Raw genomic sequence first — 143,196 nt, 5'->3', positions numbered from 1 at the left:
GTGCAGAAGCTTGTTAGTTTGATGTAAATGTTAGAAATGCATTAATTTAAAAACCATAAGAGTAACCTTTGATGAGCCAAGCAAATCACATCGTTTGCTGGATGTGGCGCAATAGCACCTCTGAGCAAGGAGAGCAGGAAGCGGAGAGATGATCTGGAGGTGAAGGAGGAGGGAAGAAGCCAGTCCCCAGGAGCCAGAAGTCGTGGCCTGAAGGCCTACCAGCAGGTGAGGCAGCACCCACGGGCAGTTGGAGGCGGGGGGATAGGAGAAGGTAGAGATGCCAACACCGAGGAGTACAGCCGAAAGGCAAGAGCTGTGAGGCAGAGACTGCCAGAGGTCCATTACTGCTCCTGTATCCTGGGGGCTCACTGCCACTTGGAATAAAAGACCATCTTCCGTTCTCTCCTATAGGGAAGTATGGCCACTGAGATGGCAGGGCAAGTGTGTAGGGTTCCCAGGAAGCCTCCTTAAGCGTTCAGGGGCACGTCCTCCTTCCTCCTGTCCTTCTGGCGCTTAGCGTATGGACACAATGGCCGTGCACAGGCAGCCGCCTCGGATCACGAGGGGGTGGACTGAGGACAGTGGAACATCGGGATAGAAGGGCTCTGGGTCCCTGATAAGCACGGAGTTACCAGAGCAGTCCTGGACCCCCTGGCTCAGGCTTCTTGTTAGTGCAAGAGAAAACTCCACTTCGGTATTGCTCGAGCCACTGATGTGTAGAGGGGTTTGGGTTGCATGCACCTTGCGCAAGGAGTGAGGAAAGGTCCTTTAGTGTGAGACGATGCAGACGGCAAGTTCCAGCTGGGATGAAATCAGTGTTGCTCAAAGTGCTCCTTCTTCCCAGACATCAAGGTCGCTGTGGGGACCATGCGGACCCCAGGGGACCAGCCCTCAGTGGTGTCACGCACGTTACATAACACCCTGCGATCTAAAGGAAAGGAGGAATGTACAGGCTGGGGAGAAAGGAGGGAGAGGTCGGACCATTTATCTAAACCCAGTTTGCCTGAGGGACGGTTGTTCTGTGACGCCCTCCTTGTAGGAGAGTGAGACATCGCTGCCCTGGGGAACTCAGGCAACGCAGAGGGATTTCTCCCATCAATCAAATGGGAGCCACAGGGACATGCACCACTTCTCAGCAGAACCCTTGCTGCCAGCAATGTGTTCCTGTTAGAGGCGGAAGTAGAACATTAGAGATTAACTACGATTATAGGAATATCAGTCCTGCTCTGTGAACGGTGGTGCTTCTGTTCTGATTAGAGAAAGCACACTCTCACCTCGCTGGGAGTCATGCGCCCTGGGACATGGGGCTCACTTCCAAATGCAGTCCGTCCTCCTTCCCAGAACTGCCTCTCATTGTGGAAAGATTTACAACCTCGCTGCGCCTAGTCCTGGAGGCACCTGCTCTTCACTCCCCCACCCCCTATTACCTGTAATCAGGTCCCGGGGTGCCCGTCTCTGTGACGCCTCCCAGCCCGCCGTGACTTACAGCCTGGAGTGATTATCCCATGCCCACTTTCCCTTGCCTGTAATTCCTACTGCCCCACACAGTCTTGTCTGTCTAACCATATAAGCAGCCGGCTCATGGTGGGGGCAGAGCAGATGTCTGTGGGTGACCTGCTGCCCTCCCACGCTGCCGGCAGGATTGGAATAAAGCTCATATGATTCAACCCTGTCCCTGCTTAATTGGCTCAAGTATGGCAGGCAGCCCGGACCCCTTGGTTGTCCGGTTTCATTACTACGTCTCAGTAGTGCTCCACGCAGAGGCTGTGCACCAGCCTGGTCCTGGCTGTGGAGAGCAGTTAGGATGACCAAGTCCGATTTGTGTTTGAATCCGATGATCTGAACACACAGACGTCTGGGCCGGCAGCCACGTCCGGGGCTTCCAGCAAAAGGGCGCAACTCACGGGCCAAGCGATACCGATGGCTACGCATCTCCGAGGACATGGCCACATGTTCTGATGTGGACCTCCAGGGCGGAGCTCGGAGACCACAGCTGATCTACCACGTGCAGCTGACAGGAGACACTCCGCAAGGAGGGTAGGAGTGACAGTAAGGACAGCGACACTTGCTGCTCGCCCTCCTGCACGTGAGCTGCGCCGACCGCTCGGGCCTGGCTTGGTGGCCCTTCATTATCCCGGGCCGTGCTGTCCCCAGCTGGGTCAGCAGTTGTCCTCACAAGACGTGGACCCTGGACACCGAGGCTTCTGGGACTCGGACTGACCAGTAATCACTGCTCTGCTAATGGCCTGGACCGGAGGACAGTGGAGACCCTTGGGCTTTCAGCTCGTCAACCCCCAATACTAGCGTGTGTGTGTGCTGATGTGTCTGTAGTTTGGACTGGCCCTGCTAAGTTCACAGCATAACCTCCGGTGTCGGCTCACTGTTGTTACTTGGTGTCGGGAACCTAGAGGGCCGCGTGACCCCCTGGGGTCCTGGCCTCGACGGGCACCCCTGATATTATATGGGGGTCAGGACATCGAGTGACCTATAGGAGAGACTAGACAGAGCGCTCAGGACACTGGTGTGAAGGAACCGTGGGGAGAGCCTCACGCATCCTGTGCTGGCGTGTGGGGTGAGTGAGAAGCAACCTTTGCACGTTAAGCCTGAGCTTTGAAGGTCGTTACCATCGCAGAAGCTGACCTTGCTGATGGTACCAGCTGATTATCTGCTGTAGCTCACCCAGCTGCCGTGCGCATACACAACCACCAGGGTATTTTCTTCTTTGCCTAAGGGAATTTTTTACTTCATTTAATTTTTTGAAACATTTTCTAAATGTGTGCCATTTTCATTCTTGTGTCTTTTTTCTCTCCTTTCTGCTGAGTAACCTTTCTTTAATGTGTATGTTTCTCCCAATAAGTATTTTCAGACCGGCAGCATTTTGTACAGGATTCACCAAGCTCATCCCTTTTGATTATTTCTGTGTCTGGATGTTTGTTTGCACTGTGGCTGCTGAGTATACATGAGCCCAACCAAATTAGCATGTAGCCCGCGTCCTCTCCTGTCTAAGAAAGCACTGGCATTTTGACAGGAAGGAGGAGGCTCAGAATTGTATTGAATTCCACTCTATTTTATTTTTCAAGATACTTAATTCATAAAGGTATTCTGGGATTGTGAGACACATTGATACATTACTACCAGACATATTTATTAGTAAATTATAAAAATTTGCAGAAAAGATTTCTAGACAAGCGGGCACAGTCATTGAAGTGTTTGAACATTCATTCATTCAACAACTGTTTATCGAGCGCCTCCTCCTCCAGGGGACAGTGGGAATGGCGGTCTGCCCACCAAGAGGGCTCACTGCAGTGCTTAGAGGCGGGGTAGGCCGTGGCGTGCCCGAGCGCGTGCCTTCACCCCTCCGCGGAGGCCCCTGTAAAATGCAGATGATCCCAGTCCCATGGTTAAGTGAGAAATGAATGGCTCACGCACACGCAGGGACACAAGCTGGCGACAGCAAGTGCACAGGGCGGTCGCCTTGCTGGGCTTAGGCCACGCCCTAGAGTGAGGACGCAGGGCCTGTGAGCAGAGGTGCTGTTTTGAAGAACGGTGTGGCAGTGAGAAGGGAGAGGCGGCGGCGCTGGGGGGAGGGTGGTCTGTGCAGGGGGGACCCTCGGTGTGCTCACCGGCAGCGGGGCGTGGGGAGCACTGACGGCTACAGAGGGCGGGACACGGGTGGAGCTCGGCCTGGAAGCCCGGCTGTCAGACCCAACCGGAGAGGTGTGTGCTTCTCCCCAGGCAGCGCTGGAGGCAGCGAGGGGTCCCCCAAACTCCCGAGGGAGAGGCGGGGTGAGCAGCTCAGCGGGAGGCGCGGAAAGGAGGGGACGCTGACGCGGCAGCTGGAAGCGCTGGAAAGCCGGGCAGACAGGGCAGCTCGGCCTGGACCTTCCTGCTGTCCTGCCCAGGGCTCAGCGAGACCCATGGGTGGCGCTGGGCACCAACATCCTCTCCTTCCCACGCCTCTAAAAAAGACGAAGAATGCAGAAGATTTCTAATGGGAGAAGCATCATTATTTGCCCCGGCTTCCCGGGCTGTCACTGTGCTCAGGACCTGTGAGCGGGAGAATCGGGTCGGGTCCCGACCCTGAGTCCCCGGAGGCTTGTCACCTGCGCTTTGCTGGAGAGGCGCCGAGCGAGCACCCTGGCTTCCAGGCCTGTAGGACCTGCCCGCCGGGCCTCACCGCGGTCCTCTCCGCAGGCACCGCGCCCGTGAGAGGCCACACAGGTCAGAGGGGCGGGGAAGCTGACCGCTTTGCCGAGGCGGCGACCACCCCCTTGTCCATCTCAAAGAATGCAGGGGCTGGGGGAGGACAGAAAGCACGGAAGCCAACGCTGTCGATGGCGCCGGCCACCCTGGCTGTGCCTGAGCTCCCGCTGCGTCTCCCGCCCTCTGTCCCTCCCCTGGAACAGAGGAGCTTCTCATCCTCAGACCTGACCGCAGGCCCTCCCTCCCGCGCTGCCCTCCCTCGCTCCACCCCGGGAGGTCTGTCTCCCCCACGGACTGTGGGTGCCTGTGCCCAGCCCCGTTCCCTGCTCCTGGCACAGACCAGAAGTCATGGTGTCTGTGCAGTAGGCACCACGTGAGTGAGTGAGTGAATGAATGAATGAATGAACGAATGAAGTCAGGGGGCCCAAAAGAAGCAGTGACCAAGTCTACCTGCAGGTGGCGGTGGCTGACCAGGCGGCCAGGAGCGGGGTGGGCTGGAGGGGCCGCCAGACCTGGGAAGGAAGCAGCCGAGCTGGTGGGCAGCCTGAAGGCCTTCCTCAGGCGGCGGCCTTTACCTCCTGCTGCAAAGCCTCGTGCGCATGTGCGTGTACTCACGCTACCGGCCCGGGTGATGGCCTCTCCTCCTCGACATGTGTGTGTCCTGAGTTTCAGTGCGGGCTTCGCTGCTTACCAGCTTTCAAATTCATTTGAGGAAGTCGCTTGCTTAACTGCCCCTCAGCCGGAGAAACGGTGTGAAGATCATCGTAGCCGCCCCCCCCCCCCCCCCCGCCCCCAAAGGTGCTGCAGAGGGGGCAGGGAAGCGGCGCTAAGGGGCCTGCACAGGGATGAGTTGCAGGTGGTCTTTGTGAACAGGCTTACATAGAAGATGGAGGCATCTTGCTCCGGTCTGCACACCTGGGGCCTGGGGGCGCTCCCCAGGCCGGAGCAGCTGGCTCCTGAAACGTCTGGGAAGGTGAGGAGGGAGTAGAGGTTCTGGGGTTTGCAGCCTGATTGGGGGCTGGAAAGGGGGCTCCAGGGCTGGCGGGCCCTTGGCTTCCGCTGCTTCTCTCCGCGCCCCCCCCCCCCCTGCCCCACACCCCCTGTGAAAGCAGCGCTGTGACTCACGGAGTGGCCCTTTAAAAATGGATTTTGCAGTGGCCAAAAGGCTCCTGGCGGAAGGGCGGGCAGGCGGCAGGGCCCCTCCTGTGACCTCTGAGCACGAGGTAAACTGCAGCTCTGGGCAGAGGCAGCTGTGGAGAGCAGCGATCAATAGAGAGCCCTCCCTTGCGCTGCTGGGGCCCAGCCGTGGGGCGGGCGGTGCGGGGAGTGTGTCAGGCCGAGACGGTCTGCACTGCTGGACGGGCAGGCAGGGCACCCAGACCACGCCGCATCGTCCCACAGGGGCTGCAGCCCTTGGTCCCAGGAGTCCTGGAGGCTGCGGGGGGTGTGTCGGGTGGGGCTGGCAGCGAGGGAGTGGATCCAGGGTCTGAAGAGAGGCTGTGGCCCACGCAGCCCCCATTGACCCCCTCCCTGCCCGGTGTCCAGTTTGGTGGCCGTCATGATAAGAGAGCAATTGCCAGCATCAGCCCTGGACTCAACAAGCGAGGCGTGTGATTCAAGCTTTGCCTCATACTAACTGTGACTTTGGGGAAATGACTTATTTGGCCTCAGTTTCCTCACCTGCAAAATGGAATTGCTGAAGTAGCTTCCTCAAGTTGATGTGTTCTCACGGGTTTGGTTTATTCAGTTCACTCCCAGCCTGCTGTGGCTGAATGCTTGTGCCCCTCTCAAACTCCCCCAACCCCAATCCACATGTCCATACCTAATGTCCAATGTGATGACATTAGGAGGAGGGGCCTTTGGGGGGTGCTTAGGCCATGAGGGTGGGGCCCTGATGAATGGGATTAGTGCCCTTTTAGGGACCCCAGAGAGTTCTCTCTTGCCTTTCTGCCCCACAAGGACACAGTGAGAAGAGGGCGGTCTCTAAACCACGAAGCAGACCTTCACCAACGTCCTTACCGGACACCAAATCTGCTGGTGCCGGGACCTTGGACCTCCCAGCTTCCAGAACTACGAGAAAGAATTGTTTGTAAGTCACCCCGTTTATGAGTTTTTACTAGTAGAGCAGCTGAAGGACTAAAACACAGTCCCACAGCCTCACAGACATGACTAATCAATGGCAGTGTCTCCTGCAGAGAGCCTGGCTGTTGCCTCAAGTGTCGGCCATTAGGGCTGGTGTCAGGATGCAGTCCACAGGTGGCCACTGGCCCGCTGCCTTGCCAGACCCAGGGCTTCAAGCTGCATCACAATGACACCCTTTCCATCTCACTTCAGACCGAATAACCTGCCACATTGCAGGTGCGCACATCCCAGCATCCATTGCACTAGAGAAGTTTGCATCGGCCAATATGTTTAAGAATCAATGTGCACCCTCCCCAGCCATTATTTAGAGGAAGATGCTATATCTGGGGACACACTCTGGTGAATCATTACCTGTTAGGACCTATGATGATGATGCGATAGCTCATCCGGTTTTGACAATTAGATGAACTAATTAATGTGTGTAAAGTACTTGGCACAGGACCTAGACATGGCATTGCTCAAGTCAGTGGCCACTGCAGTAAGATGGCAGTGACTGCAGCCCGTGGGGTGGGGGCGGGGCGTGAGTCATTGTTTAGTTAGGATTAGGTTTTGCTGCATAAACAGAAACTACTCTGGTTGATGGCCTGCCCATGCTTTACCCCCCCTGCCCAGGCCTACCTTCCTGGGAGCACGTCTAATAAGTGGCTTTCACGGGAATTCTTGTTTCGAGGCCAGCTTCCGGGGACCCAGTTTGGGACAACTGCCATCACCGATATTAGGCCTGGCCAGATTTCAGAACAGTTCAGCCAATCAGAACTCAGCAGGACCCTTACCCCAGTGGCCTTCTCACATGACCAGTAGCTAACACTTGTGCTGGGCTGGATTCACTGACTCATCCTCACAGTAACTCTGTGAAGGAGCTCCTCCTGCCCCTCCACTCCCGATGAGGAAGCAGACCAGAGAGGTCAGCGATGTGCCCACGGTCTCCCAGCTAGGCAGTGGCAGAGCCTGAATTCAAACCTAGGCAATGTGGCTCTCAGCCTTGGGTCTTAATGCTCGGCAGCCGGTCATACAAAGCCCCCAGGGAGCCTCAGTGACTAAATGGCAGGGGTTGTTGATATAAGCAGCACCTCAGGTGGGAAGTGAATTATCGATGGATAATAAAATAATTTGGTTGGAAAGGGAACCAAAATGCTCATGAGAAGAAATTTTGAATAAGGCTAGGCAAAATAAATTTTAAATAGTGAGTAATTTTTGAAAAAAATACGAGTTTTGTGTATAATGTTTCCTGGGCCCTTGCTGATCTTTGATTGGGGTCACTTCTGGCTCTGGGGTCCTCTAACAGCTCCTGGAGGGCCCTCTGCCTAAAGGTCTAGGTGGCAGGTGAGTGCCATGTAACGCACCCCCACCCCACACCTGCAGGCTGGAGGTGTCATCTCTTTATTAATTAATTAAGTAATTTTTATTGAATTTATTGGGGTGGAATTGGTTCACAAAACCATACAAGTTTCAAGTGTACAACTCAGCAAATCATCATCTGCAGGCTGCACCGTGTGCCCACTGCCCCGAGCAAAGTCTCCTTCTGTCCCCATTCATCCCCCCTTTGCCCAGCTCCACCCACCACCCACTCCCTGCCACACACACACACACACACACACACACACACACACACACACATATCACACACACATATATATCACACACACACATCACACACACACATATATATCATACACACATATCACACACACACACACATATATATCTCACACACATATCACACACACACACACATATATCCCTTCACCTTCTTTCATCCAGCCCCCAACCCCCTCCCCTCTGACAGCAGTCTGTCTGTTCCATTTATCCATGCCTCCATTTCTATTTTGCTCTTTATATTCCACATATAAATGAGGTCATATGATATTTGTCTTTCTCTGACTGGCTTACTTAACTTAGCATAATAATCTCAAGGCTATCCATGCTGTCACAAAAGGTAAGGTTTCTTTCTTTCTTTTTTTTATGTCCAAGTAGTATTCCATTTATCCACTAACCTACTGATGGGCACTTGGGCTGTTTCTAGATCTCGGGTATTGAAAATAATGCTGCAATGAACATAAGGGTGCATATATTCTTCCAAATTAGTGTTTCAGGTTTCTTAGGAAATATTTCCAGAGTGGGATCAAATGGCAGTTCCATATTTAATTTTTTGAGGAAACTCCACACTGTTCTCCACAGTGGCTGCACCAGTCTGCATTTCCACCAGCAGTACACTAGGGTTCCCTTATCTCTACATCCTCACCAGCACTTGTCATTTGTTGATTTATTGATGATAAATTCTGACAGGCATGAGGTGATATCTTATTGTGGTTTTAATTTGCATCTCTCTGATGATCAGTGACGTTGAGCATTTTTTCATATGTCTATTGGCCGTCTGTCCTCTTTGGAGAAGTGTCTATTCAAGTCCTTTGCCCATTTTTAAAATGGGTTGTCTGTCTCCTTTTTTAAAATAATAATAATAGCTATTATTATTATTATTATTATTATTATTGAGAGAGAGAGGAAGGGAGAGGTAGACAGACTGAGAAACTTCAATGTGAGAGTGAAACACTGATCAGTTACCTCCTGCACACCTCCAACTGGGGATCCAGCCCACAACCCGGGCATGTGCCTTGACCAGGAATTGAACCGGCAACCTTTTGGTGCATGGGATGATGCCAAACCAAGTGAGCCACACTGGACAAGATGGGTAACTTGTCTTCTTGGCATTGAGTTATATAAATTCTTCATATATTTTGGAAATTAACTCCTTATCAGATGCATCATTGGAAAAATATGTTCTCCCATTCAGTGAGTTCCTTTTTCGTTTTATTGATGGTTTCTTTTGCTGTGCAGAAGCTTTTTAGTTTGATGTAGTCCCATTTGCTTATTTATCCCCTTTGCCCCAGGAGATGTATCAGTACACATATTGCTAAGAGAAATGTCTGAGATTTTACTGCCTATATTTTCTTCTAGGATTTCTATGGGTTCACAACTTGCATTTAAGTCTTTTTTCCATTTTGAGTTTATTTTTCTGTATAGTGTAAATTGGTGGTCTAGTTTCATATTTTTGCATGCATCTGTCCAATTTTCCCAACACTATTTATTGAATAGACTGTCTTTACCCCATTGTATATTCTTGCCTCCTTTGTCAAATATTAATTGACCATAAAGGTGTGGGTTTATTTCTGTGCTCTCTATTCTGTTTCATTGATCTATATGACTGTTCTTGTGCCAGTACCAGGCTGTTTTTTGTGGTGTGTGTTTTTGTTAGTCCTCACCCGAGGATATTTTTTTCCATTGATTCTTTTAGAGAGAGTGGAGGGGGGCAGGGAAAGAGAGAGAAACACCAGTGTGAGAGATACACATTGATTGTTATCCTCCTGCACAGGCCGGGAATTGAACTTGCAACCCAGGCACATTCCATTGACCAGGAATCAAACCCATGAACCTTCAGTGCGAGGGCTGATGCTCTAACACCAGCCAGGGCACCATACGTTTTGGGTACCACGGCCTTGTAGTATAGTTTCATATCAGGTAGTGTGATACCTTCAACTTGGTTTTTATTTCTCAAAATTGCTGAGGTTATTCAGGTCTTTTATGGTTCCATATAAATACTTTTTGGAGTATTTGTTCTGTATCTGTGAGATCTACCATTGGTATTTTAGTAGAAATTGCATTAAATATGTAGATTGCTTTGGGTAGTATGGACATTTTAATGATGTTAATTTTTCGTATTGATGAACACAGTATTTGTATCTTCCTCAGTTTTTTTCTTCAGTATTTTGTAATTTTCCAAGTACAGGTCTTTTACCTCCTTGGTTAAATTTATTCCTAGGTACCTTATTTTTTTTTTTTGTTGCAATAGTAACATTGCTATGTTGAATAACAGTGGTGAAAGCAGACATCCCTATCTTGTTCCTGATCTTAAGGGCAACACTTTTAGTTTTTGCCCATTGAATATGATGTTGGCTGTAGGTTTGTCATATATGGCCTCTATTATGTTGAGGTATGATCTGTCTATTCCCACTTTGCTGAGAGTTTTTATCAAAAATGGGTGCTGGATTTTATCAAATGCTTTTTCTGCATCTATTGATATGACCATGTGATTTTTATCTTTCCTTTAGTTTATGTGATTATCGCATTAATTGATTTGTGAATATTGCACCAGCTTTACATCCCTGGAATAAATCCCACTTGATTATGGTGTATGACCTTTTTATGTATTGTTGGACCTGTTGGCGGTATCATTGTAAGAAAAGTAAAAAGGCCCAAGTGGCTCCCGTGAAGTCCATGCTGTCCAGATGCCTCCGCACAGAAGCGGGGGTCATCTCATCAAGGTGATGTCCAAGAGGGATGGTGCTGGGGTGGTCACTGGAAGCTGAGGTGAGGGAGGCACAGAATGTACAGCAGGGCACTGGAATGTTCAACATGGCGTCTTCATTCACATGCTGGCTGGATGCTGGCCAGCAAACCCCCCGCCCCAGTTCTCTCTCTTTTCATGTGACCTCTCCTCATGGCTGGCTTGGACTTCCTCACAGCATGGAAGCTTCAGGGTAGCCGGACTTGCGATATCATGGCAGGCTGCGCACCTCTTAAAGGCCAGGCCTAGACCTGCCACAGTGTCACTTCTTCCAAACTCCACTGGCCAACCCAGCTTTGAGGGAAGGGAAAAAGACAGTACTTTCAGGTGAAGGATTGGCCAAGATTTACTCTGCCACCGACTATATGACAAGCAAAATATCAAGTTTTATTGTTAAGCACTAGGAAGCTGGTGTGTTTGTTACAGCAGCTGGCCCATCCTGACAAATACACCCTGTCATAACTCACGTGGGGGGCTCAACGCACCTTCCCTCGAAAGGACTACCTTCCACAAGAGCATCTGGTAGACGAAGCAAAAGTGAGACGGAATGGAAGGCATTGTACAGAGAACAACCTCTGGCTCTTAGAACGATCTCACTTTTCTGATTTTCGAATTCTTTTTGCATTAAAGGAAAATAAGTTCGAGCAAGATATATATGAACTCATTTTGTTCAAAGAACATCTGTTACTAGGGAAATCAAACTGGTGGTAAAAATGGACCATCTTGGAAGTAAGCATCCCATCACAGGCTGGTGTCAATGGGATGTTGGATGAGGATTCCATTTATCATCACTTCCATCCCAAGCAGGCATACCAAGCAGGCAACTAGGGAGCATGAATATTCATCTTTCTAGAATGATCCATTCTGCACACTTGAGCCTGAAAGATCATTTTGATATGACTCATGTGCTTGCCTGATTAAAACTCTCCTCGTGGCCCTTGGAACACAGTTAGAATTCCTGCTATGACTAGTGGCTCCGTAGGTCTGGCCCTTTCCTGTCTTTTGACTTCAGCTCCAGCCCTCTTGTCCTTGCGACTCATGCTCGGCCACACTGGCACACCCAGCTCTACCCCACTGCTTCTCCCTCTGCGCGCACGCTGTTCCTCCCATCATCTTGTCATTCTTATCTCCACTCAAGATCGCCTCATTAGGGGACCTTCCCTGGTCAGCCTATGTAAAACAGAGACCCCATAAATCACCCTGCTGTATTACATTTTCTGTCATCAATTTATTTGCTTACTTGTTTATCTTTATGTCTTTCCCTATAACGTGTTATTTCTACTTTATAGCTCTCTTGGCTATCTCCCCTCTGCTGTTGTGTCGATAGAGCCCGGAACAGTGCCTGGCACAGAACAAGCATTCGAGAAGATCAGTGAAGCAGGGGGAATGAACGGATACTTGGAGCTCTCCCAGGCTCTGGTGCAGAGCAGGCAACCACTGACTTTGTGGAGTGACTGAATGGATGCCAAGATTGGCTATGGCTTCACATTGTCACTTACATCATGGGTACCCTCAGGATGGTGATTTTATCCTTCAGAGGGTCGCTGAAATTCAAGAGAGAATTTTGTGGGAACTACAGGATGGGGACAGCCAATGAGGGATCCTGCTCAGCCCTATCCTGCGCTCCCGAAAACTTTCCATCTCCCTCCTCCCTCACACACTCCAGCATGACAGCTGATCCAGCGAGAAGCAGGTAGGCAAGTGAGTATCTTCCAGGTCTGGTTCAACAGATCATCTGAGTGTATAGGTGTGCTCCTGAAAGGACAGGCCAGGGGCGGGTTTAACATGTAGGCAGACTATTTTAAAGGCTAGTGTTCAGATAGTATTATGAAATGTTAATTTGTACTTTTCCCCTTTTTCTTCTCCCGTGCAGGCAGGTGGCAGGTTTGGTGTTGGATTGCCTCAGGGGAGGAATGTGTCGGGGATGAAGACAGAACTATTCCCTGAGATTTCTCTTGTTGCTAAAAACCTCAAGATATTGAGGGTAGGTTTGTGGGAGGAGCAGAGGGGGTTGGTTGGAAGGTGAGGGAGGTGCTTCTCTCAAACTCAGAAAAAGACATACCCCCGGGGTTGGGGAGAAGGACAGAGGCTAGCGGGTCCCCGGAACAGCGGGAAGGCAGAACCACCCCAGGGAGAAATGGGTGCATGATGTGCCCACAGACAGAGACTGTAGGGACTGTGTGCCCAGCCTGGCCGCATAGCCCTGTAGCCCCGTGGCGCACAGAGGTGGAAGCAGCAGAGAGAACTCAGAGCTGAAGACAGTACTCAGATGGGAGGGCAGGACTCTCAGGGGAAGCTGATGACTGAAGATCCTGGGCCCCAGGCCTTGGCTGTGTAAGACCCTTCACACCGTAGCCTGGGTTGAGTGGCGGGAGGCCTTGAGTAACTAAGGTGGAGGTTCCTGCTAGCACCAGGCGGCTCAGAATGGAAAATTAGGTTGTCTATGGAAAATAAAGAGATGGACCTTTTTAAAAATTTAAATAATTTTTATATTTTTCAATTACAGTAATAACCAATTTGTACTTCTTAATTCCTTCACCTTTATCTTCCCAAACCCCCTCCCATCTGGCAACCATCATAATGTTCTCTGTATCTATCAGTCTGTTTCTGTTCTACTTCTTCTTCCTTTTTGTTTAGATTCAATTGTTGATAAATATGTATTTATTGCCATTTTGGTTTTCATATTTTTATCTCCCCCACCCCACCCTCTTCTTAAAGAAGACACCTTAACATTTCATGTAATACTGATTTGGTGGTGATGGGCTCTTTTAGCTTTTTCTTGTCTGGGAAGCTTTTTATCTGTCTTTTGATTCTAAATGATAGCATTGCTGGGTAGCGTAATCTTGATTGTAGGCTTTTGCTATTCATCACTTTGAATATTTATTGCTAATGTCTCTGACCTGCAAAGTTTCTGTTGAGAAATCAGCTGACAGTCTCATGGGAACTCCCTTATAGGTAACTAGCAGCTTTTCTCTTGCTGCTTTTAAGATTCACTCTTTGTCTTAACATTTGGCATTTTAATTATAATGTGTCTTGATGTGGGCCTCTTTGGGGTCATTTTGTTTGGGACTCTGTGCTTCCTGGACTTATATGTCTATTTCCCTCACCAGGTAGGGGAAGTTTCCTGTCATTATTTTTTTCAAATAGGTTTTCAATTTCTTGCTCTCTCTTCTCCTTCTGGCACCCCCATAATGCAGATGTTGGTACACTTGAAGTTGTCCCAGAGGCTCCTTACACTGTCTCTATTGTTTTGGATTCTTTTTTCTTTTTTTGCTTTTCTGATTGGGTGTTTTCTGCTTCTTTATACTCCAAATCACTGATTTGAGTCTCTGTTTCATCTACTATACTGTTGATTAGCTGTACATTATTAATTTCAGTTAGTGTATCCTTTATTTCTGACAGGTTCTTTCTATGGTTTTGTTTTCTGTCCTTTTTTATGCTGTGGAAGTTCTCTCTAAGTTCAACTACTCTTCCCCCAAGTTCATTGAGCATCCTTATAAACAGCTTTTAACTCTGCCTCTAGTAGTTTGCTTGTCTCCATTTTGTTTAGTTCTTTTACTGGAGTTTTGTTCTTTCTTTTTCATTTGGACATGTTTCTTTGTCTCCTCATTTTGGCAGCCTTCCTGTGTTTTTCTCCCCTATGTTTTAGGAAGAGTTGCTATGTCCCCTGGACTTGGTAGAGCGGCCTAATGTACTAGGTGGTCTGTAGGGTCCAGTGGCACAGCCTCCCCTATCACCCAAGCTGGGCACTCCATTTGTGCCCCTCACCCCATGTGGGCTGTGTACACCCTCCTGTTGTACTTGAAACGTGATTGCTGTTGGCATGTCAGTGGGAGGGATTTATCCCCAACCTGATTGGCTGCAAGGGCTGGCTGAGACCACTGACAACCATGAAGGATCAGCTGTGCAGGGGTCTGCCCTATAGAGCAGGACTTACTTCAGGGGGCTCTGGTCCCTGCTGACTCTGCACCCTTACGTGTGTCACTGGAGGTGTTAGGTATTGTTTCGATGTGGTCTGAACCTGTCCACTGAGTGTGCTGGCTCTGGTCCTCCCAGGAGGTGCAGGGCAAGGTGAGCCACAGCCTGTGTTCTGCTCAGGGCCACTTGGACTGAGCTACAGAGCAATCAATAAAGATGAATAAGTAGCTTCTTGCTACTGGTGCTGGGCTTGGAGGTGCCCTGGAGGGGCCAAGCTGTGAACCAAGGCCTCTCCCACTAGTGTTCAGTCTGGGGACACTTAACAAGAGGTACAGGGCATGCCACGGCCAGATGCTGCTTGTTTGAGAGATTTTAGGGAAGTCTGAAGTGTGAGCTGAGATGTGACTATTCTTAACTTTTGAAAAGGGATTCATATCCACTCTATATTTATTTTTGGTGGGCTAAGAACTGAGTGAGAGAGGATTCCAAGATAGTGGTTAATTAAGTAGAAGCTTCAGTGACACTCTACCAAGACCAATCTGGAATTACAACTAAAAGCCATCCTGAATAATCAACATAAGACTAGCTGGAGAGAACCCTGAAAACCAAGGATGGAAAGTGGAGACTGCACAGACACTGGTAGTGTGGAGGTGCGAGAGGGCTGGCCGAGCTCCCATGAGCAGCAGCTGAAATTCTGGAGGGATATATCAGCTGTTGGAGGTTTCCATTAAGAACTTTGAGGTCTAAACCCCAAGCTAGGCTCCCCAGAGAGAGAAAATATATAGAATCTATGAAAAATGACCAGTCAGAAACGAAGAATGACATAGCAGCAATAAAGAATACATTGGAAGGAATAAAAAGCAGATTAGAGGAGTCTGAGGATAGGATCAGCAAATGAGAAGACAGGGTAGAAAAAAATCACTACCCTGAGCACCAAAACTGATAAAGGTGCCACATAACATCTGATTGTGAAAAGCAGCAGGGTTGCTGTCTGTCAGGGAGAGATGGCTAGAAATGTAGGCACCCTCTTAAAGGGCCAACACACAAAATTTAGTGCAGACACTCACCTTGGGCTCTGGCAGAGTGGACTAGAGCTGTGTGAGGAGAATCCAGGGAAGGGGGCTCTCGGGATAGAGCTCAGAGAGCAGTCACCAGAATTCATGTGTTAAGACATTCTCCCATACTTCCAAGGACATCTTTTTCAGGCAGACCTTAACCATCAGACAGCTTTTGCCAGGGATTGGGGGTGGGGGTGGGGTGGGGAAGCAATTGCCCCACCGTGTTAGAAAGCCTCTCATCCCATCTTATCTAATAAAGAGGGAATATGCTAATTGACTGCCATGCCCTCAAAGATGGTGGCGCCCACAGCCACAAGATGGCAGCGCCCAGTCCCCTCAGCCCTGCCAGGACGGCAGGAGTGCGGCATGGCCAGGCCCACCCCCAGGCGGGTCCAGCCACTCTGTGAGCCTGCCTCCAGAGTCCCCCAGACCCCTCAGCCCTCCAGCCCCCCAGGGCTGGCCCAAGGCCAGGCAAGCCTCGGATGTTAGCTGCCTAGCCGACGCCCGAGGTGCAGGCAAGCCTTGGATGGTGGCTGCCCAGCAGGGCTGCCCGAGGCTCAGGTAACCAGGGCCGGCCGAGGCTTGCGCTGCCGGCAGTGGCAGCAGCAGAGGTGTGATGGGGGCATCGCCTTCCCCTGATCGCCGGTCGCCTCCCGCCCCTGAAGGCTCCTGGACTGTGAGAGGCACTAGAGGCACAGGCCCTCTAGTCTATAATAATAAAAGTGTAATATGCTAATTAGACTGGACGGCTGAACGACCTTCCAGACAACCTTCTGGACAAAGCCGCGGCAGCGATAGCTGCTGCTGCTGTGAGGGCCGAGCCCCTTGCACGAATTTCATGCATTAGGCCTCTAGTACATTATAAACCTACAACCAACATCATACTGCATGGGCAAAAATAAAATCAGAACAGGAACAAAACAGGGATGTCCACTTTCACCACTGTTATTCAACATATTAGTGGAAGTCTTAATCACAGTGATCAAATAAGAACGGAGGACGTAAAAGTCTCATTCTTTGCAGATAACATGATATTGTACATGGAAAACCTTAAAGATACCACCAAAAACGACTAGATTTAATAAAAGAATTTGGCAAGTTAGCAGGATATAAAATAAAACCTAGAAATCAATGGCATTTTCATACACCAATAATGAATTCTCAGAAAGAGAAACTGAAAAAACAATCCTATTTACCATTGCAACAAAAAAAATTAAGATACTTAGGAATAAACTTAACCAAGGTGGTAAAAGACCTGTAGTTGGAAAACTACAGGACATTGAAAAAAGTGATAGAGGAAGATATAAACAAGTGGAAGAATATACCATGTGATTCAAAGAATCAACATAATTAAAATGTCTATATTACCCAATTCAATGCAATTCCTATTAAAATACCAACAGCATATTTCACACCTAGAACAAACACTCCAAAAATTTATATGGAACCCCAAAAGACCCCAAATAGCTGCAGCAATCTTGAGAAAGAAGAACAAAGTTATTCTATATATATTCTAGATACCAAGTTATACTACAAAGCCACTGTGCCCCAAACAGCCTGGTACTGGCATAAGAACAGGCATATAGATCAATGGAACAGAACAGAGAACCCAGAAATCAATCCAAGCCACTATGTTCAATTAATATTTCACAAAGGAGGCAAGAGCATACATTAGAACAGAGACAGTCTCTTCAATAAATGGTGCTGGGAAAATTGGACAGGTACATGAAAACAAAAACTGAAACTAGATCACCAACTTACACCATACACAAGGATAAACTCAAAATGGATAAAAGACTTAAGTGTAAGATGTGAAACCATAAAAGTCCTAGAAGAAACCATAGGCACTAAAATCTCAGACATCTCTCGTAGCAATATGTTTACTGATGCATACACCTCCTAAGAAGATGGAAACTAAGGAGAAAATAAACAAATAGGAGGACATTGAAATAACAAGCTTCTGCTCAGCAAAGGAAACCAGGAACAAAGTAACAAGAGCGTTTCCTCAAAATATTAAATATGGAACTGCCATTTGACCCAGTGATCCCACTTCTAGGAATATATCCTAAGAAACCTGAAACACTATTCAGAAAGGATGGATGCACACCTATGTTCATAGCAGCGCATTTTACAATAGCTAAGATCTGGAAACAGCCCAAATGCCCATCAGTAGATGAGTGGATAAAAAGCTGTGGTACATCTACACAATGGAATACTATGCAGCAGTGAAAAAGGAGGATCTCTTATCCTTTGAGACAGCATGGAGGGACCTGGTGAGTATTATGCTAAGTGACATAAGCCAGTCAGAGAAAGACAAGCTTCACGTGATCTCAGTCATATGTGGAATCTAATGAAAAAATAAGCTGATGAACAAAATAGATCCATAGACATAGAAGCATGGAACAGATTGATGAATCTCAGAGGGAAGGCGGGGGAGGGTGGGTGGGGAGAGGTTAACCAAAGAACTTTGTATAACCCATGGACACAGACAATAGTGTGGTGAAGGCCGGGGGGGGAGGGATGGTGAAGGGTGAGGGGGTCACTGGGGGAAAAGGGAGGACATCTGTAACACTTTCAACAATAAAGATAAATTTAAAGATAAAGTTGGCTTTATGGTAAAAAAGAAATATCTGAGTGAGAGAGACGATTGAGGGTGCGATGGCTGTGCTTCTGGTTGACCAGGTGGTGGCAGAGCCTGTCCTTGGTCCCAGGATGCCTTTGAGGAGCTCCAGAGAAGTGGCTTTGCCTTAGCTTCCCCGCTCACAGCTCAGGAGTAACCCATGCCTAATGGCGCCATAAGCACCGTCACACCTTCCTTTGTGTAAACATGTCTGGTGAAAACTAGGTGTGAGCAGGATGTTGCAAAGAACACCGCTGTTCAAATGCTCTCCTCTCCACACCATCGACCTTCCCCATTCCAGCCATTCCAGCCATTCCAGCCATTCCAGCCATTCCAGCCACTCCAGCAGAGCGTGGGGTCACATTCGCTTCCTGCCAGCTGCTGTTTCCTCATCTCAGTTCTGAGGGAGGCCCCTCCGTGCCTCTCCAGGACCACCCTCTCCCCATGGCAACGGCTTCCGCGTGGCTCGGGAGTAAGCACAGAAAATGCTTCTTTCCTTCTCCCAGGACGTGGCCCAGATGCTTCTTTGCCAACTGAGACTGTTCCCTGAGCTGCTGGGGTAGAAGCCTGCGAGGTGAGGGGCAGATCCCGAGAAGAGGGCACTAGAGGACTTGGAGTGGGAGGATGCTTCTTGCCTTGAAGCGAGGACGTAGGATGTGGGAATAACTAATACAAAGACTGCAGTGACTTCTACGGGGGCCGGTGACAGACTAATTCTGACACTAACATTAATACTAATAGCAGGACTGGTTGTTCATCTTTATTGAGTTACTTGCAATGTATTGAACACTGTACTAAGAACAGAAATGCATCATCCATTTAATCTCTCCCCAGCCCCACGAGGTAGGTCTTGAGTCGGCGGTATTGATCAGAGGGGCATTTACCTAGAGAAGGAGATAGATATTGTGGCTGCTGAAGAGAAGGAAAGTGAATTATGGGAGTACATTCGGAAGGAGCCATGAAGGTCAGCTAAGTCTAGTCTGGAGAAAGACAAAGTGAGGAACTAAGGCATGTGGAACTGTGGGATGATTTTTGTCCTTTGACCCCAAGGGTGGATTTTAACCAAGGGGAACTTAGATGTCAGTAGGCACTGAACCTGCAAGGCATTATGTCTGATGGCCTGAGTAATAGGACTTCCACGTTAGGATGATAACATTATAATGAGAAAATGCAAATGGAATGAACAGTAACTAGAAGATGAGCTGTATGTGGCTGTTGGAACTGCATTGAGGGAAGGGAGATAGCAGATGAGGGCAGAGGGGAAAACACACGTGTCATGTACAAGAACTACCTTGAGTGAACTCAGCATGGCATGTACCGTGGTTTTCCCCCAGACTTTGGTAAAAAATGGATGGTGAATGAATCGTGCAGTTGCTTATCCATATTGACTTCCCTTTTTACCGCTGGCAGAGCTGCCTGGAGAAACGTTTTCCTGGGAAATGGTGAAAGACCACCTCCTGGTGCCCCATGGTTTTTTACTTGGCTTTGAACTCTGGGGTGTCCCAGGTCATGGCTGATGTGGGGATCTGAGGTGGACAGCCTTGCCTCTGTAGGTGGGTAGGCTTAGGGCCAACACCAGTGATTTCGACAATCTGCTGCTTAGGTGTTTCTTCCTGTGCTTACTATCGGGGGTTGGGCATGTCCCAAAGGAGTAATGGGAACAGGCCAAGGCGTCACTTGTCCTACTATTGACATCACGGTATAGATAGGAAATCGGGGTCCAGGAAGGCTAAGCTACACTAGAGCTGACATTAGAACCCAGTGTTTCTCTCCTCAGTCCAAGCTTAGCGTTCCTTCCAGCCTCTTATGATACCCTCTTAAAACCAAAGAGCCTGAAGGGGGAGGACAAAGAAGGTACAATGAATTGATTACAGAAAGCGGTCACAATCCTTCTCTTCTCTGAATCCTTTTCTCTTGCAAGGTGACTCTGAAGTTCTTATCAAGAGGCACTTCATCCTGGAACCTGAGCTGTTTCTGTCTCTCTCTCTCTCTCTTTCTCTCGGTGTGTCCGGTCTGAGCCCATACCTCACAGGCTGTTGTAGCTTTCTATTCACCCCTTTAAACCTGTCACCGCCATGGGAAGTAGCCCAGGTTGGCCGGCTGGAGCATGAAAACCCCCTGGAGCAGAGCTGATGACCCCGCTGACTGCAGATTCACAAGATGGCCCAGATCAGCAGAACAGCTCAGCCAATCCAGGACCGATGAGCAACAATCACTGTTTATTGTTGTACAACCTCGGTGTTCTATGCTTGTCTGTCACACAGTTCTGTTGTGGAAATAGATAACTGATACAGAAAGCGCTGCAAAGATGCGCTATAGGATATTGGGCAGTAGGCTGGCCACACGGACTCCAGGAATCTGAAACCCTCTGAGGATTCTGCACTCAGAGATGGATAGAAAACATAGGTATTATCTAATAGCATCCTCAGAGATGTTGCCCTCAGAGAAAGAAAAAGGAAAGCAACATTCTGTGCCAAGTAGCTGAGGCTCAGTGTTCTGTTTTCTCCTCACAGCTACGCTGTGGACACCATTCCACAGCTGAGGTGAGGCGAGGGGAGAGATGTGCTCAAGGTCACACAGCTAAGAAGGGGCAGAGCAGGGATCCTCACCCAGGTCTGATGGACTCCAAAGATCACCTTCTTCTAACTTGACTCGTGTTCCCCGTCTAGTCACGGAGTGAGCACTAATTATGCTGGGACCTGTGTCAACCTTGGGGTTTCCTGGTTGAATGGAAGACAGTCTCTTTCCCCAGAGAATGGGAGGGCCATGTTAAATAAGGTGTTCAGGGCTGTTATCAGACAAGTCTATTCAGAGTTTAGTTTCCTTCTAGTAGAGAAATACCAGGTCAGAGGGTTCTGGATTTAAATAATGAATAATTTTGGTTGATGGTTTCCAACAACTTGATGCCTTTGACTCCCACCTTATTCCTTATCTTGACATGGGCTTGGGACTTGAGCCCTGGTTATGGATTTTAGGCAAGACTGAATTCAGAGCTACTATTCCAGAGTCCTGGATTTGGCCGTGTTCTAGAATGGGTTATGGAGAGGGCTCCAGGGTTAGACTTGGGTTAGACTCTGGCTTGTCTGAGTTCCTTGGGAGTTGTTGGCTCCTTGCCTCGCTGAGTTCTCCTGTCTCCATTAGGTTCCACACTTGGCTTTGGACACTAGGGTCTTGGCTGAGCTAAGATCTGAGATGATAAGGCAGGTGGGCTCAGGACCACCGCCTTTGAGACATCCCTCTTCGACTATCCTTTCCTTCTCTTGCTCAGCCAGCTCCTAACATCGCATCTCCTAGGAGGTCTTTCTCACTTTCATTAGAAGAGGCCATACTTTCTCTTTCACCCAGGAGTGGACATATAAAGGCATGCTTGGCATGTGCCTCAATCTATTTGCCACTTCCCCAAATAACTATATCACTTCCCTGACACAAGGACTCCTATATTAATTTATGCCCAAGAATCTGGAGCAGGAGAACTCCAAGGACAGATTCTGACTGTAAACTGCTACGATAGTCCTTGCCAAGAGCCTGTAGCCAGTGGGTTGAAGAAAACCCGCTGTAACCTTCTGAACGGACTGAGTTTGTCAGGCCAAATGCTATGGGGTTCAGTTTGTGCAAAGTGAGCTGAGCAAACCTAGGGACCTGGGATGCTTTCGTAGCTGTATTTTTTTTGGGGGGGGGGGTTCTCTATCATTAAAGTTGGTAGCTGCCCTATTTCTCCAGGGTCCAGGCCAGTGGGTGGCTGTCTACCCATGCTCAATAAAGAGTTATAGACCAGAAATAGGTTTACAGAAGCAAATGCCTGGATTCTAGGCTGGAGAAGATAGTATTGGCAGAGATGGGGCCACAGCTGGAAGCCACACTGAGAAGCTAGAGGAGCGAGGAGATGGGGAATTTAATCATCCAATTAAAACATTAAACACCAGGCTCCAGTGGTTGGCGCTTTTCATCTACTGAGATGCACAACACTTGACATCCAATTATAATTGTGGTTTCCTATAAAACAGCCCGTTAACGGCAGCTATAAATTGTCATTGCTTCTCTGGAGTAGCTGCTGGCTGAGTAGCTGACGCCGAGGATGACAGAAAGCACTAACAAGCAGCAGTGTCTCTCCGAGCCCTCTGCTCCGGGGAAGGTGTGTGCACCCTGGAGGAATGAGGGTAGTCCAGGGAGTCCGGAACTATCTGTCCTGCCAGCTGCCTTTGTATTGAGGGAGGGAGGGCTCCGTTCTCCAGTGCTCCGCACACGTCCATCTGGTCACCCTCCACAGACAGAAGCTACAAGGCTGTTGTGCCCGAGGACTTGGAACACACACACACACACACACACACACACACACACACACACACACACTGTGAAACTCCTGCCAACTGCTCCTACCTTCTGAAGGAAAAACCAACACACACCATGGACTCAAGGAAACATTTGAAAAATTCTTGAAGAGCTTATTCCATCCTTGATCAGTCCCTGAGTAAGCAGCTTCCGCTCTCTATTCCTCCGCCAGCAGCACTGGGAGGGGAGAGCCATAAGGACTCCTTACCCCCACCCGACCCCGCAGAGCTGCGTGCTCAGCCTCTTGGAGTTTTCTGTCCGTCTGTCTGTATCCATGTCCCATCTCCCAGGAGTTCCCCAGAGTTCTGCATCTATTGGTCATAGCTTTCTCTCTCTTCTGCGTTACAAAGGATTTTTCTTTTTATCATCTCAGTGGTATTTGGAGAGAGAATAGAGGTAAACATGTAGGCTAAATTCACCCTCAGGAAGCCAGAAGCTGTGCATTTCATTTTTAAATTTGGTAAGTTTTTTCCTTTTTTAAACACTCAAAAAGAATACGTTAATTAGTGACTGCTTTGCCCAACACTTGGCATCTATCATCTCAGTCATCTTCTCGAGAATGTTGTGCCGGGACCTGCCATTACCAGCCCCGTACAGATGGAAGCCGGCAGAGAGGTCCAGCTCACACCACTCACAATAGCACAGTCAGATCTGAGCTGGGTTGTCCAAACCCGAGCCTGTCCCATTAACCACCCTGGAGCCTTTTGGCTAAAGATAGCATTTCTTAATTCCTGTTTTTTTTGTGTGTGTGTGTTTTTTTTTTTTTTATAAAAGGTAATGTGTTTTCAAATCTCAAGAAAACATGAAATAGGAATTATTACCAAACACTTTTCCACTTTTCTCGCCTTAAGTCTAAGAAGGACCCTCTCGCACAACCTTTCTTTAAATTTCTGAATCTTCTCTCAGTGCCCCCTTCCCGCCCGCCCCCCCCATCATTTCTCTCTCCTTGGGCATCTTCACAGAGGGGGACCCCCTTGTCCATCCCTGGGTTTAACAAATAGGTCAGAGATCCTGTGGGTCCTGGTTCAGGCTCTTTGTCTCGGACAAAAGGGACATGGGAACACTTACACTTTTGTAGTTTTCTTCGGCTGGATTGCTGGGCATTGGTTACCTGCTGTGAGTAGGGAGCGTTTCCAGGGGAGTCAGCCTTGCATGGGAGGCATTCCTGCTGGCAAAGCAGTTTTCTCCCAAAGCTTCCAGGGCCCTGCCCTCTCCTCTCAGTGCCCTGTCATCAGGCGCTCGCTGCAGAGGTGCTCTGCGTGGCTTGGCACACGTCCGGGATGCGCCAGGGTTGGGAACCTTCACCCTCCTCAGGGGGAACCTTTGCAGCTGAGAGATCCCTCTGGATCCTCAGCCACCCCAGGTGGGTGTGGGGCAGCCCTTTTCACTCCCTGCCCTTCCGAACAGTTTCGACGTGGCTTCTTCTGTAAATCCTTGGTTGTAAGACTTCCCTTCAGCTTGTCTCAGTTGGTTATTCAGGGTGATTGTTCTATAATTCAGTTGTAGTTCCCTTGGACCTGGGAGGAGGCGAGTGCGACTCCCACCTGCTGCCATTGTGGATGCCCCACTGTCCTGGTTTTGAAATCTAAATATCATGCTGCTCCTGGAGAAAACATTTGGTCCCCGGAATGCTTTAGATTTTGGTCTCAGTTTTTACTGCCCCAATATCACAAAATATTATCAGTAACTCTTTATATAGAATCCAACAGGGTAAACTCAAAATATAATTTATTCTAGCTAGAAAAAAGATAAAGTTCTACAACTTCCCAAATCATTATCCAATACTAGAGGCCTGGTGCATGAAATTCGTGCACAGGTAGGGTCCCTAGGCCTGGCCGATAATCAGGGCCAATTGAGGCCCTCCAGCTGCCGGATGGGGCCTCCCTTCCCCAGCTGCCGGCTGCCAGCTGGGGCCTTCCTTCATTCCGCGCCGCCTCCTGGTGGTCAGTGCACATCATAGCGAGCGGTCAAACTCCCGGTCTCCCAGTTGAACTCCTGAGGGCACAATTTACATATTAGGCTTTTATATATATAGATTTCAAAATGGGAGGAATGTCTCATTCTTGGTACTGAGAAGATTTTAGGTAGCATATTGATGATTAAAAGAATTTTTTTTTCATATTTGTTAGGATTTGAAGGACCCAATAAAGTACTATTATTCTTTCCCTCTGAATTCTGAACTAACTGAGAAAAAGACAAAAGTATAGGAAGATGGGAGATTGCACTGGCCTTCTTATTATGATAAAGTCTAGGATGAGGCCTGGCTTTGTTTGTGTCAAGGGGCCCTACTGATGCCCTCCCCACCTCGTTCCATCCCTGGCACTGTGGGCAGCCCACCTGAGGGGATATGTGAGTGTGAGGAATAAACCCTTTTACCTACATCACTGCCTGACTCCAGTCTGGGTGGAGAGAGGAAGAGAAAGAGACAAAAACTAGGATTTTTGATAAATTAGCTCTAGCCAATCAGGAGCTAATTTTGATAAATAAGCTCTAGCCAAATGTGGACCAATGACTGCACTCACCAACCAGGTAAATTCTTGCCAGACTAGGAAGAGGAGAGATGGTAGACAAAAATCTTGGATTGTTTGTGAAAACCTCTTCTCTTGGAAACTGAAGGAATGGGGCAAAGACACCCCCTCATAGGAATAGTTAGGTGTCTGTATTTTAATTAATCAGGGTTAGTGAGACTGGTTTTCCATGTATGATCTAGATATATAAAATCCTAAATGACCAGTTGCTATGACACACAATGACCACCAGGGGCAGATGCACACTGGTGGTCAGTGTGCTCCCACAGCCAACCTCCTGCGGTCCCTCCCCACAGTTGGTTGGCCTGATCAGCCCCAATTGGGACTGGGTGAGACAGCCCCCATCAGCCTCGATCGCTGGCCAGGCCCAGGGACCCCACCCGTGCACAAATTTGTGCACTAGGCTGCTAGTACAAACATAAGGTTTCCATTCAAAATAAATAGAAAGGGGTTGATGAAAAGAGTAAGGTAGTAATAGCACAGGTGGAATGTGGATATGACCAAAATTGTAAAGATGATGCTCAAATGTCTAAAGTTTGGGCAACACTGGTCCAGTGAATAGTCCCTGAAATCTCCATGCCACATCTAATCTTCGCAAACATTAGGGTCTCTCGTTCTCACGCTCTCCGTGAGGACAGCAACTTTGGTTCACTTATCTGACCATTGATCATGGCTTGACTCTATTTCACTCAATAGAGAGCGGTTAGAGCGAATAACCTAAGACCCTCGATATGTTATTGGCTTGGATTTCATATATTTAAATCATTCATGGCTCCAGTCATCTGATCTTAATCATATTGATCCAAGGCTTTTAATTCCCTCTCTCTCCTCATTTTTCTAGATTCCCTGCAAGAATCAGAGTGGGTAGAAAAGAAAGTTTTATTATTTTTAAATGGCATAACATGAGACTGTGCCTTTCGACAATTTGATGCTGTTTCTAGATGAAGTGGAAACGTGTTCTTTCGCCACAGCCGACGGGTAGACCAGTGTTCTCTTATCCACCGGATCTCAAGGTTGTAGTCTCAGGTTCCAGGAGACAACATGAAGCAGCAAACCTGCTGGCTAAATGGTGCAGGTAGAATTAGCCAAATGCGAATTATGCCAAAAAGAAAACCTGCATTTTGGGGAAAAACCTTACCCTCCAAATGGGAAACATTAAGTTATCCTACTCAAAAGGTTCATTCACTCGGTTACCTGGGAGCCATTTTGCTGCCAATTTTTTCCAAAAGGTTAATGGCTGTGCACTTGGGCTTAAAATCGAAAAGTTGTCTCCAAATATGCATTTATAAGATCTGACAGCTCCCCCGTGCCCCCCGCCCGAGAAAATGTCCCTCAGAAAAGGTAGCATCTTATATTTGAGTCTTTATAAAGGCTCTGTATTAAAGAACAGTCTCTACATTACTTTACTTTGATCCATGGAGGACTGTTGGGAGCAGACTCAGCACTCATTTGGGACGTTGATGTAGGTCGCCGGTTGGACTTGGTGACAGAGAAATGGAACACGAATGCAGTCCTTGTTCTGCGCGATGTGAGTTCACCGTGCACGCGTTGGATGCAGACACGCCATTGGAAGTTCATCGTAGGTGAGATGTAAAGTGACTCTGTGGCTGCATGGCGACTCCACCCTTCCCAACCAACGACCAGAAAGCTCAGCTGCCCTCATGTGCTGGGACGGGGACAGGGAACTGGGAGCCAGCATGGCAGAGAGCTGTCAGATTAGTTCACAACAAGACCCCAGGGTTTCCTGGGAACATGATGATCAAGGATGCATCATGTCGACCGTCAGGTCTTAGGAAGGAGCCTCCTCAGAAACTGGTTCTCCCTCCGAGCTCACATGCTTGGGTCCCACGAGGCACACTACTCACTCACTTTTGAGAGACTCAGAGCTGTGTCCGGACTCAGTGACCTGGAAACCTTTGTCACATACATTTCTTGACAACGTCTGTCTCCGTCTTGAAGATTTAACTTCGCTCTGGAGTTTTATGTTGATCTGCTCTCCTCATGGCAGTGTGATTTCTGAGACATGCGAGGGTCAAGCCTCACCCCTCTCTTTGCCACAAACAAAGCAATCGGGTTTATGCCCAATTTCTTCTTATCTCCATTTCTCAGATATTAATATCTGGGACTAAAAGACATGCATATCTGGTCTTCATTTCTAGGCCTAACAACCTTCATTGATGTCAAATTCTTCCCAAAAGAACTTAAATTTTAGTTTCTTCCTTATGAATACAAGGAATTTGGAATTAGAAGTTATAGATTTGAGTCCTGGCATTGTTACCTTTGACAAGTGAATTTTATAAAAATCTCTGGGTTTCAATTTCTTCCCTCTGCAAAATGGGAATAAGAATTCTAGTTATTACCAAGAGCAAGTGATGTAAAGTCATGTAATCATTACTGGAAGTCAGGAGAAAGACTGGAGTCCTGTGTCAATACTTTTGTCTCCTGAATACTTTGCCTCTGCCAGTTTATCACTGTGGCTGTGTCACCCAGAGACCCCTCACTCTGCCTCTGCCCATGGCTGCCCCGCCGCAGCCTCTGGATGGAGGGTTCTGGACTCTGATGGTGGCATGAGATGCCTTTAAAGCTGCTCTGAGGAATCTAGAACTGACCCCATGAAAACTGGGTTCATCTGGTAGACAGAACTGCGGAGTCCATACTGGGCTCCAGGGAGCCAAATACCTAGCATGGAAGGAAGGCCAGAGGCGAGGAGCAGCTGGGGCTGAGGAGCAGCTGGGGCTGAGGAGCAGCTGGGGCTGAGGAGCAGCTGGGGCTGAGGAGCAGCTGGGGCCAAGCTACAAATGCACCCTTTGCTCCAGGCCTAGAGAGGAACAGAGCCCCTTCCCAGAAGCCCGAGAGCAGGGCTGCAGACCCAGCAGCAGGGGGCAAGATGCCAGTCCCACTGCAGGACGGGCATGTGCCCATCAGACTGATACTCCTCAGACAAGTTCCACACTGAGGGTCTGGGTTGGCCGTTCCCACAAGGCCACAGTCAGGCGGCCTAGTCACATGTGGTCAATTATGTTCTGGCCAGATGTGGATCAGCCAGACACGTGTCAGCCACACAGGCTCCACAGGGGAGTAAAAGGAAAGCCAGTCACACACATGCATTTCCAGAGAGCTCTGAGGGACGGGGCTTCGACCAGGGCCCACGGAAGCACGCAGGCCAAGGAGGGCTCAGGAATTAAGAGGCTGCTGGAAGCCCTTACACCCTCCCCTTCCTTTTTCTTGCCACTTTCCACTCGTGGTCTGTCCCTTCTGCTGCATTCTGAGTTGGGGGGGGGGGGGGAGACATGCAGATGCCACATGATGGGGGCAAAGAAAGTGGACTTGCCTCTCACTCAGAGACCGGGCTGTAAAGTCAACAGGCCCCATGGGAAAGGTAGAATCGCCTGAGAAATCTGGATCCAACGCGCCCCTTCACCTGCCGTGTGTTTACTGACCGGCTGGCCCTGAGGAAGGAGTTCGCCTGCACTTAGAGGCCAGGAGTGTGTACAATAAGTGACAATCAACATCAGGATCACAATCTTTGAAGCAAAATGCTCGCACTGCGACGAGCAGCAGGGATGGAGGGGACAAAGGTCTGTGGTGTCTTGTCATGGGTGTACGTTCCTGGGGAATATGTCCCGGGGGCAAGGTGTCACGTGGTTTGGGCCTCCTCTCTCCTCTCTCTAACAGAATATAATTGCCTTTAGGTGAATTAAACGCTCAGAACACGACCCTCCACGTCAGCAGGTGAGATGAGTCTGACGCGCTGTGGAGGTGTGCGCTGCTCTGGGTCCCAGGCCCCGAGCGCAGGTCCATTCCAGCCCCAGGCCTCTGACCCAGGCTCTCGGACACGTGCGGCTCGGGGAGCAGGGAGGTGGGAGGTGACGCAGGGTGTGCGGAGCCGGCTCCCCCGACTCCTGAGAGCTGGCTGTGCAGCCTCTGGGGAGAGCGTTCAGGCCTCCGCTCCGGGCCGTCCCACTGGGGCAGCTGGGCATTGCCCACACCCACAGGTGCGCGGGGAGAACCTGACGCCGGGGCGTCTGTTGTGAAGTCAAGTGGAAGGGGTAGGAGACAAGCTGGGGGGCTCCCAGGTGGGAGGTCTCAGAGCCGCTTGGAAGACCGGGTGCGAGGTGTTGGTGATCTAAGAGGCAGCTTTTTCAAACTGCTGGAGCTTCATTGTAACAGAGACCGTTAATCGTCTTCCCAACGTCCACTCTCTCCTTCTTCCTCAGCATCGAAGTCCTGGGCTGTCGGGGAGACAGTGTGTCCAGCTAAGAGACTATATTGCTGGCCTCCCTTTCAGGTAGAGGTGGTCAATGAGATGGAAGCGTAAAGGACTGGGTAGAATTTGTGGGAAATCTCCTCAAATGGGTTGACTTGGCCAAGAGGAATAGTTTCCTGTCTTCTGTCTGTCCCTCTTTTTTCTGACTGAAACATAATGTGGCGGCTGGAGCAGCAGCATCTGTCCTGGGCCATGAGGGCGAGAGCCGGGGACTAAGGATGACGGGCAGAAAGACAAAAGGGCCCGAGTCCCTGACAGCACAGCAATGGCGCGACCATCGCACCAGGCCTGCGCTGTCCCGCTCCGCGCTTCTTTCATTGACCGCTTTCATTTGAGACAATGAACCCCTAATTTGTTTAAGGCACAATTATCGGTAAAAAGCAGTTAGGGGTACAGTCCCTAAATGGCACATTCGTATTTCATTTTTCACTAGAAAAATGGAGTAAAATTTGTTCTAAGTTTGATTTGGGAGTGGAGGTATATACGCTTTCTTTTTTTAAATGATAAGAGCAATATGTCCTTATTTATCAGGAAGCCAAGTTCAGCAAGAGCCAGGCTCACTGTCACAGTGTGAGGAGCCCACGGGCACCTGCTCATCCACCTGACTTGGTTTCTCGGCTCTCCAGTCTACGAGCTACGATGTGGGGTGAGAGAGACTCTCGGGGCGTCTGCGTTGACTGTGGCTCACCTTACCCTGGAGAGTGAGTCTCCATTTCTGTCCATAGTACCAGGCAGGCAGGTGTGAGGTCCCCTCTGAATTTGGGGTAAAACTGGGTGTGGTGTAGATGGGCCCAGTGACCAGAATTTAGCCCAGTGCCCTTAATCCTCGCTCCCAGTTGACCCCACCTAGCGAAACCACGCCCCAGGGCATTTCAGACTGGCATGTGCCACGCTCTCCTGAAGAGGAGCTCCTACTCATCGTCAGGCACGGCTCCCCGCCACTTCCTCCAGAGAAGTCCCAGCTCCCTTCCCGGGGCCCTCAGGTGGTTTCGGCTTGTCACATTATAGAGGAAGCAGGGTGTGGCTCTCCTCCTCATTGGTCCGGGAGCAGGGATGAGGACTAACGCGGTCATGCATCCCAGCTTCCCTTGCAACTAACGCAACCAGGTAACTGCGTTCTGCCCCGGGGGATATGAGCCAAAGCGACCCCACACCCTGCCCACACCTAGGAGGCACATTCGCAGCACGAAGAAGCCGTGAGAAGGGAGGGTGCTGCGAGCTCAGATGGAAGAGGCTGGCTCTGCCCGAGCCCACTTGCTCTGAAGAGCCTGGGTGCCGGAATGGACAACAGTGAGACCAAATCTGACAGCAGGACCGGCCGGCCGCCTCTGCAGCCGCTGGCCCGAATGGTCAGGCCGTGGTCCATGACGCCAGCATTCCCATTTTTATGTATCGGCCTCCAGCTCAGGACCAGCCAGAGGAGGTCATATATGCCTGCCAACAAGCACACGGGATGTCCTGCCTCTAATTAGCCCGCCGCCAGCTTGCCCTGCCACGCCTCCCTCAGGGCACACCAGAGGTCTCACCACGGGCTCCTGGCCATCGCAGCTCTGAGTCCGCAGGCGCTCCGGCGCTCCTTTGGGTGGTCTCCGTCCGTTTCTGCACTCCCTCCTGCTGAGCGCAAGGCAGGGAGCCGAGCACCGGGAGGGAGGGAGCCAGCATCGCTGCTGTTGTGGAAGCACCAGGCACCCTGACTGGTAGTGAGAGAAACACACTCTCACTGCACACACGCATACACACACGCATGCACGCACACACGGACACACGGATAGTTGGAACTTGTGCAAGTTTGCCCTGGGGAGGCCTGGGCGAAAGGGTACATTTGTACTGGAATAAGAATCAGATTTTGCTGAGCAGATTCATGTACACCAGGTACCACTGATTTAAACTGGGATTTCCGAGGTACTCGAGCATCTTTCATTGGCATACGATGATCCCTATGCTGATTACAGTAGACTCTGACCTACTCACTCATGTAGGGGCTGCTCAGTCTGAGAACGCTTGTAATGCAAAGGAATGAGCTCCTGTGTGCACACAAAACTCGGGATTTTCATCTGACTGGATTCTCCCCAATCAGGATAAACAAGCAAATCTCCCCAACTCTTTCTTGGGGGTTTTCTTTGTGTCCCCATGTCATTCTGTCTTCCTTTGGACATAGCTTTGGCCCCCAGGTGGACCAGGATCACAGGACACCAATACCTTGGAAGGAGGAATGTAAGGGCAACTCATTGATGTCCACGTACAACCCGTCCTTCAGGCCACCGAAGCTCAGGGCCCCAGCTCCAGGGAGGCAGCGGCTCGCACGGGCCTCGCTGTCCCTTCGCCAGGCCTGCGGGGATGCGCAGAGGGGCCAGGCTCCCAGGACTGGCTTCTGGTACCTGGTCACAGTTATGTGCCTCCTGTGATATGCCTGGGGCAGGAAGAGGGGCCGAGACACAGACTGATGTCTTTTGTCTCCTACAGCCCTTTAAGCCAGCCTCTCATTTTCAGGGAACTTGCATGATGCCCGATGGAGCAGACAAACCAAAGTGGCCCTGGGGGTCCAGCACTTTCCTGGCCACCGTGGGCACTGTGGAGCTAGCTGGGAAGTGTCCCGAGTGCAGGTCCTTGGGACACTCCTGTCCATGCCTCCAGGCCCCCCACATCCATCCACCCGCTCACACATCCATCCATCCCACATTTGCTGTGTGCCTACTACGTCTTAGCCGGCTACCAGCTTTACCCTGGGAACAGTCATGTGGACAAACAGTGATGATCTCATCTGATAGAAGCTGTGACGGAGATGTGTACAAGCTACCAAGTGCACACTGAAGAGCGGGCAGAGAACTCAGCGTGGTCGGGGACGGTCCCACAAATGCCCAGCAAGGGACACGAGTGCAGTCTTATGGGAGCAGGGGGTTTCCATTATCTGGAGACATGGGGTGGGGCACAGGCCAGCCAAAGGCATGAGAGAGTCAGGAAAAGGCCCAGAGGTCTGTGCGGCGGAGCAGAGGTGAGGGAGGAGAAGCAGGAGATGACCCAGAAACTGTCACCTGGGCTACCTTGGCGCCACTTGAACTTTACTCTTAGGTCGCCCACAGCTGGGCTGGTACCCGGGCCGGGGGCCAGGCTGAGGATTGAATCGTGGGGAGGACCAGGTGGGGACCGGAGGGCCGGCAGCAGCCCTTTGCTGCCGCGCGGGCGTGCAGGCTCTGTGTAGTAAGCTTCCGTTAAAAATAAATCCGACACCGGATTTTTATACGAACCCTCCCAATTTTTAAATGTTAGAAACTTTTCCAAAATACCCTGCTGGCCCAGCAAATGCGTATCTGATGTCCTCTCAGCCCCTGGGCCGCCAGGGATGTCAGGCCTCAGCGGAGTGATACAGTCAGACTCCTGCCTCAGCTGATGGCCCCACAGCCCCGGGTGACGTTTCCGCCCCAGCTCCCCAGCAAGGGCTTCCTTTCCCGTCTCCTCACCCTCCCTGGTCCCCCTGCGCCTCTCCCTCCCTCCCAGCCCGCCCCGGGCCAGCCCACCCTGCCTGGACGCCCTGAATGAACGAGCTGTGCTCCTGCCCACCTTACAGAGAAGGGCCAGTGTCCGGGACACGAGGGAGCCATATTTATTTCACATGGACAAGCATGTTCTGTTGCATGCTGAACATGAAAGCTCGCGTGAGGCAAGTACCCGTAACAGCAGAATTATGTGCTTTTGTCCACAGGGAGCAGGGAGAGTCACCAGGTGTTCTTCAAAGACTGCCACCTTCAAGCAGGGCTGAGGCCGCAGCCTTAGAAAGCTCCGGTTTATCCCATCACCAACGGGCCCGTCTCCTCGCAGTGGCCAGGGGCCGCGGCCGCTCGGCGTCTCCTGATGAGCTGCTGAGGGCGGGAGGGCGAGGATGGTGTCCCGTGCCACCAGCCGGGGAGAGGAAAGCTCACAGGGAAGTACATGACACTTGGAATTAGCAAGCTCACTCTGGGGGGGACAGCGACAGGGACAGACCGCTGTGCTCACAGCAACAGAGCCATCACCACGGGTGACAGCGAACACAACGGGGAGAGCCACCCTTCCGGAAGCAGCTTCCCCGGGCAGCCTGCGGGCCGGAGGGAAGAGATTCGGAATCGGCTGGACGTGCCGGAAGCGGGTCAGCGCTGCCTGGGCAGACGGGGCAGGGCCCCCCACTCTTCGCCCGGGCTGGGCTCCCTGGTCCCAGGCTGATGGAGTCCCAGCTGGGGAAGGCGCTGGAGCCCGGCTCTGCGGGGGGAGGGGGCCACAGGCCCCAAGCACAAACCCGAGGCAGAGACCCACGGAGACCTGGCCTGTCGGAGGCCTATTCCCACCGGAAGTCCTGCCCGACGGTCTCATAGAACCTAATGTTGTGAGGTCTGTAGAACTCCCGCAGCTGGTCGATGACCTCGGGGTCGATCTGCACGTGAGCCCTGCCCTTGGACTTGCCCAGACACCGGGGCAGGAGGCTGGCCTCTGTCCTTCTCAGGCACGGGAAGCCCTTGGTCTTGTTGAAGTAGAAGTGCTTGTCGGTGAGGAAGCGGCGGATGCCCAGGAAGTCCTGCACCCGCCCCATCTCGCCCGCGGGGTCGGTGATGAGCCGCTCGCCGCTCACGAAGTGGATCTGCGCGCGGGGGAAGTAGCGCAGCCAGCCCTCCAGGTGCAGCGCGTACAGGCCGATGCGGATGGCGTTCCAGGACACGTCCACCAGGCCCAGCGTGCGGTTCCGGAAGGACAGGCCCTCGAAGGTGGGGATGTCGGGCTTCTTGGACAGCGTCTGGGTGTAGTCGGAGATGGCGCGGGTCACCGGGTTCCGCACCACCACGATCAGCTTGGTGTCCCGCGACATGTTGAAGATGCGCCGCGGGGCCTCCTGGGTGACGAAGTAGCTGGGCGTCTTCTCCAGGGTGATCTGGCTCTCCAGCGTCCGGGGCATGAGGCTCCTGCGGGCAGAGCGGCGGGTCAGACAGGCTGCGGGCGGGGGGCGGGTCAGCCCCCTGCCCCCAGGTCCCTAGTGGGGGCGCCTCTCTCCTCTGTGCCTCTGAGGCTCACTGCTCTCCCCTGGCGAGGAATCCACTTTTCCACTTGTTGGTTTTTTTAGTCTTTAACCAGTTTGCTTCCAGACAGGGAGTGTCTGTCAGCATGGGTTAAATAAATGCTGGAATAGCCAGCTAACACAGTAGGCAGAGCTATGTGCACCAACACAGAGTGATTTCCAGCATGCAGCATTAAATGGAAACAGGCGAGGCAGCATCTAGGGAAACTGACAAACGCAGTGGATTCTGGGGAGAGCCAGGGAGGGGTCAGGGATGAAAGAGAGTGACTTTTATTGTATAACCTTGTACACTGCTTGAAATTGTTAACATGGCTATTACCTATTCAAAAGTTACAGAGGAGCCCTGGCCGGTTTGGCTCAGTGGATAGAGCATCGGTCTGTGCCCAAAGGGTGTGGGTTCCATTCCAGTCAAGGGCACGTCCCTGGGCTGCAGGCTCCTCCCCTCCTGGTCAGCTCGTGCAGGAGGCAACCAATCGCTGTGTCTCTCTCACATTGCTGTTTCTCTCTGTCTTTCCCTCTCTCTTCTACTCTCCCCCCCCCCCCCCACAAAAAAAAAAAAGAAAAAGAAAAAATATCCTTGGAAAGAATTACAAAAAAAAAAAAAAAAAAAAGATACAGAGGAAGGCACCGAATATTGTTCTGGCAAAAGAGACTTCTCCAAATACGTTAGAAAATCTGTTTGGGGGAAAAGGCTGGTTTTGTAGGTAGAGCAAGTATTTTAGAAATGAGTTCTAACCACTATGTTACACACCTGAAACTAATATAAAATAATATTGAGCATCAACTGTAATTGAAATAAATAAGTAAATAAAATAAAGTAACCCTCATCACTAAATTAACTGGGAACAAAACAAAGTCTCAGCACTTTCTGTTTGAAAGGAGAAGAAAGAAAGCGTTCTTTTCCTTTCCCTGCTGCACGTCCTCCCTGGGAGGAGCTGAGGCAGCGCCGAAGCCAGCGGGTCTCGCAGGCGGCACCACGCCTCTCACTGCCCCGCTTTACTCTCCTGGCTCTGCCTGAGGGTCCCAGAGATGCTGATGGACCTCCTCCCCAGCTGTGTCTCTTTCAGACCTTGATGGAGGGGACTCCCTGGCTCCGTGTCGTGACTTCTGTCTGGACGTCATGTGTTACCTTAAACTCGTTTTTCTAATGCTGGCTACACATTAGACTCCAAGGGATTAAAAAACATACGGATGTCTGGGCCCCTCCGGGACCAGCTGGTTAAAGCTCCTCAGATGGTTCCAATAGAGGGTTCTCACTCCTAACACTATGACTGACCAACCCTCAAAGCATTCGTCTTCACATTCCTCTGGAATATAGACTCCTGGTTCCTAGTCTTCTTCATCCCAGACCCCATCAGCATCCCTACTCAATGACCTGGCTTCAGAGTCCTTGGACTAACTGTCTCCATTTTCTCTTCTCCTTTAGCAATTCTCACTCCTGGCCATTCCTTGGATCCTGTCAAGAAATGCCAAAGAAACGAATAGACTGCAACCTCATTTCTTTATGCATTTACCACAGTATCAACACATTACACCCGACCTTCAAATTCATCTATGATCTTTTTGATTTCACTTTCTTGCATACCTTCTCTGGACACAACGAACAATCATTTCAGTTTCTTCTTCCTCCCCCCATTCCTCTTCCTCCTCCTCTTCCTCCTCCTCCTCCTCCTCCTCCATTTCCTGTACTACTTGCTCTTCCAGTCCCTAATAATGCATCCTCCCAGCCTTTCATCATTTCTAATTCTGTCTCTGGGTTGCCCAACAGCAGGAGAGAAAACTGCTGACCCTGACAACTGGATCCTTCCTGGTTACTAATTCTATCTTCACTTGAGCCTCACACTGCTCAGTAATTTGGTATATTTGTTTTACAGCCCCTTATTGTTCTTCAGAGTAGGTGTTCCAAATTCTCACCACAAGCACCCACCCTTAACACACAACCAGTCTCCCACTGCACGAGGAAGACATAAGCCGTCATACCTTCAACTTTTCTCTCCTCTATCCTGCAACTATTGTCCACACCGACCCTGCACCCTCCACTGCCTTCCCTGCAAGCCTGCCTTTTAGCCCCTTGAACTTTCAGTCACTGCACAATAGATAGGCAGATATAATTGATATTTTGCTTCCAGGCCCAGGGTTTATAATGAACCCATGTGAGCTGAAAGTCTCCATAGTATTTATTAACACCGAGAAGACCACTTTTTAATCGGCTATCGTTATTAGCTAACAATCACATACACTTGAATAGAATCTTCTGGCCAGCTTTTCTTATACATCTGGCTATGTTAGATTATGACCCTGGAATACATTGTAATTACACGTTGGCCTTTATGATGAAAGTAGGCAGAATTACATGAATGTGAGAGTACATTTAAACTTAAGGACTTTCAAACTCCATGTGGGTTATTGATATAAAGGCAATCCCCCGAACACAAATAAGTCGACTTGACAAGCCATGAAACAGATTTCCCTTGAAAACACTAAAGAATACCCGAGAGGAAGTGGGGACACAGCATTTCCCTAGCTTATGAGACTAACTAGAGGCCCAGTGCACAAAATTCGTGCATGGGGAGTGGGGTGTCCCTCAGCCCAGCCTGCAACCCTTGAGGGATGTCCGAACACCCATTTAAGCCTGATCCCAACATCCCTCTCACAATCCAGGACTGCTGGCTCCCAACCACTCACCTGCCTCTGCCTGATTGCCCCTAACTGCTTCTGCCTGCCAGCCTGATCACCCTCTAACCACTCCCCTGCCAGCCTGATCGACGCCTAACTGCTCCCCGGCTGGCCCGATTGCCCCTAACTGCCCTCCCCTGCCATCCTGGTCACCCCTCACTTCCCTCCCCTGCCAGTCTGGTCACCCCTAACTGCCCTCCCCTGCCAGTCTGGTCACCCCTAACTGTCCTCCCCTACAGGCCTGGGTCCCCCCCTCAACTGTCCTCCCCTGCAGGCCTGGTTCCCCCCGCCAACTGCCCTCCCCTGCAGACCTGGATCCCCCCCAACTGCCCTCCCCTGCAGGCCTGGTTCCCCCAACTCCCCTCCCCTACAGGCCTGGGTCTCCCCCAACTGCCCCCCCCCCGCAGGCCTGGATCCCTCCCAACTGTCCCTCCCAATTGCCCTCCCCTGCAGGCCCGGGTCCCCCCCAACTGTCCTTCACTACAGGACTAGTCCCCCCCTCCCCAACTTCCCCCCTAATGCAGGCCTGGTCCCCCCTCAACTGCCATCCCCTGTAGGCCTGGTCCCCCCAACTGCTCTCCCCTGCAGGCCTGCCCCCCCCAACTGCCCTCCCCTGCTGACCTGGTCTCCCCCAACTGCCCTCCTCTGCTGGCCCGGTCACTCCTAACTGCCCTCCCTGCTTTCCTGATTGCCCACAACTGCCCTCCCCTGCAGGCCTGGGTCCCCCCAACTGCCCTCCTCTGCCGGCCTGGTCACCTCTAACTGCCCACAATTGCCCTCCCCTGCAGGCCATCTTATGGCGGCCATCTTGTGTCCACACAGGGCAGCCATCTTTGACCACATGGGGGCAGCCATCTTGTGTTTTGGAGTGACGGTCAATTTGCATATTACTTTAATTAGATAGGATGGGCGATGAACTTTGCTAGGAGCACTGTTGCCATTGGGGACATTCCGACCAGTCCCAGGGGTCTGCAGAGCATCACACCGTCCCCGGGTTCTGAACTGCAGTGAAGCTCCCTGTCTCCAGTTCCTAATGGCACGTCAGCTGCAGTGTCTCCCTCCCTCAAACACGAGGGAGCTCAGACACCAGACTGCAAGCAGCACCACTCATGTCGCCGTGCCAGGGCCAAACGGCTCCTGTGCGCCTCAAATGTTCTCTCTCCCCGGGAACACCCTCACATGGTATGTCTGTGCGGCACTGGCACAGAGCGCCGAGCCTGTGGGAGGGGAGCGCGCAGAGCCTGGCTGTGCGGCTCCCTGCTCGCACATGTGGGCCGGGGCGTACACTTTTCCTTAAGGCTCATTTTTCCTCTTCAAGTCATTGTTTAAATTCCGCTTACTTGCTTCCAGCTGCTAACACAGCTGAATTTTTCTCTCACCCTATAACCTTCTTAAGCTTCAGCCTCCTTTATTCTCTATGTAGCTTTGCAAAAATTACTGTAATGGTCTGACACTCATCCTTTGGACTTACCTCCCACTTGTTATTTTAACCTGCTCAGCAACGATTTCTCTACATCTGATATGAGCCCCCTGATTTTTATTTGAGGAACCACCATTCCTGCTTTGGATAAAATCTTGATGGGCCAAGAGGTGGGTGCATGAATGAAGTTAGGCCAATCAGTGCCAATCCTATATAATAAAGAGAGAATATGCAAATTGACCGTCACACCATCACAAAGATGGTGGCACACAGTCCCCTCAGCCCCGCCGGAGTCCCCCAGTCCTTTCAGCCCTGCGGGGGTGGGGGGAGGGGCAGGCGCATGGTAGGGCTGGACCTGCCCCCAGCCACCCAGGGCTGACCTGAGGCACAGGCAAGCCTCGGATGTCGGCTGCCCAGCCACCCAGGGCCGCCCAAGGCTGTGCTGCCAGCAGTGGCAGCAGCAGAGGTGTGATGGGGTGTTGCCTTCCCCTGATCACCAGGTTGCCTCCCACCCCTGAGGGCTCCCAAACTGTGAGAGGGAGCAGGCCGGGCTGAGGAACCCCCCTCCAGTGCATGAATTTTATGCACCGGGCCTCTAGTTATGTCATAAAGACTAATAATGGGCCATCAAGACTGAAATGTTTGGACTGAACCTTCCCACCAGGTATAGGGGCCTGGAAAAGCTTCATCATCAGCTTCTCTTAGCAAATCCCTGCATCGATCTTAGTTCTGGCCCTGGTTCTTCCACTTTCGTCTGCATTCTATGAGTTATGACACCTCCTTCCAAAAAGGTATTTGCTACTTTATGTTAGTCATAGTTGGTAGCTGTTGCTTGCAACCCAAGAACCTAACTTACCCTGGCTTCCTCCAGGTGGGAGCTATGCTCACCCCACTGAACGTGAACTCCACGAGGGCAGGGTGCACCTTCCCTACACCTATCTCTCCAGGGTCTACCATAGTCCATGACACAATAAGGTCTCCATCGATATTGTTGAGATTACAATGAAACCAACAACCAGTCTAATCCAGTTATGCGTTGAGGCCCTCCCTCCCTTTTCAAGTTCTCCACACGCTCAGGCCATTCTGGTCCTGCCCACAGGTGTGTTCCCACCTCCCGCCTTATATGTGACCTTCCTGGAGGGGCTCATTCCTTCCGGGCCTCCCACCACCGCCTGCGAGATGCCGACTCGTGTGTCTGCAGCAGCAGCTCCAGCCTCCCCCTGCTCTGGGCTGGAATGCCCGGCCGTCTGTGGACTGGTTCCCTGCCTCAGCAACCGAACTTGCCTTTTTCCTCCCCAACTCAGTTCTCTCCTTTGCCGGTTTCTACAGATGCCATCACCCTAAATCCACTCAGAGAGCAGAGACACCTGCGTCACTCTGACTCCATCTCACATCCGTCTCTCATTCTCAGAGGCTTTACCTCCCCAACTTTTTTCCATTTTCCCCCTCAGGCTCTTGTCATCTCCTCCTCCGACAAGAGCTTCCTCTCTGGCCTCCATGCTTTCATCCTCTCCTCCCTGTTAACCCATCCGTACTCTGTGTCCACAGGGAAATCTTTCTAAAGCAAACCCAATCTTGTCAGCTATCAATTCTTCTTTTGAATCAAGTCCGGGTTCTCCGACTTGGTCTGAAGGCCAGCGCCTACCTTTCCAGAATTAATCTCTTGCTATTTCCTGGCAACCCAATGCCCATGCCACGCGGAACACGAAGTCTCGCTCTTTCATGTGGTTTGCACTTGCCGAGGTTTTTGTTTTTATCCTCTAAGCCTCGGGATCATCTTTCTCGTCTCCCTCACTGGGGTGAGCCTTGACTTACCTTTCCAAGTCTAACCCGGAAGTCACATCCTCTGTGAGCCCTTCCGTTAGTGTCATGGCCCTCTGTGCCTCCAGCTGCGAGGACCCCATCCCAGTGTGTGGAACCATTAGCTATGCATCCATTTATATCAACAGATCCTCAGCAACTGGGCGTGTGTCTTATTCATTTTTGCCCTCCTGGCATAATGCCTGGCACACCATAGGTGCTCAGCCAATTGATCAGAGACTCAGTGTCAAAGGCATTGGGCGGTCATCCTGAGGCCTCAGAAACTGGCGTGTTAGTTACGGCGCCCAGCCTTTTCCTGACCTTCTGACCTTGGGGCAGAGGAAGAGTTCAGCAGAGAGTCCCAGGAGGGAGGGGGCGTCTATGTGCCAGTGCTCAGATTTCACCGTGGCCCCGGGTGCTCAGGCTCACAGACTGAGGGGCGTCCACGCTCCAAATATAAGAAGGTCAAGTGAGATGTCCCAGAACAGGTCCTGTGCCATTTCTGCCTTGCTATCTGCACACGGCCCTTTGGCCACGGCTCCCCCTGGTGTTCAGGACGGGCTGCGGTCCCTCTGCCTGTGGCTGCGAGGGGAGGTGGTGGGCAAGCCAGGCTGCCCACTGGGGCCACCTGGAGGGCTTGAAGATATGTAAGTGCCGGGATGCGCCAGACTCATTAATCAGAAACTCGGGCTGGACACGCGGACTGGGCACCCGCAGTTTTAAAGCGCCCAGCGCTCCGAGGGGGCCACGGAGCGAAGAACCTGGGCTGCACACCGAGTGCTCCTTCAGCCACTCAGCCTTTAAAGCAGCTGTCTGAGTACCACCCGGCCTGCCCTAGAGAAAGAGTCCCAGGCCCCTCCCTGTACATTCTGGTCCAAGGGCTTCGGGGTGCAGGCCGGGACCCTCCATTTTTACTCCCCCCCACCATGATTCTTAGGATCAGAGAAGCTTGGGAAGCACAGCCGTGTGAGGTGCACTCAGTAACACGACGGTACTCTTTACTGTCTATCAAAGTCCGTTTGTGTGTTTCTCTCTGCCCAGACCTGCCCTGGCCGTAGACTAAGAGCTCCAGGAGAATAGGGTTGGTCTGTCTTAGACACGGCTGTGCTCTCAGCTCCAAGGAGATGACGGGCACTTAGTAGGGCTGCAGTAAATACCTGTTGAAGGGAAAACACAAGGGCAAGCCTTCGTCTGGCACAGAGAAGCAGCAGCACGTTGGTGTGCACCGGGGAGACGTGTGCCCGACCCCGTGCCACAAAGCCTGCAGCCCGTCTTCCCGAGGAAGTCACAGGCTGCCTGCGGCCCCGCCCATGAAAGAAAACCCCTCCCTACGTCCTTGTCAGCGTGGAAGTGACAGCTCTGACCCACCCAGCGGGGCAGAGACAGCCCCCGTGGCCACCCCTCCGCACAGGGACACACTGCGTGTGTGTGAGCCCTGGGCCGGCGCGGGCAGGTCTCCCGGGAGCCTGCGGGGCGGGCACACCTGAGCGTGATGGAAGGATTCTCGGGAAGATGGTATTTTCTGCTAAATCTGCTCACCCCGCGGATGTGTTCGGGAAGACCCGGCTGCCTGGGGGCTCTTTAGTGACTCATTAGCTCCTGACTGGGCAGCAGCCTCCTTGAGAACCATCGCAGTCTCCAGAGGGGCAATTAGGAGCAGAGAGGAGGGAAAAGGCTTTATTGCAAGAAACAGGTTCTGAAAACCAACCTGCTCACCCCCCACACGCTGAGGCGGATGCAGCCCCTCTCTCCTCCTCAGCCCCACATCCTACACTGGCCTGACCCAGGAGCAAACACGCGTCCCAGCGTGAGCACAGCCGTAATCCTTCGCTGCTCACAGGAAAGGCCTCTGGGATTTACGCGGCTCTCCTGACTCTGCCCATGGTCGCCGGGCTCTGGCCACACGGGACTATCCAGAACTCCCCAATTCTGCATTTTTCATGCTAAGAGACTTTTGACCTATTGTGTGTTTTGGGTGAAGCCCTTTGTAGCCTGTTAGGCAAAACTTCTCCCAGCTCTCAGCTCATCATCACCTCCACCAGGAAGCCTTTCCTGACTGCATCTTATTGACCGACCCCTTCCCCGGAGAGTCAGGCATCTGTTACCCCTGTGGTTCCACGGTGCCCACACAGACATCGCCCGTGTTTCACACATTACCTCATCTACTGTCACCTGGAGTGTAAGGTCACAGAAGGCAGGGACCATGACGGTCCCACCTCCATGCTGACAGGGCCTGGCTTGGGCCTGGCATGCGCTCACTGAACACACATTTGTGAGGATGGAACCATACGCCGGTGTAGCCTCTGTTCTCAGGGAGCCAATGGCACGTGAGCCACAGCGGCCTGGGCCCTTTCCCGGCGTGAGCAGCAGCTGCGCCCAGCTCCCACAGGGGGCCCTCCCTCTGGCCGTAGGGGTGCGCTGTGCCCAGCTCCCACAGGGGGCCCTCCCTCTGGCCGTAGGGGTGCGCTGTGCCCAGCTCCCACAGGGGGGCCCTCCCTCTGGCCGTAGGGGTGCGCCCAGCTCCCAGCTCCCACAGGGGGCCCTCCCTCTGGCCGTAGGGGTGCGCTGCGCCCAGCTCCCACAGGGGGACCCTCCCTCCCTCCCTCTGGCCGTAGGGGTGCGCTGTGCCCAGCTCCCACAGGGGGGGCCCTCCCTCTGGCCGTAGGGGTGCGCCGTGCCCAGCTCTCACAGGGGGGCCCTCCCTCCCCTCTGGCCGTAGGGGTGCGCTGTGCCCAGCTCTCACAGGGGGGCCCTCCCTCCCCTCTGGCCGTAGGGGTGCGCTGCGCCCAGCTCCCACAGGGGGGCCCTCCCTCCCTCCCTCTGGCCGTAGGGGTGCGCTGTGCCCAGCTCCCACAGGGGGCCCTCCCTCTGGCCGTAGGGGTGCGCTGTGCCCAGCTCCCACAGGGGGGCCCTCCCTCTGGCCGTAGGAGTGCGCTGTGCCCAGCTCCCACAGGGGGCCCTCCCTCTGGCCGTAGGGGTGCGCTGTGCCCAGCTCCCACAGGGGGGCCCTCCCTCTGGCCGTAGGGGTGCGCTGTGCCCAGCTCCCACAGGGGGGCCCTCCCTCTGGCCATAGGGGTGCGCTGTGCCCAGCTCCCACAGGGGGCCCTCCCTCTGGCCGTAGGGGTGCGCTGTGCCTGTGCGGGCAGGTGCCCAGGTCCCCGTGCTGGAAGCTGGCTTTCCCAGAGAACTGGAAACAGCGGCCCCGCGCCCAGCCTGCCTGTCCCTGTCGTTCGGTCTCCCCTCCTGGCGAGGCTGCTCAGCCCTGTGGTGTGCGGGAGCTGACGGAGGTGTGAGGGCAGAGTCCCTTCCCTGCGGTGCCCAGCCGTTTGTCCAGCCCCGGCACGTCCCTGGCGGTGATGGTGGGAAGGGAGTGCCCGCGCCTGCCTGTGCTACCGAGGCCCGGCTTGCCCGTTCCCTCCCGAGCGCCCATTGCCTCCTCCCACGCCTGCGCGGTGGGGTTTGTCCTGAGCCGGTCTGGTGACGGACGGAGACTAGAAAGGGATCCTCCTTGCATGGCAGAGGCACACAGAGGCGGCGGGGGGAGTGGGCCACTTCAGGGCCGGGGGTGAGCAAGGGACTTAGAATCCGAGAGGCCTGAGTTTGAGTTCTGTTGCTCAGTAACCAGAGAAATGGCACAGCTTACTGCCCGAACACGGCGTCACCCACGCTGTCTGTCACAAATGGCAGGAGCCAGACACAGGAGGGCACATACCACATGATCTCACCTACAGGTGCAATCCATGTGTCACGTCAGAGCTAGAGAGTAGTTCAGGGGCTGAGGCGCTGGGGAAAGGGGGCGATGCTGGTCAAAGGGTACAAACTCTGCTATAAGATGAGGAATCTTATACCTGGGCTCTAACGTACGGCACGAGTGGCTGTCATCAAGAATACTGTGTTCTATGCTCGAAAGTTGCTAAGAGACTAGATCTTCACAGGGGTAACTCTGTGAGGTGATGAATACGTTACTTAACTTGATTTGGCAATTGTTTTGCAAGGTGGTAGTACATTACATCATGATGGTGTATACCTTTAAAGAGCGGGCGCACAGCATCGATCAGCCACCGCCTAGTCGCTATGGCCGAATGCTCGTGTTCCTGCACATCATGTCGATGCCCTAGCCCCCAGGTGATGGTATTTGGGGAGCCATGCGGGTGGAGCCCTCAGGAATGGGCTTCGTGCCCTTCTAGGAAGAAACATGAGAGCGATGAGCGATGAGCTCTGCCCTCTGCCGTGTGCGGGCGCAGCAGGAAGGCAGCCGCTGCACCAGGAACCGAATCGGCCGGCATTTTGGTCTCAGACTTGCAGCCTCCAGACTGGGAGAAATAAACTTGTCTTGTTCGAGCCGCTCAGTCTGCGGCGATTTTGTTGCAGCAGCCCACGCCGACTGAGGCCTGGCATGGTGCCCTGGACACAAACAAGCTACATCTGTGCAGCGGCTGTCAGCTCCGCCGCGAGCCACCTTGCTCAGTCTCACGCGGACTCAGTGAAGCCGGCACTGTCCCCGGGCCCAACTGTGGGCTCGGGAGCTGGGACACGCAGAACGACAGCCAGTCCCCAAAGCAACACAGCAAGTCGCAAAACCTGGATTCGAGTGTGACTGTCCCAGTAGACGGTAACGTGAGAATGTGAACTCAGTCTTGGGACAAGGACAGCCGTTCCAAGCAGGAGACAAAATCATGGGGAAAAAGACAGATTACAGAGCAAACGTGAGTGTCTGGGATGGAAAAATATGGTAAGTAAAAATAAAAGAAAATGACTAGCTGGAAAAGTATTTGAGAAACAAAGAATAATTTCAATTATATTTTTTCAAAGTTCTTGCAAATCAGTAAGAAAAGGAGAAACAGCCGGGGGACTAGGAACGCAGGCTGAGAAGATTAATAGAAAAAGAGCTGCGAGTGGAAAGAAATGTATGAAAGGTACTCCATCTCTCTTAAAACTAGAGAAATGCGAATTAATCATGAATAATATTATTCACCTATAATAATGGAAAATATATTTTGAAATATAGGGTGTCCCAAAAATGTATACACACACATTGAATAATTATAAAGGCTGTGTTTATTGAAATACATTTCATTTTCAAAACTGAGCTCTCAGCTGTGAAAGCGTGTGCATGTTTGGGACACCCTGTATTATAACAGTTATTGCTGGCAAGCGTGTGTAGAACTTACTCTTCAATATTGGTAGCAGCATAACTCAACGCAGTGTTGAGGAGGGAAATTCGATATCATCTACCCAAATGTAAAATGCACGTACCCTTTAACCCAGCAATTCCACTTCCGGGAATTTATCTGTGCAGGCACATAAAGACTGTGTGTGAGGCAGCATTTGTGGCAGAGATGGGGAGGTGTCCACCAAACATTCCTGCTCTTCCCTGCCAGGTGCAGCTCTGCTTCTAGAAGGCAGCTGCCCAGCCAAGGACTACATTTCCCAGCAACCCCCACATCCAGGTGAGGTGATGCGGCTGGCTGGTGCCATGGACAGTGGGTAGTACAGTCCTGTTACCTCCAGGCCAAGTTGCTCACAAAGTAGGTGTGCCCCCTCCACTATCTTTTCTGCCCACTAGCTCAGCGATTTTCAACCTTTTCCACCTCATGGCACATAGGATAGTAAACTAAATACTCAAATTCTGTGGCATATACAAAATATATTTTTTGCTGAGCTGACAAAATATAGGTATAATTTTGATTCATTCATACCAGACAACTGTTGTGTTGGCTGTTGTCATGTTTTCACTTGACAATCGAAGGGAAGGGAGGTCAGTGCCCCGACTAGATAGTCAGGTATCGCAGGTGTTGAAGGTTCTGCGGCCACGGGTGGAGATCGCGGCACTAGCTGAAGGCAGGGCGCTCTGTGGCCCTGGAAGGGGCAGGTCCAAAAAGCAGAGGGGCACGGAAGACCACGTACAACCAGGAGACACCCTCTGAACTGGGTGAGCAAGAAATATACTTCGATCTCGGAGTCTGTTTGTTATGTTACCGGGAGACCCCCATGGGCTCGGGCTGCCTGTCGCTGTGTCCAATAACGAAGGCGGGGTTGAATCCCATAAGGCGTTTATTGGGAAGGCCAGCAAGAAGACAGGGCGCTTCAAGCATCAAATCCTGCCTTCCAGCAGGTGCAGGGACCAGGGTCATACAGGGGACGGGGCTGGGGTGAGGCTGGGAACGGAGTGCAGCTACGCGCAGCTCTGGGGGTCCGCAGACGTCAGCTATTGTCCTCTAGTCCTCAGGGGATGAGATGATGTGGGTGAGATGATGTTTTGACTCCTGTTGGGTCGGTCTGAGCCTGCTTATCGGTTCTGCTTGCTGGATTCATAGCTGAGTCACCTCCTCAATTGCTTAACACAGGCCTTGAAAAGGAAACTTAAGAAAAACTTAACTCACTATTCACATATGAGAAACTTACCCCCTATTCATATAAGTATAGGTGCTCTAAGATTTAAAATAATATGATTGTTTTTCAGCTTAGTTCAGGTGCTCTATCTATCAGGTTGTAAGTCCCCCTATCGGTTACAGCAGCTGTCTTTAACCTAACTACTGAAACAATGTTTGTAGCAGAGAGACCAGCAATAACCCACATGTCTGTTCCTATGGTTAAATAAACTATAGCGAGGCCAGACAGATTATTTTGTTGCTGTTAAAAAATGAGGTGGACCTACAGATACTGACACAGAAAGGAACCCTAGATGGAGTAATTAGTGAAAAAAGCAAGTTGCATGACCCCGAGTTCCGTGTGTGCCATTTACCTTCAAAATATACACACACGTGCCAGTGCAGACGGGCACAAACCTCCCCTCAGGACGCACAGCACACCGCCACCTGGGCTCCCCTCTGGGGTGTGGCCCCGGGGCCTGGTGGGCTGCAGGGCGGAGTGGAGCTCAATTCCCACCTTCACCTCCTGCACTCACTAGATTCCCGCCACGAGCATGTAGTCTTTATAGTTTAAAAAAACGAGCTGATGAAAAACCACGTTTAGTGGTCTCCATTGACACTGGGGAGAAGACAGGCGGTATGGAAGCAGTTGTGTGGAGTGAGGGGGAGGGACCATGTCTCGGGGGGCTGCGGTGTGGGTGGGAGGTGCGCTGTGGGAGACAGAACACAGCTCCTTTCTCAGCAAGCTGGGCTCAGGGAGGGGGGGGGGGAGGAGAGGCGGCCGTGGGTGTGGAGCAGCGGTTTTGCTGCTGATGAACAGCGGATAAGTTCCCAGGCACTGGGCCTCAGTTTCTCAGGCACCACCTGCAGCTATCCCGGCCTGACGTGGGGCCTCCCAGGATAGCTTCTGGGGTAACAGGACCACTCCCCTTCCTCCCCCACACGTAAGCCCGCCTCGCTTCCTCTGGAGCCGCCCCTCGGTCACCCTTCACACGGGACAGCACTCCACGGCCTGGGCTGTTTGCAGTGCAGGTTCTGTGCCCGAGGCGCCGCCCTTCTCGCAGGCTCCCCCTGAGGGGCCGTTGGTCCGTGGCCACACCGCGAGAAGCAGGCCTTGGGGCAGTGAGTTGTGGACGATTTGAACTCAGAAAACCCAGACTGAGTCTCGCTTCTCCACTTCCTGGCCTGTGGCTTCCGTAGCAGCTGCCTCACTGCACGCGTGGATGGTGCTCACGCAGACTCCACCGGCTGCCTGCGGTCTGAGCTGGCAAACCTGTGAGTCCCGTGCGAGCCGAAGGCACCGTACCAGCCACTCATGGGTTCCTCTTTCTCAACGTAATTTAGTTTATTTACCTATTTATTAAGAATTGACATATAACATTAGTTTCAGGTGTGTAGTGTAATTTGATATTTGAATATATTGCAAAATAATCACCACAATAAGTGGAGGTAACATCCATCACCACAGTTACATTTTTTTTCCTTGTGATCAGAACTTTGAAGGTCTCTCCTAGCAACTTTCAAATATCCTATATAATAAAAGGCTAATATGCAAATCAACCCAACTGTGGAATGACTGGTCACTATGATGCACACTGACCACCAGGGGGCAGACACTCAACGCAGGAGCTGCCCCCTGGTGGTCAGTGCGCTCCCACAAGGGGAGCACCGCTCAGCCAGAAGCCGGGCTCACAGCTGGTGAGCGCAGCGACAGTGGCAGGAGCCTCTCCCTCCTCTGTGGCAGCGCTAAGGATGTCTGACTGCTGGCTTAGGCCCTCTCCCCAGCAGGCCTAAGCCATCAGTCGGACATCCCCTGAGGGCTCCTGAACTGCAAGAAGGCACAGGCCAGGCTGAGGGGCCTCCCCACCCCCCGAGGCATGAATTTTGTGCACCGGCCTCTAGTATAATATAGTGTCATTGACGACAGTTAGAATGCTGTACAGTTGAGGTCTCTTTGATTTTTCAAAAAGCCACTCATCCTTCCCTTCACCCTCTCCTGCTACAGCCCTGTATACCTCATTTTCTTCCCAAAGTTCTTGAAATAAAGCTCAAAGCCTCCACTTACTCTCCTCACATTCCTCCTCAGTGTGCCTGCCACCCATGCCCTCGGCAGCAGCTCTGAGTAAGTGCCCCCTACTGGGAGGTGACCCAAGTGCAGCTATCGCCTCCCTGGGAGGAATTAGCCAGACAGGAGTTTCCTTTGTGTCTCCCGCAGGTGCAAGTGCATCAGGATAGTTAAACTTCGTGCGTGCAAAGGGTCAGCAGGAGCGGCTGATCATGCAGGGAGCCAGAAGAGCAGTGGGCAGTGCTGCTGGCAAAGCACTGGGAAGTCAGCTGCTCACACCGCCCAGGCCTCCAAAGCTGCATGCATGGCTGTTGAGTAACAATATTTCTTCAGGCCCAAGGCCCACTACCCTACACCTGGGCTCCTGTCGGGGCTGCGACGTGGGGCGGCCCAGCTCTGCGTTTCAGCCCTGAAGGCATCCAGGACTCCCACAAGATGAGCAGACACTCTGGAGTCCTCCAGCCCTGTCCTTTCTGTCTTCAGGCCTTTGCCCGTCTCTCTGCCTGAAAATTTTCCCCTGGCTCTTCCCACAGCCCAGTCCCTCTCATCCTCAGTCTCTTCAAATGTCACCACTCGAATGTCACCCTCTAAACCCCGCGGGTTAGTCCCCCATAGCTCTAAGCACAATCTGTGCTTGTCTTGCATATCTGTTCATTGCAGTGGCTCTCCCCGGTAGCCTCCACACCCCATCAGGAGGAAGGGTGTCTTCCTTGCTGACTGTGCCATCTTCGGTCCTTGTCACTGCCATCCCGTCAGGGCGGCCCGAAGGACTGACGCGGGAAGGAGCAGAGCCTCACACCGGAGGACCTGGGCTCCTCCCGGAAACGCAGCCGCCGGCTCTTCACAAAGGTCCCCAGTGCGGCCACGGGGCACCGGAGGGGTGCAGTGAGTCGTGGATGAAATTTACATGTTTTCCAGTTACGTGATTATGTGAATGCATTTTAGAAATGGGAACTAGGACATCACCTTTATTTGCAGATTTTGTTGCTTAGGGTGTGAACTGCTCTAAAGACAAACGTCTAGTAAACAATGGTGCCTACGCACACGGATGTGGTAAAAAGGCGATGCTTCGGTGATGAAAGTTTGGGAACCTCTGGCTCAAAACAATGTGGGTACAGCCAAAGGGAATCCAGGCTAGAGTAACGTGGACAGGCATTCATTCAGCAAACAATGACTGAGCACCCCCTGTTCGCCAGGCACTGTGCCAGGGCTGAAGTCGTGTCTCTAAATAGAGGAGATGAGCACTCGCCCTCATAGAGCCTCTCGCCTGGGAGACGACACAATGGACAAATAAATAAACATACACTTACAACTTGGGGTGGAGGAGGAAGAGAGCAGGTAAAAGGAGAGCCGAGAGCTCAGAGAAACAGCAGAGGGGCCAATGAGCAGCAGCTAGGGGCTGAGCAGACAACAGGGTGAACAGACACAGGAGGAGACACGGCCAGGTGTGGACGAGGTCAGATGCTGCTGCAGAGAGTCTGAAGTTGCGTTAGCAAACTGCCCTGAGAGCAGTGAAGGGAAGAACCTGATGCAGAAAACAACCATCAGAAAACCTGAGCCTGACCTTGGGCTCCTCACATGAAGGTCTCCGAGACCGAACTGATGGCAGAGAAGGTGACATGGAGGACGGAGTGGCCACGGGCAACATGCCGTGTGCAGTGTCATTGAAGAAGAAACCTGAGACCAATTGGACAGAGCTATTGGCAAAGCTTTCATTAAAAAGACATTTCCAGGGATAAAACAGACAGCTTAATCTGAACAAAATAAAACCCACATCCATGAACCCATCCACCCACCCATCTGTCTACCCATCATCTATCTCTACCAACACGCATCAGGCAAACATTTTATATTATACATGAAATGCAGAGGTTCTGTAAGTATTATATAGCTACCAGGATGGATAAAGCAAACAAAATATTTTTTCTACAAATACACGCCAGATGAGGAGCTTATAGCATAACTAAATGTTAGAAAAAATGCAGATTGTCTACAGTTTTGGAGGAAAGTTTGTGACTTCCAATATTTAGCCCTTAGCTGACTTGCTTGTGAAGATAAAAGCAAAGCATTGCAGGACACGCCACAGCTTGTACGCTCGCCACTTCCTCTCCACAGCGTCCCTGCAAAGCAAACGCGAGGCCGGAACGGGCGGCGGGCTCAGAGACGGCGTGCTGTGCGTGAAAGGGTCGTGACTGGGATCGGAGGAAGCTCTGAGTCTGATACCTGATACATTTAGTTCTAACATCAGGACTTTCCTGTAAAAAGAAGATAAAAACTGATAATTTACACCTCAATAAAGTTGAAAAAATCAATAATCTGATCAATTAAATCCAGACTCCCAGGCTGACTTAGCAAAGACAGGTCGGCAGCAGAGAAACAAGGGAGGGATGGGGCAGAGAGAAGTACACGAGACTTTTTACCAAAAGGGACGCATTTCCTCTGCCGGGGAAACGTAACATTCAGAACTAAAAGCAGGACACGTACCTTCCAAAACACTGGAAAACAAAAGCAAAGAAAATGCAGCTCGTGTAACAAGAGAGACAGGGAAAGAAAGTTAGAAAAGAAATAGCAAAAAACTGTAGAAACAGTGGGGCTGATGGTGTTAATATCAAAAATGATTGGAAATAGGCCAAGCACCATCAACAAAAATTTCTCATTCTAACATAAACGCGGTCACGTCTGTGTTTACAGGACCACCCAGGGCCCGGACGGCAGGAACAGGCCTGGAGGCGCCGCGCTCTGCACCCGGAGAAGCAGAGGAGAAGCAGAGGAGAAGGAGAGAAGCAGAGGAGAAGCAGAGGAGAAGCAGAGAAGCAGAGGAGAAGCAGAGGAGAAGCAGAGAAACAGAGGAGAAGCAGAGGAGAAGCAGAGGAGAAGCAGAGGAGAAGCAGAGGAGAAGGAGAGAAACAGAGGAGAAGCAGAGGAGAAGCAGAGGAGAAGCAGAGGAGAAGGAGAGAAACAGAGGAGAAGCAGAGGAGAAGCAGAGAAGCAGAGGAGAAGCAGAGGAGAAGCAGAGAAGCAGAGGAGACCTGAGCGAACGCGGGGACTGACAGGGCCGGCTCAGGCAGGGCTTCCCAGGACAGGGCGGGCGCTGCTCACGGCACTCCCCCTGGGTCATTTAATGGACAAAAAGTGTTCAGTCAAAATGCCGAGAGGAAGTGTGAGAGCGGGCGGCAGGCACCACACGGAGGCGCATTTTGGAGAGGGGAGGTGACACATGAAGCGTGTTGGGCTTGGAAGGATGGTTCAGGGGCTGCGGGGAGCAGGGGTGACACTAATGAAAGGAAGGGGATTCCTGCCACGGAATGTTCCTGTAGCTCTGGAGCTGCAGCGCCAGGGACCCGGAGGGGAGGGGTGCGGAGAAGCTGATGGCGGAGGCCTCCATTAGGCGGCTAGATGGGCAGAGCTGCCACGGTGCTCCTGTCCGCCAGGAGGAGCGGCGATGCGTGGCAGCCAGGAGCCGGGGCAGGACACCGCAGGCCAGCGCGGGCAGGCGGATCCGCAAGAGAAACTGACCCGTCAAGATGCCGAGCGATACCTACCAAAGCGCAGTTTATGGAAAGAGAAGCTGCAGGCCCCACGGAAATCCGCTTCATCGCATCTAACACAGGGCCATCCTTCAGCACAGAAACGGGGCAGAGGAGAACGGTCGTTCTCAACAGATTCCGAAAAGGCGCTCAATAATTCCACATTCAGCGCTAGTAAAGCAACAACCTTAGAGCCCCCGGGAGCCGCGTGGCAGCAGCCGGCACGGGGGAGATGCTGAGGTTGGTCTCACTCCACGGAAGGAGTTGGGCACAGAAGTACCCGCCCAGGGGCCCCGGGGCCGGCCGGGAGCCAGGCCGGGAGCCGCTGGTTTGACTGCAGCGCCTGAGCGGGTCAACGCCCGGCGGAGTCTCGTTCAAGTTCGCCCAGACAAAGATGCCTGCTAACACGATTAATATTTAATATTGTTCCATAATTTATAGACAGTTCAATTAAAACTTTAATAAATGGGGGATGGAAAGTGTCGTAATATTAGAAAGACATCCATTCTCCTCGAATTAATCTATAAATCAAATGTAATTCCAACTCAACCCCAAGAGGATTTAAACATTGAATTTGACATTACAATGACAAAGTTTCTTTGGGATGTATACATTAAAGATAAGATTGTGTTAGAAGGAAGAATCCTGGGTAGGAAAGGGCGATGCAGTGGTTTAAAGGGGAAGAGGCAAATGGATTAATACAACAGAATCTGAAACCAGAGAAAAGCACAGCTATCAACAACACGCATAACAAAGGTGGCATTTCCACCGGCGAGGAAACTGGATCAGCGGACGTTACTGGGCAATCAGCAGTCAGCTGGGAGAGATGCAGTCGGGCTTCCTCAGTCACACCCAGCCAGGGTCAGCTCAGGTTAAGATTCCTTCCCGTGGTGGGAACACAGCGGAGGGGAGACTGAGTGTGAGGACACGTGTGTGCACTCTTGAGAACGGGGAGGTTTATGACCACGACGCCAAAGGCGGGAAGCAAAGATGCACCTGTGACCACAGAAACATTTCAGAGTTTGGGAAGACAAATCACGTGGGAGGTAAAATGCTAAAACCCCACGACTCTGTTCCACATACAATAGTCTATTCAATATCTTCAATACGTAGAGACTTACAAATCAATAAGAATAACCCAGCAATAGAAAACTGAGGAAAAGACCTAATTCCTGAAAGAAGATACGGAATTGTCAACATGCCCACATCCACTACATTTCAAAGACGCACAATTAACTCCAATGAGAGCATTCTGGCCTCTCACGAGGCCATCAGTCTTGTTCTCCATGGCACAGGGCACACACTCTCTATGGCACAGGGCACACACTCTCTATGGCACAGGGCACACGCTCTCCATGGCACAGGGCACACACTCTCCATGGCACAGGGCACACACTCTCCACGGCACAGGGCACACACTCTCTATGGCACAGGGCACACACTCTCCGTGGCACAGGGCACACACTCTCCATGGCACAGGGCACACACTCTCTATGGCACAGGGCACACACTCTCCATGGCACAGGACACACACCCTCCATGGCACAGGGCACACACTCTCCATGGCACAGGGCACACACTCTCTACGGCACAGGGCACACACTCTCCATGGCACAGGACACACACTCTCCATGGCACAGGACACACACTCTCCATGGCACAGAGCACAGAGCACACACTCTCCATGGCACAGGGCACACACTCTCTATGGCACAGGGCACACACTCTCCATGGCACAGGGCACACACTCTCCATGGCACAGGGCACACACTCTCCATGGCACAGGACACACACTCTCCATGGCACAGAGCACAGAGCACACACTCTCCATGGCACAGGACACACACTCTCCATGGCACAGAGCACAGAGCACACACTCTCCATGGCACAGGGCACACACTCTCTATGGCACAGGGCACACACTCTCCATGGCACAGAGCACAGAGCACACACTCTCCATGGCACAGGGCACACACTCTTCACGGCACAGGGCACAGAGCACACACTCTCCATGGCACAGGGCACACACTCACCATGGCACAGTGAACAGGGCACACACTCTCCATGGCACAGGGCACAGGGCACACACTCTCCATGGCACAGGGCACACACTCTCCATGAACAGAGCACACACTCTTCATGGCACAGGGCACACACTCTCCATGGCATAGGGCACAGGGCACAAACTCTCCATGGCACAGGGCACACACTCTCCATGGCACAGGGCACAGGGCACACACTCTCCGTGGCACAGGGCACAGAGCACACACTCTCCATGCACAGAGCACACACTCTCTATGGCACAGGGCACACACTCTCCATGGCACAAAGCACAGAGCACACATTCTCCATGGCACAGGGCACACACTCCCCATGTCACAGGGCACACACTCTCCGTGGCACAGGGCACACACTCTCCGTGGCACAGGGCACACACTCTCCATGGCACAGGGCACAGGGCACACACTCTCCATGGCACAGGGCACACACTCTCCACGGCACAGGGCACACACTCTCTACGGCACAGGGCACACACTCTCCGTGGCACAGGGCACACACTCTCCATGGCACAGGGCACACACTCCGTGGCACAGAGCACACACTCTCCATGGCACAGGGCACGCATGGATTGCTAAGAAGTTTCAGTTTATTCTGTCAAAATGTTAAGATATTTGCAGAAAGCTATACATATTGTGAAAGGATGCCCCACAGAGTATTATTCACTTAAAGCAGTGAACAGAAAATCCCATGTAGGCAGAAAGTACTATGCAGGCATGCTGACTGGTCTCCGTGTGTGTGCCATGTGCCTGTGCCCAGAGCCAACAGGAAGCTGCCCTATGCTATTCTGGTATCTTCTCACTCTCCCTACAGTACAGGGTGGGCAAAAGTGGGTTTACAGTTGTTCCTGTGGGAAATAACACAATAACTAACAGATACTAATACAAGCATAAACTCTGCTGCGTGTACGCACGACTGTAAGCCCACCCTGCACCCTGCTTGCGTGGCGGCTTTCCCTGAAAGCGTGGAGCAGCCTGGGCTTCCTTGGTAGCCCGCAAAGCCCTCCCCGCTTTGCTCCTAAGGCATCACAAATCCCAATAGGAAACCTCCGTACAGAGCCTGTGCCCGCTGCAGCCAAACAACCGACCACCGCAGCCTCAGAGAAGAAACAAGGGGAGACACACGGAACCCCGCGGACACACGGAAGGACGCAGCGGTGAGCCTAGGGCAGGAGTCGGGGCGGGCTGGGGAAACACACTCTCCACTGCAGAGCCTTTTAGTATCCATGGACTTCTTTTATTTATTTTTTAAAATTGTCTTTATTGTTGAAAGAATTACCAGTATCTCCCCCAGCTCCCCTTTTTCCCCATTGAGCCCCTCCTCCCCGCTCCCGCCGCCTCCTCAGGCCTTCCTAGCACTATTGTCTGTGTCCATGGGTTATGTATATACTAGTGGCCCAGTGCACGAAATTCATGCACGGGGGGAGGGGGGGCGGGCATCCCTCAGCCTGGCCTGCACCCTCTCCAGTCTGGGACCCCTTGGAGGATGCCCGACTGCTGGTTTAGGCCTGATCCCTGTCGGGCCTCAACCGGCAGTCGGACATCCTTCTTGCAATCTGGGACCACTGGCTCCTAACTGCTCACCTGCCTGCCTGCCTGATCACCCCTAACCACTCTGCTGCCAGCCTGCTTGCCCCCAACTCTCCCCCCTTGCTGGCCTGATCGCCCCCAACTGCCGCTCCCTGCCAGCCTGATCACCCCCAACTGTTCTCCCGTCCTGGCCTGATTGCCCCTAACCGCCTCTGCCTCTGCCCTGCCACCATGGCTTTGTCTGGAAGGACATCTGGAAGGTCTCCCGGTCTAATTAGCATATTACTCTTTTATTAGTATAGATGTATATAAGTTCTTTGGTTAACCTTTTCCCACCTCTCCCCCATTCTCTCTGAGATTCAACAGTCTATTGCATGCTTCCATGTCTCTATTTTGTTCATCAATTTATTTTGTTCATTAGATTCCACATATGAGTGAGACCATGTGATAATTGTCTCTCTCTGCCTGGCTATTTCACTTAGCATGATACTCTTTAGGTCCCTCCATTCTGTCTCAAAGGATAAGACATCCTTTTTTATAGCTGCATAGTATTCCATGGCATAAATGTACCACTGTTTTTTAGTCCATTCATCTACTGATGGGCACTTGGGCTGTTTCCAGATCTTAGCTATTGTAAATAACACTGCTATGAACATATATCCTTTCTGATTGGTGTTTCTGATTCTTGGAATATATTACTAGAAGTGAGACACTGGGCTGAATGGCAGTTCCCTTTTTAATTTTTTGAGGAAACTCCATACTGTTCTCCACAGTGGCTGCACCAGTCTGCATTCCCACCAGCAGTGCACGAGGGTTCCTTTTTCTCTGCATCCTCTCCAGCACTTGTCGTTTGTTGATTTGTTGATGATTGCCATTCTAACAGGTGTGAGGGGGTACCGCACTGTAGTTTTGATTTCATCTCTCGGATGATTAGTGACTTTGAGCATGTTTTCATATGTCTCTCCACCTTCTGTATGTTCTCTTAGGGTAGCTGAATCGATACAAAAACATGACCCAACTATATGCTGTCTACAAGAGACCCACCTCAGAACAAAAGACTCACACAGGGTGAAAGTGAAGGGATAGAAAAAATGTTCCAGGCCAATGGAAAAGAAAAAGAGCTGGAGTAGCAATACTCATATCTGACAAAATAGACTTCAAAGCAAAGGCCATGCAAGAGACAACAAAGGTCACTACATAATACTAAAGGGATCGATCCAACAAGAGAACATAACCCTGGTGAACACACATGCACCCATATAGGAGGAGCACCAAACATATAAAAAAACAAACTTTTGGAGGACTTTAAGGGAGAGAGTAACAGCAATACAGTCATAGTAGGGGACTTTAACACCCACTGACTTCACTGGTAGATCTTCCAGACAAAAACCAACAAGGCAACAGCGGCCTTAAACTAAGGTGACCAGATTTTAACATTGGTAAAGCGGGACACCATTGACGGGTGTGTGTGTGTGTGTGTGTGTGTGTGTGTGTGTGTGTGTGTCTTTTTTAAAAAAATATATTTTATTGATTTTTTACAGAGAGGAAGAGAGAGGGATAGAGAGTTAGAAACATCAATGAGAGAGAAAAATCGATCAGCTGCCTCTTGCACACCTCCTACTGGGGATGTGCCCGCAACCAAGGTACATGCCCTTGACCGGAATCGAACCTGGGACCCTTGAGTCCGCAGGCCGACGCTCTATCCACTGAGCCAAACCGGTTTCGGCCCAGAGGGGTGGTTCTTGATTAAAAATTTGTTCTATATTGTAATCGCTTTTGGTTTTTTTTAATAAAAGGAAATTCACTTCTTAGATCATTGTTGAATTTGCATCCTCTTTTCTTACTCATTATGTTAAAAATCTAAAAAAAAATTTTAAATTATATTATAAATTATTATATAAATATTGCTTAAAAACACAGTAAGTAGGTACATAATTACATAAACATATTTTATTGTTAGTTTATAAATTAAATTAATTTGATTGTTATAAATTAACTATATTTTAAAAATTATTTTAATCCTATATTTCTTTCTAAATAATAACAATACTAACTTGTATTATTTTTCCTCTGAATTTGCCGTAACGTAAGTCGTAAGTGTCACTTTCAAGGCCGGCGCTAGACTTTTTGCTGCCACTATAAAATATAAATAATACGAGTACTGTCTTAAATTCAAGAAAATGTATATATTTATGAAATAAATAAATAAGTTATTTACCTAAATTATCTGAATAGCTGATTTGTAATGACATCACTTGTTTAACTAGCTTACTAGCACGCAGTACGATGTGTATCGTCTGAGAGACAGTTACAAAATGTTTTCGTCGTTGCCAATCCCAAAAAATGCCATTGTTCATTACGTCCAAACAATGGTGGTCGAATTCTAACAACTGATCAACAATGCGAACTTTGATAAGCAGTTCTCGATAATCAGTTCTCAACAATTATTTGTTATTATTAAAGTTTAACATTATAAAATTAACAAAAATAATATAAAACTCATATCCTGGCTAAATAGCCACATGGCCGCCGAAAACCGTATATTCCCTTCCCGTTCTCCTGCCGTTCCCTAGCTTGTCGTGCATTCTTTCCAAAAATCGGGACTTTTTTAAAACGCTGAGGGACGCGGGACAAATTGTTAAAAATCAGGACTGCCCCGCCAAAAGCGGGACGTCTGGTCACCTTACCTTAAATGGCAGATTGGATACCTGGATTTGGTTTGTCAAGTGCACTTTCTTCTAATGGGAGTGCGGAAGAGGGAAAAATACAGGCTGTGGGGCCTGGCACGTCTACGTTTGAACCCTGTGTTGTCATCAGTGTGGCTTTGCGGAAGCCACTACCCTGTCTCTGAGCCTCTGTTTCTGTGTTCAAGGGAGACAACGAACGTGGGAAGCATGAGATGAAGCATGGACCAGGCCCAGGGCGGGCTGGTGCGCAGTAGGCGCTGGTGGGCCTGTGATGGCGAGGGGCCGGAGCTGCCTGCCTGCGGCTGGCGCAGAACGCAGGGGCCCTTGCTGGGGCACAGCCAGGAGAGCCGCGTCTTGCAGAACACGCCGCCGATGCTCAGCCAGGATGGGTGAGCACGCACAGCTTTCCCCAGGGCGTGGGGAGTAAAATGCATTTCCGCGGCACATCTGCTCGTTTTTAGAAATTCCACAACTAATTAACCATCAGCAATCTCCATGCGATTAACCTGTCAGCAGACCCGGCCCTCTCCCGCCAAACAGCGATTTCTTCCACCCCGAGAGCCGCTGGCAGGATCCTAGATGCCTGGGGAATTGACCAGCAAAGTCTCAGTTCACTTAAGCCCCTGGAAGGCTTTGCTCAGGCCTCAGGCCAGTGTGGTAGCTCTTTAAGTGAACAAGACACCATAAACTCAGTGATTGAACCCACAAGCTCTGGAGTCGGCCTGGCCTGGCTTCTAGTTCGAATTGATCCCGTTAACTGAGAAGTCAGGGGCAAGTTATTTAACCACCAGAAACCTCAGTTTTCTCATCTGTTAAATGGGACCAATTATGGTGCATATGTCACATAATGGTTGTAATAACTCGGGGGGAGGGTAAGGATGAGAATTAAATGTCCTTTGCACAGTGTCTCATGCTCCCCAAGGCCTCAAGCAACTGTAACCAAACAAAGACGCGCTTTTCATTGGGAGATGCAAAGGGAAGACGGCGTCTCCTTGAAGGTGTGGAGCGCTCACTTGCTGCAGAAACACGTGTGTGGCCGAACCCTGTAGCGACCAGAAGAAAAGAGTGGCAAAGTACACGCACACGCCCTCTGAGGCAGGCTTACAATTTGCTTATTAAATATCCCCAAAAGGAAAATAGGTGGAAATCTGTTTAAAGGTATGATCCAATTATGGTGAAAAAATTCCAATGATTAAAAAAAAATAAAAATGCAGCAATGCTCCTTATTCTCCAAGAACGGTGGCGTGGCAGAAGGGAGACACTACTGCACTGCTCTGTCTGAAACCAAACCTAAGACCAGCCACTGCTCCAAGGCGGCTCTGCAGTCTGCGTTACTGATATTGGTAAGGAAATATTCTTGTACCACATCTTCTTTGCCCAAACGCCTGTCCTAGGACACTGGTGGTTTCCACGTCTTGGCCACCGTGAATAATGCTGCAGTGAACATAGGGGCACATATGTCTTTTTGAATAAATTTTTTTGATTTTTTTCTGGTAAATACAGATGGACTACTACTCAGCCCTAAGAAAAGACGAAATACTGTGATTTGAGACAAAATGGATGGATCTTGAGAATATCATGCTAAGCCAAATAAGAGACAGAAAAAGCTGGGGCGGTATGATTCCACTCACATGTGGGACGTGAAATTGAAGGCAGCAAATGAACAAACTAGAAAAGCAAACAAAAAGTCATAGACACCGACAACAGCGTGGTGGTGGCCAGAGGGGAGGGCTGGGAGGCAGGGAAGGAAAAGGGGGTCAGACAGGTGGTGATGGGAGAAGACTGCGCTGTGGGTGCCGGGCAGCCCGTGCAAGATCCAGATCACGTATCATAGAAATGGACACTTGAGACCGATAGAATATTATTAACCAATGCCGCCCTAATAAATGTAACTAAAATGTTCTAAAAAGAGAAATCTTTTTGTCAAAAGCTCAGTATTTCCCAGAAAGAAGGGTTACAAGCAATCCCCCGAATCTCAGGGCTTACCCCCCACCCCCCAGCTGTGGTAAAGGCCTGCGGGTGTGTGAAGCTCAACCCACAAAGCACTGTCCCAGGGCAGGGCACTCAGGCCCGGGGGTCCGGCGGAGGGGGTCACCCTGCTCTCTGAGTCAGTTTCCATGCATACACTTTGGATAAAGTGACATATTTCTGCAATGGAAAACTTTTATCTGCACCCAAGGGCATGCAGAGAGAGAGAGAGAGAGAGAGAGAGAGAGAGAGAGAGAGAGAGAAGCCTGCAACCGTTTGGTGTATGGGACAGCGCTCCAACCGCCTGAGCCATCGGCCGGGTGCGGTGGGTAATTTTGTGTTAACCTGGCTCACGAGGGATGCGGTGGCTGTGGAACATCACTCCGGGCGTGTCTGTGAAGGCGCTTTGGGGAGGGATGAGCCTGCGGGCGGGTTGACTGAGTAAAGAGGATCCTTCACCCCCTTGGGGGCATCATCCCATCCACTGAGACCCCCAGGGAGCAACAGGCAAAGGAAGGGTGAACTCGCTCTTCTTGAGCTGGGACGTCCACCTTTTCTGCCCCCGGTGCCCGGGCTCCTGGAACTTGCACCGTGGGCTCCCCTGGTGCTCAGGCCTCAGACTTGGGCTGAGTTCCCCTCCGGCTCCCCCTGCCTCCCGACCCCCAGCTTCCAGCTCCCAGGGCCGGGCGCTCCGGGTCTCAGCTTGCGGACCTTGGGCCGCGTGACCTCTGGGCCTCCGTGACTTCGGGGCCTCCGTGACCTTGGGGCCTCCGTGACCTCGGGGCCTCCGTGACCTCTGGGCCTCCGTGACCTGTGGGCCTCCGTGACCTCTGGGCCTCCGTGACCTCGGGGCCTCCGTGACCTCGGGGCCTCCGTAACCACACCAGCCAGCAGCGCCCGCCCGGCTCCCTCGCAGGCGCCTCTCCAGTGGCCTCCTGGTTGGTGTCTCGGGAGAACCTCGAACACAGCCTCGCAGGGGCCTCTGAGAGGGTGAGATAACCTGCACGACCAGGTGCGAGCAGGCCCCTCAGGAGCCAGGGAGGAGCTGGGGCGCAGCACCTACTTCCAGGTCTCGGGGCCCCAGGGCGGGGTGCGAGGGCTGTGACCGCCGGACGTGAGGGAGGACACAGCCCGGCACAGACATTCACTCAGATGCTGGGCTCGGGGAGGCTTGTGACTCATAATCCCACGTGGACGCACCTCTAAATGCGCTCTGGCACCGGAGCGGGGCCCGTGTCCCCTCGGGCCGCTGGTTTGTCTTGTGTTTTGAAACCGGGACAAACAGGTGCCCTGTGGGCAGCGCACACCCCGCTTCAGGCGCATTGGGAGTCCTCGCGTGCCCGGCCAAGGGAGAGTGGGTGCCGCCCTGTCTCCCCCTGGTTTGCCAGGCCGTCTCCCACGCGGCGGGGTGACGAGGAGCAGCACCCGAGTCTCTTTCGCAGAAGGTGGGAGTGGCCCTGGGCCTGTACAAGGAGCCCCTTTACCGGAGTTTGGGCCGAACAAGGGCCTCCGACGCTGGGTCCCCCGAGCTGAGTGCAGGGTAACGCCAAGGCGCTCTTAGCTGCCAGCACCCCGTCCCCTGCCGGCCTCGGGGGGCAGGGACAGCGATAGTTCAGTGTGCTCGCTGCGCTGAAGCACCGGGGCCTGGCTGTTCGCTGGGAGACCGTATCTCTGTGCACCAGCGGCCGCTCTGGGTGTGACTGTGCCGCCAGCTCGAGCCGCACCGCGGAGCCCCTCGGCCCGGAGGTTCTGAGGGAGGAGCGAGCGCGCCCCCAGGCCCTTTGCTTACAGATACTCTCTCCCCTCTCAGCCAGGCACCCGCAGAGCTCGGTCTTGGGGTGTGAGGAAGCCCGGCTCCCACACGAGCCAGAGGACCAAGCCTGGTTTCCGATGACCTGACCCTCAGAGGCAGCCAGGCCGGGCCAGGATGGCCCATCGGAACCTCTGACGCCCAGCCTTCGCCCACCGGGGACCAGAGGGCTGACCTGGCCGCCGCGCTGTCCCCAGGCCTCATTTCCCTGACGCCACGGTGAGCAGGTGCTGCTCCTCTAGGGAAGGCTCCCCCTTGACCCCGGAAGAGGGGCAGCTCCGGGTAGAGCTGGCGTCTGGGGGCCTGTCCCGAATGGGAGGTTTGGGAGAACAAGGGTGGGCGGCCTTCCTCTCCCAGGCCGCCTCTCCGGACCCTCAAAGAGACACACCCGGGCGGTGCGCGTATGGGAGTGAAGACCCTGGCGCAGGGCGGATGGAGTGCGGGGCCAAAGGGAGGGAGGTGGGTGTCGCAGGGGGATCAGCCTGTGGCCTCCTTTCCCAGCGGGGAGAACGGCCCCATGTTACCCAGCCACCCAGTCGGCAGAGGTTTAACGCGGCTCCAGCTGCCCCAGCCTGCGTGTGGGGGAGCGGTGCTGTGGGCCCCCCCCCCCCCCCCGGGCCAGGACACAGGATGTGAAGCTGCTATTGTGACGTCCTGTGTCAGGGCCACCGAGCTCCTGCCAGAGTCCCCGAGGGAGGCTTCTGCCTGCCTGCCCTCTGCGTGGGGAGCCCCGTGCCCGCCGCGTGGGGAGCTCCCATTTGGAGGTAGATGAGCCTGGTTTGAAGCTCAGCTCAACCCTTAACCAGCGTGTCCTCAGCCAGTTTTTCATCTATAAATGGAGACAGTACTAGTCGTGCCCCATAGGTTGGTACAGGGTTGAACAAGGTGACACAGTGACACGGATCGCGTGACGCCTGTAGAACAGTCCCGCCGTGCTCTGTGAGAGCTCGGAAGGGACACTGATGTGGTGACATCTGGGTCACGTGGCTCAGCTTCTTTCTTCACCCTCATGCCTCCCCCCACCCCCCCTGTCTCCAGCGGCCTAGAAATGGAGCCCTATCCTCTAGGGCAGGGGCCAGCCCTCCTGGTCCCTGGAGGCGGGTCTGGACGTCACCCCGGCTTTTCTCCACCAGACCAACACGGGCTAAGGCAGGCGCGAGCCTCTCTGTGGCTGGCTGGCTGGGCACCCGACTTCCCCTGCGGGCTGGCCCGAAGGTCAGGTGTCAGGATGGTGGTCGGTTGCCTGCTCTTGGTCTGGCCAGGAGTGCAAATCGAAATTCATGTTCATTTCCATGGCGTCTACGCTTTTATCTTTTGGAACGAGGCAGTGAGGAGGGTGTGATTAATTGCTAACTTCAAATCACAACAGACGGAAGTGTACAGCTCAGCCAGCACTAATATTTTATTGTCAAGCCAAAAAGCAAAACAAAAATACAACCCCCCGCCCCCCAACCAGTGAAGCGGCTGTGCCAGCCACTCTGATGACGTCCCAGGCAGCCCCCTCACTTTCTCGGTCGCGCTCCCTGCGTCTCCGTGAACTCCCCTCCATCTCCCACAGCACGGTGGGCCTGCTATGCACTGGCCTCAGGTAACAGCTTTTCAAACGCTTCTGTCTTAGAACGCTGTTGTCCAGGCAAAGTGGCTGGTCTTCCTTCAGTTCTTGCCCATCGCACCATCTCTCTGCCGCTCCACTTCCTGGCTCACTCTCAGAGGGGGGCCCGGGCGGCGGGGCTGCTGCTGGGCCAGCACCTGGCCGGCACCCGGCTGGAAACGGGCCTGCACCTCCCTGTCTCCTCTCATCGCGCGACGCAGAGCGGGGAGCACACAGGGCACGTGCTTGGGAGCGGCATCTGTCACGGAGGAGAGCGCTCCGCCAGCGCCGGACCGCGGTCTGCACTGCCCACGCGGAGCATCTGGCCGCCAGCGCTGGGACCTGAGCGCAGCGAAGTTCGCCCCCCTCGCTGACCCCCACACGCTCTTTGGAAAGCTCACAGATGCTGCTTTTTAAAAGAAGTGAAGTCAGAAATAAAGATTTTCATGGGAAATTTCTCAATTGTAAAAGTTGGGCAAGGGGTTGTAAACAATATCAATAGCTACAGAAACACGGTGAGGACCAACTCAAACCTGCCCTCCTGGCTGCCGCTGCCCAGCCTGTGCGCCCAGCGCTGGCCAATTACGTGCCGGGAACTTGAGGATCTTGCAAACAGTTAAATTCTGAGATGCTCTGAAGTGTCCTCTCCAGCTTCCCACGGGCCCTGGAAACCCAGCATCGTCATTGGTGAGAAGTTAGCGTTCTGCCGCGGAAGTCACCTTTCTTCTCCCCCCGTCAGCTTCCTGCACGCTGTCCTCTCTCTCAACATGGTTTCCCTGATCCCCGCCATTCCAACACGGTGCGATGTGCATCCTGCTGCCCTCGCTGGAGCCCGGGGGCGGTGGGGGGGGGGGGCTGGCCTCAGGGGAGGCGGGCGGAGGAAGCGGTAGCCAGGTGAGAGGCAGGACCAAGAGCAGCTCCCAGCCTGCACTTTGCCCCCCTGAGTGTACCTGGTAGACGGCCACTGGCACACTGAGCTCCCACAGGAAAAGGGACTGACTTCTAGCCGAGTCCACAGAGCATCTCAGGGAAATGCCGATTGGCTCATTTGGAGTCACATGCCATCCCTGAGCACATCACAATGGCCAAGGGAAGGGATCCCCTGATTGGCCAGCTTAGGTCCTGTGCCACCTCAGTGGATGGGCTGCTGCCTTATACCCTCCAACCAAGACCACATGGCACAAAGCTGGTTCCCCAGAGGAAAACCAGGGGCAGGCACCAGCCAGAGAGGGGAAGGGATGCTGGGTAGGCAAAACCGACAGGTGGTCTGTTCTCTCTGACATGCAAGCTTTTCCCACACCTTTATTGGACACAGACACATGGAGACAGGAGACTCAGCCAATCGGAGCCCTCCCTCGGTCATTGGCTTTCTCACTAATACCGAGGAGGCAGACCGTCCCTAGATAGCCCACAGGCTGGGCTCTAGGCCGCATGGAGCTTGGTGGCGCCGGGCGGTTCCTCGTTCTCTCTCACCTGGACCGCCCAGCACAGGGTTGGCAAGCACGGTCTCCCTCCCAGGCCAGGGGCCGAGCCCTGTCTGAGGCGCGTGGCCATGGAAAACCCCATGCTTTGGGGACAGAAGATGAAAGCTGGGGGAGCCGAGGAAGAGATTCCACACTCAGGCATTGCGGGAGCGTTCGGAGGTTGCGTCCTACCTCCGGATTAATTTACACTCCAGCTGGCAGACGGAGGGATGGCAAGGCCTGTGTGGCCGCATTAGCGCTGCCGCGAACTCAGCCCGTGAGCGCCGAGCGCGTCTCCTCCCCTCGCCACACCTTAGACACAGCCAGTGTCACGTCAGGCGGGGCCAGCTCCCCGGCACACTGGCTCAGGGCGGAGGGTGTGTGGGGCCAAAGGAATCGGGGCAGACGGCTCGATGGGAACAGCCTTCTGCCTGCCTTTCCACTGGGGAGGGAACTGCCACCACGTGACCCGTGCCATCCAGTTGGCAGCGGTTTAAAGCAGCTCATAGCTCATCCCTGAGGGGGGGGGTTCCCAACTGGGTTACCAACACAGCAGAGGGTGCCCACCCCCACCCACCGCCTGCCTTCATCCTCCCAAGGGCATGGCCCAGGACACGCAGGCCCTGGCAAGAACCCACTCCACAGAGGAGCGCCATCCCGTCCCTCGGGCCGCCCAGGAGCCGGCAGAGCTGACGCCTCAGCCCCCTCCGCGGGGCCTCGGGCACTGGGGCTCCTGAGCTGGTCGATGAGACGCTGAAACCCTTGGGGCGCCTGTTGGAATCCCAGAAAGTAGCCCGTCACTCTGGGTACCCGCTCAGAAAGCAGAGGCTGAGTTTGGGGCTGTCTAGACACAGACGCCAGGTGGCTGACGACATTGTACTAATGTCGAGTGTGCAGCCAGCCCAGACGATCCTGGCACAGGCAGGGGGGCTGGTGCTCATCTCGTGAAAATGAAGTACAAAATGGTTGACTAGAGTTTCCACTTTCCCTCCTGAAACGTTGGGCAAATGCCAGCAGACCATCTCCGCCCCGCCCCCCCTTATTCCTCTGACTTCACCTCCAGTCAGCTCCCCTCTCCCTCACTCCACTCCAGCCTCACTGGCTGTTTTGCAGTTGAACCCGCCCGGCACGTTCCTACCGCAGGGCCTTCGCACTGCTGCTCTCTCTGGGTGGGAGCACAGCTCTTCCCTCGTATCTCCACGCCTCCCATCCCGCCTCTAAGTCTGTACACGAGCCCAACTTCTCAGGGGAGACATCCCTGACCAACGTATTTACAACCGCAATCCCTACCCCGGCTCTCCCCATCTTCACGTCTTGTTTTATTTCTCTGCACCACTTACCAACATTCAACATACTCCATCGCTTCTTATTCTGTTGTTTGGATTGTGTCAGGCTTAATATCCTCTAGGAATCCACTGGCTACGGGTCTCCCACAGGATGGAGTGACTGGGGTGGTCCTGGGGCTCAGCATGAACTAACTGACCCGCAGACCAGAAAGGCCCTCTCCTGCTCAGCCAAGGACAAAGTCTCGAACACGTGATTGACAGAGAGCAGGTCTCAGGCTCTGAGCCGTCAGCAGACAACAGCGTCCAATCAGAAGTGAATAGCTTCATTTGTTTTGTTGTATTTCTTTGACATACAACAGATATCATACAAGAGATACCAGTTTTCCATTCACCACAGTGATAACATTTTACTTTCTAAATTTTACTTTCCATATTAAATCCAAAAAACCACGAAGGGGCTACAAGAAGGACAGAAGTTTAAGAAATTGTAAGACATTCTAAAAACCTTCAACAACGCACTCAGATGGCACTTGCGGTCTCTCACTGCCATTCATGCGCCCCTGACTGCGGAAAGGCCCAGGCCCCGCCCTCGTGCGGCTCCCACAGCCCTGCCCCGCGGCTCCCGGTCCCGCGCGGTGCCTGCGAGCGCCTGCTCCTGCTTCAGCAGTCGGCGCTGCGACGCCTCCTCTGAGGAGCTGTTCTTCACACAGGACAGCATCAGGGCCGCATGGCGTACAGCTGTTAGTGCCCCGGCCCCTGGCACCGCCTTCACACCCGCCACGCCCGCCCAGGCCTGGCGCAGGTCCGCGCTAAGCCACGCTGCCTGAGACAGTAGCTCCCGGAACTCCCAGGACGCTCTAACCGCCTGGCGCTTTGGGGTTGGGAGGGTCTGGCATGAAGTCCAAGCTGACGCTGGCCTGACCCTCCTCAGGGCCGGCCGTGACCCTAGGGCCTTCAGGTCCTCTCCTCCGTCCGCGTGAGAAGCCCCCAGCCCGGCGCAGAGGGCCAGGCGCTCCCGCCACTGTGTCGCCTGGCGAGTGAGAAGGACCTCGGTTCCCTGCCCGCTGTGAGCACGTGGAAAGGCCCGCTAGACTCACAGCCCTGGTCCCTCCCACCCCTCAGTCCCTCCCCGTGTGGACTTAGCGAGCTGGCAAGTTTGGGGAAGTAGCCAACCACGCTGGGGGCAGCCCGCTCCCCCAAACAGCGGTGCTCCCCCTTCCTCTGGGCCTGACTGCCACGCGCCCCCAGCTGTGCTGTACCGGGGGGGGGGGGGTGAGTCTAACACAGAGGCCCATTAGCAGCTCTTCTGACTACACTGAAGCCCCTTCCTCAGACAGAGCTGACTTTGGTTGCCATTTGTCTGATGCCACTCGATCGGTGCTGAGCTTGGGAGGGGAGAAGAATGTATTATCGCCCCTCCCCCTCACTCCCCTTCAACAGAGTGCGAAGACCTGGAAGTCTACAGAGGCCAGAGGTCAGCTCCGGCAGAGGACCTGCGGGAACCTGCCTCAGGGCCAGCGTGGGGTGCTGCGGAGACCATCCGGGCCAAGCTCTGGGGTGCCGGCCCCTTTAAGGGGCTACGATTCGTGTGACAACCCCACCATGGCAAGACCACCATTTCTGGGTTCACTCATTCCCTTATCCCCTTCTGTCCTTCCGAGTCCCCCTCCGACCTCCCACGACCACCTCCTTCTCCCAACTCTGGCAGCCGGCGTAGTGACGGACGGACCAGGGCATGCTGGTCATTCCCTCCACTCACCTGGCTGAGCCAGCACAGTGCCCGGTGCCTCAGTTTCCCCCTCGCTAAAGTAGCAATGCCAACAGTACCCACCGTGCAGGCACATGGTGAGTGCTGCCATGCTGGCTGCTGTGCTGAGGCCCACTGGGCAGGCTTCTGCAGCCCTGGCCTCCGGCCCTTTCCTGTTCTTGGTGTCCCCCCCCCCCATTCCAGCTGCAGTTAGGAGTCCTGCCCCCCATCAGCCCAGCCCGGGGGAAACAGGCACGGGGACTCGCCCACGCTGCCTCCCCACAGGGTTTCTAGAAAGATCAGGCAGGCCCCAGATTGTCCAGATCCTGGCCACGTGCCGGGGGTGTAACCCCTGGTGAACCTCACCAGAGGGCCTTGGGGACTAGAACACTGCCCCCCTTTGGTGCTAGCGGCTGAGGGGTGTGGGGTCCAGAGAACTGAGGAGAACCAGGAACTCGGGGGTGGGTCCCGCCGGTGCTGCGGCCCGGGCCTGCAGGCACACAGGTCCCAGCGCGGGTCCCGACGGTGACAGGTTCCGCCCCGGCAGCTGCCTCTGTCGGTTCTCAGCAGTGATGTTCCCAGTGAACAATGCCTTTTCCCAGACAGCATATGGCCTTGGCAGGGTTTGGCATTAAGAGGCACAGACGGCCAGACACATGGGCCCACTGCCCGCGAGACTCTGGCCATGCTGGGCCACGCGGGGAGACTGGGCTGGAGGCTGGAATCGGTATCACTGTGGACCAGGCTGGGGGAAGCAGGGTGCGGCCCCAGGAGCGCTGGTTGGTGCAGCCGCCAAGCAACCAATTCCCGGTGAGCCCGAGAACTTGAAGACGGGATGCGGGGCAGAGCCCTCACCCTCCGGGTTTTCCACTCAATTCAAGTCGAGGGAGCGGTTTGCCAGCTGGCCGACTGGTCACGGTGGGGCCCGTCAGCGAAAACTGGCCACAGAAACTCCCCTCCTGTGTGAGCCCCCTTTGGTAGCACCCTCCCACAATGACCCAAACTTGGCCACATAACTGGCTTTGGCCAGTAGGTGGCAGCAAATGTGACACAGGCAAACACTTGAAAAATCCTCATGCATCAAGGCCTACCCTCCTGCTGCTCCCGAACCCTGGCGCTACCACTGAGCGTGCCCAGGCTAACCTGCTGGGGGATCCCAGGCTAACCTACGGGAGGTGGGGCTCCATCATCTCATGCATCCGGGACCAGGCCACCAAAGCCACCGGCCACTAGTCTGCCCTGGCTGACCACTGGTTGGCCACAGATGCATGAGTGAGTCCAGCCAAGTTCAGGAGAGCCCGGCCCAGACCAGAACTGCCCAGGTGAGCTCAGGCCAAACCCCACCTGCAGAGTAGCTGGGTGCAGTAAAGGCTGTTGTTGTAAGCCACAACGTTTTGGAGTGGTTGGTTACACAACAAAAGCACGTGGATCTGTGTTGTCGGAGACTGCCACAGAGTTGACGTGTGTGACCCAGCCAGAGGCCGGACACCCCCACCCAGAACCCCCTGCATGGTCATTTACAAAAGCTAAAGAACAAGGGGTTGGTTAGTAGTCACAGTTCCCTGTGCCAGGAACAAAAGCCACCCCCACCGCCCCCTCCGCTCAGTCTAGGTTGTCTGTCGCCCAGAGTGTCAGATGTAGGTAGAAGTCGAGGGAAAACAGTCCAAGAAACTTGCCACGAAAGTGAGAGATCTGCTGGGCATCTGAATGTCTCCTCTGTGCCAGGCTTTGAGCGTGGTGGTTTGGACATGCTCGGCTTCATTTGCCTCCACCAGCTCCATGTGGTAACCTATGCGGCGGATTCTGCGACCAGGGGCGCTGGGAGCCCAGGCTCAGAGAAGTGGCGTCTCCCTCAGCGCGGAGGGGCAGGCCTGGGAATCTGCCCTGAAGACGCCAAGTTCAAGCGTCTTCGTGACAGTGCAGGGTCCCTGTTCCAGCAAACACGGTCGACCACCTACCTCTCGTGTGCCTGGGAGTGCCTTCCATGAACATTGTTATTCTCAACTCCAACCCAGCAGGGCAGGGACTACAGTTATCGCCACTTGACAGATGCGGGAACTGAGGCATGGAGAGCTTAGGAAACGGTCACGGTCACGTGTGTGCAGGTGGAAGGGTTTGACACCAGCCTTCTTCCCCGAGAGCACACCCGTGGAAGCGGCCACACGTCTGGAAATCACGTAAATAGCTCCTTCTCATTTTGCCTCTTACAAGCACAAGAGCTTCAGGCAGGGTGAAGATTGCTTAATGCGTCTATATTTTGGATTCTTTGGGAGGAATTTTGGGAGAATCTTCTGTTCTGGAGCCAAGAGCTGCCCCCTCCTGTGCCCTCAGCAGAGCAGCCCAGACCCAGTGGCGGAGGCTAGCGTTCCAGTTCAGACACTTCCATGGGTCAGGCAGGAAACGGTGGGAAGAGCTGGGTAGGGCGGTGGGGCGCTCAGCTCACCTACAGAGCGATCACCTCTCTCCAGCCAGCAGGAATACGGGTCCGCTGCTGCCCAACTTCCCCCCTTTTTAAGACAAGCCAGAAATTCAGTTTTGTGGTATGTTTTTATTTTTAAGTTGGCGCCCAATACTTTTTTTCCTCAAATACCGTGTGAGCCAAACAAAACTTCTCTGGGCCAAATATTGCACAAGAGCAGCATTTGCTATATTTGATGCAGGAGCTAAAACTCGGGGTAAATGACAATAAAATCAGGATGTGTTTAAGGGGGAACTTATCTTCTGGAAAATAAGTCTGGAGCAATCACCTCTGCGGTCGATAAGAGAGTGACGGGTGGATTAAACAGTCTTCCCCCCGCTTTATCTCCAGCGCTGCACTTGACATCCTGATGCTCAGGTGACAGAGCAGAGGACGGTCGCGTCTGGGCAGAGATTTAAGGCCACGCTTGCTGCGCTCATGAGTGTCTGCTGTGCTCCTCGGGCCCTCCAGGCACAGACCTCGCTTCCATCAACTACACAGACTGCCGAGAAGCACAGCCGCCATCTGGACTCATCCCCCTGGCTCCCACAGGGCTGCTCCAGGCCTGCCTGCCCCTCCCAGGAAGCCACCCTGGTCCTGGAAGTGAGTCCTCATCGCTGCCAACATCGGAGTCTGAGCCACACAGACGTCCAGCCCAGGAAATGTTACTGGCCCGACTGCTCCCAACAGAGGCAACATGCTAGCTTCCCTGGGACTTTGCCTCCAATACCAGGGTCCTCGGGGAGAAGGTATTGGACCAGGTTCATCCATTCATCAAATATTTACTGAGCATTTACTACGTGCTGGGCACTGTTCCAGAATCCAGGGGTGGACTGAACAAGAGACAGAAATCCTTGCCTTTATGGAAACCATGTTGCTACGGAGAGATGGACAATAAACAAGACGAATAAACTACGCAGCATGTTAAACACATGCTAAGGAGAAAAATGAAGCAAGGAGAGGGAGGCTGGGGGGTGAGGGAGGCTAACATCTTGCAAAGGGGAGGCGTTACCCAAAGGGGTGTTTGAGCAGAGACTTAAAAAAGCGAGGGAGCGGGCGCGGGGCTCTCAGAGGAGCGTGCACGCCAGGGGACTGCGCTGCTGCGCACGGGGACGCGGGGAAGCCAGGCTGCTGGAGTGGGCAGGAGTTGGGGAGCAGCTGGAGAGGAGGTCAGAGACAAAGCAGAAGAGGCAGGGGTGTGGGACGGAGGTCGTAGATGGAGGTCCGCGTTTCCTCTGAGTGAAACGAGGCAGAGGAGTGACCTGGCCCGTGGGGTCCAGCAGGTCTCGGGGCTACGGAGGGGAGCGGGCAGGCTGCTGACAGTCACCATGAGAGATGGCGGGCGGTGGCTCCCGCAGCGAGTACAAGTGGTCAGATTGCAGACACACCCCCAATCCTCAGTGTCCCGCCAGCACGGAGCACTGGGCAGCCCTGCGGGCTTCGACGGCGGTCCTCGGACCCCGAACCGCCTGGGAAATGCTGTTTTGTGTATGTAAACACCAGGGAGGGTGTGCACAGGACAGGACAGCCCAGCGGGGAGACTGTGCTCTGCAGGCGAATGGCCTGGATTCCAATTCCACCCGAGCCACGTCCTGTCGTCCTGGGCGAGCTGTTAAGCTCTCTGAACGTCTGTCTCCTCACTGTACGCTCAGGCATGTTAATAACTGTGCCCACCTATAAACGTCATGTGAGCGTGTGTAAACCCTCACAGTAAGTGTTCGGTATACTGGCAGGTTTGCTGTGTTTACCCGGTTTTCTCAAGGGGTCAGTGGCCCGAATAAGGCTGGGCCTCGAAGGCTCTCTCCAACCTCCGCCGGACCATGATGGCATGCAAGGGCCCCGCCTGCGCGCTGGCCTGAATGCAGCGGAGGCCGGAGATTGGGGTTTCACCTGAACCAGGAAACCGAGTCTTGGGTGGGCCAAACACTTGGCAGTAACCTGCCCACGGTCAGAGCTAGAAAGGGGCAGAGCTGGGTTTGAATCCTCAGCTGGCAGGTGCGCAAGCCGCGTGGCCTCCCCGTGAGGTGGAAGCCCTGAGGCTCAGAGGCCTGTCCACGGGCCGAGGAGCACGGCCTCGCTGAGGCAGAGTCGGCCCGGCCCCAAAGGGCTAGTTACATAGACCCCTCGTGAGGCTTCACTGGGCGTCCTTCTGTCCGCCTGACAATGCAAGTTCCAGCAGCAGGCCTCGAGCTTAATCCCTGCCAGGCACAGGCCACCCCGCTGCTGCGATGATGTAACAGGTCCGTCAACATCCTCCAGGGCAGCATCTGTGCGTGAGTCCCCCCCACGCTCTCCCCGCGAGCCCCTAAAACGCCACTTCATTAATGGGCCATCTTCATATTCGCTAATGTCTAATCACTGACACTAATGGGCCCGTGCGCTTTAAAAGTGAAACGATGGGCGTCATTCAATTAGGAAAAGCGCTGCACCGCTGGCTACATCTGGCAGGGGCACGGAGGACTGGCCTGAGGCGGGCATCCCCGCGTGGGAGACCGCCGGGTGCTGTGGCAGCAAAGCTCACTCCGAAAGGAACCGATCAGCGCCCGGAGCTGCAGGGTGGGGCACAGTGGTGGATGGATTCCTCTTTAGATGAACCACAGCCCTGGGCAGGGCGCAGGCTCAGAAATGGATCTGAAACTTAATTGCTGCGGACTCGAGATACTTCCTGACACCGCACTCTCTGCCTGACGGCGGAAACAGCACACCGGACAAGGAAAGAGGAAAAACCAAGATCCTGTATCGCCCGGCACGGAGATAAGCACTATTAACAGCGTGTGGTATATTCTCCCAGACCTTTTATGGTTCTATTTGTAGGATTTTGTGCACACACAGTAGTTTCAAAATAGGAAACAGAATCCCACTAAAAGAACGTGCTGTTCTGTAACTTTTTAAAGCGCGTTACTGCACAATAGGTAATCTCCCGTGTTCACAGCCTGCATCCATGTACTTCCTCTCTTCAACAGTTGTGTGGTCTTCCACGCCAATCTCCTACGTTGGAGATTTGTTGGCCTTTTTAAATATTTAAACAAAAGTTATTAAACATCATGCGTCTACTCTGCTATTTCCTTGAAACTGTTTCCTAAAAGCAGGATTTCTGTGTGTGACTGAGTCCAAGGCTTTTTCTTCCACAACTGACATTCACAACAGCCCACAAGAGGGTACTTTCCCACTTCCCACTTCACCGGTGAAAAGATGCTGTTATTTTATCTTTTTTGTGTGACTACAAAATGAAGCATTTTTCTTTCATTTGTAGATAGAAATACACATTGCTTATTTGTGCTCATTGCCCAATTTGCTATTAGGATATTTGTCACTTTCTTGTTTATATGTTATCAATCTGTACAAGTTAAGGATAGTTAACTCTTTTCTTTCATTTTTTTAATCTTTATTGTTCAGATTATTACAGATCTCCCTCCTTTTCCCCCCCATAGCTCCCCTTCACCCAGTTCCCACCCCACCCCAGGCCCTTGCCACCCCACTGTCCCTGTCCATAGGTACTGCATACGTGCATATAAGATATTTGTTCAATCTCTTTCTGCCCCCCCCCCACTCCTTTCCCCCGAGAATTGTCAGTCCACTCCATTTCCTTCCCCCTGATTCTATTACATTCACCAGTTTATTCTGTTCATCAGATTTTTTATTCATTTGATTTTTAGATTCACGTGTTGATAGATATGTATTTGTTGTCACTTTGTTGTTCATATTTTTTATCTTTACCTTTTTCTTCTTCTTCCTCTTCTTAAAGAATACCCTTCAGCATTTCATATAATATTGGTTTGGTGGTGATGAACTCCTTTAGCTTTTTCTTATCTGTGAAGCTCTTTATCTGACCTTCAATTCTAAATGATAGCTTTGCTGGGTAGAGTAATCTTGGTTGTAGGTTCTTGCTATTCATCACTTTGAATATTTCTTGCCACTCCCTTCTGGCCTGCATAGTTCCTGTTGAGAAATCAGCTGACAGTCGTATGGGTACTCCCTTGTAGGTAACTAACTGTTTTTCTCTTGCTGCTTTTAATATTCTCTCTTTGTCTTTTGCTCTTGGCATTTTAATTATGATGTGTCTTGGTGTGGTCCTCTTTGGATTCCTCTTGTTTGGGGTTCTCTGCACTTCCTGGACTTGTAAGTCTATTTCTTTCACCAGGTGGGGAAAGTTTTCGGTCATTATTTCTTCAAATAGGTTTTCAATATCTTGCTCTCTCTCTTCTTCTGGCACCCCCATATTCTGATGTTGGTACACTTGAAGTTGTCTCAGAGGCTCCTTACACTATCTTCATATTTTTGGATTCTTTTTGCTTTTTGCTTTTCCGGTTGGGTGTTTTTTGCTTCTTCGTATTTCAAATCTTTGACTTGATTCTTGGGATCCTCTAGTCTGCTGTTGGATCTCTGTATATTATTTTTTATTTCAGTCAGTGTATGCTTAATTTCTAGTTGGTCCTTTTTCATATCCTTGAGGGACTCACTAAATTTCTCAGAGGTGTCTAGAAGATTCTTGAGTAACCTTATAACTGGTTTTGAACTCTATACCCAGTAGTTTGCTTTCCTCCATTTCTTTCATTTGTGACCTGTTTCTTTGTCGCCACATTTTGGCTGCTTCCCTGTGTTGACAGAGTGGCTTTGTGTGCTAGGTGTCCTATAGGGCCCAGTAGCTCAGCCTCCCCAGTCACCTGAGGTGGACAGTCTAGGTGCACCCCTTTGTGGGCTGTGTGCACAGTCTTGTTGTAGTTAAGCCTTGATTGCTGTTGGTATCACTGGGAGGAATTGACCTCCAGGCCAATTGGCTGTGAGGACCAGCTGTGTCTACAATGGAAGAGCTGCTGTGCTGGAGACACCCTTATGGGGCAGGGCTTGCTTCAGTGGGGCTTTGGTGCTCACTGAGTTTGCCCCTCGAGTGTGTTGTTTATGGATGTGAAGAGTTGTAATCTGGTATGGTCTCACAATGACCACTGGGTACACTGGCTCTTGGATCTCCAAGGAGGTGCAAAGTCAGCCACTGCCTGGGGCCACCCATCTGGGGCTACAGAGAGATCTGCAGATTCCTCCACTTTGTATTGGATTTGGAAGTGCCCATACATGGCCCAGCTGTGAAGCAAGGCAGGCTGCTGATGGTGCAGGCCTTGGGCCTTCTTTTGATATCTTTGGGGCTTCCTGACCCAGCTGCAGCTTGTTTGACAGGTTTTAGGCTAAGAAAGGACAGGCCATTCATATGCAAAAGCTGCTGCGCACAGCTTGGGTGGGGTTGTAAACCAGGTAGGGTGGAGCAAACAGGGCCAGTCAGCCCTGCACCAGGGAGGTCCCAGCACAGGAACAATGACCGTTGTGAGCACCTCCGTCTGGAAGAAAGCCGCCTCCACGTTCCTGCCCCGATGCCAGACAGTCCAGTTTCTCCCCGTATGTGTCTGGGTCCCCCAGAGTCTCGCCTGGCATTGGAGCTCAGAGCAAGTGGGAGCTTGTATCTCCCTCCCAATTTAAAAAGCAGTGCACCCAGGTGCCAGCCCGTTCCGCGCCTCTGCACCTCTTACCAGTCTCAATGTGCTTTCTATTTTACCTCTCTAGTTGCAGTACTTCCACTCAGCCAGCTTTCCTGTGGTTCTGGATGATAGTTATGTATTTTAGTTGTAGTTTTGATGTGGTTGTGGGAGGCAGCAGGTACATGCGTTTACCTATGCCACCATCTTGGTTCTCCAAGGATAGTTAACTCTTGAACATGGGTTGAATATACCACTACCCATTCTGCTTTATCTTTATAATATTTTTAGAGTAAAAATGATTTTATATAGTTATGGACCCAATTTCTTAGTCTTTCCTTTACACTTTCTGTCATGGGTGTCATTCTTGGAAAATTTTTATCAGATGTCCCGGCCTTACCACGGTTTTGCTTTCCATGGTTTCAGTTACCTGTGGGCAACCATGGTTTGAAAATACTGAATAGAAAATTCCAGAAATTGCCGAAACCGGTTTGGCTCAGTGGATAGAGCGTCGGCCTGCGGACTCAAGGGTCCCAGGTTCGATTCCGGTCAAGGGCATGTACCTTGGTTGTGGGCACATCCCCAGTAGGGGGTGTGCAAGAGGCAGCTGATCGATGTTTCTAACTCTCTATCCCTCTCTCTTCCTCTCTGTAAAAAATCAATAAAATATATTTTTTTAAAAAAAGAAGAAAATTCCAGAAATAAGCAATTCATAAGTTTTAAATTGCACATCATTCTGAGCAGCGTGATGGAATCTCACGTAGTCCTGCTCTGTCCTGGTCAGGACGTGACTCCTCCCTTTGTCCAGTGTTAGTCGCTCAGTAGTGATCTCGGTCATCAGATCCACTGTCCAGGTATCACTGAGGGTCTTGGAATGTATCACTATGGATAAGGGCACTACTGTATTTTTTTCCCCAGCAAAAAGGACTTATTTTGGAAAAAAGAAAAGATTGCAATCTGGTATGTGCAACCATGGTGAGTCAGGTGCAATTCCCCAGGGACACAAAGGAAAGGAAGTTCTAGCACAGAGGGGAGCGGAGGGGAGGGGCTGTCATACCCACAAGAGTTCTTCCTGGAGGGCCTTGCACCTGACAGAGGGCACAAGCACTCCTCCTAAGGCCCTCCCAAACCCGGCCTCGGTTGTCAATGTTCACATTTCCCCCTTTCGGTAGAGATTTTTCTGTGAAAGCATCACTGATCACAGTTAGGTCCTCATGGCCCTCTGCCCCTCGGTGCCAGGAAGGCCCTTCTGGGTCTGACTCGCGTACAAGGAAAAGTGCACGGCCCGCCCCGACACTGCCCGGCTGGCACGCAGCAGGGGCAGCGCTGCCCGGCCTGCAGCCAGGCTGCGGGAGCCTTGCTGGAGGTGCTTTTCCAGTGAACAGTATCTCTAGGCTGCAGAGCGTGGTGTTTGGGGTTTCCAGCTCCTCGGAGCACATATTTTCACACTTTAAATGGGAACCATCTGTAAACCAGAAGCAGTCAGCGTGACCCAGAGGACTTTCCTGCAGGGCATCTTGAGGGGCCAGGAGAGGAGCTGTCAGTTTTAAGCAACCGTGAGGAGCTGGGGTTTGGAAAACCGCAACTTTTCCTTAGAGAATGAATGTCCCTTTAAGGCCAAAAGTTTTAACAGGTGCATGCTGTCTTCCTGGGAGGGCACACTCGAGCTCCTGAGTGAGGAGCCAGCCAGCTAGGCCATCAGCTCTGTGGGCACTTCAGCTGTTTGCTTACGAGCCCCAGAGATGTTGGGGGGGGGGGGGTCGGGTCTTCTCTGGAGCCTCTAAATGTGTTGATCATAAACCAAAACGTCACCCAGGTATTCCTCAGCAAAAAGGGTTTACTCATGAAAGAAATGATTACAGTCTGGTACCTGTGACCATGCAAGCCACATACAAGTCCTGGCACCACTGTGTTTTAAACATTTAAATTTGTAACCACGTTGAGACATTTTGATATATGTGTGAGAAGAATATTTTCCAAATAGCTAGCCAGTTGTCCCAACACCATTTGTTAGTAAGTCTGTCCCACAGATTCAAATACTTTATCATATTAAATTATGGATTCTATTCCACTGGTGCTTTTTATAGTAGTACTATACTTTTAATTATTATAAACTTATGTTTTAATATAATAACTTTATTCTCCATGATCAAATTTTTTCAGTATTTTCACCGATCTCCAGGAATATGTTTCCCTTTGTTTGAATAAAAGAATAAGTTAGCCCTGTGGCTCAGCTGGTTGGAACATCATCTGTGCACCAAAGGGTTTCGGGTTTGATTCCCAGTCAGGGCACATACCCAGATTTGGGGTTGGGGTTCAGTCCTCGGTCAAGGTGCCTACAGGAGGCAACCAGTCAATGCTTCTCTCTCTCTCTCTCTCTCTCTCTCTCTCTCTCTCTCTCTCTCCCTCTCCCTCTCCCTCTCCCTCTCCCTTACCCTCTCTTTAAGATCAATGGAAACATATCCTCAGGTGAGGATTAAAAATAATCAGTTAATTAATTTGAGAATAATTGACATCCAGATACACACCATGCCCTCCACCGTTGTTTATGTTATCTAGTAAAGTTTTGTAGTTTTCTTCATATAGATGTTTTCTGTGCATTTATTTAAGGATTTTATTTCCATTGTAAACAACCCTGCTCCCAAAACACACACAATATTGTTGAATTGGTGTGTGTGTGTGTGAGTGTGTGTGTGTGTGTGATTGTGTGTGTGAGTGTGTGTGTGAGTGTGTGAGTGTTGTGTGTGTGAGTGTTGTGTGTGTGAGTGTGTGTGTGAGTGTGTGTATTTTCCCCTCTGCCAAACTCTTATTAGTTTTAACAGACTGCTGGTTGATCCCCTTGGGTTCTGTGGGCAGATAATACCATTATCTGCTAATCTTGAAAAAGAAAGAGGTCACTCTTTTCAGGATTTGTGACTGTTTGCCTTCTTTCTTGTCTGTTACCTTGGCTCTACCTTCCAGAACAATACTAAGTCACCGCAGTCCTGGGGCTGTTCTAGGCTTTACATCTACATGCTGCTGAAACACGCTGTAGGGCTCCAGGCAGATGCATAAAGCAGGTAACTTCTAGTCCAAAGTTACTTCGTTTTCATAAATGACCACTGACTTCCATTAAGGCCTCATCTAAAAGCCATCCAAGCGACTGTGCATCCGAGTAACAAGCCGTCCCTGCGTTCTGGGAAGACATCCCCTGGATGCATCACCCCCACGTTCTCTAGCTACGATTTCTTTTTGCTGATTTAGCTGAACACTATTTACGCCTCTATCATGCAGGGTTTATGCATCTGTATTCACAGTTTGGTGTCAGAGAATTCCAATTTGCTAAGATAAACATGAAAGTGCATTTTTTATATGTCTGAACAGCATAAATAACCTAGGTCCTTGAGTTTTGATTAAACTCACACATAAAACCTTTTTGGTCTCGCAGCTTTTTTTTTGGACATTATTTTCAAATGCATGTAAAATTGTTAGCATATTTTCAGTTTTTCTACACCTTCTTGAATCGTTTCCCCCCTAAAAAACCATCTGTTTAAATGAGGTTTTACCTTTTAATAAATGAAATCCTATATAATAAAGAGCTAATACGCAAATGGTCATCCCACCCTCGCGCCCTCGCGCCCTTGTGCCAGGGCTGAGGGACCTGAGGCTGTGCCCCCCGCCCACCTCCCCCCGCCCCCCCGGTGCCGGGCCAGGAGACCTGAGGCCGCACCTCCTGCCCAGCGGGGCTTGACTGGGGTGGGACTGGCTGGGTCTGGGTCTCGTGCAATTTCGAGGTGCGTGTGGGTGCACCTGGGTCCCGCGACATGCCCCTGACTGACAGGAGGGAGATTTTCATATACATTTTACTAATTTTCTTTAATCTCTGACCTAAGGGCAAATAGCAATATTAAAATATTTCCTCTAATTAATTCCCTTTTAATGTGCATGAATTTCGTGTACCAGGACACTTTATACTATATCTATATATCTATATATCTATCTATATATATATCTATATATATCTATATCTATATATCTATATATATCTATATAGATCTATATCTATATATCTATCTATATATATATAGATAGATATATAGATATAGATCTATATAGATATATATAGATATATATATACACACACACATACACACACACACACACACACACTAATAAAAGGGTAATATGCTAATTAGACTGGATAGACCAGACGTCATCCAGATGTCATTCTGGACGTCCTTCCTGACAAAGCCGGGGGTGTGGCTTGCCTGAAAACTGCCTGTGGCCCCGCCCCCCAGCGGGGACCCCCCATCCCTGGTCAGGGGTGTAGCCAGCCTGCAAACCCCTCGTGGCCCCTCGCCCAGGCCAGCCCTGTCCCCCAGCAGGGACCCCCACCCCAATTGAGGGTGTGGTCGGCCTGAAAACCCTCAGCAGCCCCAAGCCCAGGCCAGACCCGCCCCCCAGCTGGGAGCCCCACCCCAATCTGGCGCCCCCTTCAGGGCAGGCCTCTACCCTATATAATAAAAGGGTAATATGCAAATAGACCCTGACGGCGGAACAACCAGAGCGACTGCTGGACCAGTCACTGTGAGGCGCACCGACCACCTCTCGGTCCCTTTCCCCGCCGGCAGGCTCCGATCGCCCGATGGCGAATGGGGCCCCGGGCGTGGGTGGCGGTGGGGGGCAGGGCCAGCTGTGGACAGCTGGGGAAGATGGCCCTGATCGCAGGCCAGGCCTAGGGACCATACCCACACACGAATTTCGTGCGCCGCGCCTCTAGTATGTATATATATATTATTTGGTTTTTCTAATATTGTACATTCGGGTTTTTTTCCCCCTTGATTTACCTATCACGACTCCTATTTTGCCTTTTTTAAAAGCAGCGCTGTGTCTATTATTAACCACAGTGTCTGAGGGCCACGCTCCCAGAAGTAGCAACATATGATTTGCATGTGCTCAGGAACTACACCAGAGACACGGGGTCTGTCTGCCGGGTCTGCCTCTCCTCCCACGAGCAGCCCTTCATGACAGGAGTGGTCTGCAGCCATGGCTGGACTGGACTGAACTGGGCCAGCTGTGGACTGGGTTCGAACTACGGCAGTCAGACCCTCTCTCCTGGAACCTGGAACCAAGATCAGAAACGATGCCTTGGTTCCTGGCTAGCTCTTCCTGTGGCCCTGGAGTTCCCACACTGGCTCCTGGCTCCGGGAAAGATCCTGCAGCTGTGTGGTAAGTCCCCTCTTCACCTAATTTGAATAGGTTCCTGCTGTTTGTAACCAGCTGATACTTAGTCCGAGAGGGTCTGAGTGCATCGCCACACACCAGCTCCGTGAGGAGAGATTACCTGCTGACCGTGAGGCGTGCCCTTGGCTGCAGGGACGGTGTGGACCGGACGACTCTGACAGCCCCTCTGTACTTTTAGTTTTTAAGTTGATATGTTACCTGAGACTTCAATTTTCACCCTGCTTATTACCAAGAGAATGCGTGCCCCATACTTTAAGGTTACCCTAGTGCTGGGCATTTAGCTAAGCTACTCCGTGGTACTGCTGCCTGGCATCCATTTGTGGGGGCAAGTGGCCTGAAGGGGCTTAAACTGACCCTAGTCCCTCATGCAAGCACACACCTAGCTAACAGGGAGCAGAGAGATCTGACACACACAGACTAATTAGACTGGATAGACCAGACGTCTTCCAGACATCATTCCGGACGTCCTTCCTGACAAAGCCAGGGGGCATGGCCGGCCTGAAAACCAGCTGAGGTCCTGCCCCCCAGTGGGGACCCCTCAACCCTGATCAGGGGCGTGGCCGGCCTGCAAACCCCTGGTGGCCCCTCGCCCAGGTAGGAGCAGACCATGTGAAGACAGAGCAGCAAGGGGCTTGTAGAAGCTGGCCTTGAAGACGAGAGTGATGTGGCCAGAAGCCAAGATATTCAGGGCGTGTCCCACACCAACTGGAAGAGGCAGGCAGGCTCTCCGGAGGGAGTTCGGCCCTGCCACACCGATTCAGCCCGGGGCTGCTGATTGTGAACTTCTGGCCTCCAGACGTGTGAGAGAACAAACTCTTACTGTTTTAAGCCACCAGTTTGAGGAAATCTGTTACAGCAGCTTAAGGACATGCATACCCTTGGGCCACCTACACACGATGCCACTTTTGCCCCACCGCGTCTTAAGGGCACACAGGACACAAATCACTATCTGTTGTCTCCACTCTTTTACCAGGTTGATGGGGAAAGTGGTGAACCCTAACTCGGGGGGGATGCCGTAAATTCAGAAGCGAACAGCCGTGTTAGCCCTGGCCATTTAAAAAGTTACCTCCTGCGTTTCCTTCGCATCCGGAACTTTCCAAGCTGTGCTGGTGCCCTGGGCCCAACAGACCTGGCTGCTGCTCTCAGGAGATGCCCTCAGGAGATGCCCCAAATCTTTACTTTTCACCCATTTTCTTTCCTCTTAGTTGTCAACCTTGCTCATCCTCTCCATAAAGACCAGCCCACCTTGCTCACCTCTGAGCCTGAGGCCATCGCTGCTACGTGAGAAGACTGGCTCTGGGCCAGCTTCTTGGGAGACCACAGTAGAAGCCACAGGTGTCTGTGTTCTGGTCCAAATGGCCCGGCATACCAGGGAAGGTGAGCCCACGCTGGTAGTAAGCTCTAAACCAGGCCCAAAGGCAGTAAGCTCTAAACCAGGCAGGTAACAGACACGTGTGCTACGGGAAGAGTCTAAGACAACTGATGCTAACCAGCTGGGACTGCAAGAATAACAGGGGCCTGTTAGTTTGCCTTTAAAAACTGTGGGAGGCCAATTAGATCCTTTCAACAAACCACACGTTCCACCTCCTCCACAGTCTACCCGTTAGCAACCTCTGCTGCTGATTCTGCCTCGGGCATGGACACACACCACACCAGTGCCTTTAGATCCCGAACGCTCCTGTGGCCTGTTGGTGCGTCCCTTCATCTATCCAGTCTGCACGTCTACTGAATACCTGTGACACGCAGGGTGCCTCGCTAGGCGCTAAGGCCACAGTGGTAAACGGACCTCACTCTCACAAAGCTCCCATTCCCCTGCGGGGAGGGGCAGGAAGACAAGCAATACAAATTAAACAAGTAGGCAGAATATGTCATGGAGAGATTAAACAGGATGGGAGAGTCTACCTTAAGCAGGAAAAGTCTCTCCAATGGGATATGCTGGGCTCAGGTTTGAAGGATGAAAGGGAGACAACTGGGCCGGAGAGCATCCTAGGGAGCAAGTGCAAAGGCCCTGGGGTAGGAAGAGAGCTCCCAGGTTCAGGAAACAGAGGGGCCCCATGGAGAGTGGCGAGCAGGGGCAGGGGACCAGGCGGCAGAGGGGGGCAGTGGCCAGGTGGTAGAGGCCACGGTAAGAGGTCTGTATTTTATTGTTTACGTTCCATTGACGCATGGCTCCTGGAAGGCGGCTCCCTCCCAACTCTGGATTAAAAATTAATGATATTCAGGTGATGGCAGAGGCTGTCTACAAGAGACCACGAGGGCTGGCCTGGGACCGCAGCTCCTCTAGCTCCCTTGTCACCTCGCCTCCCCACAGACCTCCCGGGGCACAGCCCGCCTCCAGGCGCCATAGGCACATGGCATCAACACCTGCTGGCGCCAGCAGCCAGCGGGTCCAGCTCCGTTCAGGCCGTGGCTGGGGCAGCCACCCAGGCCGCAAGCAGAGACCAGGGTGAAGCCGAGAGTCCCTGAGGGACCAGAGAGCGCCGGTTCTGGAGGCGGAAAAGCAGCTTACAGACTGAAGCTGAACTAGACGTGCCTGGTTCCCAGCTCCTCCCACAGACACTGGAACCCGCCACGTGTCAGAATGGTCCTGGGAGCCGGGAATTCAGCAAGTCCCGCCGAGACCGGGAGAGACCCTCCCCGAAGTGCAGTAGAAAGTGAGGATTGCTGTGAAGAAAATGCAGCACAGAGTAGGATGGGAAGTTCCAGAATGTGGGGGGTGGCGGTGAGATGGGGGAGAGTGTCTCACTCACACTGAGGCAGAGATCTGAGTGAAGCAGGGGACCAGCCAGGTGGCCTCCTGGGGGCAGAAAGTCCAGCCGGACGAGCAGGTGCAGAGGCTTTGGGCAGGGGGTGCTGGGCGTGCGTGGGGGCGGGGGGCGCCCGGGCCGGGGGAGCTGGGGCAATCAGCGCTCCGCTCCCACTCCCACGCCTCTTGCCCACATCCTGCCTCCCCGTCAGTCTCAGGTGAACCACCACCTTCCCCAAGAAAGGCCCCGGGACCCAAGCAGGTGAAGGTGACCCTCGTTCCTCAGAAATACAGCTCTGATTCTGCCCCCGCCCCCCCCCAATCGGGCAGTGCTCGGCTCTTCCAGAGGTGAGTGTTTGAGGTCCAACTCAGCAATAGGTGACAGATTACAGATTGCTGGGCTGCCCATGACTGGCAGTGGGAACGCGGAAGGAGAGGGAGACCTCCTGAGATGGCTCAGAACCCAGCTCGGGCAGGGAGGACCCTCCGCCCAACCAGGACGCTGTAGGGTGGGGGCGGGGGCGGAGGAGGATTCCTGAGGCCGCCCAGGAAGGATGGAGGGAGGCCTGGCAGCCGCAGCACCGAACACGAGAACGAGCAGTAAATTGTTGATTCAATTACATTTTCAGCAAACGACAAGAGAACTTACTGGATCCCATCGTCTAGGCTTCTGCAAATTTGTGAGTCCCCGAAAGACTTGCGCCAAGAATTACTAGAGGCAGTCGCACCGTGTGTGAACAAGAGCAGCAACTTGTACCGTGTCACAGCCGACTCCAAACGAGTCTCTAGTGTGAGGCGTGGGTCTTTCCAGAGCCCGGGGACACCGAACCGGGAGGAGGGTGGGCAGGATCAGAAACCAAGGACAGAGTGGTCTTCTCGTATCTCTGCTCCGGGACACTGCGTGCTCTTTATTATGCCGATGCAGCGCTCTGCCTCCCCAGGGCGGATTGGAGCCCATGCTCAGGAGAGCCCAGTGCGGCAGGCGTGCCCTCGATTCTGTCAGGAGCAGGGCAGGGAGAAAGGCACCTGTCTGAGGTCACCCAGGGCAGCGCAGGGACTTGGAGCCAGGCTGTGTGACTGAGCTCCATGTCCCACCAGCCATCTCCTCTCCAAGCTGACTGCTCGGCCCTCTGACAACGAAGCCGGTGCCAAGGCCCGCCTGCAGCCACCTAGGAGGGAACGCGGGCGGGACTACCCGCACTTGACAAGGCAGAGCAGACGCCACCCTGGGCGTCTCGGCAGCTGAGCGTGCTGGTCTGACCTCGGTGGTTGTGCCTCTTCCTGGATGTCCGTCGGAGCGGCCGAGAGGTCACAGCAGAGCCCTGTGTGGCCGGCACGGCGCCCCCGCGCGGCAGGCGGCGGGAGAGGCTGGCAGAGTGGGGGCGTGAGCAGCGGACGGGCGGCTGGCCTGCCTCGGGACCCCTCCCGTCTCTCCTTCATCTCCCCTCCAGCCGCCGAGTGGCTTATTAATTATGGATGAAATGGAAGCTCTAAAACAGAAGCTGACGTGGGTATAATCGCACCCTCCCTGCGTTTGCATGTCATAGGAAGATTATTAAAAATGGATAAGGCAGCCATAATTGGGCTCTAGCCTACCAGAAATCTTAGAGGAAGCAGATGGAGCATTTGGGCATTTTCTGTGCTTTAATCTAAACCAGCAAAAAAAAAAAAAATTGATTAGAAGCTTGTCTCTCACATTCCATTATTGACGTCCGGGCTATCATTAGCGGCGGCACGGAGACGTCCCCCAGCGCGCCATCGGAGAGCCGGGGCTCATCCAGAGTTAGACCTCGTTCGGTTTGTTCTTGTGAGAGTTGGGCACCTGGCTAAAGTTGTAGGTGGATTTTCCTCAAACACATTTCCCTTCCATCCTGACACGGGCCTGGATGGAAATGATCTCAACACGCTTCCCAGGGCTATGCTTAGAGGCATCTGGAGCCCTCCTGGAGACGCCCGGAAGCGCCGGCCGGGCTTTCTGCGGGGATCAGCGGGGCCGGGGAAAGAAGCTGGTCCTTCGACGAGGTACGTGTCCGCGTTCCTGTCTTCTCGGTGAGAACGAACACCGACTGCGGAAAGCCAAGGGTAACAAGCAGATGACGTGACAGACCGAGGGCGCACTCGCTGAGCCTTCACGCCACTGCCAGGCGGCCACCACGCGTTCGGCCTCCTGACCATCCTCGGAGGCCAGGACTGCTACCGCTTCGCAGCAGAGCAAATGAAGGCACCAGGTCCCAAAGGCAGTATGCGCCCAAGGCCCAACCTGAACCCAGCCGGTCTGAATCCATGTCACACCCTCAGCCACATCTGCACGAGTCATTCAAGTTAATATTATTTTTGTCACCACACTTAACATCAGGAAATCTCACATAAAGTTATGGGTTTGAGACCTAACTGAATATGCTTTTTAAAAAGTCCTCCCCCAAGGGTATTTTCCATTGATTTTTAGAGAGAGTGGGAGGAGGAGAAGAGAGATAGATAGATAGATAGATAGATAGATAGATAGAGAGAGGAACATTATGTGAGAGAGACACATCAATTGGTTGCTTCTAGCACGAGGCCTGACCTGGGCTGGGAATTGAACCTGTGACCTTTTGGTCTGGAGGCCGAGGCTCTAACCACTGAGCAATGGGGTAGGCCCTAGGGCAAATACACATTTTTTAAAACAAACAGGTGTTATCGAGCCTCCCTGAGCCTCCCTCTCCTTACTTTGGGGCGGTGTTAGGTATGCCTGTGGGGGGTTGTAGGGATTAGATGACACGGCGCATGTAAAACCCCAGGGCATGTGCTGTAGTGGATGTCAGCATCGAGGAAGGGCTGCTACTGAGATCATGCAGCATCTACGGACGCGTTTTTATTCTCCCCCAGAGCCTGGCCGACCGGCCCCAGGATGGACTTCCCAGCGTCTTCCCCGCCACTGACGCTCGGCACCCAGGAGGTGGGGGGAGCCAGCTTCCTCAGTGCGGGCCTATGTTTCGGGACCAGACCTGGGGGCCGGGGAGAAGAATAATCCTATATCGGCAGCAAGGTTTCTATTTCTGGAAAATGACACAAGATTGAGGATTTACATACTTAAACATGCAAAAATAAGCCAAAGAAACCGCGTCCGGACTGGCAGCGCGGGGAAAGAGCTGGCAGCCCACGGAAAGAGCCGCTGAGGAGCCACGGCGAGAGGCCTGCCACGTGACCCAGCCTGTGAGGCACCTTCACGCCGCAGCAAAAGGCGCCCCCTGGCACGCCGTCCGCTGAGAGCTGTGGCAGGTGTGCACATGCCTGGCCGTGGGGTGACGGCCCTGGAGGTGGATGCGCCCTGACTGTGAGTGCATGTCGCAGCCCTCCGAGGCCAGGCCCACTGGCCCGCTGCAGGAGGAGTGGGCTCACCGTTAACTGAGGCAGCGTCTGCAATGCAGGCCCACTGGCCCGCTGCGGGAGGAGTGGGCTCACCGTTAACTGAGGCAGCGTCTGTAATGCAGGCCCACTGGCCCGCTGCGGGAGGAGTGGGCTCACCGTTAACTGAGGCAGCGTCTGTAATGCAGGCCCACTGGCCCGCTGCGGGAGGAGTGGGCTCACCGTTAACTGAGGCAGCGTCTGTAATGCAGGCACACTGGCCCGCTGCGGGAGGAGTGGGCTCACCGTTAACTGAGGCAGCGTCTGTAATGCAGGCACACTGGCCCGCTGCGGGAGGAGTGGGCTCACCGTTAACTGAGGCAGCGTCTGTAATGCAGGCCCACTGGCCCGCTGCGGGAGGAGTGGGCTCACCGTTAACTGAGGCAGCGTCTGTAATGCAGGCCCACTGGCCCGCTGCGGGAGGAGTGGGCTCACCGTTAACTGAGGCAGCGTCTGTAATGCAGGCCCACTGGCCCGCTGCGGGAGGAGTGGGCTCACCGTTAACTGAGGCAGCGTCTGTAATGCAGGCCCACTGGCCCGCTGCGGGAGGAGTGGGCTCACCGTTAACTGAGGCAGCGTCTGTAATGCAGGCCCACTGGCCCGCTGCGGGAGGAGTGGGCTCACCGTTAACTGAGGCAGCGTCTGTAATGCAGGCCCACTGGCCCGCTGCAGGAGGAGTGGGCTCACTGTTAACTGAGGCAGCGTCTGTAATGCAGGCCCACTGGCCCGCTGCGGGAGGAGTGGGCTCACCGTTAACTGAGACAGCGTCTGTAATGCACGTCTATTGTTTGTGCCCTGCCATCCATTCACCCGTAGAGTAACAGGACCCCAATAGTTCTTTTTAGAATGTACATGGGGCACATTCCAGGCCCTGCTTGAGAAGTGGGCGTGCGACGCTGCTGAACCGGGGAGAAGGCCCCACTCCAGGAGGTGATCAGGGGCTCAGAGGTGAGCATGTGATCTAATCAGAGCAATGATCTACACCTGAGCTCTTCCTGGGATGCCGGGAGAGAAGAAGACATCCCTCGTGCTGAACTTGGAAGGTGAGGCTATGAGGACTGAGGTGAGAGGCATCACTCCACCATGAAGGGCCTGAGGACCAGGCCAGCCCATGGAGCTGAAGGGGAGGGAGAGGGAACTGCATTATGCCCTGAACCCCGCCATCCCGAAGGCAGAATGACCCCTGAACCCCGCCATCCCGAAGGCGGAGTGACCCCTGAACCCCGCCATCCCGAAGGCAGAATGACCCCTGAACGCAGCCAACCTGAAGGCAGAATGACCCCTGAACCCCGCCATCCTGAAGGCAGAATGACCCCTGAACCCCGCCATCCCGAAAGCAGAATGACCCCTGAACGCAGCCAACCTGAAGGCAGAATGACCCCTGAACCCCGCCATCCCGAAAGCAGAATGACCCCTGAACCCCGCCATCCCGAAGGCAGAATGACCCCTGAACGCAGCCAACCTGAAAGCAGAATGACCCCTGAACCCTGCCATCCTGAAGGCAGAATGACCCCTGAACTTTCTCAGCTGGGCGAGATAACTTCTCTTCCGTTTAAGCCAGTTTGTTTGTTTTTAATGTCACTTGTACTGAGAGTCCTGAGCCTCACAAAACCCCTGATTTTGAGGTGTCTGGACACCAGGGGCGTTTGGAATCTGCCATGCGGCCTTGTCACATGTGGCCTGTGGCCTCGCCTTCCTTCTCTGTCCCCCAGCTCAGTCCCCGAACTTGCAGAATCAGCCCAGGACCCTGTGGAGGGAGGTCACCAGAGGAGCCCAATGCCGTCTACTTGGGAGGAGATGCCGGTCCTGGATCTAGCGCTCACCAATTAAAAGTAACTTAAAATGTGAAGCCTGTGCAGCTCTCTGTCCAGAGGACAATGAGTGCGCTGGAAATGATTTCCTGCAGGAAACAGAAGTAAATCCCATTGGCATTTGCTTTGTACTTTCAATAAAATGAAAGAAAATGCAGACTCCATGGAACAGAAACAGAGCTGGGACAGAGGGGAAGACTGACTGAGTGTGGCTTCGAGGCAACGACTAAGCCATTAAAAGTGCACCTGATCCCCCACGGCTAAGTGAACGATGCAGGAGAGCAGCTAGGGGACGACGCGGACAGCCTAGCGAAGGTTCCCGGGATTCAGAGGAAAAGGACAGAGGGAAGTGGTGAGAGGTGGCAGGTATTAAAGACAGGAATAGATGTAGAACATAGAGAACTTATATCCGTGAATAGGATGCCAAAACCAATATTCAATATGAGATAAACAGTTTTCTGAATTAATGACAACTCTATGTTTCAAGAGTGAAAATCGTAATCAGAAAAATATTGATAAAAAGACACTAAACCTAGACATGTCTCCCAGTAATGTTGTAACTTTAAAGAACTCTACCCATAAAGGGAGACATTCAGCCTGCCTCTGCCTTCCCGCTGTGCACCAGATAGGAGATACCGCCGCGTTGAAGATTCCGGAAACCTGTGGGCACAGGAAGGTACTCTCAGCAGCTCAAGGCTCAGAAAGTTCGAGACTCACATTCCACACCATTGAGGTGATACTCCAGCCAACTATCAGCTGATTCAAAATACAATTGTGAGCCCTGGCCAGCATAGCTCCATGGTTAGTGTCAGTCAGCACACTGAAGGGTTGTGGGTTGGATTCAAGGGGGCGTACCTGGGTTTCAGGTTTGATCCTTGGCCCGGGTCGGGGGCAGGAGGCAACCGATGGGTGTGTCTCATGTGGATCACCTGTGTCCCTGCCTATAAACTGAAAAGTTGGATGAAATGGGTGTTTTTCAGGGAAGAACAGATCATCAAATCGACTACAGAAGAGCCAGCCTCCTTAGGCCAATGCGTGCGCCAGGCTTCTTGCTCGGCCAGACAGCCAGCCTCTGAGCACCCCGTCCCCGGGGATCTGTATTTGCTTTGGCTGCCAGCGCAGGGAGGGGCCTTCCGTGGCGCGTTTCCGCTCGTGGCGGCCTCCCAGCGTGGGAGGAAGCCCAGCCACCACGCTGGCTCTGCGTCAGGGATGTCTGCCTGCCCTCGGGAAAGTGCCGCTGCCCGCCACGGAGCCCTCAGACCAGCCTCATCGGTACCGGCCTCGCGGGATTCCCTGAGGTTTCGACCAAACAGGTGAAGCCCTTTCCCTCCCATTGTGCTGATCACTGTCCTGGGAGTGTGGGTTGGGGAAAAGGCTTAGATGCCCATCTTGGCCGGAAGCCCTAATTCCCTCCTCCATTCCTGGAGCCCTCTTTCAGAGAGGAGTGGTAGACATTGTACCAAATCCTTCCCTGTCCTGTGGAAAAGCCATTCCAACGCCTTCAAATTACGCACAAGCCAAGACATGGGAGCTACCTGAGTGCCCACCGATGGACAAGTGGATAGACAGAGGAGGTCATACTAACTAGTGTGTGCGCTGGAGTATTACTAGGCCGGGACAAAGAACGAAATCTTACCATTTGGCGCAGCATGGATACACATTGAGGTCATTAAGCTAAGTGAAATTATTCAGACAGAGAAAGACCAATAACATGATCTCACTAATATGTGAGAAACATATTAGAAACAAAAACAGAACAAACTCACAGACACAGAGAGCAAGCCGGTGCTGCCGGACGGGAGAGGGTTGGGGAAATGGGTGAAAAAGGTAAAGTAGGCCGTCCTGTGCATCAGAGGGTTGCTGGTTCTATTCCCAGGCAGGACACATGCCTGGGTTGCAGATTTGAACCCTCGTTGGGGCACGTAGAAAAGGCAACGAATGATGTGTTTTCCTATCACATTAATGTTTCTCTCTCTCCCTCTCTCTAAGCATGTTCTCAGATGAGGATTAAAAATAAAGTTGAAGGGGTTAAGAAGTATAAATTGGTAATTACAAACTAGTGATGCGGATGTCAAGTACAGCAGAGGGAATACAGTCAATAATATTGTAATAACTATGTATGGTGCCAGGTGGGTACTAGACTTATGGGGGAACACGACCTAAGTTATACAATGCCTAACCACTATGCATACACCGGAAACTAATATAATGTTGTACATCAACTGTAATTGAAAAAAATGTTAACAAGTTCTTATTCATTTTAGAGAGGGAGGAAGGTGGAGAGAAACGCTGATGAGAGAAACATCAGTTGGCTGCCTCCTACACGCCCCCTACTGGATGTGCCTGACCAGGAATGGGACCACGACCTCTTGGTACATGGAATGATGTTCAACCAACTGAGCCACACCGGCCAGGGTGAAAATTGTTTTAAAAAACAAACAAAAAAAGTGAATCCTGTAAATGGTACACCACCAACAATGTAGACGAGTTTGAAAACATTATGTGGACGAAAAGACAGACAAAAATGAGTAAATACCATGATACACTGTGAAGTTCGAGAACAGGCAAAATTAACCTTTGTGATGGAAGACAGACTAAGGTGACCTCTGTGGGCAGTGACTGTGGGGAGAGGCACAGGGGCCTTGCTGAGGTGCTGCAATGTTCTTGATCTGGCTGGTGGTTACGCAGGTGTATATGGATGTAAAAATGGATCAGACTTGTCTACTTCACTATATGCAAATTTATCTCAATTTTTGAAAAGTCCCTCAAAGTGAGCGAAACAGCTAAGGGTATGAAATGAGATCGTATGTTCAGTAAGTGAAACCGTTTCTATAATTTCTTTTGTGCAGAACAGTCAGAACCTGATCCTTCTCTCAGTTTGGAAACCAAGATTATGTAAAAATATCTTAAGAGATTTTATAAAGGGCCAAACGGAACACCTTTCGTCTTTCCTTAACGAGAAAAGAATGAATTCCTTTCCGTGGGGACAGGAGTCACCGTGGAGGACACACAGGCATCGGGGCTGGGGAGGCCCGCCAGAGAGGACGCGGGAAAAGGCTTCGGGGAGAAACAAGCGTTGGTGACCGGCTGGAGGAGCCCCTGAGACCAGCTGAATGTGAAGGTGGGGGGCGGGGGAGGCCTGGGAGGCAGGTGGACACTGAGGGCTTCGGGAGTCAAGAAAGAGGATGACAGGACGCGCGAAGGAAGAATCTTTGAGGCCGGGGCGGGTGCTCTCCTGCCCCAGGGTCTGAGCTGATCACTGGGCCACACGTGGCCAAGGACGTGCCTGGGCCCTGAGCCAGCAAAGAGATGGCCAAGTCCACCTGGGAAGGACCACTTACGAGCTTGCCTCACAAAACATGGTTCTCGCCTTTGCCATTCCCTCTGCCATTGCCAATCACACTCACTGAACACCTGCCCCAAACTCAGGATTCCAGTCACAGTCTCTGGCTGCTGCGCATGCCTCTACGGGCTGGACGTCGTGAGTCCGCTCAGGGTGCTCAGCCTCAGCCTGCTGACACGGGGGCAGGATCGTTCTTTGTCAAGGGGGCCGTTCTGTGCACGTAGGGTGCTCAGCAGCACCCCTGACCTCTACTGACCAGATGCCATGGCACCCTCCCCCTAGTTGTGACAACAAACACTACCTCCAGACCTTGCCACGTGCTCCCTGGCAAGCAGCTCCCTTTAGTGGAGGACCTCTGTCCAGGCTGAGCAGGGCCAGGCTCACCTGGGCGGGGTCTAAGCTGCAGGCCGGGCCCCGGCTCCTCCAGGTGCGCCCCGTCCTCCCAGGGCCAGCTGGCTCCCTGGGGCATGTTCTTATGGTGACCGCAGAGCAAGCCCAGCAACACAGCACAGTGCCAACCTCTGGTCACGTCACAACGGCTAATATCCCTTTGGGGCAAAGTATGTCACGTGACCACACTCAGCACTGATGAGCTAAGGGAGCACACGGCACCGCACGGAGGGGAGAGGGGAGGGGTATTTATGGAATAGTGATTCACACTCTCCCAGCCATCGACACCATCACTGCTTTACAATTAGTCTGAGAAGTTCTTTATCTTTTATCAAAAACTAAAGGCCCAGTGCATGATTGAATCATGCACGTGTAGGGTCCCCTACACGCTTTCGCTTTTCGCGGTGGAGCTGGGTGCCTGTCCGCTGGTGCACCAGGCCTTTCAGAAGCCTCCGGCACGGCAGAGGCTTCTGAAAGGCCTGGTGCACTAGCGGACAGGCACCCAGCTCCCCTGCTTTTGATGGTCTGCAGCGGGACGTGAGCTCGCTGCCCCAGAGGCCCCTTCTGTTCCGCAGCACAGCCATGGCGCAGACGCTGAGCTCGCGCCGCCGCTGGCAATGGGAGCTCAGCGTCCCGCTGGCCCAACCGGCTACCCCGGCCACCCCAAGTCCCGCCCCCTGCACCTCCCATTGGCCCAATCGTGGGCGTAGCAGAGTGATGGTAATTTACATATTACCATTTTATTAGGTAGGATAATGCTAGCGGAGACCCAGATACAACAAGCAGGGCGTGGACACGCACCCGTGACAGGAGAACACGCATTATATCGGGAGCGTGCTCCTGCAGGAGGAGGGAGCTGCATCTTTATCCTCAGACCCACACAGTGGCGCTCCCCTCCCGAGGACGGTGGGCTGCAGTGGAGGGAAAAATACTAGCTGGGAGTCAGAAGTCCTGAGTTCTAGTGCTTTTCTGCCACTTCCGAGCTGTCTGATTTCGAGCAAGTCCCCTGACTGCACTAAGACTTCGGTTTCCTATCTATAAAACGGGCTCCGTCAGTTCTACCTAATAGTGAACGTGAGGGTAAGTTACACAATGCACACAAAGTACATGAGGTTGGCAGTCTCCAAGGCGACCCGTCCGTTCCTTCCCTCCTGTACACACGTGCTGCTCCTCTCATGAGAGACGGGGTCTACTTGCCCTGCCCTTGGATCTAGGCCGGCCCCAGTGGCTGCTTGACTAACAGCAAACAGCGCAAGTGATGTTCTGGGACTTCTGGAATCCTGCAACCTCTGCTTGGACCTCCTGGAACACCTGCTCGCGAGATGCTTCTTCTCAGCACCCAGCTCCTTAAGAAGCCCAACCACGTGGAGAGGCCACGTGCCGTCACTCTTCCTGACAGCCCACCTGAGCTCACAGCCGACTGCCGGCCCCGTGAGCCGTCCTGGACCTTCGTCCCAGCAGACCGCGCAGATGCTCACAGCCCCCGCTGGTATTTGACCTCAACCGCATGAGCGATGCCGTGTAAGCCCGTCACCCGTGGGTCCGTGAGAAGTAATTACTGGTTTAAGAGGCTACGTTTTGGGGCATTTGTTACACAGCAATGGGTAACTGGTACAGTTTTATACTACTGGGAGGTATTCTTTGAGGACCAGATCCCACATATACACCTCAGCGAGATCACACCCATCCAGCCCCTCATAGTCATTGTGAACAGCTGTGGTTTACACCACCCGGTAGACATTGTCTCTTGTTCTGATAACACAGCATCTGATTTTGCATTGGAGGAACCACCTGTTCTTGTATGTGGTTTGGGAAGGAGTGCCCATAGAGAGTTGCTATTTTTAGCAAATAAAAATACAGGATATCCAGTCAAATTTGAATTTCAGATAAACAATGAATATTTTTTAGTGTAAGTATGTCCCCTGCAATATTTGGGACTGACTTACACTAAAAATCTGTTGTTTATCTGAAATTTAAATTTAACTGGGCGTCCTGCATTTTATGTTATGGGAGCAATGCTCCTTCTACGCTGAGGCCCAGGAGTGGGGACAAGCTCCATTAAGCTGATGGCAATGCATGGTGTCACCTCAGCCATGGTCATCGAATCACTTCAGGATGGCAATGCAGGGGCTCCCAGGATGTGTATGGAAACTGCTCAGGGGGCTCTGTTCGAGGACTGGGTGCTGTGCTGATGTGATGCCTGGGGCTGCCAGAACCTCAGGGTCGAGACAGCTCAGAGGAAGCAGACCCAAAAGATGGAGCATAAGGGCCCTGCTCGTCCCGAATCAACCTTTTCCTGAAGCTGCTTCCAGGCAGAAACACTAAGAGCCAGAGCACACACGCACCACGTTCCCTTCCCACTTTGGGGTGACCTTGAAGCCCAGTTCCATGAGCTGGGTTCCTGCAAGTCCACAGTGAGCAGAGGTCCCATACGCGGAGGACACGTAGCATAAGCAAGAAGTAAATCTCTGCTATGCAAGCCATTGGCGCTGGGGCTGTTCGTTACTGCAGCACAACCCAGCCTATGCAGTGTGTCTGAGTCAGAGTGAGAACTCCACCACATGGAGGAGGTGAGCTGCAATGCTGCCACAAGGCAAGCGTTTTAGTAACCGCCCCCCCCCCCCCCACTCAGTTTATATTCTCAGTCTTTGGGTGACTATATTATTTTAAAGAGGCAGAGGACAGATTCTTCTAGAGAAGTATGCATTTGCTGAAATGACAAGGATCGGAGCAATCACTGCCACGAAGTGGGACTGGCTGTCACCTCTGCGACGCAGGGCACACGGCATGCTTCACGTCCCTCTGGCTGGTTAAGCACGCCATCGTTCCTGTTTCCTAGCCAAGGAAACAAGGCGCACAGGGTGCAAACACCCCCACATCACAGAGAATCAGGGCATTTTCCAAAATGTTCAAAATATGAAGGCCTTCAAAGACGCGTCTCAGGTTAAATGCAAGACTCTGGGAAGCATCTGGGTACTTCTACAGTATGGTGACCTGCTGGGAAGATGACTGACATCAGTCCCAAGGCCTCACAAAGTGCCACGGTCCACAGGCCAGGGTCAGGGTCTCTCCCCGTGCAGCAGGCGCGGCCAATCACCCGGCCCCATGTGAGTCAGGTCTCTCTCAGACAGCGCACAAAAGGAGAGAGGGGTCAGCGCGAACACACAGGGGCTCGCTCCCAAGACCAGCGAGAGGAAGGAGAGTGAGAAGTCACAGACTCCTCAGGGCTGAGCGCCGGCACATGGGGCTGGGGCGTGGGATGGTGGAGGCGGGTGTGAACACAGAGAATTCCTCCCTGGTGGCACTCCAAGGAAAACGTTGCACAACTGTACTCAGAAGCAATCCTGGTGCTTAAAAAATTCTGTTGGAAGTCCTGTTTTAGCCAGACCTAAAGCCAACTTCTTTTGTTCAGTCTGTGGTGAACAAAAGCTCATTTCTGGACAGAACTCCTACCATCCAAGGAGAGGTTGAGCAGCTACTGTAGACACTACACGGGAGACAGCAGGTCACAAATACTCAGTCCTTTTAACAGGCCTCAGAGGTCTTTTCACCCTTGTTTTCTAAATGAGGAAACTGAGAGTCAGAAAGATGACATGACCTTGTCCAAGGTCACAGAGTCAGCGCAAGAGGCTCATCTGAACCCCGAACTCATCTTTCAACTACATCTTGCTGCAGCCATGTAACAACAGATAAGATCCAACGCCTGCAATTAAGGAGTTTCTCTGTGAGCAGGAAGGGAAGGAGAATATTAAAATAAAAGTGACAGGATTCTACATACCACATGGGCTGGCAGCAAGTCACAGAGAAGTGAGACTCCCAACTGAACAAATGCTTCTTTCTGATTATCTTTTTAAGCATCATGCACTGAGTTAATCACACTCCGCGCCCTGTGGTTTATCATCATTGGTCTGTGTGTGGCCCCTCTCTGTGCATTCATTAATTATTGAACCCACTCTTCTCCTCATACCCGTCTCCCATAGGCAGTCCGTATTCGTATGTCTGGCATGCATCTTTTTTCTTGAGTCTCTTCTTGCAAAATGTGTATTGCTTTGAATGTGGGTTTTTAAAAATTTACATGATTGGTGCTGTGCCGGGCGTCTCCGTCCCTTTCTTGCACTTTCACTCACGCTGTACTTTGAAGGCCTGTCCGTGTTGCTCTGTATTCACCTATGTGCTGATTCTAAGTGCGCACAGGACCCCACGCTGTGTCCCCGCCTTCCACTTTCCCCGGGACGGGCACCAGGACGGGGCTAACTCCCCGCCTCCGCCACCACCACGCCGCATCGCGCTCTGCATGGCTTTCTGTGGAGCTCTGTGAGAATGTCTGGGCGTGACATGTGTGATGGACAGTAGCGTCACACTGCTCTTCAGAATTGTGTCCGCCTGCCTTCCCAGCAGCCGTGCACAGGAGTTCTTATACCCTCTCGCCCACTCTGACACGGGGCATTTTTCTCAACTCTGCTGGTATCATAGGTGTGAAAGGACATCTCAAATTGTTTTAGTATTAATATCTACAAATGAGCTCCTAGAAAGCATACAGTTCTTTTTTTAACTGCCTACTGGATGCTTGGCGCCTTGGGTGATACTAAACCCATGGATGGGACATGATCCAGGATCTCACTACACTTCCCCCAGGGCACAAAGTAAGGCCAAGCATATAGCATGGGAGGCGTTACAGGGGGAAGACAGAAGGGGTTTGAAATGAGATGTGCTGGGGACACGACTGTCCAAAGCCAATAATAATATATTCGCAAGTGCAGATTGGGCCCTGCGCCCAATGCAGACACCTCCCTGAAGGGCCAACTCAAATCTTCCCGTGCTGAAATGCCATCAGACAACAGCGTCGCTTTTTAATGAGAAGAAAACCCAATTTGAAAAGACTGGAGCTGTACCAAAAGATGAATTTGCTCTAGCACAAAGCCTTACCTTCAGTATCTTACTAAGTTGTTTATTGTATTGTTAAGCAGATGGAGCCCCGATTAAAGAGCCACCATGAGGCCCTGAGCAAAGCAGCCTGAGCCAACCTAAGTGCTCCTGTCAATAGAAATGCTGGATAAAATACTGCAACACAAAACACAGAGCTCACAAAAAAGCAAGTGAAGTCCCCGACTGCCAGAAACGAGGCAGCACGGACAGAGGATGCCCGGAGACCACAGGCTCACAGCTCACTGCAGGCCTCCTGACAACGCTGTCCGCCCCAGAAGGGCTGAGGTGTGACCTGAGGTCAGTGAGTGCTGTCGGGAGTCCCTGCACAGAGCTGGGACTCTTACAAGGGTTCCCCTCTCTGGGGCGGAAAAGAAGAATAACTCTTCCCACTGGTCCGGAATTCTAAGGACCATTGTCTTCACTCAGGGCCCTGGGAGGAAAAACTAAGTCTGAGAATTTGAGACCCTGAGTTTGGGTCTAGACCCATTGGGGTGAAATTACAGAACACCGAGGCTCTAGTCCAAAGCAGCCAGGGATAAGACGCTGGCAGTGCCCTGTCCAGGACCAGAGGGAGAGCAGCCGCCCACTATGTAAGTGCCCACAACCTAGAGTTCCATGCGGAGATAACTAATAAGCAAGACTGACGGCAAACTAGAGACAGTTTCAGAAAAAGAGATACAGAATGTACCCGTGGAGAAAATACCGAAGGCCATACTTCAGTGGACGGCAATGGGACTCGGAGGAGGGAGGGCGTGTCAGAGTCGTGAGGGAAAAGGAACTCAGAAACCTCCAGATCGCCCACTGGTGTGGCTCAGTGTTGCGTGTCAACCTTTGAACCAGGAGGTCACGGTTCAATTCCCAGACAAGGCACATGCCCGGGTTTCGGGCTCAATCCCCAGGAGGGGGCGTGCTTGAGGCAGCCGATTGCTGATTCTCTCTCATCATTGATGTTTCTATCTCTCTCCCTTCTTCTCTGAAATCAATACAAATATATATATTTTTAAAAGAAACCTCCAGGTAAGTCTACATAGATGTTGACTATTTTCTAAAAAGGAAGTAATAATAACAGGATATGGGTCAGTAAAAACAAGTTGTAAGTAAAATCCTAGACAAAAACATAGTAGATGGGGGTCACTGTAGAGGTTCGCATACCAAGTTCTTGTGTTGTGTGGGAAGAAGGTAAAATGTTGGTAAATTCCAGACCACAGGGGCCTTTCTCCTCAGGGCGTGAGGCAGGGCGCGGGGAGTGGTGGGATCGCACTCTCGGCAGCTGGGTGGCATCGCTGCTGCCTCCCAGTACAACCGGACACAGCAACGGGCCCTTATTTGTGAGCTCCTTGGGGCACTTGCACAAGCAAGTGATGTCTCTGGAACCTACGCAGCCTGGGCTGGCGGTGACCCCCCACAGGAGGGCAGAGGCAGTGAGGTGGCGTGAAGTCAACGTGAGGAGGAAATCTGGCACCTTGGGCACCAGGCCACCCCTCCCACCCCCCGGGGCAGAGCTGCCCCATGCCTCTGCTGCCAGAGACCCGTGTGCACGGCACCGCCACCTCAGCTTCCTCTGGGCGCCAGTGTTATCCCAGACACTGACACTGCCCCGGCCGGCTTGTTCCAGTGGTTAGAGTGTTGGCCCTCGAACTGAAGGATAGGGGGTTCAATTCTGATCAATTCCCTGTCCGGGTTGGGGTGTGTGAGAGGTCTCTCCCACCTCTTTCCACCTGACCCCTCCTTTCTACTCTCTCTAAAATCAATGGAAAAAAATATCCTCTAATGAGGATTAACAACAACAAAAGAAGAAACTGACAGATAGATTTGAGAGAGAGAGAAACATCGATTTGTTGCTCCACTTATTGGTGCATTCATTGTACATGCCCTGACCAGAGATCGAACCCACAACCTTGGTGCTTTGGGCTGATGTTGCAACCAATTGAACTACCCGGCCAGGGCAGAAACTGACTTCTGAGTAAAGTTAAAGGCTACTCTTTGTCTCACTTTGCACAACTTTGAGGGTTGCTGTTTCTTCCCCCCAGAAAGTGACCATTCCCGTTTACATGAAAAAGCTGAGGTCAAAAGGCAGCTCTCTGAGGAGACCATATTTAGAAGGCAGGAACTACAGGAAGCGGAATGGTCTGGAAATGGCATGTGTCTATGTGTCAGTTTGAGGGGGACGGGAGCACAGCCTCCATCCCATTCTCAGGGAAATTATAAGCAAAGGGAAGCTAGAAGCACCCACACGATGAGCTCTACTCCCTGGAGGGCATCTCAGAATCTTTGGGCGAGAGGGAGAAAGCCGTGTCATCCTCAGAAAAGCACAGAACACGCCTGAGCCAGCGGAAACCGGCGCGGAGAGGACCGTTCACTGAGCTCACGGAGGTCCCAGTCCACAGCTTCTGTGCCAGGAAAGCGCAGCGGGAGAAACGCTGCTGCCAGGTGTGGTCCAGGTTACCAGATGTGACTGGCAGGCCGCGCCGACGGCAGCCACTGTCCAGCTGCAGGCGGAAGAGAACGCGGTCGCACTCCTTCATGCTGAGACTCCTGTTCCTTTTAGCAGCTCCTTCCAGCTGCCCCAGGGAGGTCACTCCCTCCCGCCCTCGCCGGCTGCCTGGCGCTGCCTGAGCCCTGCCCGGTCGTCACACAGGCATCACTTGTTCACTCAGCCCCGTGCTCCGTGCCACGGTGCCAGCACTTTCCTAGGCACAGAGGCGGCGGCCAGCGGCAGGCGCGTGCGTCGTGTCACAGCAACGGCAGGTCCTGCGGTCGCTCAGCATCGCAAGGAGGCGGGGTGGTCACCACCAGGGAGCCCAGAGGCGGGGCGGAGGCGGCTGATGTGCAGGGAGCAGGGGCCGGGTGTTGGTGGCTGGGCAGTGCTGGGCCGCGTGGCTGGTGCACATGGAAGGCGGCACCGCGTGCCCGAGTCCTGGGGTCCGGAGACCAGGCAGGACTTCCTGGGAAGAAGCAGCATTCCCTGGGCTCTCGATGGGACTGGGCGCCTGGCAGACACTCGTCCCACCCGCCCTGCCAGCTGACAGCAGGAGAGACTTTCGGAGGCCCTGCCTCTGCAGGCCGCTGTCCTCTGCAGGCCTGTCCTCTGCAGGCCGCTGTCCTCTGCAGGCCGCTGTCCTCTGCAGGCCTGTCCTCTGCAGGCCGCTGTCCTCTGCAGGCCTGTCCTCTGCAGGCCGCTGCCTCTGCAGGCCGCTGCCTCTGCAGGCCTGTCCTCTGCAGGCCGCTGTCCTCTGCAGGCCGCTGTCCTCTGCAGGCCGCTGTCCTCTGCAGGCCTGTCCTCTGCAGGCCGCTGCCTCTGCAGGCCGCTGCCTCTGCAGGCCCCTGTCTTCTGCAGGCCGCTGTCCTCTGCAGGCCGCTGTCCTCTGCAGGCCGCTGTCCTCTGCAGGCCTGTCCTCTGCAGGCCTGTCCTCTGCAGGCCGCTGTCCTCTGCAGGCCGCTGTCCTCTGCAGGCCGCTGTCCTCTGCAGGCCCCTGCCTCTGCAGGCCTGTCCTCTGCAGGCCGCTGTCCTCTGCAGGCCGCTGTCCTCTGCAGGCCTGTCCTCTGCAGGCCTGTCCTCTGCAGGCCGCTGTCCTCTGCAGGCCGCTGTCCTCTGCAGGCCTGTCCTCTGCAGGCCTGTCCTCTGCAGGCCGCTGTCCTCTGCAGGCCTGTCCTCTGCAGGCCTGTCCTCCGCAGGCCGCTGTCCTCCGCAGGCCGCTGTCCTCCGCAGGCCGCTGTCCTCCGCAGGCCCCTGTCCTCTGCAGGCCGCTGTCCTCTGCAGGCCGCTGTCCTCTGCAGGCCTGTCCTCTGCAGGCCCCTGCCTCTGCAGGCCGCTGTCCTCTGCAGGCCGCTGTCCTCTGCAGGCCGCTGTCCTCTGCAGGCCTGTCCTCTGCAGGCCGCTGTCCTCTGCAGGCCGCTGTCCTCTGCAGGCCTGTCCTCTGCAGGCCGCTGTCCTCTGCAGGCCTGTCCTCTGCAGGCCTGTCCTCTGCAGGCCTGTCCTCTGCAGGCCGCTGTCCTCTGCAGGCCTGTCCTCTGCAGGCCTGTCCTCTGCAGGCCGCTGTCCTCTGCAGGCCTGTCCTCTGCAGGCCTGTCCTCTGCAGGCCGCTGTCCTCTGCAGGCCGCTGTCCTCTGCAGGCCGCTGTCCTCTGCAGGCCCCTGCCTCTGCAGGCCTGTCCTCTGCAGGCCGCTGTCCTCTGCAGGCCGCTGTCCTCTGCAGGCCTGTCCTCTGCAGGCCTGTCCTCTGCAGGCCGCTGTCCTCTGCAGGCCGCTGTCCTCTGCAGGCCGCTGTCCTCTGCAGGCCTGTCCTCTGCAGGCCGCTGTCCTCTGCAGGCCTGTCCTCTGCAGGCCTGTCCTCTGCAGGCCGCTGTCCTCTGCAGGCCTGTCCTCTGCAGGCCTGTCCTCTGCAGGCCGCTGTCCTCTGCAGGCCTGTCCTCTGCAGGCCTGTCCTCTGCAGGCCACTGTCCTCTGCAGGCCGCTGTCCTCTGCAGGCCGCTGTCCTCTGCAGGCCCCTGCCTCTGCAGGCCTGTCCTCTGCAGGCCGCTGTCCTCTGCAGGCCGCTGTCCTCTGCAGGCCTGTCCTCTGCAGGCCGCTGTCCTCTGCAGGCCGCTGTCCTCTGCAGGCCGCTGTCCTCTGCAGGCCTGTCCTCTGCAGGCCGCTGTCCTCTGCAGGCCTGTCCTCTGCAGGCCTGTCCTCTGCAGGCCGCTGTCCTCTGCAGGCCGCTGTCCTCTGCAGGCCACTCTCAACCACAGTCTTGCCTGTTCTGTGCCCCTGCCCTGCCCTCAATGCGGCTTGGGGTGTCAGCAGCTGAGGGCACCTAATCGACAGACAGCTCTTCCGAACGACTCTCCCCGGCAAGGCGCTGGCCGAGCTGCTCCGCTGCAGCCACCGGGACTGAAGGAAACAAGGGCGTAGGAGCAGCCAAGGAGGCGATGGGCGGCGTGACTTTTAAGGACTCATTTTGCGGCCAGAGGAGAGGGAAGCCCCCACCAACTGTCCAAAAGCCTCCTGGAGCCCCTGCCTCTGAGGGCGCTCGGTGGGCCTGCGGGGACGCAGCCACGGCCAGCAGTGCGGGCCCCGCCCCGGAACCCAGGGCGCAGCACCGCGTCCCCGCAGCTCCCTGTGGCTTTGCTCAGATTCTAGAGGCAGACAGCGCACCTGGGAGCCCACGGTCCCCAGGTTCGGGCCCTCACAGGCGACCCCCAGATTCTGGCCGTGTTCTTGCGCTCTTACTTCCTATTTTTCTTTAAGATCCACCCAGAATACACAAGTCCAGTCAGACACTCAGGTTCTACAGATGGAAGCAGTAGGAGCACGGCGTCGTTTACCCCAGTCCGAGCAGCTGATGCACTTCCTGGGCCCGGAACATGGATCCCGGACCCAGCGCTGAGGGCTCCGCACAGCAGCTCCTTCCTGGGGGGCGGGCTGCGAGTGTCACTCACCCCTCAGGGGAACAGGGGGTGCTCGTGTGTGAAGGCCCGGCCGCTCCCACCATCCCCATCACCGCCGCCTGCACAGGGGCTGGCAGCCCGGAAGCGGTGCCCAGCCCGGAGGAGGAGGCCTGGTGGGATAGGCAGAGCATCGCAGGCCGGACAGGCGCCTTCAGCCAGAGACCAAGGTCAGAGGAGAACCGGATCATCTGTCCAAACCAAGTCCACCTGGAAACTGGGCTTAAAGGTCATTGCTGGGCGACCAGTACTGAGCAGCGAAGTAGGTCCTGGGGGGGCTGAGGTCCTGGGCCCGGGAGCCCTTCAGTCTGAGAACCGGGCTTCTTTTCAAGCTCCTGAGCAAGAGGGCGCTGCCGGGTTGTCAGAAACGCCTGTGCCCGCCCCGCCCTCCTTCGCCTGCCGTGGGCTCCAGCGGCCCTGGTGGTGGGTCCTGTGAACCCGCAGCGCCCGGCCGCGGCCCTGGCCCCTCTCTGAGGCTGTCCCGGGCCTTCCCCAGGGCCGAGGGGCGGCCTTTCTCCCTCACAGGCCAGGCAGAGCCACCAGGAAGAAAGCACCTTGGGGAAACTCTCAGCCAGTGAGTTTCCTGGAGGGACAACGCCGAGGCATTCCTGAGGCCCCCTAGCGCCCCCGAGACTCCCCAGGGGCCTGGTCCCGGCCACCACAGGGCCGGCAGCGCTCAGAATCGACCTCCCCTCCCGTGTCCCTCTGCCACTCCATCACCCCTGCCTTCAGGGACCACCTCCTAAATCAACTACTGCGCTCACACTCCTGGCTCCATCTCTGGTTTCAGGAAAATCCAAACCCAGACCTACGGCAAGGTCAAGAGCGTCCACGCCCCGTGCTGTCCCGATAGGGAGCCGGTGTGTGTTGTGCTGGGGAGAGGGTCCCTCCAGAACTCTGGGCAGATGAGGCCACCGTCCCCCTTGGAGAGACAGAGCGGCACTGAAGGCTCAATGGTGTGAGGGAGCAAAGAGGAGAAAGAGGCTGTCGATAAGCATGAGACCAAGAATTTAGGTCCAGCTCCCAGGGAGAAACACCGCAAAGAAGCCCTGTAGTTCCAGGACGTGAAAGACGGTTACGGTGCCGGCTTCCACTCCCCACCACCTCCCTGGTCCTGCTAATGACAAAAACAGGAGAAATTTGTGCTGGCCCTGGGGACTGCAGATGCGTTTAACGCACGCCAGGGATTCCAAGCCTTTTAAGAGAGGTAATAACCACGAGGCCACAATAGCCATGACATGGGTGTACACAATGGACTATTATTCGGCCCTGAGAATGATGGCTGAAATCATGAGAAATCCTGCCATTTGCGACAACACGGATGGGCCTTGAGGTATTATGCTAAGTAAAATAAGGACAAATACTGATGATTTCACTTATATGTGGAATATTTTCAAAAATGAACAGAAGAGCTCACAGAGGCTGCCAACAGATGGGTGGTTAGCAGAGGGAAGGGGGAGGGCAAACAGCTCGCGGTGGTCCCCGGCATAGCGCCACGGCAGCTGGATTTCGGCTATGGCACGGCGTGGTGGTACAGACGTCAGGTTCTGTGGCACGCCTCCAAGTTTTTTAATGTTATAAACCACTGCTCCTTCAATAAAGAAAAAGAAAAAAGAATTCCCCACTAATTCAATAACAGAGAGTCAGGAGAGGAGGGAATGAACAAAATAAATGATAGAAAAATGTCCAAATATCTTGATAATCAGAACACGCAAAACATGTGAACTCCTTTACGGAGAGGTGCTTGTCAGACTAGATGAGAATCTAAAGGCAGCCCAAGCCTGTTCGCCCACCAGCAACATGTCTGAGATGATGACAGTGAGAGGCAACCCAAATAAGAGCCTCAAGCATGAAGCGTCCCCTTTTTAAAATAAAAATAAAAACCTCCAGCAGGAAAAACAGGAACCAACATTTCAGAAAATAAATGCAAATGGGCAATAAACATTTTTAAAAGCAGCCAGAAGTTTCCCAGTTAAAAGGAGGCTGTGTTCATGCATCAGACTGCGAAGACCGACTAGCTCGCCACCCGCGCTGAAAGGCGGTGTCCCGGCGGGTGGATGGGGGTGGGGGGCGGGGGGGAATCTGTGGCAAAACCAGTGTGTCTGTGTGTAAGCAGGCTTCTTCTCAAACCCACAATTCCTCTGCGAGAGATTTCTCCTGAGCCTGGAAGCAGACAGAATGCTTGCTGCTGTCATTTTTATTGTTTAATAATAAAATGTGGGGACAATCCTAACTTCCATCGCCAGGAGATTTGGTTAAATAGCTAATGGTATGGCTATAGAGCTAAGTGCTGTGTAAGTGCTGAGCATGATTCTGTAGATCCACACTTACTGTCACGGCAAGGCAGCCATGCCATGCTGTTAAGTGTATTGCAAGTTATAAAACGATGTCTAAAACATAATAATATGTACATGTATGTATCTATATGTAAAGTGGCATATAAGACATACACATGATTTGTCTCAAATGGTACAAAGAAAATTCTAACAGCAGTTACAACCAGAAGTACTATTTTGGGTAGCTTTCTAATTCTTTTATCAATTTCCTACTTTCCCACAATGTACAATTCTCATTTTAATTTTCGAAGAATATACTGACATGGCTCCCACACCCAGCAGGCAGGGAGGAGCCCCCCTCTGGTCCTGTGCGCCCAGCTCCCCAGGAACTGCTGCTGTTAGTCTCCTCCTCTGTGTCCTCTCAGAACTAACTTATGCATAAATGTCCACATTGGGATACATATTGTTCCTTCCCACCTTCTCCACATAAGAGTATGCGTTCTTCACCTTGTTATGTTTAACTGAGCGATAGTCTTCAGAACTTTTCAATTCAGTGTATATGTATATTTCTTTAGCTGCCAAGCTGCCTGCACCATGTGGATATACCTTTATTTGCTTATTTGCTTACTTATTTACTTATAGATAAACTAGAGGCCCAGTGCATGAAATTCGTGCATGGGGGGGGGGGTGTCCCTCAGCCCAGCCTGCACCCTCTCCAATCTGGGACCCCTCGGGGGATGTCATCCCTCTCACAATCCTGGACTGCTGGCTCCTAACCACTTGCCTGCCTGCCTGCCTGATTGCCGCTAACCACTCCCCTGCCGGCCTAATTGATGCCTAACTGCACCCCTGCCGGCCCGATCGCCTCCAACTGCTCTCCCCTGCTGGCCCGATCGCCTCCAACAGCCTTCCCCTGCGGGGCTAAGGGGACTGGGGGACTGAGGCTGGATGAAGCGGGGCTGAGGGGACTGGGCGCCGTCATCTTGTGGCTGTGGGCACCGCCATCTTGTGAGGGCATGGTGGTCAATTAGCATATTACCTCTTATTAGATAGTATTATAATCAGAAAAAGTACAAGTATTTATATGTTGGAGACAATGGTGACCATAACAGATGCCAGACGTCTTGATAAGTAGCATGATCATCACCTTTGAAATCGGTTTCTATGAATAACCAAGCAGACCAGTCACTGGGAAGTGGTAGCGCCAGACAACATAATCCAGCTCTCCCCGAAGCTGGCACAGAGGAAGGGGCGTCGGAGGGTGGCCCTCGAACCGTCTGTGCACACACTCCTGCTCTACTGAGCTTTACGACCCGAACTGCCCCACCCTCCACCTTCCCATCACTGCATCCCATCACTGTGTTAAATTACTTCCGGGTCACGCCCCACCTGTGACCTCCCCCTTCAGCTACACAGGCTCCTGAGTTCCATTATCACCCACAGGTGGTAACACTCATATTTTTGCCTCCAGCCCAGGTGACTTCCGCCCAACCAACCAGGTAGTGACGTAGTCACCCAAGGAAAAGAAACCCACTCAGCCAACTCGGTAAAGCCTGGGGTCGGCGGGGGTCACAGGGCGCCGTGGCATCCAGTGCCAGCTCGAGGCCAGGCTTCAGTGACCACTGGGCTGTCCACGTGGTCTCTGTGCCCGATTTCAGATGCCACGGGAAGAGAGGACACGCCTGGAGGCCACCTTAGCAGTGGCTGGAGTGGAGTCTGTGGCATGGGGGCTGTGGGAGCATGGGGTCCTTACCAAGGGCTGGGAAGAGGGAAGTGTGGGCCTCTCGTCTGGGGCGGCTCCCCCCGGCTCTGGCTGGACAGGGTACGTTCCAGGAGCTTTTTGTCCCTGCTGAGTTGGCTCAGGGTGGAGGGTGGGGTGGACAGGGCGACGCTTCTAGCTCAGTCCCTGGGCTGGTTATAACCAGGACAGACATACTGTCAGGAGACTGTGAAGTGCCTGCTGGGTGTCTGTGCTGGCCACGGTGGCCCCGGACCTAAATGGAATCTTCTGGACCTTTGCTTCAGACCACAGGGTCAGTCCCGAGTGTGGGCGTGTGATAGGGAAGATTTAAAGGCCACTACTATCCTTGATTCTAACTAATAACCTGGATGGAAGTTAGGGAGGTTTGTGAACTAGAAAAATTGGGAGCTGGGTCTCTTTGACGATTAGGATCAGTATTGAGGGGTGTATGATGCCCTTCAGTAGCTGAGTTGTCTAATCATGGATGTTTTAATTGTTTTAACTTTTATTATTATTTTGTAATCCTCACACAAGAACATGTTAAGTGATTTAAGAGAGAGGGGAAAGAAGGCAGGAGAGAGAGAGAGACAGATGGATCCTTTGCCTCCCCTATGCAACCCAACCGGGGATCCAACCTGCAGCCTAGGTATGTGCCCTGACCGGGAATCGAACCCATGACCTTTCAGTGCACAGGAGGACTCTCCAACCAACTGAGCCACTGGCCAGGGCACATGGATATTTTAATATAAAATGCTACCTTTTATTTTATATTTTTAAGTATCTTACAGTAAGACAGACTTTTTACTGGTGTTCAGCTCTATGAATTGTAACATGTGTAGATTTATGTGACTACCACACAATCAGGGTCCAGAATATTCCATGGCCTCCAATTCCCTCACCTACCTATTGATGGTCACAGCACCACCCCCGCACCCCTGCCCCAACAGAGACCCACAGGTTGTTCTCTGCTGTCCTTTAGCCCTCTCTGCTCGTGAGTGTCATGTAAATGGCATCCTACAGAGCAACCATCCTTTCACTCAGCACAATGCCTTTGAGAGCCAACCTTCACAGTTTTTTAAAGAAACAATAAATAAAGGTTTGCCTGGGTCATTTATGTTGGGATTGTAAGGAAACTTTGGGTTAGGCCTCAGGTAATATCTTCAAGAGCACATACTGCAGCTTATCAAACCCAGAGTCCCAAACTACATGAAACTGATCCTGGAAAAAGACCTGAAAACACCACATGGCTGCTCTGTTCCTGCAGCTCCTCCGAGGCATTCGCTTCCCCCAGGATGCCCCACCGACCTGCAATTAAACTGCAACCACAGCTTTGCAAACCACCCGGACTCTGGAGTGTCCGCCAGTCCCCCCACGCTGTTGCTGGACCATGACACTCAAGTGTGATAAAATGACCCAGTGACCTCAGAGCGAGAAGGACCTGGGTGGCTAGGCTGGCATTTCCCAAAGTGCGGGGCATGAAGCACTAGTGGTTAAAACACATTTAGGTGGTGCACAGGCATGGCTTTAAATGCCACATCACCACATCGTTAGGAAATAATTGCCTTCCCTTTTTCATTCTATCCGAAGCGTTAGATTACATCACGGAGACAGTCTTAGGTGCTGGCATGTTGTTAACACCCGCTCACAGCTCTGATTCTCTGTCTTTAACAGGAAAAAGGGGCTGCCTCGGGCAGAACACGGCAAGGCAGCAGCGTGAGGCTGGGACTTCATTGCATCGTTTGGTTTCTATGACTACTCTCTTTCCAACAATGGGTGACTCTCATTTAGGATGGTGATTCAGAGTTTCATGTTTAAGTAAATAAGTTAAATCAAAAGGCATGAGTGGGCATCAATACCACGTAAAGGAAATGAAGTATTTCTAGATGCATCTAAAATAAACCGTGAAGATGGCACCCAAATGGCTGAAGGCTGAGGAACAACGTGTCAGATTTTAGGTGGAACTTTGATGACACGGTGACTGGGGAGGAGTCTTAGACAGACCGCCCGAGGCAAGACCACGGCCACGTGCTCACCCAGCTCTCCCACCACAGCTCCGCGTGTCGGGGGCCCCATCCCAGGGAGCCTCCTTCACACCCAAGCTCGGCTGGCGCTAAAGGGAACTCTGTCGCCTCTGACAATCCATCCTCCTGGGGGGCGGCTGCCCTCTCTCTTTGCTCCGTCATTTCTCCCTCTGGCCTCCTTGGCACCGCCATCCCAAGGTTCTCCCGTCACCCTGCAGGTGCCCACTACTGGTCAAGGGCGAACAGCAACTCCTCCCGGCTGACCTTCCCGGCCAGCCCTCAGCCTCTCCTTGCTAGCAAGACCCCCCTCTCCAGCTGGACTTCCATCCACACCAAACCACCGACTCACAGAGGTGCCCACGTCCACGCAAGCAAGTTCGTCTCTAAGCCGCGCACCTCTGAGCACCTCTGCCCTATCGATGACCCGCGCCGACAGCGGCGTGCGGGAGGGTGGGCGCCGTGCGCTGCTCTGGGCCGGCACTGCGGGCTGGGCATAGTGACTGGCTGCAGAGCGGCCGGGGAGGGCAGCCTGGAGCAGTGACGGCATCACAAACACCACATCCCAGGGACTCTGGGCACCAACGTGAGTGACATGAGGAGCAGCAGGGATTCCGGGCTCCCTATGGCCTGCAAAGACCCCACTCTCCTCACCTGGGCCAAGGTCCGTGTCTGGCTCTTGTCTTCCAGGCATACCCACCAGCGTAGTGAGGGTCATGCCTCCTCCACGCACAACCCAGGAATAAGACCTAACATGTTCTTATGACGCTGAGCCTCCACAACCCTAGGAGGCGGGAACGCTGGAAACCCTCGTCTCACACGAAGAGAGCCGAGCTTAGACAGGTGCCGCCTCGCCCGCAGCGCTGGGCGCCAGAGGCCGGGAGACGGTGTAAGGCCCAGCCTCGCGGGGTCACGGAGGAACGGCCGACAGGAACACCAGCCACAAACGTGTCCTGTCGGGTCCACGTGTTCTACGAAAGTCGTGAGTCAGTCAGGCACAACTATAAACTGACAATTCACATTTTTAAATGCCATATTTCAAGCTTTTTTCTTAAATAAAAAACCCACAATAAAACCTAGAAGATCTGGCAATATAGGGATGGCAAAAAGCCTGTTATGGGACAAGTACCCTCCAATGGGACCAGCACTCTCTCTAAATGGGATTTGTCTAAATGGGACAATCCTCCCCCCCCCCCCCCAACATCCCACAGCCAGCGTCCTTCTTTCTGTTCGTGCCCAGAGTCCCTGGGGATGTGGAATCTGTGAAGCCATCACTGCTCCAAGCTGCCTCTCCCCGGGCCAGCTCTGCAGCTGGTCACTGTGCCCAGCCCGCAGGCCGTGCCCAGAGCAGCTCAGGGCGGCCGGCCCCCTGCACGCCCCCCCGGGCAGCCGCCGGCTGAACGGCGAGCGGGCTCAGAGCTCCGCGCTGTAGAGACAGCCTTGTTTGCACAGCTGTCATCTGCGAGGTCCAGGTTTGAGTGCCTATAAACATGGCTTTGACAGAAGTACCTCCCGCCGTCACTTATGCCCATTTCCTCCTCTTCATCCTCGGCAGGGAGAACAATGGGATGGAGTCAGGTTCTCTCCCTCCCGGAGAAATGGCTGGCAGAGAGAGTGGCCACGTGGCCCAGAATGTCTGGTTCGCAGAGAAAATGCAAGAAAGGAGCTTAAAGTACAAGTTTGCCACCACAGAGCTTTGCAATGACTTAGCCCATTTTTCACGGAATTAATAATTCAGGTTCCACAGCATTTCAGCCCGAAGTGGCCATAAGCTGGGGAGGGCTTACCAACCACTTCTGAAAATGCGGATTGATCCTGGGAAATGCCACCTCCACTTTAAGCCGTCCCGCTCGAGCAGAATGAACGCTGTGAGATGACTGCACATCTTCATTAAAACCGTCAAAGCAGCAACACAGAGCAGAGGCTGCCAAAGCAGAGAGCATCCCCCACGCTCGGCAGCTTTGGGGAGGTGGGGGGCTCGGGTCCCAGGCAGCCCCCAGGAAACCATTACGGTGCTCCGTTCCGTTCGAAGGAAACCACACACAAACCCCGGAACCTAGCAGCGTCATCAAGGCAGCTCCCCTGCCACGCGTGTCCGTGAGGCTGGAACAGGAGAGCTGAGTGACAGGCGCCTTTTTCTGGTCTGCGACAAAGCGACCTGAACCGCCCAGAGCCTGAAGAGGCTGCCTCAGAGCAGCGCCTCATAAACGGCCTCCGTGAGCCCCAGCAAGAGGGACTGTGCCACCTGCCCCTGCCCGCGGGGCCCGGAAGCCTCTGAGTTACCCCAGGACAGGCCTCCTCTCCTCGCGGGTTCAGGGCACCTACAGACAGGGGCCTGCCGGTCACCCAGGGGCTGTCCTGGGAAGGATGTTAGATTCCAACGCCAGCCCGTCACCTGTGAGGGCTGGAAAGACATCAAACCCTTGATAGAGGTCATCACCGCCGCCTTTGCCCTACGCAACCATCGGCATCCTGCGGCTGCCCACCTCGCCCCCACCGCGGCCACTGCAAAAGCTCCTGACCGGCCGCCCTGCCTCCACCCCCTGCAGGGCAGCCCGAGGGCCTTGGGGAATGTAAGGTCTCGGCTGCACAGCCCCTTCCCAGTGAGTCCTTTCCTCCCTCCTGCCTAGACCTGCACCCTCCTGCCGCCTCACCTCTTCCCCCGTGCTCCCCACAGCCCGTGCTGGTCCCGTGTGCCAGGGATGTGATGTGCGTATCCATCTCCTGTCCCTCTGCTCCCGCCCCACAGTAAGTGAGCACCTGGGGCAGGGGTTTTGTTTCTCACTGCTCTCTCCCCAGGGACTCGGACAGTACCCAGCACCGAGTAGGTGCTCAGTAAACACCTGTGGAGGTGAGGGCTGGGTCACAGCATCCGGATCCTCGCTCTCTCACCCAGTCTCTCGAGACCCACATGTGAAAAGCCTACAAAAGAGCCTTGGCGCAGACTCGCCGGTTCCTACTTATCCCTAAACCTAACTGTGTACGTTCAACAGCTGTCTACTGAGCACCCACTGTCTGCCAGACGCTGTTCTGGCTCTGGGGTACAGGCATGAACACGACAGACAAGATCCCTGCTCTCTGGGACTTTAGAGTCTAGTGGGAGAGAGTCAGGAAAAAAACCACACAAAACAAAGAACAGGATCATCCGAGACTGCAGCAAGAGGGACGGAGTAAATAAAACAAGGCGATGCTGGCAGGGAGCAGCACAGGCGGCTCCGGAAGGGGTGTGAGGTAGCATGTGAGCTGGGACCACAGGATGAGAAGCACCAGATCCAGTGCGAGCCCCTAGAGCTGGGGCTTCAGCTCCCCCACAGCCTCTCTGACCCGCCCCAGGCGGAGCCCTCCTCTGTGACCCCACTTGCCAGCAGTGTCCTCTCTCTCAGCAAGTCTTGCTATCCGACTTCTCTGCCCCTTCAGCTCATTAAAGAAGAATCTTCTTTCTCATCTTCATTTTTCCAGGGTTTGGCTCTGTGCCTGGCATACAGCAGGTGGTCAATAAATGCATGCAGAACTCAAGTAATCTGAACCAACTTTATTCTATGATTTGATTGTAAGCAAAGGTGAAGTCATGGGATGAATATATTTAGAAAAAACATCCTTACAAGACCACCGTCCCCTGCAAAAGTCCTCCTCTATGCCCTCGGAGACCCAGTGACGCGCCACCTCCTCCAGGACGTGTTCCCTGCGGGTGGCTTCTGTCTCCTCTTCACGCTATAGCTCTGCTTGTATCTCTATTATGATGCCTGCCACCATCTGACTTCCGTAAAAACTTCCATGAACAAGTAATGATGCCATCAAACATGAAGGCCCAGTGGAGGGTCTGCGTCCTATTCACCTCTAGATCCTCAGCACTTAGCTCAGCGAAAGTCCGATGGCAAACATCCATGACCAACAATGACAGCTAACACGCATGGGCACCTTCCACATGCCAGACATTTCTGAGCACGGTACACGCTCAGGCCCGTCCTCCCCGCAGCAGCCCCGCGTGCACGGGGACTGAGGCACAGAGAAGCCACGGGTTGGAGGACACACCCCGGGCAGGAGGTGGAACTGAGGTCCCCACTCTTCATCTGATTCCAGAGCCCAAGCTTCGAATCGCTGCTGCAATGCCGCCCTGTCCTTCCCCGAGGGCATCTCATCCTTGCCTCTGCTCCCCCTCCCTCCACAGGCGGCTCCCAGCCAGCCGAGGGGGCCGGGGGCTCCCGCACCCAGCAGTGAGCCGAGGCCAGGGCACCCTGAGCTCGCACGGCCTTCCCTTCCGCGCCGATGGCCACCTGCCCGGCGAGAGGCAAGCTTGGGGGGCTGCGCTCAGATGCCCTCGGAGCTGCTGCCGTTGAACCTACGGGACGTCCGGCAACTTCCTCAAGTGGCGCTCCTTCCTGTGTCCAGGGACACAGCACCGCCTCCCTCTTCCTTCGCTGACATGACACTGTGGAGAGAGCGAAGTGACCCTGCCCGGGGACGCGCCGAGCCTCCTGCCAGGCGCGCGGAGCGGAGCGCAGCGTGGCAGCCTGGCTTTTAAAGACACCCTGTCCCACGTGGGCCTCACACTTTCGTTATGTTTCGTAACTTTAAATCCTGATTCAACCATTTTATTTTATCTTTCCATTACAGTTGACAGTCAGTATTATTTTATATTAGCTTCAGGTATGCAGCAGAGTGGTTAGTTATTTATATATTTCCAGCACTCAAATGGCACATACGTAGTTACTGCAGCACTACGGACTATATTCCCTGTGCGTACTTCACACCCGTGACTATTCTGACTGCCAGTGTGTGCTTCCTAATCTCGCCCCTTCCTCCCACCCCTCACCCCTCCCCTCTGGCAACCACCAGTCTGTCCATGCTTCCATGCCTGTTTCTGTGTTGTTCGCCAGTTTATTTTGTTCATTCGATTCCACACATATGTGAGATCGTGTGGTGTTTGTCTTTCTCTGTCTGACTTATTTCACTCAGCATCTTACCCTCTCAGTCCACCCATGTTGCCTCAGGTGGTGAGAGGCCATTCTTTTCGACGAGCCTCGTCATTTTTAAAAAGGCATGAGCCCCTTTCCCTGAACTTGCTGCTGACTTTTGCAGCCTGACACCTGCGGGTACGGGACCACCTAGGGCAGTGGTCGGCAAACTCATTAGTCCACAGAGCCAAATATCAACAGGACGACGACTGAAATTTCTTTTGAGAGCCAAAGTTTTTAAACTTAAACTTCTTCTAATGCCACTTCTTCAAAACAGGCCGTGGTATTTTGTGGAAGAGCCACACTCAAGGGGCCAAAGAGCCGCATGTGGCTCGCGAGCCGCAGTTTGCTGACCACGGACCTAGGGAGATAGAGTCGTGGGGACACTGCCGCTTTCCCCCACCAGGGAGAGCCATGAAGAAACCTCCAGCACCCGCCGTGCTGTTATGCAGGGAACCCCGCTCTTCTGAAGGCCGACTATCTTGCAAATACTGCAAGTCAAAATACATTTTAAAAATGTCTCTTGATTTTTTTTTTGAAAGGAGAGAGAGACATCAATGTCAAAGAGAAACATGGATCGGTTGCCTCCGTAAGCACCTACAGGGCCCGAACCCTCAACCTGGGCACGTGCCCTGGCTGGGAACTGAACCGGCAGCCCGTCAGTGCAGGGGTCCACGCTGAGCCACACCGCCAGGGCCAAAGTCCTTTTCCTAAGGCTCATGTTCCTTCAGTTTCCTTTGGCTTGTCTCCTCCTTCATTAACACATCAAAGACTGAAAGCTGGAAGCAGGAGGCTTCACTGAGCTGGGCTTTCTGCAGACCAGCAGGCTCCCTGGGGCTGGCGTGCACCATCCCGGTCATTTTAGGCTCGACAAACACCTACTACCCATCCCCGAATCTCATGGGGAAATGCATCATCTTTCCCACGTCACTCCCACGCCTTCTGATTACGGGGGAACACCTGCATTGTTAGGGTTTCTTTAACCGCTCTGATTGGTCTTTCCGAAATGTCCCCCTTTAAACAGACAGGCCGGCCGGGGCCTCCGGCCACCTCAGGCAACAAAATCCAAGAGCACTGTTTTGTTTTCAATCTATTTATTTTTTACGATTACTTTCTCATCATGGCAAGTAACACTGGTTTTCCATTTAGAGTGGTTTTCAAATGAGGTTGTTTTTAAAAATATGCATTTTAACTATATTTGCATGATGTGTGTTGGGCTTACGAATGCACAGCGCACGCCTGGGAGGGCACACAGAAACGGACCCCGGGGTGCCGGGAAGGGAGCGCGTGGCGGACATGCGGGAACGAGGGCAGTGGCATTAGCTCCCCTCGGTCACTTTTGCAGTTTGCATTATGAGAACATGGTTTCTGTTCTAAAGTAGATTCACCGAAGGGGAAATGATCCAGTTCTTTATGGAAAAATTACAATTTTGAATGTGTTAACTTACCCAACGATAGTAAGAGAATAGTAACAGAGGACGCGCCAGCTGGGCAGGGGTCAGGAAGGCAGCACCAGGGCATCTGAAGCCCGGAACACCCGCCGTCAGGGCAGGGGAGCGATGCCCGCCCAGAGCCGGCCTCTCCGGGAACAGACCTGGGTCTCTTAGGCCTGGAGCCGGTGCGGCGGAGCCACTGTGAGTGCCTCTGGCTTCGAGCTGGAGAAGGAACTGCAGATGGACAGCAGGAACCCACCGCCCCTGCCCTGTCCCTGGGAGAGCATCGCAGCCACCCCTGCCGCCAGCTGTGGGCGTGACGGGCAGCAATTGCCTCTGAGATGCTGTTACTTCCCCTCGCTGGTGGCTTCCCCACCTCGTCAAGCTGCCCAGGGCTGCAAAGCACTTCAGCCCATCACTGCCGCGCCAGGCCCGCCCGCCGAGAACACAGTGGCGGAGCCGGCCTGGCGCTGCGCCTGCCATGGTGGGCGTTTGACAGCTCAATGGAGAACCCGCCCAGCGAGCCTGGAGGACCGTGAGTCCCAGAGGTAGGCTGGCTGGGCGACCTTTCAGACCCGCCAGCCCGACTCAGCCCGCGCTTACCCCCCTGCCTCTCAGGGGACCCCCCACAGAGAGCCCTGTGCTTCCCCCTCCTCGGCCACTCGGGAATGATGTGTGGGCTCTCCCGGGAAGGGGTGGTTCTGCCGCCCGCGTGCCTGTGCAGGGAGCACCAGCCAGCACGCAGGTGACCGCTCACCCGGGAGGCCCGGAGGCCTGCAGGCAGCTGCGGCCAGTGGCCGTGAAGAACCTGCCCGCACGGCGTCTCACCTGCCGGTGGGTGTCAGCCCGCACGCTCCCTCATTTCAGGACAGACGCCTTCAGGGAGATGGCAGGGTGACAATCAGCACCAAAAACGGCCCAGCTCCTTGGCCAGAGAGGCCTGCTGGCTGCAGACCAGCAAGCAGTGGGTCCCGCCCAGCCAGGCATCGCCAGGTCCCCGGGGAGACGGCCTCTGAGAGCGGTTCCCCCCCTCAGGGAAGCTGGTATCTCAGGAGGCTGAGACCCCACCCATGGTCAGGTGACCCTAATGTCAGATGCTAAATGTGAGGGGTGTGCTTTTTAGAACCCACGGTCGGTGATATTTTCGCCTTTTAACCTAACAGCCTTAACCGAGGCTTTGGGGAAAGCCGTGCTTTTTTAAAATTTTTCATTGCAGCCTCTTCCACTGTCCCTCTGAGCTCCGGGGAGCAAAGCCAGCAATTCAAAAAGACAGTCCCGCTCGCCCAGGGCCTGGCCAGAGCTGGGCGCGTGGAGGGCCTGTTGTATCGCCAGCGTGCTCCCGCGAAGGAGCTGCCAGGCGAGTGGGGATTTATGGGCGGTTTCATTTAATCAGTGAGAGCGACATCCTCCTGGCCCGAGGCTGCGACACTCCTTACGGAGATGAGTCTGCACGCACATGTAATGGTGTGCGCGGGTGTGCCCGCCCAGGCATCTGCGCACACTCTACAGCGTGGATAAGTGTGTGTCGTGTGTGTGCGGGTGTGCCCACCCAGGCATCTGCGCACACTCTACGGCGTGGATAAGTGTGTGTCGTGTGGGTGCGGGTGTGCCCGCCCAGGCATCTGCGCACACTCTACAGCGTGGATAAGTGTGTGTCGTGTGGGTGTGGGTGTGCCCACCCAGGCATCTGCGCACATTCAATAGCGTGGATAAGTGTGTGTCGTGTGGGTGTGCCCGCCCAGGCATCTGTGCACACTCTACAGCGTGGATAAGTGTGTGTTGTGTCTTGATCACTTTGTTAAAGATGCTTCAAGCCTTCTGTATTTTAACTATTTCCCTGGCCTCTGCCTTTGGTTTTATTCCTTCCTAAAGTTTGTCCTTAAAGATTAATTTATTGACTGCAGTGAGCTGGATAAAGCAATACACCTTATTCTGTGTTTTTATTCTCTTTCTTATGTGAACGTTGCCTCTGGGGCAAATACTGTGTCTTTCTCACATGGTCCCAGAACACCATCCACAATGAACAAATAAATACGCAGTGGATTGGAGTCTAAAATTTACAGAACGGGCTCATCTATCCCAATGCAGCCACCGGAGCACAGAGTCAGTGACACATATTACCCTGCTCTCGCCGGCATTTCAGTGTGTTAGAGAAGGCTCACCTCCTCTTCCCAACGCTCCCCACCCATCGCCGAAAACTAGCAAACTCAGCCTCCCCAAGACGCCAAAAACTACTGGACGAGGCACAGCTCGTATCTCTTTATAAAAGATGAAGACCTGGCCTGGCTGGTGTGGCTCAGTGGTTGAGCATCAACCCATGAACCAGAGGGTCATGGTTCGATTCCTGGTCATGGCTCGATCCCCAGCAGGGGGCGTGCAGGAGGCAGCCAATCAATGATTCTCTCTCAGCATGGATGTTTCTATCTCTCTCCCCCTCTCCCTTCCTCTCTCTGAAATCAATTTAAAAAATAAAAAGATGAAGAGCCTGACGATTCAGCCTCACTCCCAGCCCTTGGTGATGGCAGCCTGCTAAGCGGAACCTTAGATGGGGGAAGCATCGTCACGTGGCTGTCTTACAGATTTTCACAAGACTGCGAAGCAGGCCAGGCAGCATTTCCACTTTAAAGGTGAGCAAACTGACAACGAGAAACGTGAAGTGACTTTTTATCGAAGGGAGGGAGCAAAAATGAAAATTAAATTGAAGCAGAACTGAAAGGAGAATTTAAGGCCAGGACCCTCGCTCGTCTCATGGAACGAGTTTCCCAGCAATTAGTTAACTCCTCAGCCCCATCTGGTGACAGCAGCCAGCAGAAATCACCCTTGTATACTAATAGTACCGAGGTGGTCACAGGAGTGTGGGCAGTGTGAGGGTAGGGTGAGTCGCTACAGCGGTAACATTCTGCCTTATCTCTGTGGACCAGAGTTCCAGGCACTTCCACACACAGTGTTTCATTCACTCTTCAAAACCCCCCTGTGAGAGTTAGGCAGGCGCCCTCCTACGCCCAGCACCCGGAGATTCAGAAGGAGCACTGCCTCCAATCACGGCATCCAGGCGACCACACCCAGCCTCTGTCCTGGTACCTCCTCAGCGTGGTTTCACTTTGCCCACCAGGCAGGCAGCTAGCCGACCCCACCTGCAGGCCAGCTGCCTCCGTGGGAAGGAAATTGAAAGAAGGGAACCAGGCGAGAGGGACAGGGGAGGGAGAGCTTCTGTGAGGGGGTCTCAGGAAATCCCTAAAGAAGGTACCACTGCAGAGGGCGGGCTCTGCGTGGGTGGCCTGACCTGGGCTGACCCAGGAGAGAGAGCTCGGGCTGGGAGCAAGGAAGGTGCACATTCCGTCTCCTGGTCTCTGCGGAGGGTGTCCCTCTAGCTGTGTCACCGCCTTCAGGCACTGCTTGTCACCTCCTGGTCTATCTGTCTGCCCACAGCAGAAAGTCTCTCCTTTGGGCTGAGGGTGAAGCTATTAGTTTTCCCACCGTCCACCCAATCTGGGCCTCGGCCCCAGGAACTCATCCTCAGGGACTTAGCAGGGACAAGTCACATGAGACCCACTGCCAGGAACTCTGCACTCCACTCTTGGAGAACAGTCCACCCCGAGGGCACAAAGGCACACACTGGGCAAGTCTGCCCGTGGACCCTGGCTTCCGGGTGGCACGCCGTGGGGAGCCGTGGTTAGAGCACCTGCTGGATTGCGCACGTGCTGGCACACACACGTGCCGGCACACACATGTGCCAGGGACTTCTGGTGCTAACTCTCACCAGTCTGCCTGTGACCCTGGTCCACATGCTCCTCCTTGGGGTTCCAGTTCTCACGTCTGTGACACAGTCAGGGCAGCAGGCAGGCAGCAGCATCACGTGCCCTGCCATTCAACTTGTGGAATGCGGGAATCAAGTGGGACCGTGGGCTTTAAAGGACCTCAGAAACCCCCTGCATTTCTGCAACGCATGCTTCCTACCTGAGTGATGACGAAGGGTAAAACACAGATAGAAATGTTCTGCAAATTATGGAAACAGACCCAAATGGAAACAGCATCCAAATGGTATTGCCTTAGCATCGATGGCAATTCACAAGCAGACCCCAGGCTAATTGTTCTTTTGGAAGCATGAAGGGAGAAGGGAGGGTAAGTCAGACCCTGAGCCGTGGAGCTGTCAGCGTGCTTGGTGTTAAATAAAACCTACCCAGACTCCGCTGAGAATTTTAGCAGAATCCAAATGTGCTACATAAAAAAAAGGCACGGCTCCATCTCGAAGGTTCACAGCTAAGCTGGCTTCGAATCACACATGCCAAGGTTAAAAATAAAAAGCAGCCATCCCTGAACGACACGGCCCTGGGGAGGAAGCCTGGGCGCGCGAAGAGGGCGCAGAGCCTGTGCAGGGCACGGTGTTGGCTGGACACAGTATGTAACGGCCAGGTGCCCAGCATTTTGTGATTTCTGCACATAGAAAGCACTTCACATTGGCAAAGGGCTTCCTAATGATCTCCAGCCTTCCCCCAGGGAACCCTGCTGTGCAGCAGAGTGTGGCCACGGCTGACCCACGGGGCTCTGCGGGCGCATGCACTGGCGTCCCCGCCTGGGGTCGGGCTCCGGCTCTGCCCTTGCTCACCTCAGATGCCCAGATGGGTACCTGTGGGTCACAGCTTGGAAAGCACCAAACCTGCCTTTCTGGGCCACCCTATTCCACCGAGCCAACATACTGGCGCTGGGCCACCCCAGCTGGGCTCTCCCGGAGACAGACTGCATGCCTGCCTGTCTCCCGAGGATGGCATACATGCCACCCTTGCTCCCACAGCCATGCCCACTGAAGGCTAACCGGCAAAGGTGGGAGTCAGCCCGTGGCCCCGCTTCTTGCAAATCCAGGGCCCCCTATTATGAGCTCCGTGGGGTCCTTCTGATAAAGCTGTCCTTTGCCCAATATACTTAGAACTTTCTACTTCCTAATGGGTTTACGTTTATACAAATTTTAAAAATTAGCCTCAGCTACTGTGCAGTTACCATGTTACCCTCCCCAGTTCCAATCCCAGGCAGACCTTTCTAGAAAGTCTCCACGGGGTCAGGGGACGTCGAGAAGTCTGTGAGCCATGTGTTATGGGGAACCTATACATGACACCATCCCCAGGATACCCCGCTCAGCCAACACATGGGCCAGGCCTGCACCTCAGCACCAAACAGGGCTTGGGAGGTAAACGGACATTGAACAGTGGCAGCTGCCACCTTCCAGAAGCTTCAGGCTACGCCCAGACCCACCAACCTGGGTGACGCTCACCCTCAGCAGTGCAGCGGAGCAGTGGACTGGCTGCCCCTACAACCGGCCCGTCTTCATCTGAGAGCTCAGCAGCATCCCAAACGCCCACCTTGGCGGCTGTAGAGGCGTCACCCAGGGTGGCACTGAACGGCAGGAGGAAGGCCTGGAGCCAGCGGGGCACACACTGCTTCTGCCCCCCCCCCCCCGCCCCCGAGGCTCCAAGTGTCTTAGGAATCTGCTCAAGCTGAGGGCGAGCCAAGCCTCACATGCAGCATCCTCTCCCCATGGGACCAGGAGCCCGGGTCGGAGGGCCGGTCTGAGCCCAGCTAAAGCACAAACGGGGCTGGAGGTGAGCCTGAGAAGGAGCTTCCTCACCCGGCACCTCTGCCATGCCCTCGCTCATCCGGCTGCAACGGTGGGCACCTCCCCAAGCACAGAGCCCGGTCGCAAAGGGCCTCCTTTCTCCTTTCCATCCTTCTCGGGGCCCTTCGGAGGCCAGGGAGACCCGCGGAGGAGGCCGGGAGGGCTGTGAGAGGCGTCCTCCCTGCCCTTCCCCGGGCACCGCGCTCCATCCCGAAGGCTGCCCGCCCCGAGGTTGGCTAGAGCCCTCCCTCCCTCCAGGGACAAGGGCCCTCTGCAGTTCCAGAAACCGCGTGTGCAGAGAAGAAACGGAAGTTCTGGGTAATCCCCCACGTGTCAGCCGAACCCACCGACCAGCCGGGTGGAGGGGAGGAGAGCAGGCGGGGGTGGCTCTGAGCACGGAGCCGTGGGAAGCAGGCGCGGCCGGGGCTGCCCCTTACCTGTACCAGTCCAGCCCGCGCCCGTAGTTCCTGTCGAAGAAGTGGGGCTCGGTGCCTAAGGCCCGCACGTCCGGGTGCACACGGATGAACTCCAGCACGGCGCGCGTGCCCCCCTTCTTCACGCCCACAATCAGGGCCTGGGGCAGCCGCTTGGCGCCCGGCTTCGGTGCGCCCGACAGGTTGGAAGCCGCGAGGCGCGGGGCGGGCGCGGCGGGCGCGCGGGGCGGCGGCCCCGGGGGGTCGCAGGGGCGGGGCTCCGGGAGAACTTGCGGGACGTCCGCGCGGGGGCCGCGGGGCGCGCGGAGGAGGCGACCCCGGCCCCGGTGGTCGCAGCAGCACAGGAGGCTGTAGCACAGGTACGTGCAGGAGAGCGAGAGCGTGAAGGCGACGAGCAGCCTGCGCGCCCTCCGCGGCTGAGGTGGCCCCGCGCGGCCCGGGACCCTAAAGGCCATGGCTCCCTGGGCCCGCGCCGGGGGGCATGGTCTCCGCGGGGGCGCTGGCGGCGAGCTCCGGGGGCCCTGCGGCCGCCTAGAGGGCTCGGGCGGCGCCGCCCGGGCCACGCGGGTCAGCCGTGGGGCTGCCGTCTCTTCCAGGCGCTGCCGGCGGGGCGCGCACCGTGCCCGGGGGGCGGGGGGCGGTCGTTCCCGGGGGCACCGGCAGCAGCGCCTCCCGCATCGCGCCGACCTAGGCGGCGGGGCTCCCGGCGGCGGGGCGACTCCCGGCGCTTCTCGGCCCTTCGACGCGAAGGGTTGGGAGCGCGCCCGGCGCCCGCAGCCCCATTCCCGACCCGGCGGCGGCGCGGCGGTGCGGTGGCGGCGGCCGCTCGGGGGCGCTCGCGGGGCCGCGCTCCGGCTCCTCCGGAAAGGCGAGCGAGGCGCTGCCGGCTCTATTTAAGGAGTCGCCTGACGTCAGCCGCGCGGTCCCCCGAGCCCGCGCCCCGCCCGGGGACCCGGCCCGCCCCCAACCTCTGTCCCGCCCAGGACACACGCCCGGCCCTGCCCGCGCAGGCCGCGCCCCGGGGCGCCCTGGCCAGCGCGGGGTGTGGAGGGAGGGTGGGGGGGCACTGGCTCCGTCAGCAGGCTGGACACCCCGCGCGCTGGCCTCCCGACGCCGGGGTGGGAGCCCGGGTCGAGATGGCGCCGGCATCCGGACCCAGACGCGGCCGGGCGGACGCGAGCGCCCTGCACTGAGCGGTCCCACCGCGGGGACACGCGCGCACATGCAGGGACACACCGGGACACACCCCCACACCCACGTGGAGTGGGGAGGAAGGAATCCCCTAACCTGGCTTAGACACACCCGCAGGGACACTGCCCTCCCTCCCTCCCTCCCCACCTCACCGGACAGACTCAGAGCTTGGGCGCGGGCACCGTGCCGTTCGCGGGAACACACGCAGGATGGGGACACGCGCGAGACGGGGACACAGGCTCTAGACGGGATGCGGGGAGGAGCGGAGCAGGAGTGTGAATCCGTGACTATTCAGGGAGCTCCTTCGCCCCCTCCCCCCACGCGCTGACTCACACCCGGCGACTGGCTGTCTCACACCCATGAAGCGTGCGCCCCCACCCCACTGTCACTCCACCTCTCGCTGGGCGTGGGGGTGCGCGAACCCCAAAGGAGCGGACTCCGCGCGGGCGGGCGGGCTCCCTCTTAGCGGCCGCCCCCTAGCGGCGGACTGCTCGGGAGCTGTCCTGGCTCCATAGGGTCTCTCAGGTCCAGGGCACTAGGGACTTGCTCCCTCGGTGGCCCAGGGAGAAGGGAAGAGGGAGAAGGAAAGAGAGGGGAGGACTTAGGAGCATCCCCATTTGGAATGATCCCTGTGTCTGCCCCCAGGCAAGCCTCAGTGGCCATGACCAGAGCAAACTTGAGTGACCAACCCTACTCAGAGGTCATCAGAACAGGCTAAAGGACCATCCCAGAAAGCAGCTGTCAGTCCATGACAGTGCCCAGCCACCCTTCCCAGGTGGTCAAGTGAGTACCCCATAGAATGTCTGAGTGACCACCCTCACGCCCTGCCCCTCCCCCTCCACACACACACACACACACACACTCACACACACCTGTGATCAGGCGCTGTGGACCGTAGCCTGTCAGGGTATACTTGGCCCCTAAACCAGGCCCATCCATGGAAACCTGAGGCCAGTCCCTCTGTTGCAGATAATAATTGCTACCAAGTTTGTTTCAAGCCCTCGGCATGTGTTAACTCATTCATCACAGCCTATTAGGTTGTTACCATTATCCCCACATCACTTTGCTTCCTTAATCCCGATAGTAGCTAACATTTATGGAGTGCTTGCTTTGTGCCAGTAATGTGCAAATCACATGACATGCATTACCTCCTTTACCTCCAAAGGGATAGGGAACCGTTATCATTTCTCACTCACAGACAGTGAGATAAAGGCTTAGTGAACGTATCCTCAGTAACTGACAGAGCTGGGATGAAGCCAGGCAGTGTGACTCCCAGATTCAAGCTCTATGTTACAGTGCTTTGCAGCTCCCCAACTTCCTTTGACCATTCCTCATGTTATGCCATCCTAGAGCTGAACTAATTTGTCTAGATCATTTCTAAACTCTTGACTCCTGGGACTGAAGGAGGAATCACGGGTATAGATTGAAAGGTTCACAGGACTCAGACCCATCTTCTGTAAACTGTTTCTATGGCTGCTTTATCTCTTTCTTGTAGCCCCATCACACTGCTGACACCTCAAGCTTGCAGCTAACTCACATCTCTAAGTGTTTCTTACAAGTGCTGCTGATTAAGGCACATCAGCTGCACACTGTGCTGGGACAGTGGGCTTTTCTGGACCGAACATGTAGGTCCTTACACATTTGACCTGATTGCATTGTATCTGGTCTCATCAGCTCACTGCTTCCATTTTTTTAAAAATGTCTACTTGAATCTTGAATCATGATATAGCTTTCATTTATTCAAAAAGAGAAAGTGGGAAGATTGAATCCAGACAGCTTCACCCTTGATTCCAGGTGTACCTGGAGCAAGTTGGTTGCCCTCTCCGAGCCTCGGTTTTCTCACCTGTAAAATGGGGAGTCAAGATTAACTTCAAAAACCTCTTTGGGTTCTGATGAGTAGTTCGATGGTTCTGTTATTCAAGACAACCCTTCTATCGGCATCATGTCATATCTGTGTTTGATTACAATTTAATTCATCACTAAAGTTGTTAATAAAAATGTCAACACAAGTATGTTGAAAGGGGTTCTAATAGGCACTTTCACAAGTGAGCCTGCTATTTCTGCCCTCCATTCTTAAAGTTACAAGGTTAAATGTAGATTAACCCACTCTGACCAGCATTTTGATCTTAGTGGGGAAAACATGGGTGTACTTCCTTCTCACAACTCTGTGCTTGGCTCCGTTTTAAACTTATTTTTCCTTCGAATGTGTACACTCTGAAGTTCTGGGTATTCTAATGTACCAGAGCCAGCAGCTTTGCGTCTTCAAAGTTCCACCCAAAGTAACGACCATGGCTTAGGTAGAGTGTCTCAGGGAGTAAGACAGGGGACAGGCCTGCCTAGTACTTCTCACCCCTTTTCACAGCAGCGCCATGAGCTTCCTTTGGAGGGACTGAGGAGGGTTATGGTTTGTCAGACACTCCTGTTCCTTTTCTGTCACCTGGAAGAAGGTGGAGGTGAGTCAGGGCTGGTGGCTCCAGTTAGGGACCCAAGCTCCAACACGTGTCTCCTCCATTCCGACATGGCCGGGGGGTCCAGGTGCCTTATTCACCATGAGCACATTCCGGACAAAGGCAAGAGGCAAGGACCGAGAAGGACATGGCACATCGCTCTGAGGACATTTCCTGGACGCTGCATCCGTTGCTGCCACTTATATTCAGTCGGTGAGAACACTGTCCCGAGGCTAGAAAGCAGACCCTTTGGGCTGCAGTCTTCACTCTGCGTGGCTGGATGCCTGGCTAACGTTTGGGTGTTTGGTCATCCAGAAAGAACTGAAGAAAAGTTATGGAGAGCAACTAGTAATGCTAATGTCCTTGGAGAAAAGGTTTTCTCTCATTCTTTTCCTGTGTGGTTTGTGTGGGTTGATCCTAGTTCAAGGGCAGGCATATGACCAAGCCCGAACAACTATAATTTTCTAATCATACTTTACTGAAAGCAACTCAGATCTCCAGTGAGCATCAACCACAGGACTTCTGTTGGAAAGAGAAACTCTTTTTCGTCTGAGATGATGAGCTGGTACAAAGTAAGCCTGGAGCTTCCAGCGGCCACCTCTGCCATCAGGAGGGGAAACGGGCCTGAAACAAACACAGAGGACAGCGGGACTGCAAGGTGGCGGCTCAGACAGCACCCAGTCAACTCTAAGCTTAGCCACGCCAGAAGCATGGTCCCTGGGCCTTTTTGCTTCAGCTGATTATTTATTTTTCTGTTACTTGCAATTAACGAGTCCTGACCAATACCAAAACAGTAGCCACATCAGTAACAAGGAACAGGGACCATTTTCATGGGAGACGGTGGAGGTGGGATGGAGACTTGTTTTAAAGGATACGTTTAGACTAGGACTGGAACCCTTCAAAATTTGAAGCAGTCATAGGATCTAGCTGCTTTCTCCGTTTTCTCTGCTGCTCTTTGTTCCTTATTCATTTCCTTCTCACTCATACCTGCCCCCCCAACCCCCCCCCCTTTATTTAGGAATCAGTAAGGGTTACTGAGTTGCAAGCAGCAGAAACGGACTCTGGCTAATGTAAGCAAAAAGAAGAATTCAGAATAGCTCATACCGAAAAAGAACGTTGGGAGAGCTCGCAGGATTGAGGAGCTGGTGTGACAGAGAACGGCAAGCACAGAATGCACTGCTCCTCCCTCGCGGAGACGCCTTTGTCTCTTTTGCATCAGCTTTATCACGAATCTCCCTTCTCACTCTGATACCCTGCATTTCAGACCTTGAATTTGAAAATTATAAAACAAGGACATTTTCTTTTCCTAAAGTCTTTGGACCAATCAAGCCTTATTATTCAGTTTTAGTTCAATATAAGTTTCACATTTTTCTCTCTCGAGCTGAGTTCTGTGAAATGTGAGAAAAATGTTCCAAAGAGGGTGGTTCTTATGAAGCAAAAGACTGTGAATTGGAGCCATGTGGTCTGCAGGTTGTGTGAGGTGCCAAGTTCCCATCCGAGCCAGGAGGATGCGAATGCATATTCCACATTTAGGAAGGAGGCTGGGAGTGAGGGCGAGACGATTTTACATACTAGTACACTCCGTACCCTGGATAAAATCACAGGGCAAAGGTTCAAGAAAGCAGATACTGCCTGCAGAAGGAACCAGATCTACAAGATTAGGAGCCATTGTAAGTACTTTGTAAGATTCCAGACGTTTTGTCATCTCCATGTTGGCTTGCTTCTGCTGTTCGCGAGCATATAATAATGGTAGGCACCATTTACTGCGCATTTTCTCAGCTGCAGGTACTAGGCTAAGCATTTAGCTGCATTACCCAGTTTAATCCTCTCCCCATGCCAGTAGGAAGGGGATTATTCCGATCCGTACTTGAGAAATTAGGAAGCAGTCTGAAGCAGGGTGGATTTTCCATGTTCTCATATGCGCTGCAGGCTGGAGAATGGGGCGCCCGTGCTGGAGCATGAATGGGGAGGCTGACGACCAGCTCTCGCCGTGGTCTCCCCTGGGGTCAGCACGGTGGAGCCCACCTCCCTCCTGCATCATTTAATCCACGCTACCTTACTGCCCTGCCTTCCTAATGAGACGGACACTCCTTAGAGGCAGGGACTAAATGGCTCCTTCCGAAGCAGCCTGGTCCTTGGAGTTCGGCTGCATGTTCATAGGGACCTCCTTGGTTTACTGGTCTTCTCTCCTTCGTGAGGCACCACTGAATGCTACCTCGTGAGGGCTTCCCGGGAAGAGCTAACATTCCATTTCAAAATGGAATCAAAGTGCTTATAGTGTCAGGGAAGATACTGAGCCTGTTCCCATGTTCAATGATATGGCAGAGCCCTAGCCACTTTGGCTCAGTGGACAGAGCGTCAGTTTACGGACTCAGTTCCGGTCAAGGGCATGTACCTCGGATGCAGGCTCCCAGCTCTGGTCCGGGGCATGCGGGAGGCAACCAACCGATGTGTGTCTCTCACATTGGTGTTTCTCTCTGTCTCTCCTTCTCCCGTCCACTCTCTCTTAAAATCAATGGGAAAATATCCTCCGGAGAGGATTTAAAAATAAATAAATAAATGCTAATGTGGCAGAGCTGGCCTGGGGTACTCCTCCTCCTCTTCTCGTCTTTAACCAAATGGCAGCAGGTAAGACTGTCACTAGGGTGCCGCCACCCCGATTTATCCATTTCCTGAGACACAGAACTTAGCGGCACAGGATGGGATGAGAGGGAAAGGACCTAGCTTCAGAGAACAATATGGAGAGATACATTTGTTTGCTGCTATTGCGTTTTTGTTTACCTTCAATAGTTTTATCATACAGATAATATATTCTTAATGTAGAAACAAATGAAAATACTGAGAAGCAAAAATAAAATATAGTCCCCCAAATCATAACACTCAGAAATAACTATTGTTAGTGTTTTATTTATATCCTTCCAATTGTAAATGTATTTATTGATGGGTCAGCCCATATCTACTGTTTTGTAAAGCGTGAGGGTTTTTTACTTAACAATATTGTGAATCTATTTTCTAACATTACAAACAGACTGATGTAGATCTAGTACTTTCAGAAGAGGAAAACGACTTTCTCTGGAAATGCTAAATACAAGGATCGTTTAAGCCTGAGCTGTCATGAATGGAGGGGACCTGACATGCATGGGAATTCATTCAAGACGGAGTAAGCAGAGTGAGAGTGAAAGACTGAGTCCGGGAATAAGGTTCGAGTCCCTGGATTCAGCTTTGCCTGAAGCTCTCCTCAGGAGTGCGTGGTTAGAAGTGCATTTTCTGGAAGCAGATGCCTCCAGTCCTGGCTCTGCTGCTGGGATTAAACAAGGTAACAGATGCAATGCGCTTCATCAGGGCCTGGCGAACAATTTGCCCTCAATAAACATTGGCCATGGTTATGCAGCAAAGTTTTAAATGATATCCATCGATAAATTATCTTCTGGATTTAAGCCATTTTGATTGATACAGATATGTACTTTCAACCAGATTTGCATCTTTCAACCTATTTGAAAATTTTATTGGCAATAAAATAAAATCAATCTCTGTTCTCCGTAATCACTTAAGACCGCTCCGCCTTCGTTTCCAGCTTATCTCCCTGATATTTTAGGTGGTTCTAGGGAAGTAACATAGCTCATGACAAGTGTGCAACATTGCTTGTTGGGTAAATATATAGGGAAGACCCTCAAACACCCCATTTACCTGGAGGACAACCATTTTAGTCATGAGGATCTAGTGCAACTTGTCTTAAAGGGGTGAATCTCTGTTTATTGAGCACTGCCTTCCTGTCCTCTCTTCCCTCTTTACTCGTCTAAACTCCATGGAGAAACATGATATTCGTTTTTTGTTGTTTATATCATCAACTCCCTTAGCACTCTCTCACTGCGCTGTATTTCTTGCTTAAAATCCATTTTCTGCCCAGCCAGTGCCCGGTGCCTCCACCCACGCTGCTGAGCACAGCAAATGCACGAGCACGATGACCAGAATCACTCAAAGCTCATCATTGCCGATCTCAAGTGGGCCCTTAACACTTCCTTGCAATCATCCTGCAGTTAGTTCCCTAGCCCCTTCGAGGTCCCATTCTCCGATGTAGTTCCTTCTCTCCTCTTCTCAGACCTCTAACATCTCTCCTGTTCTCGTCAGCTGACGACCTTGCTTCCAACTTCACTGGTAAACAGAAGCAAATGGAAGAGAACTTTTACCACCACCTCCCCCACCTACCTATAGCTATGTTCACACGCTTGATTTTCTCTCCTGGTAATGACTTGATTTCAGATAAGGCCAACCCCTCCACTGGTGCGCTAGGTCCAGTCCATTCTTGTCTTCTTAAGGACGTGACTCCAGCAGTCCTTCCCTTTTTCTACTGAATCCAGCTTGAACCCTCTCCACTGGGCCCTTCCCATCAACACACAAAGTTCAGCTCCTCAAGAGCATGGCTGTCCAGCATTTGCTTACTGGATAAATACATAGGGATAAACATATAGTTCAGCAGCATGGGGGTAGGCATTGGATCTCTACTCACCAGGGCCTCCAAATTCTTATCTTAGAGTATCTTGGGGATTAGTCCTTGGGCATCATCTCTTATTTATCTACCATAGTGACATCATAAGTCCCATGGCTTTATATACCACTTACATACGACTACATCTCAGATTTGTATCTCTCTTTCCCTGAACTGTCTACTCAGTGTCTCCACCTCATGTCTCATAGGCATCTCAAACTAAACATGTCCACAACTGAACTTCCTCCTTCCTTAAGACCTGCTTTTATCATGCTCATCTAAGTACATAGGAACTTAATCTTTCATTAAGACCAAGAACAACCCAGAGTTAGCCTCTCTCTCTCTCTCTCTCTCTCTCTCTCTCTCTCTCTCTCTCTCTCCCCCTCTTCCTCTCTCATACTCCATGTCTGATCTGTGAGCAAATTCTGTTGATTCTTACCTCAAAAAATATGCAGAATTTGACTGCCTCTCACCACCTCCATTGCTGTCATCCTAGTCCAAGCCGCCCTCCTTTCTCACCTAATTCCTCCAATAGCCACCCCCAGTCTTTTTCCCCCTCTCATTTCTATTCCCTCTCTTCCATGCTCCCCTTTGGATTGCAAAGTGCTGGGAACCTGAAAATGATATTCCCCAGCATCCCTGGCTAGCTATTTTGGTTTTGCCAACTGCTTTTCAATTAGGTTTGCCCAATGGGAGGCCCTGGCAGGACACTGGCAAACAATGGAAGGGAGAGACCATGTTCTCCTAGAATTAGTTCACATGGCATTAGGAGCAACTGCAGTGTTGGCTAAGTGTAGGTTTCAAATGAATTGTTCATGTAGCATGGAGGTTGAAGTGGGCATTTCTGTAGTCTCAGTAGCACAAACTGCACAGGAGTAGCAGACCCTGCACCTCTCAGACAGGATCCTGCAGTGTTAGTGACCTTGGGCTTCCTGCAGGGTGGATGTGGCTGTGGTTCCTGAGGCAGCAGTAACAGTAGCGGATGCTCCAGCAATCACAGTGAGGTAACAGTCATGGGCTCTGGTATCATCATCTCCCCTTTGGTGTCTGCAGCCTAAGTACTACTTGCTAAGCAACTGCATCCTTCTCTTTGGCTCCTCCCACCCTTCCGTCACTTTGGAACCCATCTCCTGTATTAAATTATTTCTGTTTGAAATACCTAGAGTGGTTCTGTTTTCCTGCGTGGACACGGATTGATACAGTCCCAACAGGTCTTCCTAAAGTCGTCACAACCCGTAAAGGGGTCCTTCTGTTTACAGCCCTCTGTGGCTTCTCATCTCACTTAGAGAGACGATCCACCCCTGGGGCTAAAGACTTGTCAACCTCGTGAAAATTATTTTGAGACAATAAACCCCCCAAAAAACTGCCAACTGCCCAAATCTTTGCCTTCACCCTGTCCCCAACTATTCTAAGCAGCTAGCAGTCTTGGAACTGGCCTCATTCAAACATGAAAAAGAACAGTACAACGATTGAAATTTCTTTTGAGAGCCAAATTTTTTAAACTTAAACTTCTTCTAATGCCACTTCTTCAAAATAGACTCGCCCAGGCCGTGGTATTTTGTGGAAGAGCCACACTCAAGGGGCCAAAGAGCCGCAGTTTGCCGACCACGGGTCTATAGAATCGTGTCTAGAATGAAGCACAATTTCCTTGTTGTGTGCATGGCAAGGAATGCCTCGGAGTCCAGCTGCTCAGCCTTGTACCTCTTCCCTCCTTGAACCTCATCCCAGCACCTGACACTCCAAGTGCTGAGCCATTTCAAGATTCTTGGGGGGCAGGCAGCATTTCCTATTTCAGGCATTCGGCCACTGCCGGGCCACGTCCTGCTTCCAGTTCTTACTGTAACCTCTCATTTGCTGCTGTGTCCTCTCACTGGGTTTGTCCCTGTAGGCTAATACCATTATCCTTCCTCAGACACAGCAGTGTCATAGGAACAGCCTCTGTGACAGAGGGGCTCTGAGGGAACCTCAGACTTTCCTGACCAAGTGCTTGGCGGCTGCCCCTCCAGGTCCACATGGTCAGCCCTGACAGTTCTCCCAGGCAGACCCGGTGGGCCGCAGCCGTGGGCAGGTACACAGTTCAAGAAGGTCAGCTGGGCCCTCGCTGGTTTGGCTCAGTGGATAGAGCGTCAGCCCGAGGACTGAAGGGTCCGGGTTCAATTCCGGTCAAGGGCAACCAATCAATGTGGCTCTCTCACATTGATGTTTCTCTCTGTGGGTCTCCCCTCCTCCCTTCCACTCTCTCTAAAAATCAATGGGAAAATATTCTCAGGTGAGGGTTAACAACAACAAAAGAAAGGTCAGCTGGTGGGTAGGTGGGAATTTGTACCATCCAAGTCGTCATGAACCATTCCTTTTATAAAAGTGTGGCATAGTGCAGCCAAAGATAAGGTGCCCTTTGACCAGCCCCCCGCAATTATTGTCCGCTCCCCAAAGCTACCAACATTACCACAGTCTGGGGAGCAGCTTCCAGGCTTGTTTCTATACTTCTGTGTATGGAAATGTAGGGAAAGCAGCGCACTTTATTGCTCTGGGGAGCAATGCACATAAATAGTTAGGATGTTCTATAACTCGTTTTTTTCATTCAGCATGTTAATGCCTACAGATTTTTTCTCTTTTTCCTTTTTCATTACAATTGTAATTAAATATTATATTAGTTTCAGGTGTACAGCATAGCGGCTAGACACTTTTATAACTTATGAAATGATCCCACCGATAAGTCTAGTACCCATTTGGCACTATACCTAGTCATTACAATATTATTGACTGTATTTCCTACGCTGTACTCTACACCCCCGTGAATATTTTGTAACCAATGTGTACCTCTCAATCCCTTTACCTTTTTCATTCAGCACCAAGCTCCCTCCCTCTGGCAACCATCACTCTGTTCTCTCTATTTGAGTCTGTATCGGTTTTGTTTGTTTATTTGGTTCTTTAGATTCAACATGTAAGTGAAATCAGTTGGTATTTGTCTTTCTTTGTCTGACTTACTTTACTTCATAATACCCTCCAGGTCTATCGATGTTGTCACAAATGGCAAGATTTCACTCTTTATGGCTGAGTAATATTCCATGGTACATACGTGCCATATCTTCTTTATCCAATCATCTCTTGATGGGCACTTGGGTTGCTCTATATCTTGTAATGCCTGTATATTTAACTCAGTCTGCAAAGTATTTCATCATATATATATATATATATATATATATATATATATATATATATAACATCTCCACTTGTTTCCAATTCATATATATTTATGTATCATGGTTGAATTAGCCATTTCCCTGTTAATAGGCATTTAGCTTCACATCGTTATGATTAAACTTGGCTGCATCTCACCGAGAGACACAAAGCTACAGCAGTTTGAATAGGATATCAAAAGGCTTCCCATTTAAGAGAAGTCCCCAACAGGCTGTCTGGGTCTGCATGAAGCCTCCAGGACGTTTCCAGGCACCCAGGCTTCCAGCCCTCAGGGAACTTGGATGTGTCCCCCCTTCTGTTGAAGATGTGCTGCAGTTCCCACAATCACATCCTCAGTCTGGGAGACTGCTTGAGGACCCTCTTAAGATTTCCCAGAAATCCCAGCTTTCATTGGCTAGCATGTACTCACACAGCCACAGCTGGCTGCAAGGGAAGCTGGGACACGCACTCACACAGCCACAGCTGGCTGCAAGGGAAGCTGGGACACGCACTCACACAGCCACAGCTGGCTGAAAGGGAAGCTGGGACATGCACTCACAGCCACAGCTGGCTGCAAGGGAAGCTGGGACACGCACTCTTCCGAGGGACAGTGATGATGACAGGTTCTGTAGGTGTGAAGGAGGAAGTGGACATTTGGCAGGCAGTGAGCAGTCTCTGCCTCAAGTTGTCCCCAGTCTGTTGTTCTTACAACAATACTTTGATGAACATCCAACACAGGGATCACAGCCCACTGTCCACAACCAGCTAGAATGGGCTGTGGGCTGGGGCTGGAGCCGGAAGGGGCAGGGGAACCCCAGAGCTCACTCTGTGCTAGTCCTTAACTCGTTAACTCTTGGTTTGCTGGATCACGGGACAGTATGGGGGTAAAAGGGAAAAGGTTAAAGCGACCTGGCAGATGGGGTCCGGGATCATTTGCAGGCGGTCAGGTTGGGGTTATCTGTCAACCAAAAGAGGGTGTGTCTGTCTGTTAGTGGTGGATAGAGCCCCGCTATACTTGCTCTTGCTGGGTGTGGGTCCTGCGGTTTCTCTGGTGATTCACAGGCCACAGGTGTGGTGTTTCACATTTTAACAACTCCCCCAATTTCCCTCCAACATGACTATGTTAACCCAGACTTCCCAGCAATGCCCCAATCTTATAAACTCTACATATTAAGGAATTATATTTAAAAATAATTTTGCCCATCATATGGCAGGACAAAATGTTACCTAATTGCTTGTATTTGCGTTTCCCTGATCATCACTGAGAGTAAGAATCTTTTCATGTTTCTTGGCCATTTAGGAGCCCTTCTCTGTAAATCAACTGTTCAAACTGGACTTTGCCAGTTTTCCTGGAACTTACTTTGTTACATAGCCTGAGGCAGCATTCAACGCTTTTCCATTGAATAAGAAATTGTCCAAAATCAGCTATTGAATAGTCCTCTCCTTTCTCACAGGTTAAAATACGTTTCTCATCTTTGTACTCTCTCTTTGGTTCCATAGATCTATTTGCTAATATTTGCAAACAATATTGTCTTAACATGCATTAATTTTGTCATAACTTCATAAGACTTTTCCAAAACATTCAAGTAAGTTTCAGGAAGAATAAACAAAATGCCTTTGAAAATAAAAGTGAGAATGATGTACTTTTGTGAGATCTTAAAATAAACAATAACGTTATAGTAATTGAAACAGTGCAGTATCAGATCAAGACCAAACAGACACATTGATCAATAGGGCGCAAGAGAAAGCTCACACACTTGTGTTCAGTGCGTGATGGAGCTGGCATTTGGGTGTTAGAGTTGAGGCAATTTGTTTGCCAGCATGAATGCCAGATGAATGAAAGTATTTAATGTTAGAAATTAGGCGTAAGATAACTATAAGGACATTTTGAGATGAAAAAGAACTTTTAAACATAAAAGCAGTGGAAGATATATAAAGGATAAAGCTGGTACATTTTGGCTAAACAGCTTGCACTTGTAAATCAAAAACATCTCAAAAAAATTAAAAGAAAATGACAGGAAGAAAAATATTGGCAATGAATGTACATGACACACAACATTTAATACCCTTCATATAGAAAGGGTCCTTAAAAATCAGTAAGAAAAAATGAACTCCAAGTGGAAAAATGGTGAAAGCACGTGAAGAGCTGTTCCAGAAAAGAGGAAGTACAAATGACTAGGATAAAAGTAGGAAAATTGATCACTAAAGAAGTGCAAAGTAGAATACTGTTGAATAATTGTCAGTTGGAAAAAATATTCTAAAAGACAATTTGGCAAAAGACCATAGAGTGTATTATAGACTTTAGAAAGTATTGGTACCTTTTTCCTCTGGGTAAAAATTTATCTGAGAAGACAGATTTTGGGTGTGCACAAAGGTGTGTGCATGTGGTGACTGGTGTGTTACAGCATTTTTTAAAATATAAAATTGGAAGCAATCTTAAAACTGTACCAAGTGGGTTGTGTTTGAATAGATTATAGCCTCTTGCTCTCTTAATTCCAATCCCCACCCCAAATCAGAGCGTGCTGAGAGGTCACAGGTTACGGAAGGAACAGATCGGCACGCCGTGTGTGTCCGAACTTGGCCTATTGATCTGGCCCAGTGGTTCCAGCCTGGCTGCCCGTTGGACTCACCTGGGTGCTTTTAGAGGCCTGTTGCTCTCTGAGCCTCACCAGTTGTCCTGGATGAGCTCTAGGACAGGTGTTATCTTTATAAGCTCCCTGGGTCATTGTCGCGTGCAGCCAGGGTCAGGAACCATTGCTCACCAGCACTGCGTTTAAGCTGATTACTTACGTAGGCTGTTGACCCAAGCGGGAGCTAACAGCCTCCCGCAGCCCACGGGAAGCCAAACCATAGCTGCAGCCGGCTGATCGCAAGCGGCGGGGTCAGCCTCATGCCCCAAGTGACTGGCCTCCCGGCGGCCAAGCTGCATCCCCGCCGGTCGAGTGTCTGTTAGATTGAATAGGAGGGAGGTCACAGGTGACCTTGACAATCACACTTACTGGTGAGGGATTCTTGACTGTTCTGTGACCAGCTGCCAGGACAAAGCTGCGCACCAGCTCCAGTTTCCATTTCTAGCCTCTGTATTGCCTCCCCCTGTGGGTGGGGATGCGGCAGCAGGCACAGGAGGCGAGCTGCTGCGTTCTCTGGGCCTGTGAACCGAGCACGGCCAGACTCCTGCACAGGCTCCCACCTGCAGTGGCGCTCGCACCCCCTGGGGTCCCTCCTCCTTCCCGCATGTTCCTCTCCACCTCAGCCTCTGCTCCCTTCTCCTCCGCCTCAGTAACCGGTTTGCCATTTGCACAACTTCCTAGCACCTCCTGCTCCCACAGTGATGGCTTCCCTGCAGGCCTTGGACGTGCTTCTTCGTCCTCATCAGCGATGGCCTCTCCCCTAATTCCCTCCCCCGCCCCCCGCCCTCTCTGCCTCCCACCCACCCACCCCTGTCCAATGCAAGGACCACAGCTCATTCCCGTCAGGTAACGTAGTGAAGGAGGTGATGTGCAATGCCCACCCCTCTAAGTATAAGATGAAAGAAGAAAAGGAAAGGGAAAGATGGGGATAGTACTCCTTAATTTCCTGCACCCTTTCTCCCGTGCGCGGATTCCTATGAGAAGAATATTCTAGGGCAGTTTCCACAAAATTTCCATCATTTACGTGGCACCTGCATAATTTCTGCACACCCAGATACCAACAAGATAATTATTTCTATAAAATGTCTTTATGTGATCTCACCTTTTATTCTTAAATAGATATTTTTAAATCGGTATTTTAAGGTGATCTTGATCATGACTAAAAGTAAAAAACCAGTATCATTTCCCAAAATTGAAGGTAACCTTCAAAGCACACACAAATAAAGAACAAGCTGTGCCCTAACCGGTTTGGCTCAGTGGACAGAGCATCGGCCTGTGGACTCAAAGGTCCAGGTTCGATTCCAGTCAAGAGCACGTACCTTGGTTGCGGGCACATCCCCGGTAGGGGGTGTGCAGGAGCAGCTGATTGATGTTTCTCTCTCATCGATGTTCCTAATTCTCTATCCCTCTCTCTTCCTCTCTGTAAACAATCAATAAAATATATATTAAAAAAGAACAAGTACTATGGCCTTCTTCAGCCAGGGCTGCCTGCTGGAGGTGGTGTGGGACCTGTTCCCCTGGCCTGGAGCTGAGGGGGGCCGGTGCACAGGACACGGAGCGAGGCCGGGCGTCTCGGTGCTGCCGGCAGGACGGGCCGTGTGGTGGAAGCACAGCGTCCTCTGTGAGTTGGTGCTGTGACACCTGCCAGGGCCTTGGTGCCTCCCTCCCAGTCCTGCCCGGGGGGACACTGCCAGCTCAGTGCTTGCTTTCAGCTCAGTGCCCCACGCCCGCCTCCTCTCCACAGGTGAGCCCAGACATGGCGCTGGGTCTTTCTCCCTTGGAGCCAGGCCAACCTTCTGCCGACCAGTAGCCCCCGAGAGACCTGATTCGGTAGGACTGGGTTCCGACTCGAAAGCTGTCATTCCAAAGCGTGCTCCGTGACTGACGGACACGCGTCCGGAGCCTGGCCCAGGAGCTACTGAAACGGCGAGCTCCCTCCCGCACCCAGAGCCCAGATCTCACCTCTCCCCGCACTCAGCCCGATCTCACCTGCCCCAAACACCGCCGCCACGCCGAGTCCGCTCTTCTCTTACAGCCACCTGCCGGACTGAAAAGCCTTTTCTTCATATGGTCCCCCAAACCACGCCACCCCGGCCTTCCACCTGGGCGGGGCAGACAGAGGGAGACAAAAGCCAGCCGCCTCCTCCTCCAGGACGCACGTGCTCCCTCCCGGCTGCTCTCTCTTCCTGAGGGCTCATAGTCCTGTCTCCAGAGCTTTGACCGCTGGGAATCCTCGGTCCTAAAGAAGGCTGGCGAGAGGAAAGGGCGTCCAAATGCACTTGAACTCAGCCTGAGAGCCGGCCCAGGGGACACTCCGTGCAGTGACCTCAACCTAGTGGGTACCCTCATTCAGGATCAGACGTCCATAGAGGGCATTATTCAAGGTTTCTGTAATCAAGGCCGATACTTGCTAACACACATTTTGATTTTTAGGCTCAAAATCACCTCTGCGGTGGACTCTCCAGAGGACGCCAGGGCAGCGAGAAAGCCCGAGGGCCCTGCAGCCCCGCACGCCTGAGTTCAGTCCCGTCTTTCCTGCTTGCTGCCCAGTGACTGACCACACCCACCTCCAGGCTGTCTCAGCACTTCAGGTTTCTTTTCTCTGCTGGAGGGTCAGTGACAAAGGGCTACAGCCTAGAGTTGTGAGGATCCAACCAGATGACGTACATGAAGGTTTGCATAGTGCCTGACCGGAGTGAAGGCTCAGTAAACACCAGCCTCCGTCGTCACCCTCCTCGCCATCGCCACCATTAGTTGCATCGTCTTCTGGGCACCGCCGAGGTGACCATGCAGAGCACCCAGGCGCTAAAGCATCCTGGTGGACATTGTCTCCTCTCTGAGGCCACCCAGCTCTGAGCACCTTCCCTGTGCTCATGCGGTGAGCCTGGGGGCAGGCAAAACCTGTCCTCCCTAAGAAGCTGGAAGTGTCGGATCTCATATTCCTGCATTCCCTTGCAGCCAGGGAGACCCAGGCTCTGGCTGTGTCCCCTCCCGTGAAGTGAGGCGTCCACAGGACCAAAGACATGTGCCTGCCTGTGAGTCCTGCATGGCATCACATTCTGGCATCCTGGGTCCGGAAACAGCTGGCCCAGCAGCCTCACCGCATTGCCAGGCCCAGCCCGCTCCCCCAGGCCTGCTCCGGAGATGGGCTGTGCCGCCAGCGTGCACACCCCGAGGCCCAAAGTGGGGCCGGAAATGGGGCTTTCCGGTAGGGGCTGGAGCTTGGATGTTTCCATGCTTGTGTGTGAGGCAGCTGGAAGTGGAGGTGAGCCAGGGGTGGAAAGAGAAGGGGGGCGAGCTATAGACCAGGGCTGGCTGCCCCATAATGACACCATTGTGATTCACTTAGTTACTAATAGCAGGCAAGGAGCAAAGGGAAGATAGGTGCATGCTCAGTAAAGCTGGGGGGAGTAGTTGAATACTTAATCCCCTAAACAAAGGAGTTCGCTGTCTTGATTCCTCTGCTGTTCTTGGGACTGTATTGTTGGGGGCACTCCCCTTGCCTGGGCCCCGCATGCAACGGGCTAAGGGGCTGCAGCCAGCCTGAGGCTGAACTGGACCAGGCCCCAACATGGGAGGAAACCTGGACACTGGCTTTGCCTCTAGCTCCACTGAAACCCCAGCCACACGTCTTCTGTGACTGGACCGAGGGAAATGAGACTTAGAAACACAGGGGTGTCATTTCAGAGAAACAAGCTTCCTGCCATGCCTCACCCTCCCATTGGGCCTCCGGAGATGCTTATTCAGCAGCACCCCAAGAACCCCACTCCCACTCACAGCGGGGGAAGACCACCCACGCTTTTCTCTGACAACAATACCGTCATCTTCAGGTGAAGGACTCCAGAGTCAGATTCTAAGTCTGAACTCAGCCTTCCAGGGTGCTCTGAAGCTGCATGTCAGGATCGGTAATAGAATCTATTTTCTTTAATAGTTTGTAGATCTGGTTGATAGCTGTCCGACGTGTAAGCACAGAGTATGTGGGCCTCCATTTGTGTCCTTAAAATGATAGCCTGTGCCTGTGCCCTGGCCCAGGTGCTGAGCCAGGAGCAAAGGACACAGGAACACGAGCTCTCGCTTCCCTCCTCCCTTTTGCTCTCCCCTCCCCCCGTTTGCTCTCTCTTGCGGTAATGGTTGCAGCCACATTGCAGTTCTGGAAGCAAGTGGTAGCAGGGGGAGTGGGGACACCCAGAGTCCATTACCCGTGATGCTGATGGGCAGCTACGTCGGCAGCAGCTCTGGGCAGCAGCGGTGGCTCCAGCCGGAGGGACCTGGAGGCCTTGCTGCTGCCACTGGCTGCGCCCACCTCATCTTTCTCCAGACAGCTCAGCGCTTTTCTGAATGACACATCAGCCTTGTATTCTCTTTTAATTGATGTGTCACTTCACATATAGTCCAGATGTTATATCGGTTAATATAAATGGACAAAAGGATCAACATAAATTGTACCTGTATTCTATTTTGTAACCTGATTTTCCTATGAAATTCTATGTTGTGGACATCTTTACATGCCAATGCATATTTTTCTTTTTTTAATTAAACTTTTTATTTTGAGATAATTGTGGATTCACATGCAGGTGTAAGAACTAACGAGAGATCCAAATGCCCAGTTCCCCCAATGGTAGCCTCTCGCAAAACTATAGCACCTCATCACAATGAAGTGTTGACGTTGATACAACCCACTGACCTGGTTCTGATTTGCCCAGTTTTACTTGTACTGGTGTATGTGTGTGTGTGTGTGTGTGTGTGTGTGTGTGTGTGCGCGCGCGCGCGCGCGCGCGTGTGTGTGCGTGTGTTTAGTGCCACACAACATTATCTCATGTTTGTGTATCCACCAGCACAGTCAGCATGTAGAGCAAACCCATCACTACAAGGTCCTTCATGTTGCCCTTTCAAAAGTGTACCCCCACCCCCTTCCACAGCCCCTCACTTCTAAAGTGGTGTCTTTTCTCAAATGTTACACAAATGGAATCAGACAGTAGGTAATCTTCTGAGACTGACTTTGTTACTCAGCACAGTTCCCTAGAGATCCACCCACATCGTTGCTGTATCCTTCATGCCTTTTCATTTCTAAGCAGTATTTCATGGTGTGTATGTACCATAGTTCCTTTAGTCACTCGCCCATTGAAGGGCATTTTTGCCTGTTACAAACATATCTGCTATGAAGATTCATGCAGGTTTTTATGTGGGCATAAGTTTCATTTCTCTGGGACAAATGGCCAAGAGCTAAATCGCTGGATCAAATGAAATTGCATATTTAGTTTATAAGAAATCGCCAAACCGTTTTCCAGAGTAGCTGTATCATGTTCCAGCGTACGAGGGACCCAGTTTCTCGCGTGCTCCCCAGCATTTGGTGTTGGCACTGTTGTTTACTTCAGCCATTCTGAGAGGAGTGTGCTGGTACCTTCTGTGGTTGGACGTGTTTCGCTGATAGCTAATAATGTCCACCATCTTTTAATGTGCTTGTTTTCCATCTGCATATTCTTCTGGGGGACAGTCTCTTCATGTCTTTTTTTTTTTATTTTATTTTTTTTACTGTTGAGCCTTGAGAGTTCTTTATATCTTCTAGATGCTAGTCCTTTGTTGGACACGAGGTTTGCAAATGCCTCCCCCAGTCTGCAGCTGGCCTTCTCATTCTGTAACAGTTCTTTTGCAAAACGGACGTTTTCGTTTGACCAAGTCACTCTCCTCGGTGTTCCCTGCTACAGCCTGGCACCCGGCCCGCGGCCCCAGCACCCAGGTAGGAGTCCAGGATCCTAACGGTTTCTCTCAGGCTTCTTTCTGAAAGTTCTATAGCTTTACATTCTATATGTAAGTTCACGCTCCTTCTACGTTAATTTTGTGTAAGATGTGAGGTTCAGATTTCCCCCAGGTTTTGTATGTAAGTATTAATGGAAATATATGCTAGTATGAAAGTAAATTGAATCAGACCTTGCAATCCTGCTCTATAACCTAATGTTCTCACAGAGTTCTACCTTGTGGATATTTTCACACGCCAATACATTTTAACCCGTATAATAGTTTCTAATAAGTCATTGCGTCAACGTGTCGCTCTTTATTAAGCAGGCATGTTTCAAAACCTTCTTACACCGTCAGGTACCCACTGAATGGAATTCTGTTTAGCTCACAGCAGGCAGCACCAGGGTCTGCTGCAAAGCTAAGAACTCTCACACCAGCATCTCAGCTGCTTTCTGAGAGGTTATTTAAGCAAACATCACATGTCAAGTGTGTCAGAGAGAGTGCTAGAACCTAGAAAACAGTTCGTTCCTTGAATCCGTTAGGCCTCTGCGTTAGACTGACTCAGAGAACCTTGCACTTTCAACCCAAACTCATCGCCGTGCGTGCTAAAACACTCCCCCCGTGCCACGCCACTTGTGTTTCTAGTTCAGCGAGCAGCAGAGGCGCGCAGGTGCGTTAAGGACCTGAGCGTTGCCAAGGCTGAGGTCGTGGCTCCCCCGGAGCGGGCCGCCCCGCCCACGGAGCTTTCTCTCGGCACCTGTGCAGCCCTCACCCGACTTGTCCGGGGTCTAAGTGCCCAGGACGGAACCTGGGCCCGTGGGCTCAGGGACACTCGGAGGTTTTCATCGTCCCCTTCACGTATTTCAAAGTAGGGATTTCTTCTTGAAAATGCTCTTGATCTGTTGCCTCCAGAAATATGGAGCTCACTTCTGAAGCAGCTCAGTCGGTTGTTCAAATTCTTTCACGATTAGAAGTTCAGGTGCCGAGAGAACAGCTCAGTTGGTTAGAGCGTCGCCCCTATATGTCAAGGTTGCGGGTTCAGTCCCTGGTCAGGGCACATACAAGAACCAGCCAGTGACTGCATCAGTAAGTGGGACAGCTAGTTATATTTCTCTCTCTCTCTCTCTCTCTCTCTCTCTCTCTCTCTCTCTGAAATCAATCAGTAAAATATTTTTTAAAGTTCTATCTACTGACCTAGGGGGCTGGGTAGGGGCTGGGTGGAGGGGGGTGAAGGGGGGAACGGAAGACATCTGTAATACTGTCAATAATTTAAAAAAAGAAAAAAGCAAACTGAAGAATAAAGAAAATGAGGTGGTTGTATTTTTATACTAAATTTAATTCCAGTTTAGGAAACAGTTGGCTAAAATGTTTCATTAAAAATCATAAAACAACAAACAAACAAAAGTTCTGTCTACTGGCCAGGAGTTTCTTGGCCTCAGAACCTCC

General features: G+C 52.8%; 1 protein-coding gene across 1 annotated transcript; it reads right to left on the bottom strand.

Annotated features, from left to right (window-relative positions):
* Positions 1-33,128: 33,128 nt before the first annotated feature.
* On the bottom strand, positions 33,129-122,867 carry HS3ST2 (heparan sulfate-glucosamine 3-sulfotransferase 2). The gene is made up of 2 exons (XM_079792658.1): positions 122,084-122,867; positions 33,129-34,335 (listed from the first exon to the last, which is right to left on the bottom strand). Exons 1-2 carry the CDS (start codon positions 122,533-122,535, stop codon positions 33,717-33,719), a joined length of 1,071 nt encoding a protein of 356 aa, XP_079648784.1. The 5' UTR covers positions 122,536-122,867; the 3' UTR covers positions 33,129-33,716.
* Positions 122,868-143,196: the final 20,329 nt, after the last annotated feature.

Source organism: Cnephaeus nilssonii, assembly GCF_951640355.1.
Source record: "Cnephaeus nilssonii genome assembly, chromosome: 2".
NCBI classification, from domain to species: domain Eukaryota; kingdom Metazoa; phylum Chordata; class Mammalia; order Chiroptera; family Vespertilionidae; genus Cnephaeus; species Cnephaeus nilssonii.
This window is presented reverse-complemented; position numbering and strand designations above follow the sequence as displayed.

What these genes read in the sequence shown, in the direction of transcription:
- HS3ST2 (XM_079792658.1), bottom strand. Translation starts at nt 122,535, where the DNA reads ATGGCCTTTAGGGTCCCGGGCCGCGCGGGGCCACCTCAGCCGCGGAGG. An exon ending in CGCGGGCTGGACTGGTACAG is followed by an intron (nt 34,336 to 122,083) that starts GTAAGGGGCAGC and finishes CTCTGCCCGCAG; the next exon opens with GAGCCTCATGCCCCGGACGC.